Source organism: Battus philenor, unplaced genomic scaffold (assembly GCF_028537555.1).
Source record: "Battus philenor isolate CCGP_79_NKW_IND1 unplaced genomic scaffold, ilBatPhil1.0.hap1 SCAF_5, whole genome shotgun sequence".
Lineage (NCBI taxonomy): Eukaryota > Metazoa > Arthropoda > Insecta > Lepidoptera > Papilionidae > Battus > Battus philenor.
The window spans coordinates 8970964-9115142 of record NW_027181715.1 but is presented as its reverse complement, the minus strand read 5'-3'; the positions used below and the strand labels follow the sequence as shown (position 1 = coordinate 9115142).

General features: G+C 32.6%; 3 protein-coding genes across 3 annotated transcripts; all 3 read left to right on the top strand.

The window, feature by feature from the left end:
- Positions 1-34093: 34093 nt before the first annotated feature.
- Positions 34094-119551, top strand: jbug (filamin-type immunoglobulin domains fbug). Its single transcript, XM_068772796.1, has 54 exons — positions 34094-34208; positions 45226-45521; positions 45953-46133; positions 47425-47524; positions 50204-50346; positions 50907-51130; positions 52515-52656; positions 52738-52901; positions 53466-53641; positions 54320-54432; positions 55424-55605; positions 56432-56674; positions 57332-57452; positions 58229-58652; positions 60045-60214; positions 60755-60854; positions 61076-61247; positions 62325-62494; positions 65086-65177; positions 65681-65857; positions 89695-89834; positions 92448-92573; positions 94143-94263; positions 94960-95033; positions 95447-95603; positions 95893-96101; positions 97163-97342; positions 97519-97593; positions 98586-98745; positions 99737-99885; positions 100414-100486; positions 100843-101010; positions 102247-102416; positions 102507-102599; positions 103102-103246; positions 103350-103435; positions 103901-104093; positions 106016-106237; positions 106820-106983; positions 107211-107361; positions 107612-107860; positions 108836-109056; positions 109702-109909; positions 109998-110126; positions 110682-110846; positions 111673-111830; positions 112840-113016; positions 113663-113807; positions 114429-114644; positions 115174-115347; positions 115997-116172; positions 116998-117159; positions 117506-117685; positions 118626-119551. Exons 2-54 carry the CDS (start codon positions 45306-45308, stop codon positions 118761-118763), a joined length of 8664 nt encoding a protein of 2887 aa, XP_068628897.1. The 5' UTR covers positions 34094-34208; positions 45226-45305; the 3' UTR covers positions 118764-119551.
- Positions 119552-131022: 11471 nt separating this feature from the next.
- On the top strand, positions 131023-135119 carry LOC137929877 (uncharacterized). Its single transcript, XM_068773002.1, has 6 exons — positions 131023-131101; positions 131486-131651; positions 132422-132552; positions 132640-132703; positions 133171-133288; positions 134934-135119. Exons 1-6 carry the CDS (start codon positions 131035-131037, stop codon positions 135117-135119), a joined length of 732 nt encoding a protein of 243 aa, XP_068629103.1. The 5' UTR covers positions 131023-131034.
- Positions 135120-138323: 3204 nt separating this feature from the next.
- Positions 138324-143977, top strand: LOC137929546 (uncharacterized). Its single transcript, XM_068772551.1, has 7 exons — positions 138324-138394; positions 140738-140814; positions 141017-141194; positions 142480-142610; positions 142854-142917; positions 143227-143344; positions 143693-143977. Exons 2-7 carry the CDS (start codon positions 140739-140741, stop codon positions 143885-143887), a joined length of 762 nt encoding a protein of 253 aa, XP_068628652.1. The 5' UTR covers positions 138324-138394; position 140738; the 3' UTR covers positions 143888-143977.
- Positions 143978-144179: the final 202 nt, after the last annotated feature.

The window sequence follows — 144179 nt, the reverse complement described above, 5'->3', positions numbered from 1 at the left end:
GACTTCCATCCATAAGCTGAACAGACGACCTTATTAAAATCATCGCAGATATTGAATGCAGACTGCTTCCAACCAACTGTGGTCGTCTAATAGTTAAAATGATGATGATAATGAAGTATAAATCAATTTAAACGAAAGATTGCATTCAATGTTGAATTCTTTAAATTTGCTAAAATTATATAAAATAACTGATTTCCTTAAATAAATTAAGTTATATCTTTACCTATCCTTACTATGAAGTTGTATTTTATTACGTGGATCTATGTAAATGCTAAAATAATTTTACGAAATTTCTCCCATCAATACGGTAATGACAACCCATAATGAAAGCGCTTGTTATGGTAAACGTTCGACGCTTTTGCCGCCTCATAGGCGTACATCGACACTGATGCCGATGAGATAAATTCAGTGCAAAACAGTTAATATAAAAAAATGATATCTGGCATTACTTAATGACACGGTGATATATTTCATCGCTAACCTTAAGTGTTATCCTTTCATCGAGTTTGAAATAACATTTTAACAGACTAGATTGTAATTTAAAAATATATTTTAATGGTTCTTTCAAGACTTTTAATTATGCGCGTACAAATATTTAGTGAGAAACCGAACGAATAAAATGATTTAAAAGTATAAATTTAACTTGAATTGATTAGTAAATAATAGTAAATAATTTTTATTGATAAAATCTTTAATTTCTGTATTCTCAATTTCAAGTTTAAGATATAGTAAATTTGTTATAAATTGATGATTAATGATTTGAAATTATAATTTACTTCTCATTTTTCTTTTTTATTTGTCGTCGTTCGTCATTTCAGCCCAAAGACGCCCACTGCTAGGCGTAGGCCAACGATATCTATGGGGAGATATGCTATATTCGTCACAGAGTTCACTGCTACCCATCAATTATTGCACAACGTGTGAATTATATAAGATTAAATCCCGTATATCTAGTCCGCGACCTACGATCGCAAGTTTGATTTCGATTGAAATGTTTTTGTAACTATCAGTGGATCTGAATTAAAAAAAAAAAATATTTCCTGCTGGTTGCAGATTATGGCTAACATTAAAATCTTTTTTTTTACCAAAAATTCCCACGATGTCTGATTTTTGTGAAACAGTTTTAGGAAATTAATATAATGTTTCAAGTGATAATAAATCTTGAGTATAAATTGCTGTACTGTATTAAGGATAATGTAAAAGTAACCGTAGAAAAAACACTGTGCGAGTTCTTTGCGACTTTTCTCAGGTCACGGCGCTTTTGGGACCCTCATAGTTTCATATTTAAGGACGCTATCATAAGGTCAATCAGATTCTAGTTTTTCATATCATATACAAGTCACTGTAAATGATACTGACATACATACTGACATACAAAAGAAAGGTTTTTATTATACACTTTTAGCGTTAAGCTGCCTTCTAAATCTATTCAGCTTTAAATATAATATAAGTAATTACGACAAGTACTGATCCTTTGTCAGCGACGACAAAGCCATGCCAGCAAAACACTTCCGGCTCGTCCCTTTCTGTCTTCATCCCTGTTAATGACGGTTTGACCCAAAACTAATTTTGGGTTGATACGTGAAACTCATAGGATTCAATCATAATGGCTTATAAAGCCGTGATACTTAGTAGAAGCGTAACTTGTACGGCGTCTACGAATTACGACAAATTTAGAAAGGTATTCAGGTCATAGTATTAGAAAAGCGATATGATCTCATATTCGGTATTGGTTTGGATTGAAATTATAAAATGGCGACATGGCAGCTTACTGGCTTCTATATATACTTGGAAAAGTGACAACAAAAGATTTTTTACTTGCCGAAAGAGTTTGACTTGTCACTAGAAAAAAAAGGAAATAAAAAATTCAATAATAAAATTTAATGACATCAACAGTACAATCCGAAGGAGCACGAATCTATGTTTCTGGCACTGCGGGTATAAATCATAATCTATTTATATGACAGCTTTATGTAAATAATATACTGACTTTGTTTTATTACGAAAACTATTTTAAAAAATAGATAAATTTCGAATTATCTTTTAGGTTTTGAACAAAAAGAGTTTTTAATACTAAACAATTGATAATACACGTCATACAATTGAATATAGCTTGCTCGGTCATTTACAATACAAAGAGTGATTAATTACAAATCGTTTTGCGCTTAAACGAAGTGGCAGAAATAGGACGATAAATTTCTTACCAACGGAGCAATTAATCAAAACGGTTGGATTCTCAGAGCTGCAATGTATAATAAATTTACATATTGATCGACTCGTGTTTCAAAGTTTATGTTCACTAACAGATTGAATATCTCTATAAATACTGATAATTTTAATCTACGTATGAACACGTTTTCACATAAGCACATTAAATAACGTGTATATTATACTAGTTTTTAGTTCAGTGTATTTCGAAAATAATGCGCAGTTAAGCTCTATTAATATATTAAACATTAATAATGTTAATAATTGCACAGAATTGAAAAGGCATTACACTTAATATTTAACTCATTATTGGCTTTAATGTATTATTTATGTCAGAAAAAACTCCAATAGACAGCGCAGTAAATACTTTTATTCCACTTTTAATACTCTTATAGGCCAAGTAGCATAGTTTCCACTAGACAACTTATCACTTCGATGGTTATAGAATGAGTGTCCGAGCTCCCGGCTCAAAAACCAAAACGCTGTTTTAACCCCACCACTTTTAATCCTTATACTGGAAGTTGTCACAAAAGAGTGACGGAGTCGAGTAGTGTTGTGTTGCCATTTAAGAAAAATAAAACTACCTTTTATAAAAATAAATGTAATAAACATTTATTATGGCGATACATTTTAAAAATACTGCAATACGTTAATGCCGTATAGGAACCGTTGAATAATAAAATGAAATATTTAATGATTTATTTAATCTTTTTTCAGAGTATTTGTCAAAATGGTATCTTTAACTACTTTAATTAATAATATAAAATAAAGTATTTATGTTTGTAATTAAAAAATACATCTTCGCTTAAAATTTATGGAGTTTTTTTGTATATTTTTACAATTAAAAGTCTATCTGTTTTAAATTTTTGTTCAGAAACATTTCATAGTAACTATATTAACTTCTTAGTAAATATACTCACTTTATGAAACGCAATATTTTTTGTATATGAAATTTTTTATTACATGTGTGTCATGAAACAACTAACAAAAGTGTAAAACATTTTATAAAAAAAATATTATTACGTGTTAATGTTTTTAAATAGAAATATATAAGGAAATACACGGGCATTTTGAAATTCTGTTCATTTTCAGGCGGGTGAACAGAATGTTGTGGTTAGTTAAAATTTTGTCTAATGGACCAGTCAAGTCCAATAACTGCAAGCATTGATCAAACAAACCCCAACTGTAATTAAAATCAAATAAACAAAGCGATGCCTTTGTGTTATGCACACCGCAAATGTAAACAAAAAAACATTGATTAAATTTGGAATTTGATAAGTATTGGTACAGAATTTTAACTAAATTAGTTTATTCTTTATATATATCTACAAATACTTACGATTATAAATTCATTGTCCTTTGAATTATTACTTAAGATGTACCTTTTATAACATCAGTATTTTGGTTGTGTTAAATAATTTGTATGTAAAATTACTTTGTATTTATACAACGCGAAAAGTAAATTAAAAACATTTAAAAAATCTGTGATAAATGGCCATGTAAAATATTAGGGACAGTTTTTATTAGTTTTTAAGAAAACGATAAGTCATCATTATCATCATTTCAACCCTTGGACATCCATTGTTAGATATAGGCCTCTCTCATAGGCTTCCAAAAGGAACGGGAGGTCCAGCGTCTCTTGAAAACCTTTAACAAGGTCGGCTTTTCATCTGGTGGGTGAATGTCACCACTTCTGCGTGGTCTCCGTTTCAGAATATTAAGATCCCAGCAGCCATTTCTACCGGCATATACCTTTTCAACTGGGATATCCACTAGGCTATACCATTTACTTTCATTCACCTACGAATGTTCTCACTCCTGATTCGAGATCACCTGAACATGGCTTACTCCATGGTTTTCTTGTTACAGTGTTAAACTTCACCAACTTTGTCGAATCTGTTTTATAACAATATTCTTAGTTAAAGGGTCATAAAATTAATTTAAAACATAGTTTTATATGTATTAGGCTAAATTTGGTTAGGCAGCTGTATATATGTATCTCTGGATCCTTCGAAAACCTTTTTTGTTTTAATAGCTTTTTCCTGGTAAAAGGAAAAGAGCACACGAATAATCGCAAAACTAAGCGACAAATTACCAAGAAACTCCCAAAGAGGATTAAGGTAACTTACATGCCGCCACTGATAACGACCCGGCGCGGTGTGTTCTGGTTTAGCCTGTTTACTGTGCTACTTTAGAAGAGTAAACCCTAAGGAATTAACTAATTTATTTTTAAATCACACGTAAATTCAAATATTGAGTATCGTAAACAAAGAAATGTGTTCTTTTGAATACTAGTTTTTATGTACGTAATTCTATCAGTCCATGTAAAACTATATTACAATCCATGTATATTACCAATGATGACTTACGGCATCTAAACATAGTCTCGCACTTCTAGCTTCATTGGCAAACTTGCAGTCGCTCAACTAGCCATGGAGAGAGCTATCCTCGCGATTACTCCACCAGATCAAATTAGAATAAGGGAAATTGTAGATAAATTAAAATTGAAGTGACAGTGGACAGCCTACAAAGCGCACAAAACAGAAGGCCGCTTGAGCCCGGAGTGGAGACAACGGAACAGCAAGCGCAGCGTAGGACGTTCACCACAACGACGACAAGGTGGACAAACGAAATTATTAAGGCTGTTGGAAAACATTGGATGCTAGTTGCTTCTTATCGGTCTATTGGAAATCTAAGGGCCATTCTCCAGCAGTGGACATCCTGCGGCAAAAAATGATGATGATGATGTATAGATAGTTTCAAAAGTGTGTTTGTGAATGCATGCAACTTGAACACCAGGGGATCTGGTACACTATGAACAATATCCGTAGAATGTTATAAAAAGATTTGGTTAGTATAAACTAGTATAAAAATAAGTTTGTAACATTCTAGCGTTATTTGCATACTTTGTACTAATAATTAACTTAATTAATTATTAATTATTTTTGAAAGCAACTTTTTTTTGATTTTACAATTTTAACCAAAAACGTGATGTATTTCTGTTGTGATTTAAATTTATACTATAATTTTATTTTATAGGTAAAGAAGCAAATTTTTTTGTGTTGGTTGTTGCGAGCTATTTTTTTATAGAAAATAAATATGTGACTGTTATAATTATTAACAATGAAATAAATTCTCTGGGATAAAATTAATGAATTTCATTTACATTTTTAAGATCGGTATATGCTGCAGACTATTACAAGATACGAGTGAGAGCAATTTATTGTTACAAAATATTATTTGCTTAAAAGCTGGGTTCATACGGAGTTGGCAGTTAGCCACTACAAGCTTAAAGAAAATTTACTGCTCACAAAAATTTGCTTCACTGTAAAATTGCAGCCTCTTGGGGTGCATTGCTTTTTATATCCCAGTAACATCTTCAAACTCATATTAAAATATTTAATAATTAGAGCGTTATAAGAAATTAATATATAAGTAACACAATGGAACATAGAGATTTTAGATTCATTTTACTTATTATGACTAAAGATCTCTTTCCTTTATAAACTACCTGTTTCGCAATCAATAAATTAGAAGATTTTTTTAAGTAACGTACTTTTTATGCAGGTATAAATTTAATCACACTATTAATATAGATCTACGTTTAGCCAGAAAACCATAGAATCATAGATATATGTAACTGTGATCCGTTTATTAATTCTATTTAGCGGAAGATAAAATTTTATTTGATTTTAACTAATATGAGAATTAATTTATAATTTACTAACATTTTTTTTTTCAGTTTTTAATTTTAAGATCCATCCTTCTTATACTACCATCCTTTTTATTGTTATTTTTGGTAACATAATTTTTAAAGGTCATCAAATAACTTTTAATACGATAGGTTGATTACTTACCAACTTTGTCATATTTGTATTAAATATTATGTATGTTTTCTAATGTACAAATTATTCTATATGAAACAAATTATAATAAGGTAAAATCCTAAATTATTACAAACATTAAGTCACTGTGACTGCCAGGCCTACCTATAAACCCCTCGTTACAATACAGCTTAGAAAACGCGTGGCGGTCTTTTCAGGAAATAAAGTCATTTTGTAGGATTATTCAAAATCTGAAAAGCTTTCCCTTTGAGTATATTGAAATAAAATGAATTGCTTGAAATTCAAATGACTCGCTCGGGGATTGAATACTCTCAAATATTAACGAAATATGTATACTATGAATAAACATAAGTAATATTAAGGGCTGAGTAAAACGCCATCAAATGTTCATTTATCAATTGTTCTTGCGTCACAAATTTGAGTATACGTACTCCAACAAATGTAAATAAGTAAATTACGAAAATACGTTTGAGAGAAAAATTATAAAAGATATAAAATCAACTACAGCTAAAATTTTTATACGCAGTTATGTTACAGCTAAAATTTAAACGCCTTATGTTTGTTTGTAAAATGCAGGAGCAGTATGTTTGCCTACGATGGGCAGATGTCAATCTAGAAAGAATTGGCTACAGTTCAGAGTGAGAGTGCAGCGTTAAAGGTATATCAGAGCTGCTGTGATTTTAAGTGAGCTTTTCCGACAATCGTTAATTTCACAACTTGTCTCGCTTGATTCGACTGAAATGATAGCGTGTATTTCCTACTTTAAAAAAATTTGGAATATAAATTATAGAGATAAGAAAGGAGCTTTTAGCTTTAGAAGAGAGCTTATTATTTTCACACATTACGCAACAATGGGGTGTTTTATCATTATCATCATGATTATAGCCAAAAGAAGTCTACTGATGGACACAGCCTCACATTGATTTTCAATAGGATCTACAACAGGCAGACGACTAACCTTTTACACAATCGTAGATATGTTTCTGTGTACATAGGGACATCAGTTACATAACCAATTATCTCAATTATTCGCAGTTTTCTTAAGAGATCAATTCACTTCTATTTTATGTGACGCGAATAGCAGGAAATTTCTTCTTGTTTTCAGCCGATAGACGCCCATCACAAGCTTTTCATTAAGGTCGCCACAATCTTTACTATGCTGTCGGTTTACCTAGTGGGGGTAACCACGCCGCGTCAACCGGCCCGTGATTGCCATTCGAGGATCACGATATATCCCGTCAATTGTCACTACAGCCGCGCAATTCTTATAACTAAGTTGGTGACCCTGGTTTTTTTTGCAGAGATCCTAATTTTTGACACGGCATCGCAACGAAATCGAGCATAGCCCTCCTTATTGCTCTTTGATATTTATTTACTGGTAAATGTTTTCGAAAAAAAACTGTTGTTGACATTATTTAATGCTTTGTATAATCTATTTTTGAATGCAGAAGAAACATTGCGCTGCACTGTATCAAAATCGGTTATGAGCTATTCAAAATTTTACATTTATACACATATACTGCATCGTTACAATCGTATTATTATTTTGAGACAGCGAAGAATTAGAATAGAATAAAATTTCGATACCAGTATTTATATATTATTCCATCTATAGTTAAAATATCTAAGCCATTGTGGGTTCCAGGCTTCTTCGCCGTTGCAGTTTAATTGAATAAATTAATCCACCGTTGGATGCAGAAAGACGAGAAGGACTAAGTGCTCATAGTTAATGTTCCTATGGGAATTAATAGAGATATCAATTAGTAGAGTTAATTATGTACTGTAATAAAGCGTAAAAATTTTTAATGAAGTAATTATTTTAAGATCATTACGAATATATTCATTACTTCAAGCAAACAAAAACAAGAGAAGTAACCAAATTAATTATTATAAACGATAGGTGTTAAACCTTTAAAAGTAAACACTTAGATGTAATATATTTAGTAGAACGAATTTCTTATTTACTAAAAAAAAGTAAACAGTATTAGTTGTATTTATTTTATTGGTGGTACAGCGCGGTGCAGCATGTGGCTTCTTAAAGGCGGTTTTTCGAGTGGAGTAAGCAACTAAAGAAGGAGATTTATTGCTATTGAACTTAAGCTTGATAAAACTACGATAATAATTAAACGCTATACATACAGACATATAACAATAATGAAATTTTGACATTAAACAAAAAAATACTCTCATTATAAAATTAATCATGACGATGATGACATAGTTATTAGTATTAAATAAAAATTAATCTTTTATCATAATCATCATAATCTTTCTATGCTGGAAACTGGTCTCGCCCCACAAATTTCCAATGGAACCGGTTGAAAGCGGCCTGCAGCCGTCGTTTACTGAAGACTTTAACAAGGTCTTCCATTCACTTTGTAGATGAACGTTCTACGCTGTGCTTGCCGGTCACCACTCATTGATTTTTTTTTAATATTTAGTGCAGTTGTAATGTAGGGCATATATAATGTTTTAAATTCAGACTAAAGTCTCTTAATTGTTTTCGTTGTTGTTAAATAAAATTTTTTTTACCCATTCGTGCCTTTAAAAATTACAGAAAACGCTCGAATACAATAATGCTCATAATAAAGAATTTGTAGAATTGCATGCGGTCCAAATATCACTCCGTGGATCATTTAAGACAGTAAAATTGTACTTCTCCACCAAAGATTCTATCACGATATGAATTAGAAAAATATATATGCAAGTGTTTACCTAATTGATTTTTTATTTTAATGATACCATTAAATCTAATCATTTTTAAAAATAACGGAAAAAATTTAACATATTTTAAAGACTTTTTAAATTACGTAACAAATGTAAAATTTACTTTCTGATACAATCCATCATTATAATTATCCATATATTACATAACTATAATGAAATAACAGTAAGGATCATTAATATTCGTATATCTGTTCTTACTTCGATGACATTTATTAAATGAAGTGGCATTCCCTCTACCATTCTGCGAAATCACTCACTTAGAAATGACAAATATTCGTTGCAATATATGTTCCAATGAGCAATTGCTCCAGAAGCCGAATTACTTGATGCAATTATAACATAGGCGTAACGACATAGTTTACCTTCATATAAAACTTTAGGTCTATAAAAGTGCCTAAACCTATTAAGGTAAACCATCAACTATATTAATTAAACAGTAAACTTTGTCGTACGAGCAAATCCTATAACTACGTCAACACTTTACGTTTTGGATAATAACTTGAGTTTTAGTTCTATTAGTGCCCAGTTAACTATCCACTCTGATTTCCGGTGAAGTTTCAGGCTTTATTTTGACGGAAATTTGCAATTACAAATTCTATAAGTCTTCTCTAACAACTTGAATAGAATGAACATGACGTACAATGAGAAACGAGAGGTTCATGCAAAGTTTCAAAATTAAATTTGGTTCATTCCTTTTTGTTTATCTGCAACAATAATAATTATCAAAATATAATAATAAAACGTCACGGAACAGAGTCTTTATGCTCAACTCACTCAAATGAATAGAGAAATTAGAAATAAATTGATTGACAAAGACCTACTTATGCTAATATTTTTAGCTATAGGTTTTTTTTATCCTTTTAAAGCCACTTGTAATCTTCTGCTGCCTATTGGCAGAGACCTTTAAAATAGGTTTATTTTATTTATCATTTCTATATTTTTCCTCACCGCTTATTATTAATTTTTATTCGTTACTTCTCTATTATTTTCCTGGATTGCTTATTGCTAAATGTCTCTATTTATATTATTTTTCTACACTCCACGCTATTTGCAATAATCATTCTCTATTCTATGTTTATCCTAAATTATATACTAATTCTATTTATTTACATGTGCAATGTGTTAACGCCTTCTATTTACAATAAATACATGGCTTATCTTTTTAATTATTATTATTTTTACACTATTAAACAAATAGATGGAATTTGGCAAACTGTCAAATCAATCTTTTTCTTTATTATTTAATGTTTACTATTTATAAAGCTAATCTGTTTCTGTTTACTTAAATCTGCCCTTATTTTTAGTCTCCTAGCTATATGGCCTTGGTGCGATAGCATCCGGCGTTGTGCTTACGCTTTACTGGAGACTCTTTGACTATTTTCTCGACGAGGTCGAGGGACACTAGTAACTGAGAGAGTCTTGTGTAGCAAATCCAAACTGTTTTAGATTTAAGGTAGCCTACTACCTTAAAACCTTTTCATCTTTTCGAAAATCGTACTTATCACCGACAGGTGCCCTGTGGGACCGTAAAACTGGGGATCTTAATATTAGTAATATAGTTTAAAAACCTCAAGTCGAAACTTATGCTAAGTCTTCATCTCATTGTGATCACAATAAGATGAAGAGTTATATATAACTTGTCATTATTTAGTCATTTTATTTGTTTTAAGGGAGTACATTTTGTAATCCGTAACTATTAAAACGAGACTTTCTGTATAAAAATGACACCCAATCTTTTTTTTAGTTAGTTTAACCTTTTTCACTAAGAACTTGATAAAATAATAAAGATATAAAATAATAAAATGATAAAGTTATTAAAACACATCTAAATCTAGTCTTATAAACAAAACATAAACATTACCTTAATACAAATTATTTTTTTTTAACATTAATCATTTTTGTAAAAATTTAAAAATAGAATGTATAAAACATTGATGAATACGTTTCCGGGTTCGACCGAGTCCGTACTTTCGAGAGTAAATTTTCTTTGAGCTCTCTGTGGCATACAACCAACACTATTCAAGTTAATAATTAAACTAACTACTAGATATGACATTTTTTGTGACAACTAGCTTGTTATAATCATCATTATCGGCAGCATTCGATTAAGTCAATGGATATAGTTACTGGTCGTTCTTCTTATTGAGTGGAAAATATATTTCTTCCACAATTGTTAGAATGTATGTATTCTGTGGAGTAATTTGGGAGATGCGAAGATGTTGTCGCATCCGGCATTGTGGCTTATCGATATCAGATCTGCTGTGTCCAAACACATCAACACAATCCTTGGAAATGACGTCATAGAAGCTCGCCCCCACGTAACGAGTGGCTTTGCCCGCACACGACGAACACTGAACATGCTGAATAATGTATGACACGCTTTTACCTTCGCATAGTGCAATGTTCTGTGCTATGAAAGATGAAATTCAGCTGTAAACAAACACATTGTGCAATCAACTCTAATTGTCAACAGAATTCAAACTTTCTATTTGTAATGGATTTTTTCCTCTCATTTTTTTATTTTTCATCTATCATGATGACGTCCGTTGCAGAGGGAATCTCAATCGCTGCTACGGTTACCAAACTCACAAAACACACTCTTGTCTTAAAGGTTTCTCGGAGTGAACTGACGCCTCCAGCAACTATACAAATAATTTAATTACCAGCATTACCATATTAAAAATAGTATATATACATTGTGTATATAAATGTATAAGTAAATATTTGTATATATTCAGTAATATTTACAAGTTTTTAGTCAGTTCCTAAAACAAACATGCTGATTGGTTACAGGTGTGAAACTTAAAGAGGTGAATGTGTAGTTCATTTGTCAGAAAAAAGTTTTCAACCTATTTCCAATCATTCTGTATAAAATTATCACCCTGTATCATAAATATTTCTACTGGATAACGAAAAGCTAATAACTCCAGGTAGTACAAAGTCTGGAGGGACAGTAAACAATAATTAATATCAATTTTTGAAAACGCTTTATTGCTATATTATCATTACGTTATTTACTATTTCTGTAATCATTGGCTTTTGGATAAGGTGTACCATGTATCGCGGAATGCGGGTAGTACAAGACTGGTTATTATGACGATCTTTCGGTTAGCAAATGTGCTATACATTCACATCTTTTAAGTACTTATACTAATATAAAATCCCTTGTATATACTACATTCTTAAATTACACAAAATTAAAATACAACAAATAGACTCCACGGACCGGCAACTGCAGCGTATGACGTCCATCAACAAGGTGAGCAGGCAAGACGACCTTGATAAAGTCAGCAAAAAACGATATGGATTAGATCCTTACCCTGGATTATCAAGAGTCACCAGTAAATATATTTGCGTCAGATCTGTTTCAAAGTTATCTCAAATGCGGTGATGGTAGTGATTTTTCACATATATACATTTAAATACAATTTTAAATAACTTTCAAAGGTTTAATGAGAAAACGTATTTAAAGACGAAACCGACATTTACACTTGGTTCACATATGTTCTGCAATATATCGCAAGAGTATACGAGCATCTCTGATGAAAGCGGATTACTACACACGTTACCTACATCAGTAACTGTCATAGAATCTCTTTTGATAATATGTTAGAAGATTGAAATTTTACTCTATGATACGTTTTATTAGTGTAATGAATTAATTTTCATATACTTTTTTTAAACCTTATCAGGGTCTAGTCGTTAATATCATCAAAAGGAATTATTGTAATGCTTATTAGTTTATATATTAAAATATTTTTTTATGAATATAATAACACAAAAAATATACGAAGCTCATTCAAAATGATTTTCATGGGGCTTTATAGTGTCACGCACCCTTGTCATGGAAAATTGCTTGACTGTCAATGAATTGTTCCAGGAAGTTTAAGTTATCATGAATAAAATGAAAAGTATAAATTACAGCAATTCGGTTCTTTTTACTATACTTTCTTATTTACTCTAACACCATAAAAAAATTCAACAGATCGGCGTGATAATACAATAAATGTTCATAGAAGAATAAGAAATTCATATTAAAAAATGAGTATTATGGCAAGCTTACGTATAGATAGTGTTTCTTTACCAAAAATCATATGATCGTTGTACTTCCTAGAGCAGTGTTTTTCAACAATTTTTTTGCTATGCCTCACTTGAGCTTTTCTAAATTTCTTACCCCTAATCTAATTCCTTGTATGTAACATACATTAATTTTTTTAAAGCGAAAGGGTTAAAAGCTTGTCGAGTCCATTTTCAAAATGCCTCCCTTGACAATCAAACTGTCCCTCCGTGGAGCGTGGGCCCCTCGTTGGCAAACACTGTCCTAGACTGTTGTTATTTTCTAGTAGGATTTTGTAATTAGATCTTATTTCTTTATAATTCGACGGAATACTCAAAACGTATGACAACCTAAGCCGATGTCACCTCCTGGGACCCTTTCGCTCAACACTCTGCCGATCCTCCGTTAGACGAAGGCTTGACGGACGGGAGACATGGCGGCCTCCCAATACGGCGTAATACCCTATTTAATAATCCAAGCCGAGGCTTCTCGAGGTGCTCTGAAACTGTATGCCTTAGCTACTTTAAAGCGGTTTACTCTAAAGGACCTCAGTTCTCTGCCACTACAAATCCGGTTAGGCTATAGCTAAGAAACAAACTTATTTCTTAGCTATAGCCTAACCGAATTTTCACTGATTTTCCGATTTGTCACTGACAAAAAACGGTTTCTTCAACATAACTTAATTTCAATAAAATAAATACCGAAAAATTCGACAGCAACTAGGTGTTCTAATGAACAATATTTTAATTTTTTGAGAAGTAATCAAAAGGGTGTGCGACAGTTTGAAATAATTTTAAATAGAGTATAGTTTTTATGCGACTCAAATGAAACAGTAGTTTAACGGCAACCATAAATAAAGCTTATTTATAATTTATCATGGGTCCGCGACGGTGCCGGCTCGCTTTACTAATAAATTATGAAAAACAACTGAGAAGCAGTAAAATGCAATTCCGCTACCCGACGCGTTCACTGTAATTAGTTAGCAGGCTGTCGATCCAGCTGTATTTAATAACGTTATATAGTTACTGAAAGGAACGTAAAAATCGGCAGCACAATAATTTTTGTACAAACTTCTACCTTATGGCGCTAAATCTTTGAGCTAACAATGTTTGCTAAAGATAAATTTATTTTATACCTAACATATAAGCTAACTTATTTCAAAATCTGCAGTGTATTTCTGTCCGACAAAAACCTTCATGCTTCCCTTTCTCGACTTGCGTCTGTTGTTTGCGTTTGTTATATGTTCACTTACATATTTTTACCAAGCAGACTTTAATATTGTACATTGTTTTGTATATTAACCTTATTCATTTCTAAACATTGTCTTTTTGTTACGATACTTCATCATCTAAATGATGATGCCGTAGAGAGTACACTGCTGGAAATAGGTCTCCTATAGATTTTCAGTAGCACCGGCCAGAAGCAGTCTGCATCCAGAATTTTCCGACAACCTTTAAATGGTCGTAAGTCCATTGGCAAGTGAACGACATAAGCTGCGCCTGCCGGACTGTAGTCTCTACTCCAAAATCTTGAGACCTCAACGACCATTGCTTTTGGAAGATACGTGTCTTGTTCACTTCAACTTGCGAATACACTGGGTTACGTTAGTTATTTCTTTAAAATTGGTAGGTAACTAAACATAAATTGTTTATTACCAAATATTGATAAATGGTTTATTAATTTTAATAACGATGAGCAAATTAGCGTATTTGGAAACTAAATGAGCGTGGCGAATATCACTCTTTGATTTATTGGTTTAATGTGGGCGTTAGCGCGATCCGATCGCTTGATAAGACCAGCCATTTGGCATAATCGTAAATATACTCGTGAATAGCGAATTATCGCTTACGTGCCTTGTGTTTTTAGTATGATGAAGGCAACTCACACTTAAATTGGCACATCACGTATTTTTTTAAATAAAAAAAAATGTTGGCCAGTTTCTGTTGCAGAAACTGTATGCTTTCTTCGTAGGTGCCACGGCTACCTTATATCTGTTTATGGTAAGGATCGAAAGTATTCCTGCTTACCATTGACAGTAGACAGGCTATATAATAAGCAGAACAGAGGACCGCCGGGACCTTAAGGTTCTAGAGAAGAGACCGGCGACATATCGCTGGACGCCGCCAAAATGAACAGATAAGGTTGTTCTTAAGCTTGTCGGACGATGCTGAAAAGAGACTGCTTCCTTCTGAACGTATAGAATGGAATGTTACTTTAATGATCGCGGCTGCAATCTGTTCGCGAAGTCAGTATATCCGACACAACAAAATTTTTATGAGAATGGGGTAACAGATGAGGACGCAATAAAGCTGAAATTTTATGGTAAAGCTTTTTCGATTCGCTTCATCTCTATTTTCCATATTAAATTTAACCTTTCTATTGATTTACGATTTGTCTAAATTACATGACTTTTTCGGTCTCTCCGAAGTTGTAGTAATGTTACGAAACAAAAAAAATAAGAATCAAATAGATATGTGACATATTTTCTTCATCTTTTTAAGATTTACAAAGTTCCTTTAATAATTATACTAGTTCATAATTACGTTATATAAATAAATAATAGTGAATATTATTTAAACATGGCTCTTAAAATAAACATAAAACAGAAGCAATGAAGGTGATAAGGAATTTTGTTTCGTTGTATAAATTACGAAGGAAATGCTTCGTCAGATTGCGTGAAGTATTAACACCCTAAGAATTGATGCCCGTTGTCTGTATACGTTCTGTATAATCATTAAGGAAAGAGAACCAAGTAATAGATTAGGTAATTTCACTATTCATTCTCCATTATTATTATATTCATGGCTCTTAGATTTTTGTGCCCATGGATTATATTTTATATTTTTCGAGTAAATGTAGATTACAATATTGTGCGTGTTATTAAGGACAAAAGTAGATTCAACAATATATTTAGTTATATTGGTTTTTCTGGAAACCGAACTAATGAGATTAATACGGAGATATAAGTCTCAACTCAGTGTGGCTTCTATTTATAGAGAGGAAGGATACACTGTCTGTTTGTCGTTTTCTCGTGACTGAGAGTCATGCTTGGGCACGTCAGTTGCTATCGTCTTTTTCCAAGATTTTCTATTTCGTGAAAGTTTTAAGAACACGTGCATGGTAACGTTTTTGAAATTGCGTAATTCCTGCCAGTAGGTGACCGTTCTTTGACCCTTTTAACATACATATTGCTGACAACTACTATTTGCAATTCCTTTACGGGATCCTTAACATTCGGCGCCAACACCACATCTCAATTGCGTCTATCATTTGCCTTGTACGAGACTTAAGCTTCCAGGTTTCACACGCGTACTGAAATATAGAGAAGACGAAGGCACATTTTATAACCTCGATTCTCAACTTTGAGTAATTTACTGAGTTCAAAGCTAAGTTGGCTGCTAAAAAGCTGGATATTCTGAGGTAAGTTCGGCGTTATACTCCAGGAATGCTCTTAAGTCTGGGTGTAGCACAAATCCGATCGAAGCTCGAAATATCTATATAGAGACGGGCTGATACGACGCTGACACTTTAGTGAGCTAAGCTTCAATGTTGGGACCGTCGGCAAAAAATTATTATTTTATGGATATTCTAAAGACTGCATTTTGGAGAGTGTGCGACGGATTTACATCAAACAATTAATAATCTCTTCTGTTCCATCGGACAACAAAACAAACGGATTCGCGACATCCGTACAGGAGTGGAACAACCGGCCTCGTAGTTTACAGATAATTATAACTAAGGAGTCTTCTACTCAAGAGAAAATATATTTCTTCTAGACAAGCATGTACCATCGTAGATTTCGTTATCACTTAACTTTAGGCGAGACAGAGGTCAAAAGCTTATAAACGATAAAAACCATTAGTAAATACTGTACCATAAGTTATTTATTACTTTTCAAGGTAAATAAATAGATAAACTATTAAAACTCATGGGTTTGTAGAGCGTTAGTTTATTAAAAATCACATTGTGCTATAAAGATTGTATATAAGGAATTTAAGAGTGGAAATTAGAGTAGCTTCATCTTTACATAAAAGTTAACACTTTGTTTATAAATTTAATTTACTAGTGACAATAGGCATACAAGCATAAAATATTTTATCAATGCTCTTGATAATCGCGAACAGAATTGCTTAAGCGAATATGTTGAAATGAGTCATATTCATATTTGAAATCATCGTATCCCGAGATTATTCGAGAGGGCATGGTTAATCTCTCTTAATGAGGCGTATTATTTCGCACAAGTTAAAATCGTAATACATGTCTATAGTATTTCAATCTATCTTTCATTTCCATTTAATAACATTATAAAATTAAAAGTAGTGAAATTTAAGAGAAATGACCCACTATCCGTCAACCTTTTCGTCGAAAATAAGATTTCCCGAAATAATGTCGTATCGGAAGTGTGTTGTAATCGTGTGTTAGTGATGACAGATTTACTGCCATCATTCTCTTCTAATAACACTACTGAAACTATTTCTCCTACATTTATATCACTACATAACTTTAATTTTACGAATGAAAATGAAGATAACATACAAATGTTTAGAAAAGTTTAAGAATTCTTACTGCTTGTTAATAAACACAACTAGTATCAAGTATTTATGACAGTTTCTTTAAAACCCAACAATAAAACGCATTGAACATTAAACTTTATGTCCCTTTCCACTCTACAGTCCACAAGACAATTAACATTTTTATGGTTTGGAAGTAAAATGTAAAAACCCAAGCTTGCAGTACATTACATTTTTAAAGTCAACAGTTTGAAAATCAACTTCTTTCCTTCGACGAATGAAATGCTTATGAACCGTATTTTTTAAAACTTTTAACAAGCTCTGCTAAAAAACATAAATTATTATTTTATTCAATTTCCTTAAGTTATCGATGTTTTAGATTTGTTATAGATTTAGATACCATAAAGGGGTGAATGTATAGATCATATGCTGTCCATTCATGTATGTATTACCTATCCAAAAACCAACGGTTTCAAAAGTTAAATATTATGTAGTGACATTGCTATATTTCAAAAAATAATTTTCAAATTCAGGTTACTAGTTATTAAAATTTAAATTGTTTACTATATGTCTTTAAAGACTTTGTAATGCCAGTAATTATTACACTGTTGCATTCCAATAGAAGAAATAAATTTATAATTGATAAAACTAACTTCATTAAATGTATTTATATCTAAGTTTCATAATAGCTTGTAGCTACTAATTTAGTTTAAAAATATATTTTTGAATCTCTTTTCTGTAAGGAAACGAAGTTCATATGATAAATGAGCCCATCGATCCGTAGAGACGCGGTAGGTTAGCTATAACTGAAAACTAGTTTTGACATGAACGAGTTAGCTCGATCAGGTAAAATACTTTTAATGGTACGCCGCTTTAAAATAGCAATTTACCTTCGCTTTGAGCAACTGCAAGTTACGTGTCGTAAGTGTAATAGAAAAACTTTTTAATATAAGCTACCTCAGTTGGTAATTTCTGTAATATCATCATCATTTTAGCAGTGGACGTTGACTGCTGGTAATAAGCCTCCTTCATGCATTTTCAATTTGACTGGTCGGAAACGTCCCGCATCCACCGTTTTCTGATGACCTTAACAAGATTGTCAGTCAACCTTGTGGGGGGAAATTCTATACAGCGATTGCCAGTCCATGGTCTTCTCTCTGGAACTTAGGCCCCAGCGGGTTTAAATAGTTAAGGAGTATCAGGAGAGTATAAAACAAATGATCAGTAACTTTTTTCATATCAGGACACGACACTATTTCACTTACATGTATTGTGATACATATCGATGTATTAAGTTTATATAATAGTCTTTTAGTATCTTTTTTAAACAAATGTTATTATGTTTAGATAAACGTGAAAATTACACTAACATCTATACATAACATGACTTCTATGTGTACGGAACTAGAAAAATAATTACAAACCTAGTTACCGTAAAGTATAAACGGTTAAGATATAAAGTGCATTTATGAATTACAGGTTGTAGTTTTTCTTTAATAGAATCGGATTGAGTTTGTGACGTCGCATTTCGTTTTAGCACGTATCGTTTATTAACATTACAATTTTTTTACAAGGTGGATTAATTATAAAATAATAAAAATTGTAAAGGCTTCGAAAGGGTAATTTATAGCTCATTAGTCAGAGGAAAAGTTTTAAAGCTTTTACAGCAATTACCATGCATAAATTTAATTACTCAAAAATATGTTATAGTCATTGGTTTTTTCAATACTAATTCAAGAGTTTAATAATTTCTAGCAGTACCAAGTCTGCACGGTCTAATAGTGAACAATGATTATTTTTATTATGTACCTATTCAAATATTGAAAACGCTTTTTCAAAAGTAAATTACAATATCATTGTTTTTAATCACTGAAACCTTTGATTTTTGAATAGGGATATCTTCTTAGCTTCTTTAGCTTAAATATTCATTTATAAATATGTAGACAGTAAGCTGCTATATATATATATGCATACATTCATCCCTTTAAAGCCTTTAGGTTATTTGATAATAATAATAATCAACCTGTATGGTGCAAAATAAGAAAAAAACAGTTAATTACATGTGTTAAAGTTTTAACGCCTTTTCAAACTAAATTATCGTTACGTTATTGTTAATCTTTGAAACCTTTTATTTTTAGATAAGGTGTAGAATACATTAATTTATAAACTAGATGAGCTGTTAAATATACACTCATCCTTTTGAAGTATTTTCGTCAATTGATAATAATAGTAACCACTCTGTATGTACCAAAAAAAACAGTTTGTTACAATAATTTATAGTTTTTCAAAACACTTATTTTATGCTTGGGAAAAAAATCTTAAAGAAGTCTGCCCTTGAAGTTATACAAACTGATATAACCTTATTTAAATTGTTTTATGTTTTAGTTATTTATTTTAAATGTACGTAAATATTGATAACGCAAGTTACATTTGTGTATTGCTTTCTGCCCAATATTTGGTGAAGTAGTCTCTCAACTCGTTTATACCTTTGCTATGCGAGAATTGACTAAGATCAATAATTTCATTTAAAGGTAGACATTATTGCACTAAATTTTATAATAATTAATAAGTAATTGATGAAGATATTGAATACCACCGTAATAGGTTATCTTAATTGTATGCTAATCAGTGTTAGGGTCCCAGACCAATGTACCGAATATTGTATTCATTAGCGTAGAATAAAACTTTTTAAGTTCTGGGTAATTAACCAGATAACATAGTTAAAGCTTACCTTACAAACCGTTACATAATTGTTTGAATTACATCAATAGTTAAAGATATTAATATATATTACAAAGCAAGTTCAGATAAATCTTCATAATATTTAATCCTGAGCATTTATAGAAATGTATTTACATTATAGCGGCTTTATTTCATTCAATAAATTCAATTTATTCCTGAAAATTTTATTCAAGTATAAAACACATATACGGTTTACCTGTCGTAAACCAATTCCATTTTTCATTTATTGAAAAATTTCTCCTTGAGATGTTTCACCTGCGCCCACTAAAGGCGGAAACTCAATTCCGTCTGGAGTTTTGCCATTTCCAATCTACTTGTGTTATTTATATTCGCGAATATAAAAAATAAACGTTTAACTTTTTATGAATTTTTCTATTTGTTAATATAATGCGGACTTAATCAGAACGTGGTCTTTGTGTGGGTAACTGATATTGGACTTTGAAACTCAGAAATTTCGTACTCTAAATCGCAGGTTAGGCTGTGCTACAATAATCCCCATTGTATTGTATTTTGCAGCACAACGCGTACTGAACTAAAGGCTTCGACTATTATACTATACCGTCGTTGTCGTACCAATGTGGGAAGGCACTCTCTATTCCTCGTTTGTCAGCTATCTATAACTAACTGTCTGTAAAAAAAAATAGATCAGACATTTATCCTGATATCTTATCTACACTTTAAACAAAATGTTTTGGAAAATACTAATGATGCATAACATTATGATAATGATAAATAAACAAATAGTAAATTAATAAATACTTAATAAAAGAATAAGGATTACATACTAACAATCCAAATTAAATTTAGCAACAAATGTGTAGGAAGATAAATTTGAACAGTGGTAGAAGTCTAAGACTGGCAATCGAGGGTTGGGGTTTCAATTTCCGGCATACGATCTAATACTGATTACAATTATAATTATAACTCACAATTTTTGCATTCATTATTAAAGATTGCTACTTTCAAACAAACTTCTCTTTACTACTTTCTGCTAAGTTAACTCATAATAAGAGTTATTTGAATTACCAGTATCACGTTAAAAAGTGCAGTATTGTTATAAAACATTAGGTTTTTCGACATTTCGGTACTGATAGCATTTGAAGCATCGTCCATATCGTAGACGGGAGACGGCTGCGAAGTAATTACCGAGTCATTTGCTGCTCAACTTCAAGGCGAAGTTGGTAATGTGTTTTTTCCGCTCCATTCAAAATTCCATAAGCAATTTTAAGAATTTTATATCAAATTGCTTTTTAAGCTGAACGATGTTAAAATATATTGAAATGCGGCTTAATGTATATGGGAATTATGTGGCGAATTGTAAAAATTGCTTTTCGTCCATTTTAACATTCTGTCCGTGCGGAATTTTACTAAAATTAACAAGTTTATTTTTTGTGTTATTAGTTTAATTAAGTATTATTAGATATTAATAAATTACATTGTCATTGAGAAATGATAGCTCAGCGGTAGAGGACTGAGACTTGCGATCGTAGATCCCAGGTTCGATTCAAATTATACAGGTTTGCGATTGCTCACTGACAGGTTTCCAAACAATGAGCAACACCATCCTATGAGTACCGCAATACCACTCTGCGATCGTCAAGCCATAAATATTTTTAAATTTGAGTATGCTGCTATCCCAGTATTACATATTTAGCTCAACTGTTAACCCATAACCTCAAAGCGACGACACTCTAAACGAAGTCGACTTCCTGTGATCAACTGCCTTGTTTGACATACGACGCGCTTTCGAGGACGTCGCCGCAACGGACGGCGCACTTCGAGATACGGCGCCGCAACAGGACACTGCGCTGACAAACTTCGCCACAACAAACGACGTGCCATTCGATACGCCTCGTGACTGTCAGAACCCCTAATGATATTATTCCTAAGATGGTATAAATAACCATGAAAATTTAATAAATGGAACAGATAATCAGTTTACTTTACTCGCCGGTCTTTTATTTCAGTTAGGACAGGAAATCTCACTATTCCTTGACATATTTTTAAGATTGTCAATTAAAAGAATACCAACATGTACTTCCGAAACCGCGATAGGCGCACCCACTTAGTCTAACCACTTCCGGCATCGCTTCTCAGCCCAGCGGACAATCCAAAAGTAATTACTAAGTCATTAACTATCCAACTTTCAAACGAAAACAGTAAAAGGTTTTTATATTATTTGATTAAATTGTTCGCTAATTATCAAACTAATTAGTTCTAGTGCGTTTTAATCCGGCAAAAGGCTTTAAAAATGAGTTATAACAATTTAAACTTTTAATTTAAATTTACTTAATGCTGCATAGATAACTGTTGTGGCCTAAATATGGAAGGATTGAAGAACATACACCGGTAAGCGCAGCGTATGAGGTCCAGACGAAAGGTGGATCTCATACGCTGAATGAACGCCACTCCTAATGAAAATACGAGAGTTCTATGTCCAGCAGTGGACGTCTTACGGCTGAAATGGTGGTCGTAATGATGATGATGATGTTGTTGTGATGGTCCATATATTATTAAGCAGTAACCATTATACCTGAAAATCATATCTTCGGCTGCTCATTGTGAATTTGTATTTTTAATTAGAAACAATTTGATTGGTTACTGAGATTGGCTAGACCGATAAACAATTATAATTCTCTGTAATACATTATAATTATCATAAGAGACTGCAGAATTGCCGTTGTCAAGTCGAGAGCAGTACACACATATATAGGCGTCTCAATTTCCCAAAACACCTAATGAATGCGTTGACTCATTGTAACACTTTGCTTCACACCGATTCAAAAACTTCTAAGAACTTTAAAAGAAGATGATGTAAAGTTTGTCGCAACACAAAACTCATCGAACGTGTTTTCGGGGACTTAGTTGCTTCAAACGAAAAAACGCCGGAAAGTTAGTCATAATTATCTTTTAAAACAGATATTTATTCTGTTAGCTAAATAAATTTGTACTACATATCCTCATACATCCGATCCTCATGTATTATTTTTTTTATTTTGTTTCGACTGTCCAAGATCTTAATTCCGTTATCGTTGATCACCGCAGGTAAAAAAAAACAACACGACTGTCGCGATGTACCTTCTTATAATATATTATATTTGATATCAGAAATTGCTTTTAATACTTACACTTACTTTAATGAAATTATTTAATCTTCTACGTGAATTGACAGCGCCTGCGCTTAATATAATAGCAATAATTCTTTTAAACCGCATTAAGCAAAAATAACATACTTATTCCAGGCGCGGTAGTATTATAGACAATTTAATGTTTTAGTTAAACTGATTTATAACAGAAATGTTATGTTAAAAGATTGTAATATAAAAATTTTATCTTAAATTTATTTTTTTTGGCACTAGCCTTCTGTTAAAAAATAATCGTAATAAATATTTTTTAAAAGTAATAATTGTGTTTTAATCCTTTTAATTGTTTTGTTATTTCGGCCTATAGACACCATCTGCAAAGCCTTTCTCAAAGATATATATAGGGGGTTAAACTGTAATCGCCGCGCTTGGCAGGCGGGTTGACGATTGCAGTATGGTATTATAGTACGCAGAGGACGCTGCTGCCCCTTTCTGGAAACTTATTTGTGAGCAGCAATTCAATGTTATTAATGCACAAATTGTGAATAATAAAAGATTGTATATCGGGAATCGGACCCGAGACATACGAACGCAAGTCTTAGTCCTCTAACGCTGGTCTACCACTGGTCTTTTAATTGTACAGCCATTAACAATTAAAAAGATGAAACTTGAAATTCGTAAAATATTAAAAATGTTTATACTATGTTATTACCGAATCCATTGTATTACGCCTCAGATAAGCGTAGCGAGACAGGGGGAAATATCAGCCGTACCGTTACGTCAGTCTGTCCTCAATTTAAAAGGCGGCGAAGCTCATTTTCTTTGTTCTCCGTATCTTTTCCTAAGGCGCGGTACAGCGGTTTAGGTAGTCCCATAGATTCTTTTTCTGTTATATATACAACATATAAACATTCAACATAAAAACTACGCATTGAAAGTATAGGTTTAAAATAAATTCATCACATCAATGACCAGATTTTTCAAAATATATACTTTTAAATTCTTTAATTCTTTTAAACACTGGTTGGTTTTCACGGCAGCATTTAATCAAGCTTATTTTATTCATAAAGAGCTCTTCATAACTGCTAATCTAATAAAATATGAATAAAAATGGAGCTTCAAATTACAATTCAATTACCCGACGTTGGCACACAGCGATGAGCCCGTACTATGGGTTTTAATGGTTAAACGACTAATTTTTTTATTATAGCTTTGGATTTAATTATGTTTTAGCACTACTTGGTATTTAATTTTTAACCACGACGTTAACGCTTACATCAGTCTTATAGAAGGATGCCTTATAATCCATGATTTAGTTAGCATCCTCTATCATAAATCAGTGCTATAAACAGAGAAATTTTCCTGACTACAAAACATTGTACCACTGTGTACACCGATCGTGTTTCACTGTCTCTCTCGAATACAAAAGCAAAGGACGTAGAAAATGAAGTAACACTATTTATTGGCGGATTAAAACGTAGTTTTCATGTAATTATAAAGACATGGTTATTCTGAGGTACTATGTACACTACACTATAACACCACAGTCCTAATCATGACCATGAGTGCTGAAAAGCATTCAAAACGGCAAGAACATAAAAATAATGTAATACGTGATGTGGTCCGCAAAGAAATGTTTTATTTTAAAGAGTAATGTTCTCGTAAATCTAATCCAATTCGACCAGAACCGGGGTAACTGAGAGACCCCTTTAGTTAAGTAAACGAGGTTTTTGCTAAGCGCCTTACGCGGTCTGCCTTCTGAAGTCCTTAGTAAATGCCAATAAGAGACCGGGGAAGATGCAGACCGAAAAATAAGCAAAAATACATCTAAGCAATCTCTTAATTTTTTGTTGTCAATGAAGAACACCGGAGACACAATTGCTAGTATTTATAGTCGTGTAATTTTGAAAACTTCTAGAAGGCAAAATTTATTCCATGAAAATGGTTCGGATAATGTCTCGCATATAAGCCCAGCACTTCTGTATCGTGTCTCAGAAATAACCTTTTCTAACGTTTCCTTTACCTGATCATTATTAGCTTCAAAATAAAACATGAAACGGTTAACTAGAAACGGTATTTATTTATACTATTCATGTATTTATATAAACATAAGATGTCATAAGCTTAAATAAACAATTAATAATATTTAATCATTAATATATATTTGCCCAGCATCAGATAAAAAAAAAGAAAATCCATTCCAGTTATCCATTCTAATGCATTCAGGTCCCAGCAGTCTACGCTGAATATGCCTGACCACTAACACAGCCAAACTGTTGGGTTATGTCGGTTACTTACGTTCGTCTTTAGATCTTCTAATTCGTGATTAGATCTCTAAGGAAAATCCCAAACACAGCCCCCTTCATAGCATTTAATAATTTGTACATATACACGTAAAATATCCTCAATGGTGTATTCAATGACATGATTCACTAAAGGCAATGTGCAGGTGACTACACATAAATTGTAATAATAAACGACAATATTTGTAAAACGAACTATAGTTTCATGCGCTGTGTTTTCAAACTTCACATTACTGATCGATATTTAACTGTCTGCTCGTTTAACCGATATTAATATCGTTTGTTGCTGGTGCTGGCAGCTTCTGACATATTTTACAGCCATGTTACAGCTCCCGCTAAATTGATTATACCACATTAGCTATTGCTAAACTGTCTACGCGAAAATTGTGTGATGTTGTTGACAAAACAGTTTAACGCATTGGGTAAAACATTTAAAATTTAATACAATATCAGAACATTATTATTAAGATTCAAATTTACAATTTTTTCTGCAAATATTTATAACAAACCATAAGATGCAGGCTGCTTCCAATCGAACCTAACAGAAATACATGAGGGAGACCCGTATCAGATGCTATATTGATGATGGTGATGACGAGGGTATGCACCGACAAACAATAACTTGGTTATGGTATGATAAAAATTTAACAACAGTAAGTGAGGAAAAGTATTATTTGAGGGAAATAAAGTTAATAAAATTAATGAAAATATAATTAAGTATCGATCATTATTTTCTGTCGTAAATTGGTGTGTAACGACATGGACTCAGGACATTTATTTAAAATAAGACTGAATGTCAACGGTAATTTAAAAACTTATCCACATCAGCGAATTATTAGTTATAGATATAACTCTGCTGAATATTGTAATACACGTATTTTTATTTTATGTTATAAATAAAAGTAACCAAAAAATTACAAAGAATTATTTGTAATTTTTTGTTCTGTTTTATAGATATAAGAGATTTTTAAAATAAAATGTCTATCGCCTGATAACGTTATAGACTTTTTAATAAAGGAAAACAATTATTAGAAGGTCATTATGATAATATATTATGAAATGGCGCGCTTTTTAGGTCTACCGTAATGTTTGTACACGCTGTAAAGTTTTGCCATCAGAAAAGCGAATCGTTCCGCAGTAAAAAGTTTGAAGATGACATTTCTGTCACGCATCTATTTGTTGCGGTAGATTTTCTTTGCATTATATGGAGATATTGACTATTAATTTCTAATATGCACTATATTAATGTATGCTTAATATACGTACACGTCTTGTGGTGTCTTGCACACTTTTTATACAAACATTGTACTTATTGCTTTTATATATTTATCAAGAACATTTACTTAAAATTGCGACGCAATACTTACCACAAACAAGATAGAGAATCTCATTGCGGTAAAAAAACAACAAAAAGTTTTAACAGGTCAGTAAGGTGACCGGATGGGTGTATAAATCCGCCCGCTACTCCCTCGGGACTAAACCTAATCTTGAACTATTCAACTACTCCAAGGTAAATTCTACTTAAAGGCCCACTTTTTACAGCGTTTGCAAGAAAAATCGAACCCATAAGGTTTTTGTTGATGTTTTGATTGCTTTGCAAGTTTTATTACTTGGGTTTAAATAATATATTCTCAAAGTATTTATACTATAGGTACAACACGGATATATTTTTAAACTCCAAAAATTACATCACTGTTAGGTTCTTACAATTCAGTGAGAAAGCTATTGCACAATTGTTCTCTTTTGAACAATGTTATTTTATTTTCATTACTTGTTCGAATATTAATTAGTTGAAGTTTGTGTGAAATGATAGGTACGTTGTTTTATGTAAAGTTCTTATTAAATTGAAAATATCTTAAGCTTTATTTGAATAAAAATACGTGTATACTTGGTGTACATATGTGTTGCATAAGGTTTAATGTATTCGTTTTTTTTTCAAGGAATTGTTGGAGATGGCCATGGTCGGGATCTCTCTACAAGGTCAAATAAAAAGACTCGTAGACGAACGAAAGTAACCAACAGAGCCCAGTGGATTAACAAGTCGAAGTGGCAATAAATAGCTACCAAAGCCTTAAGGTTCTAATGTGAAAACTGACAAACACGTAATAGGATGTCCACATAGGTGAATAAAGAAACTGTTAAGTTCATCGGAAGACTTTGGATGCTAGTTTTTTTCCACCAGTCCTATTGGAAATCTATAACCCTGTGTTTGGCTGTGTACGTTCTACAACAGTTTTGATGCTATGATACGGTGGTTGTTATATGATATTTTAATTATTATTCTGTTTTTTTACATTTTTCTTACGCTCTTGTACTACAAAGTAATATATCAGTTTTGTCCAGTTTTTCTGTTCACGAGTTTGACTCCTAATCCTTATGCATCGTCTTGATTAGATTAAGGACTTTTCATTTCAACTCATAGACGTGCAAGGTCGAGGCCTCCTCCAAAGATATCTATGGGGAATATACCATGATCACCACGCTTGGCAGGCGTGTTAGCGATCGCAGAGTTGTATTATGGTAAGCAAAATACACTGCTGCCCATGCTCTGGAAACTTGATTATGAGCAACGGCAATTCTATATAGATAATGCAGAAAATAAAAATTATTTAAAATTGTATCCCGGGACTCGTACTCACGACTGGCGATCGCTAGTTTCAGTCCTCTATCGCCAAACTCGCTCGATAATTGAAGAACTGCTACTATTAAAAACTCCAGTAGTATCTCTTGAACGTTAATATTATGTGAATAGCTTCCTCAGCTTAATAGAATACACGCACTTAATAACGAGTGTCCCGTCTTAAGCACTATAATGAGGGATTCGAAATAATATATTCCACGCACTGCTGGCGCTTCCGCTCGCAGTTCAGATACATAAACTTTTTATTGGTTGACTTATATTTATAACCACGATATCATAGAGTTTTGATTTTACCAGTAATATTTATTATTTTATTCTTTATAGTTTTATTATGTTTATTTTTAAAAAGACAGGTTAATAAAAAACACGTTTTAAAATTTTTCGTTTAATAATTATACGGCGACTTAATACTCCTCTCTCATCACTGTTATAACGTGGTAGATTATGATTTCATTATCTATAATACGTTCGTGTAAATAATTCATATCGTACGTATCATTTTTCCTTCTTTTCACGAAATATTTATTCTACACCAAAAGAAAAGTGGTTTTGTTACAAAATATATACCGATATAAATAGATAGAAATTTGCATATGTATAAAGCGAAAAAGGTTACGGAAAAATATTTGAAATCTTTTCAAATAAATTTAATACTTATTAACGCGACAACACAGGTATTTTGTACACCAAAATCAATTTATATAAACGTTAAAAATGAAATGAAAATACTTTATATCTTGAACTTAATAATGAGCATTTAAAATGGCTGAAAAAAAAAACGGTTAAAATTGATTTTCCATATAATATCGATAAAATAATGTCTGCTTTTTGCTTTCTGCTTTTTGATTTTTAATATTTAATATTAAAAAAATATGTAAGCCTTTTTATAATTCATTTTTACAACCTAAGTCTAGTAAACAAAATGATCACAAAATGGAATTAATATACATCGATTTTGACAATGAAAGATACTGATGTTATAGTAGTCAAACTTACATAAAATAAAAAAGGCAACGTAGTGCCCTTGGCTTTACTGGGACAGCTTACCGCGTATATTACTAACCTAATCACGTAGCTTTCAATGGACAACGATACCACCATAGAATGTCTTAGGGACTTTATACACGACAACTTTTCACAGGAAATGGCAATGCATCATACGAGATTATTTGTTTGTATAGTAAACGCAAGTTAGTATTACAATAAGAAGAAATGAAACACTTTAAACAATTATTTAATTAACTGTGCCCGTAGGCAGTCTAAATGCTAGAAGCTATGGCCATGTTCTAAACAGATTTTTCTATATTAAGAGTACAAGAGAAGAGCTAAAGTGTCTTCCGCCACTATTCAATTGAAGGTCCATGTCCTGGTCCCCTCTCAAATACCTCTGTGTCCAAACATTCCGTGAATCAATCAAAGACTGGCTATATTCGATTGGTGCTGGACGCTGTTAACCGTTCTAGCTTTTACAGCTTCTTCAGAATCAGGGCACGTGGATCCGAAATCAGCGACCTAGTAAGAAAAAAAAATCTTCGTCGACATTATGTCGATTACACTTTGACTTAGATTACACTTTAATATTAAAAATATATACTATGTTACCATTTCTTACATTTGCTTCTGACTCGATATATAATATAACTGTTAAAAGTTTGTAGGATTTAATAAAAAATATTTATCCAAAACATTTTAACGATCACCTATTATGAACATTCTTAGCTTCAATAATTTTATGAATAAATTGGCATCAATAATTGTACGAATTATGCATGTTAGATGGGTCAGTTGGGAATAAAATAGCTGAGTTCTCACTGTTTAATAAGCTACTAATTGCATTCGTTTTAATACATAAATATAATTTTTATTCATTGACTCTTTAGTAAATTTTTCTATCAAAGAAAAAGTAATAAGATGAAACATAGCTTTTCCTAACATTAACTTGTAAAAAAGATCGCATCTGAGCATGCAAATTTTGAGTGTGACACTTAGTCGACTCTCAAGCGTATAAAAAAAATATTAGGATGATTTAAGCCTGATATGATATGCAGCACGCGTAATCAATAATTTTGAATAAAAAAAGTTTATTAATGTAGTATAAATTAAAAACTATTGACCTTTTAGGTATTCTCCAACATTCCTTTTAGGTTTTCTCCAACAATAATAAAAAGAATTTATGGAATTGATAGTAAGGGAAAATAGATACTATAATAAAAAAGATCCATGTTATAGCAAAATATTTTATAAGAACATAAAGTTGCCAACACCTGCGACCTGTAGGCCAAATGTCGCAGTGCCCTCTGTTCAACCATTCAAATTTATTCACGAGTTAGGGCATCCGGAGCCAACCTTTTACTCGAAATCATCTACGGTTCATATTCACAGAGATTCCAAATCATACTTAGCTTAGCAACATACATCTTTGAGTATTATAATCAATGAGAACTAGCATAAGTCAAAAATTTCAAAAACAATGTCAAAAATTTATCAACTCGTTTTAAAATTTTATTATTATTTAATACAGGGGATTTTCTTACATAGCTGGCCTAGCATACATAACAATATCTCAAATGGAATTAAAAAAAAACAGGGTTGAAATAAAGAACTCGCATTGTCGAAATCTGGTATTAAAAACACTACTATTACAAAACATACTAAGTAGTCTTAAAAAAATAATTAGACATCTCATTTGTGTCTGCCCATTTTTAAAAGCACAAGTAAATTTACAAATCATTATGCGATACAAAGTGAAAATTTGAAAATGTATTAACACCAGCTATTAATTATTAGTAAAAATGTTTATAGTGAGCCGGATAGACAGAAATTTAAAATATTTTTCCATTTTTTTTTAAATGAAATACTTCATTAGAGAGTCCAGTTTGATACTAAATATCATTAGATTCCGATCTCCTATAATCAACAAACTCAGACGGGTGTTTTTCATTTGACAAAATGCTTGGTATATTGGTGCAGTTAATAAAGCTTTAAAATCATTTCCAAAATTATTCTCTTTTAAAAAATAAAATGTTTAATTAATTCAGAGACATTACTTGGGAGTGTATTCTAATACCACAAACAATTGCCAACAAAATTATATATAAATTTATTTAATAATAGTATGAATGTTAATGTAACAAAAATGCACTCTCATTATAAGAGTACAAGAATTAAATATTGACTAAAGCCGACCCGCATAGACGGTCACACTTGACCGACCCAGTCCTCATGTTAAACCGCCACAACCCTTGAATCCAATTAAACTCTTCCGTAGATAGCACGCACTCGTAGCGGTCTGTACATTAATAATTTATTCCCACATAAATTACCTAAACATTTTCTCTCCCCCGGCACACCGAATGCTTGTTAGGTTAATAATAAATTATGAATAATATATACTACATACTGGAAATGTTAGTTATTGCATTTCTTTGTATTTTATATTTTATGTTTAAGTATTTTTAGTACGACTTTTCTTTCTAACAGACATCAAGAGCAACACCTAATCTATCTTCATAAAATACTTCACTCTTCTTTACATATGCCAACATTACTGTTCTCGCTTTAAGTCTATACAAACATACAAACTATAGTGTATCTCAACAAGAAACATTTTATTTAGACATTTATAAAAATAACAATAATCTCAATATAACATCATTAAGTTATTGTAAGACTTACACAACTTACCTTCATATTCTTTAAAAAAAGACGCTTGTAAAGAAATCGGTGTTTAACCCCAATCTTGGTGCCACTTAAAAACAAATAAATTGTTTTTAAATTTATAGAAATTAATAAAATTAATAAATTAGTTAATAAATAGTCTCTTGTATAAAATAATATTACGTTGAGTTTTTCTTAAAACATGCTACTAGCTGTCGGTCATCCACTTCCCGTAAAGCATTTTGTGGGGTTAAATTAAAAAATTCCATTCTCTACAATTTTTAACCCGCCAAAGAAATGTTTGAAGTTTTATACGAACAAGATCTATAGTTTGACAATATGCATATCATTTAATAAGCGCCCCTCAACCACCTTTGCAGGTGCTACTCGGCGGAAGGAATATTATTACCAAATTTCCACTCTACTAGCCTTATGGTTCTAGAGATATATCTAGTAATGAGTCAGTACGTGGTACCACCTGAAATATACACAGGATATATATGTAAAAGCTTTAAAGTGATGAACAAATAGTTAATTTGCGAAAGCTTTTAAATTTTCACACGTATTTTTAATCATTCCGTATAAAGTGATCTCTTTGAATTATATTACATTATTTTTATTGTACTAGTGGGCCAATAATTTCTGGCATTACAAAATTTTCAGGGACAAATAGTAAATAATAATTGATTTTAATAAGTCGTAGTCAGAATTTTGTTAACGTACTATATTATCATTAAGTTATTTATTATTCTGAAAATTGTTTATCAATAGTTAGTTTTCCGATAGGTGTACCCCACACCTATCAGAAAACCCACGTTGATAGCCGACAGATGAGCTAATATACATTTACCATTTTGAAAATTAAAAATATATATATATATATATATATCTTGCACATATCTTGCGCAAAATATTGCGCTTATGAATCGCCGATTATTTTAACATTATAAGGAGTAAGCTACCACCGGCTCGGAACGCTAATATCCTTATAAAAACGGGCCAGAAAATCAACAGTAGTTCCTTTAAATGAAATTTAACTAGTTTTGATCTGACATTATAATATGAACCACATAAATAAGTCAACAAACCAAGCACCACTCAATTCGATCAACTAAAAATTATTGAATGATGTAATAAGACATATTTAATAATATACTCTTTATTTTACATTTAAAACAAAGAAAAGAAAGGTCTTAGACCCATGTAAAAATTTGTTAACTTTTGAAGACGGATTTTCAGCGTTACGAGTTTATATTTATATCTTGTATTTATCATGTGTCTGTCGCTATTTTTCCTATGAGATTTTAAATTCTGGCACATATTTAAAATAAATTTAAAGCCTCCTTTAAAGCTTTTACAGCTATAAAAAAACTCGTTGTACATAAAGATGTCTACATAGTTAAATTCATCACCTCATCAAGTAAAAAAAGAAACCACTATTTAATATTGTACTTTGGCTGAGCGTGTACCCTATATAAATAAAAAATTGATTTTTTTTATAAAGTCTTTGCTCCCGTGAGTACGCTACAAAATCAGATTCAAAATATGCATTAAATAAAACCGCTTTGTTGAAATAGTCAAGTTTAATATTAGTGATGCGTCATTTTTTAAATAAAACAATTAAACAATGTTATCGTTGGTTCATGGGAAGTAAATATGATGAACAGAATTAAGTATTGAAGTTTTTTTATTTTAAATGCTAACTTTTCATAATTTATTCATGAACCAGTGTATGCTAGCATCTACTACAGAATATATTGCAGAAAATTCAAATTAGATGTGCTGCAGTTTCGCCGTTTGTCGAGAAAAAGTTATAGCAATTTATTGTATGTATGTTTATTTAGAGAAGGTTTATTTTTAACGAGTTCTGAGAAATTCATTTGTCTTTTCATTTTAATTTTATTAACCAACGGACGAAATACTAAAAATGTGATTAAATAAAAACAAAAAAAAATACTTTAATCATTTTGAACTTGTTTCATAAGATGCACTGTATGTAGAAAAACATTTTCTGCAATTCATTCTGCAATAGAGACCCATTAAGCGAAGAGCCCATGCATTCCATAAAACGCGTTTATGTGTAATTTTACTACTATTATGTGTTCCGCTGAAAACGTAATGATACCATGCCTTCGAGACCATATGGTCGACATGGGCGACAACCATGTCCAAAGACATAAATGGGCACGCCGGCGTCACAGATGGAATGCTATTGCGACGCCGGGGCAGCCTTGCCGCGGGAGGGGAGAGGGACACTCCCGCGCAACCTGCCTCCGTCATGCCTCACGTTAGTGTTTCGCCCGCGCATGCTAGCGACTGTACGCTCGCACTAAGTACATTCGGGTGATAAAGTCCAAAACATCGCACATCAGTGACGAAGTAATAAAGTGACTAAACAAATTCAAGTGATATTATATTAACATAAGCTATCAAGGTAATAAGTGAAAATGCAACTTCTACACCGATTTTATATAAGAACTCACTGCAAGGGCGTTTACAAGTCAAAGCAGCAAAGTCATAACGCTTATCGATACAATGACCATTTCTTAGCAGATGACCTAATATAGATTATAGGCACCGTTCATTGCAGTATGTGAAACAGGTGTATCGGAGACTTGTGAATGAGTTTACTATAATAGAGCGCGACCGGTTTTGTTCTTACATAACAAATGTCTAAAAGAGTCGTGCGTCTCGCAGCCATCGCACGACTTCCACAACGGGTGATGGGGTGACAAAGATTAAGATGATTCGTAATGACATCATCGTGTTACAAACGCACACCGCCTACAACAACACGCGTCTCGAAAGGCTGCAGTGACTTATAAATTTTCCGAATTAAAATTGGTAATCATTCTCTGTTAAAAATACACTTAGCCCACTAATAAATATGTGTGTAGTTAACGTATGTTCATGATCAAGTAAGCAGCGTTGATGAAAAAGTAAACCTAAGCTACGCTTTCGAACAAACCAATGAACAAATGTTTGTCATGATTTGTTGTTTCTTAAATCTACTCATTCTTATTGCGCAAATGTTTTAAAATTTTACATCAAACGTCATTATATTCTATCCTTAAGTTAACTGAAAAGTTTTTTCGCTTCCGAAATAAATGACGTCATAAAGTTAGTCTGGACCGCGTTTAAATTTGCTTATGCACATATTACTTGAACTTGTAACCGAAAAACACGCATGCGAATGTGGGCAACCGGTTTCCGCCGCGAGTAGAAAAGAAAAAATATGTCAAGCGGAATATAAATAGCTTCTCATTGCTTTTGTTTACACTAAAAGGGATCAAGGCCATTGAACTTTATACCTTTTGCAAAAAAAATGAGCAAAAATTGGAATCGATTATAATTCATACGTAAAAGATTTAAACGAATTAAATATTCCCTTCATTATATATTCCAAACATTTCTCGACAGAAACGAGTGTGATTTAGGCTAAGTTACTAGATTTAATTTCTTCTCTCTAATTAACAAAGAACTGACAAGAAGTATACAATTAGGGAAGACATGACTAATTTAATTTTATATATGAACTTAAGTAAATGCACAAACTACATTTATTGAAAGTATGGATTTTACAATTGACATTTAACTGTCGTTTGAATAATGACTGATGTTGAACAATACATAGTAAATAGAAGCTGATTTCAAATCAAATTTAAGCTAAAACATATACAAAGCGAACTGGTATGGACATGTATGCACATATGTACAGACAAATCTTTCTACATCGATGGTTTCACACATTATTGGAGGCAGCGGAGCACGAAGCACATCGTTAGGCACTCGCTCGTTAAAAATAATATTATACAATAAATTTAGCGTCAACTCCATTTTATTTTCACATGCGTTAGATTATTCAGTATTGTTTACACATCAGTTTCAAAATATTTACTGACGAATTAAATTATACATAGTCATTTAGCTGTGTAATGTTATATTTGTGACGTACTTGTTAAAATTTCTTGGTAATCAATTAATTTTTAGTAGTGATGCTTGTTTCAAATATATCGCAACGAATCGTACTGATTAGCCCATATAAAGTGAACCTAATTAAAAATTATGTATCTCATAATCCATTTTAAATAATTGTCATCGTAACACCTGAATAATCGTCTACAATGGATTAAATAAAATAAGTAAAATAAAAACGTAGAGACTGTAGAGTTGTTTAAATGTCTCGGTCCCGTGGAACCATTTTGTTAAAATAAAACTTTTATGACATTTTACTGGCTTGCAGTCGTTTTGTGGGGGGAAGATAAGATTTGAAGGATTCATGACATCTAAGCGCAATTGATCAGGTCAGGTGCGTGTGCCATCAAAATAAGGGTATTTTATAGGCAAATGCTGTTATCTCAAGTTTTAAGCGGTATCGGGTACTCAACAGATATACTTTTAGTTTATCAGTGCAATACACAGATAAAAAAGTAAAATGAAAAAAAAAAAACAATAAACACGTAATTGAATACGTGTTTTGTAATTAAATTCTCGTGCAAACATAAAATTGGCGTTTATCACGAAGTGTTGTAAAGGGAATGAAGGGCAGAGAAAAACTGGAAGCGACAAGCATGAGGAAAACGTTTACCCCGCACTTACCGTCGTTACTTTCGAGAGGGCTGGGTTGTCTCGTTTTCGCGGCGCTTATTAAAAAACTCGACAGCGTTAATAAAACTGAAATACACATTTGCAATGCAAAATATGGGAGGTTTAACATTTAAAAATTAGCTCTTTAGGAAAAATCTTGAGTGAATTCAATTAATTATTTTCACTGGTATAACTAAAAGAATATTGTACATTTTAACTGTGTATAGCCAAAACTAGGCTATTAGTCGGACAAAAAATGTGTATAGTGTAGTGGTTATAAAAAAAGTGTTGCTTTAATTTTAACAATATTAACTTCACTTTCACTTGTTTTTAGAAATAAAATTGAGTGTAACTTTATTTCTAAAAACAAGTGAAAGAATCTAACGAATATAACAAAACAACATAAGCATAAATTACGAGTGTTTGTTTCCATTCAAAGAGTGAGATTGTATTAGCTAGTATAATTATAGTCAAACTGACGCTTGTTTATGAAGATGGAAACTGTTTTTTCTATATTTTTCTACCTGCGTATATAAAAATATGTCATTTATTCTCATGAATGTCCAAAATGGTTTAAATGGAGTTTCATATAAAATTAATCTAATATTACGTATAGTTTCGACTGTGATAAACATTTCATTACACTTTTTAAAATATATATTCAGCTTTACGAAATATTACTTATAAAGAATATTTGCGTTATTCATTATGCCGACACAGATAACATTTCTTTAATTTCATCCAAAATTGGTCTAAATCCTACCACGAAATGTGTTTGTATAATACGTAAAGTGTATAATATACATAATCAAGTATGGTACAACTGATTAAAGTTCACTTGGCTTATAAAAAGCACCAAACTTTTAATTTGATTGAAATATATCAATTTTTAAGAACAAATACAATTAATTTTAAACAAAGAATGGAATTGTCGTAGCTAAGACCAACACAATGCTTGAAGCAGGACACTTCCTTCCTTTTACCTTCAAACGCAAAATGCAAAGCATTAGTTAGCTATGGCCTTGTAGTGTCCACTTTGCCTTAAATATTATCATTAAACTGACAACACCTGGTCGTAGGTATCATAATTAACACCGCCAACACACATCAACTTTATTTAGTTGGTGTACATAACAGCATGTCTACGATACAAAACATACATTTAATACATAATTATCCCGAGGCAAGTTTTTACAGCTATTGTACTTAATAAACGTTAAAGATGTTATCATTTGTCTTTTCTGCACTATTATAAAATAACTGGAATGAATACGAAATATATAGTATATATAAAAGTTTATATTTTTTTTGTCAATGTGTTAAATTTGTGGAATATAATCTATTTAATTACAATAAGTCGTGCACCACTACGAGGGCTACTTTCGAGAAATTTGAATTGTTTATAAACTTTTCCATTAATAGGTACTTATCTATATATACATATTAATGGAATAAACACATTTGAAAATTTAATTTAACTGCTCAAAATGTAAACGGAAATGGAAATAAGAGAATTGACCTTATAATGTGCTACATAAATGCAGAATAGTCTACTAGACTTACTTTATATCATCATCAGCTGACCGACACCCATTGCAAGGCATAGGCCTCGTTCGAAGATCACCACCATCACCGGTCTTACTCTACCGCATCCAGCTTCCCGTGATGTGAACTTTGCCGTCGTTGTTATACTTCATATGTTTTGATATTATAAGACTAATCGTATTTGATGACGTAGTCAATATGTACAATAATCTTATGGTTTATAATTTCCTAGATAATTAATAAAAGAGTATAAAACAGAATAAAAGAGAATACATGTGATTTACCTAGGCATATATCCAATGTCCTGCGTATTACGTAAAGTCAAACGCGTATAATAGAACATTAATAAGTCGATCAAGTAACCAACTGTGTAATCACAATGAGCAGTCTTGTATCAGAATTAGTGGACGTAGTAATTAATGTCTTAACCTTGTAAAGTATGATGTATAGATATTACAGCATCGAGTTTCGTTAACTTTTGTATTATTTTACCTTTAAAAATATTCGATTTACGTTTAAACAACGATATTTATAATACTTTTCTTTATACTCCACATCTGATATAATAAATAAAGTTACCACTCTGAAATACATTAATTAATATTTTCTATTACAATGCGTCAGGCCAATAAATTCTAACAGCCAGAAAGTGTACACGGATAAATAATAAAGAACAATAAATTTTAATATGTATATATAGAAATTTTGTAAACGCTTTTTCTTCTTATATATGTTGCATATTACTTCCCCAGGTAGACCGACGACATGGTCGACATATCATAACATAGTTTAAAAGTTTTACATCTATAACCAATCATCCTATATATCTGATATAAACTTGTCGACGTAAAAAATGCTAAATATGTTCTTTTATGGGTAAATTAAATTTAACATAGCAAATGTAAGAACCGTGTACCACTGATATCTGTCTAAACTTTTAAAGCGAGACGCCGCATACGATATCCTCTGGGCACTGCTTTAACAAGATTGCTGCTGACGTGTCCTATCAAGATCAATAGGCGATCCTCAAGGGACTCAATAAATCCTGTACCTTTGTGGAGAACTTCGATAAAACTCTATGTTATGTTAGCAGTCAAGATCCAATCGACTAAAAGATTGTTTTCAATAAATAGTTCAGTTCAGATTTTTCATTACATTATTACATTTAATATATATTCTTATGAAGTAAAAACACTTTTATATCCATTTCTGATACGCAGTATCGAAATAAATAATAACAGATTTCACTACTTTTTATTGATGTAAAGCGAAGTTTTGCTACGATATGGCAATGCTGTCTTCTAGGCTAGAGTGATTATTATTTTCATGGACATTGAAGCAATTAGTACATATAGAATTTACTGCATCTTGGGAAATTAATGTATATAAAGACTACACATGAATAAGTTATACAACCTATTTCACAAAATAACTAGGAATATTATCGTATTAACTTTGAATGCGGCGAAACTCAAAAAAATCTCTTTATCGCTGAAGGACGAGCCCATCAAGAGCGAATATTAGCTAATTCCTGGAACGGGCCTCTAAAGCAGTTTTGATAGAAATATTTAAAATTTAGCTAGGTGGGTTTGTCCGATAAATATGAGCAGTGAGTTGCTAGAATCCTCCCTAGGTCTCTTAAGTGGTGACCCACGCGAAGAGTAGGGCTCTCTCAACAATGCGACGGATCTGGCGCCGGCACAATTAATATTTATGTACAATACTTACGTATTACTAATGTTTTTATTCCATTATTCTACTGTAGAGATACCAAACTAATTTTAGGAAGCCTAAATCGATAAAGCGAACCCGTTATGCATTGTTGGAAATGACATAACTGTCGATGTTCCATGTCAGAAGAGAATTTACAAAAAGCATATGTCGTAACACGTATCTACAAATGTATATAGCTGTTCATGTCCGACAAGACACAGCGGCTATGAAAGTATTCATCAACATTTATTCCTATGTCTCCAAGATTGGGCAGAGAGCGTCCACAGTACGACGCCATCCCGAGCGGTCTTGAGCCTCGCGCTTTATTTCGCTTCAAGTCATTCCAACTGCCTTCACTTCTGCAGAGATCGTCCACCGCCTGGTTTGCTTTGGGCGGCCACGTCTTCGCTTTCCTTAAGGATTCCATTTTAGGGCTTGCCTCGGTATGTAATCAAGGTCCTTTCAGAGCGTGTGGCCTATCGAGTTCAATGAAAGTATTATAGTCTGTTAAATGCATAGTGAATTGTCAGTCATACGCCTTCCTAAGTTCGCCGGAATGACCGGTCCGGCATTGACTTTTGGCAACCTTGACTGGATCCTCTGTCCACATAGTGGGGAGTCTACGAGTATCCATGTGCATATGCACATTTAGTACATAATAATTTATCATAAATATATATTTATGATAAATTCTTATCATAATTAAGACCACAGTAGGCGTTTATCTTACATGTTACTTATCAAATAGCCCACACAATTCAAACGTCAATTGCACAATGAAATAAAATGTATAATAGTGTAGGTGTGAAATAGTCAATCACGCTTTCGATGACGACACAACCATTACACAAAATAACTACTATATAACAAAAATATATAACTAAATCTTATTTTTGTTATAAATATTAATTGAGTCAATAATTATGTTTCATTGTATTTAAATATTAGAAGCGTACAAAACATTTTTGAGATATCATTTTGATAATTATGGCCATCATAAAGCAAAGATCTCTTGTAAAATTATTTTTAATGTATTCTGTTACTATCGTATTATCTATTATCTGACGAGAACTCGAAAACAATGGTTTTTAATTAATGGAATGGCAGCAATTTACTTTGCAGTTGCAATTCGGTTATCAAAAAAGTATAATCAAAAAAGTGAATATATTGAAAAGATTTTAACGTAAATTATACACTCATATATATATATATATATATATATACATATATATATATATATATATATATATATATATATATATATATATATACTTCTGCAACAGTACTTATCCTTTTTTACATAGACTAATCCTTTTTTTCTCAAAACTTCACTTCACCTTTAGGATGTTCATTGGAAGACATAGACCTCCACCATGATGGAAATAAGTTCCAAATCTTGCCATGACTGGCATGCAGGTTGGCGAGCGCGGTTTTTATTTATTTTAGATATGTTCGGGAGATGTTGTTGCCCATCTCCCGCAATTTTTTTTCTCATATAACTGTAATTCATTTGTTAAAAATTTAAGACCAACAAAATTATAGACAGAAGCTACTTTTACACAAACATAGTTAAGCTTCAATATTTCTCTAACTGTACATTCTTTAAAGAGTCCCCCGACATTTCTCTCCTGGAGCATTTTGCACGCAAAGATTTAGGACTGATTAGGGAGAAGAGTAAAATTAAAACTAACTTATTCCGTCGACTGCAAAGGTAGCCCGACTCCAGATATTGTACCATTCACTGTATAGACATCAAATACCTTTACAGTGTCGTCTTTTTGTATTAAATTTTATATATATTAAATTAAAATATGAAAGCAGACGATTGCTCAGACACATTGATTAGTCTTGTGCACCTGTAGAATAGAAATATCAGTGCGCCGTTAATTCCATGATTTATGCAACATTCTGCAGAACCACATTTCAAAGGCATCGGTGCGTTTACATTTTCTCTTTTATCGTCCTCTTTTCTACACAGTTAAGCAATACTAAGTATGTTACATAGCAAATATTTTTAATATGTTCTCTACATATATAATTTTATTAATATTTACCTCACTGTTTGCTACCTTCCATGCCAGCCACCTTTACCTGGGACCAGTGATCCCATAGTTTTCTGCGGGTTTTCTTGGTATTCAGTCTTTTATCTCTTTAAACTATAATTAGCTAACTAGCTGCCAAGAAAGACGGTGTCAGCGTAATTTTCTAAATAAAAGGCTTACATGAAATTGGTTGTGCGATCGTGATAAATATATCGAGCAATTCACACGAACAAAAAGGATGCTAATGTATTTATAATAGCTATAAATTGTCCATTCATATGAAGCTGTAATAATTTCTGTAATGATTATATGTTACTTTATATAGGTCTTAAAATAAAACGTGCTGGATATAATTATCTTTCATGTCATCACTTTTTTAACGTTATTGTTGGAAGGACTTCTCAACATCTGGAACCGAACTCATGAACTACGACTGTAACTTGTCTTGACTGAACCCTTATTACTATTCTCTCCTAGCGTAATGCTTATAATCAAGTCGAAGATATCTGTCGAATATTTAACAAGAGTAATGTTATTAAGCTATGATATATCAAGAAATATTTTTTAATAATCGCTTAGTCGCTTTTAAAAATTACTTCGACAGTCCAAAAAAATCTCATCATCATCATCATTACAGCCATGAGAGGTCAACTGCAAGACGTAGGTCTTTCTTAGAGATTTTCAACAGAATCGTTTTTTTTTCGCACACCTTTTTACCTCTTCCGTTAAATTGCAAAGACTTTTCATAATACAGGGATAACAATTTTTCGGTTTGATTTTTCTTAACATTACTACTATTTTCTTATCTTAGGCTTTTCTACTCTACTCTAATCTCTTCGTAGTTATGTCAATCTATCTTTATGTTTAAATCCTTCTTACCTTTGCCTGCTTACCACACTATTGTAAAAAGCAGGCAAAGGTAAATATCAACAAGATAGGTTGTAAGCGACTTGCATCCAGTGTCTTCCGATGACTTTAAAATGGTTGTCTTTCCACCTTGTAAATGGACCTCCTGAGCTTGACTACCCACATCAAAAGCCTAAACATATCAATCAATCAATAATCAGCAAACTTTTTACTGACAAAATTTCCAATAACATTTATAGATACATAGATGTAACTAAGAATAAAATATCTAAAGCAACAACCAGTGGTGCTTATCATGGTTTTAAAAGATAACAATTCGAAAATCACAGATTTTTTAACACAATGTCATTTAATCATAACGTTGTCGTCATGAAAGGCACATTTCCCCAAACAAAGTTAATAACAAGACAAACGAATAAAACAAGCAAATAATTACGAGTCCACATGTCCTACGGACATTGTAACACTTCCTACCTGTTTGTGCAATATTCAAATAAGATCGAACAAAGGGATACCGCAATCAAGTCCTAGCAAACACAAGGTGGGATTCCAACGAAATGAATCATTCTGTTTACAAGATGACAGTAGATCATAAGATACAACGTGAATTCCTGCATATAATGCCTACATTACAACGTAACGACAATCGCAAGATCATCACCGGAGGTTGTACTTTGCTAATGACATAAGTCTTGGTCATGACCGACTAAAATAGAAGTGACGCGTTGTCGCTTCAAAGCCGTCGCTTGCGGTAGCTGTCTGCCCACAAACGGTTCTTTATAACTCAACATTAAATATTAATACTTATTGACGGACCTATTTAAACGTATTCCTTCCCACACGGATATGTTCAGATAAATATTCCAATTGTGTTGTTACATTTGTTGTCAGGCACGAAATTTTTTTGATCTTTTGATTTTTACTTAACACAATATACAGGGTAACGAAAAAGAAGTTATAGGTTTTATAAAGGAGTGAATGCATAGATCATATGTCAGTAAAAGGCTTTAAACCTGTTATAATAATTTTCAGTCATTCCATTTTTAGAATTTTGAAGACGCTTTTTTTACTAACCATTGTTTTTTTTTATATAAAGAGTGCTAGGTATTAATTGACCGCACATGTGCTATACATTATACTTTCAATACATTATGAAGACTCGTATTCGTTTTACAGCAAAAACTTTAGAGCCAAACATATTTATTGTTTAGGGTATTGATATGAATCTATACTATAAAAAACAAAGCTGAATGAAAATGAAACTATATTTAAGTTTAAAGCAAGAAGAACATTCGTTACTGCACAGAAGATTTATATAATGAATTTAAGTTATAATTTTTTTTTAAGATCTTGTGATTTCAACGATTCGACGTTACAACCTGAGTCTAATTCGAATTGATGAACGATATTTGCTTTTATTTAAACGTATTTAAATGTTTAATGTTTAATATACCCACCCCACTTTTTCACCGTGATAGTTTGTAATCTGAAATTAGCAATCATAAGTTATTATATATGAGTATATTTTTTTAGTTTAAACGTTAGACCAACATGCATTCAATTCTGTTTATTTTTATTAATTTTTTGAAAGCAAAAAATCAAGAATTACAGACAATTTAAGGAAGTGTAAAGATCGCATTGACATTACCATGAATATATAAATTAAATGGTAATCCCTTAAGCCCTCGCTAAGATTTTTATTACATTATATATATTGGTTAGATAAAATTAATTAACTTGTGTTATGAGCTCTAATGGATTGTCCTATCTTTATTCATAATATACAGGCTTGTTGGGCGAGTAAGCCTTGTAATTTAATATGTAATATAATGTAGTTATCTGAACGGAAACTTCATTAATGAAGAATCTTTAATGAATCTACAAAATTTTTATCAGAGTTCTGTTTACCATAGCACTTCCAAAATGCCGCTGTTATAACGCTAGCAGATAGCCGTAATTTATTAAATACAAATAATTGGAGGGCGCGATTGAATGTTATATAACATAATAGAATTCGGAGCAATATCAACTCTAATTTACAAAGCCTGTTATTAATTGAAAGGCAGTTACGCTAATGCGATTTTAACAAAATTTTAACGAGTCTACAGCATTCAATCATGTCAGTATAATCTTCCTCGCTGATCTAGCGTGAGCTATATTTTAAAACGTTTGCGGAGTGCTCGAAAAAAAGGTTCAGGAAGTATCATAAATCACAACTTAAGTGACAATACGTCATCAATCTGCTTAAAACTCCAGGAGCTGGGTTCCGTTGACATTTACGTGTATCACGAATCGCGTATTATATCGGAGGTTAACGCGAAACAGGGCGAAGCAACTCTCTTCAAAATATATTTTTGAGCATTATTTACATTTACTAAAAATTGCTTTTTTAATTTTTGAGTTTGTGAGTATAATATAATTTACATCTTTAAAGTTATCGCTGTTTTTGTAATTTGATTTTTTTATTTCAGTTAAGTATGAACAGCACCGTATAAAGCTTGTGACCTTTTTATTATACCGAACCAATTAAACATCAGTATTTATTTAACAAAAATACGTTATAAAGTGCACAAACCATAGTACAATAATAGTTAGACCATATTCAAATTTCTTTAACTGAATGAATTTATGAAACTCATAATTCTCAAAAGGCTGCCATTGAAGAAAAATCGTCTAAAATGTTCTATATTTTTTCAGATGTCGGCTAAAGACGTAGAGATCATAAATACTATAAATGAGTTAAAACTTTTCACGGTGAATAATTGATAAAATTAAAAATGGAGGGAATGCGTGTAACGCATCAAGGTGTGCGGGCGCATTCAGCGGAAGGTTCGGCGGGTCGCATCACTCAAGCGGGCCTCGCCGCGCGAAGCCCTGAAGGCACCGCCGCCAAAGGCATGGCCATTAAGGGTCATGAAGATCTTTGGGTGGAAATCCAAGCTACCACGTTTAGAAACTGGGTTAATGAAACTCTTAAGCCGATGAACATAAAGGTAATTCGTTTATAATTTTAGATAATAAAAATCAACCGAACAAATTTTAAAACGTATGTTGTTCAAAATTTTGACGCACCCAATTTCAAAGGTTAAACGGGGCAATTAAAGTCAAGAGATCAATTAAGTAAATTGCTTAAAATCGTTAAACGTTGAACCGACGCTATTCGTGATTATTTCACTTAAAACTGTTTTTTAAAAAGTTGTTTTTGCATACTGTGATAGTATTAGTAAAATATATTTATTATCTATTTAATAACAGCAGTGGCTTGATGCATGTACAGTCTTTCAAATGATATTTCAAAACTTAATATTATATCGACGTAAATGTTACTAATTTAATTATAGCAACGTCGTTATAATTAATTTATTTAAATAAATTACATCAATATTAACGCATGGTTTACACAAAAATATTAAATTTTACACAGGTTGTAGATTTAGTCGAAGATCTACGGGATGGCACAGTTCTGTGTGCATTGGTCGAAGCCTTGCAAGGCCGACGAATAAAAGGATGGAGCAAGAACCCGAGCAACCAACATCACCGATTGGATAACGTCACGACAGCTTTACAAGCGATCGAGGATGACGGTGTTAAGCTAGTCAATATAGGTAAGAAGCTAATTTTTATGTGACTAAGACGTGTTACAATATACTGTGGGAAAATTTAACAATGACTTATACGAGGCGGCGGCAGAATTACTCATAAAGGTTATCAAGAACACTTACAGTTGTTTCTTACTAAAGACATTACTCACATTTACTCAAATACGTACACATGTTACAAAATTATGAACAATGTTTTTTTAGTTATTTTTTAGCGCTACGAATATTATTACTTCCTAGACTAATTTTAATTTTATTACAGTTTTATTCTCTGCTACGAATTGATCTATTTAAATTCTTCAAATGATTGTTGTTTTGTTTCGATAATGTTAATAATTTGCAAACAAACTTTTCTAGTTTTGTCACTAATGATCGGCAAATAAATATTCGAAATATTAATTCAAGTTACACAGTTACAGATATTAAGTTCACCGCATAATTATTTACTTTTCTTTGCTGTATGTAGGCGATGGTTACACGCGAGCAACTTCACTCTGTTTACTACAACCACATTAAAAAAATAAACATAGAGTTTCTATTACTCTTCCTTCCGTACGGTAAACTTACTAACAACATCTTTTTTACATACTATTACATTACCTTGCATTAATATGTTTGTTGTTGTATTCAACAAAGTTTGCACTTTTTTCCCTCGAGATATTATGATTAAGAACTTATGAGATGTAGTGTGTTTAAATAAAGCCTTATGAATCTTTTATTTTGAACAAACGTTTACTTTTACGCAAAGGATTTGCTGGCGTTTTTTCGCTTTGACGAGAACTATAAAGTATTTTTCAATTATAATAATTTCTACTTTTATAAATACCATCACAAAATTTAAGAGTCTCTTGCTTCTGAACTAGTGTGTGGAATATTAGTGTAACTTACGGTCTTCCAAATCTACATGTTATATTTATATTTGTAGAGAATATCTCTAAAATTAACATTAACTAACTCAATACACAAAGCAGTAGTAATCCAATGGTAGAGGTCTGAGATTTGTGATAGTGCATCGCGGGTTCGATTCCTGGGATACAATCTGAAAAAATCCACAGTTTGCGCATTATTTATATAGAATGGCTACTGCTCACGAAAAAGGTTCCAGAGTATGCGCATGCGAAGCGTGGCAATTATGGTATATAGATAGATTTTTTTGGGGGAGGCCTATACCTTGCAGTGGGCATCAATAAGCTGAAACGATGACTATTGCGTAGACCTCAATTTACGCTTTGCTAAGTTCTATATTTTTGAAAGGGAAAAAGAAAGATTAATTTGCTTTTCATACTATAATTTTCAGGTAATGTTGACATCGTGAACGGAAATCTAAAATTAATATTAGGATTAATATGGTCACTTATTGTGCGCTATCAAATTGGCAGAAGCAAATTCCCACCAAGGTAAGATCGAGTATTTGGCAAAATTTTATTTATTTATACTATTATGAAATATAGATTGTTGAAATATTGTCAAATTTCATGTATATTCAAAAGTAATAAATATATGTGAATACGACGGTTCGAGATTGAAATAGATGGAATGCTCAGAAAGCGTTAAGTGAACAGACGTAGAAACATAATTGATACTTCACCTTGTCTTTTTTACCGATACGCTGCAAATGTACGTGTGATTTCATTTTCACGCATTAATCCTTGTTTTTTTTTTATAAATAATAAAATACTGTCACAGATTATAAAACGCGACAGCCATCCTTAACAATGATTTCGATGAAAATCAATATATAACTAAACACGATTATACATTCAGGTCAAACATTCAATGAATGGCTCATATTCCAACTAAAGATGATTATGAAACACATAGTTTATTTGTAAATATATCCATTTAGGTCTACGTCTTAAAGGTATCAATTAGCGTGCTGCGCCTACGTAAACGAGTTCGCATGGTTGCAATACATCCTAATATAAAGTTATCGAGTCACTTTCACAATCCTTTTAGGAATTTCTTATAAATCATTTGGAAGTGTAGGGGCGGTTTGAACTAGAGACTTTATACACAATAAAAAAAACTAAAGATAATATGTTAAAGATTTATACTCTACTGTATTATAAAAAATAAACAAAAAAAGGTTACTTCTACAATGCATATTTTATAAATTTTCAGATCTTTCATAGAAATGTTTCGAAAATTAGAAAGAGGTAATACATTCCAACGGGCGTTGGAAGCTTATCTTAAACTAGCTATGCGAGAATATAAAAAAAATATTCGAAGATAAATACGTTACATAATAAATGTTTATGGTACACGAAGTTTTTAATTTCAATTTTTTGTTTTCAAGTTTGAAATAACGTAAAAATTATTTATTACCTACAAATAACTTATTATTTACAAAAGTTAAACTTAACTTTATTTTTTTAAACCATTTAACATTTTAGTTATTTAACAATCTGACTGTTACGAATAAAAAACCAATAAAAATCTACATATATGGTTTTCTTTTTGTATTTCCTTACTTTGTATATTTAATATAAATGAAATGGAATTTATTTAGTACACAAACTTGTGAATAGTCGACTGACACTTAATACGTGTTCAAATTGTCACTGAGTGTGTAATTTTTCATTATTATCGTCATCACCTCAGCCGTAGAATGTCCACAGGTAGACACAGGCCTTCCCCCAATAGGACCAGTAAAAAACGGCCTGTGTCCAGCGTTTCCTAACGACGTCGTTGGACATGGGCAGGCCGAGACTCTTACACAGTCCTATCCACTGGTCGACGTCCAACGCTAGGCTTGCCATAAAATTGTCTCTACTTCAAAATCTTCGGCCCTAGCGGCCATCCGTTCTGTGCGCTATTTGACCTGCCAATTTAGCTAACTAATCTGCTAGGTTATATCGGCTACTTTCGGATCTCGTCACTCCAGATTAAATCTCGTAAAGAATTATCAAAGCATAGCCCTATCCATGACTCTTTCATCGGACGATAAACAGCGCGATCTTCCGAACATATTTGAAATAAAAATAAACTGACATCGCTAACCCGCATGATTTTAATGATGCGAGATTTGCCATGCTGCCATTTTATAATCGCCATATGACATAGGCCACCTCCAAAGACTTCCTATAAGACCAATATGAACTGGCCTGCGTCACGTGTTTTCAACGTATTCCCATATGAATAGAGGATGCGTTTTCGAATTATTTCAAAACGTAGTCGTAACTTTTCATTGAATATATCGATGGTTGTAGAAAATATCAACTCAAATCCATTCTTCATTACGCTCACGATGGCAAGCGAATAGTAAATCCGCGCCTAAGTATCTGTAAGTAGGGTTTGAGTACGATCTCCTTAACGTTAGGCAGACATAATAACTTTAGGCTACGGTAGCATTAAACTATGAGTGTGCATTATGTATTGCTCTTATTTTTATAAAAGGTACACGCATGTTTGTCACATTTAGATCTGAAATTAACTGAATAAATTTTAATAAATGTCGTTACGATATTTCGAACCACCCGACTCGTAAATCTAAATTATCTACTGTCCGTGCACGAATATGTCATAAACTGTGTTCGAATACGTATAATTAAAAAGTACAATACAGGTAACCGGGGATTGATAAGATTAATAGATTATTCTATAGGTAAAATATATAACTTGCTTCTGAAAAATTTTTTTTAGCGCATATATTTTATTTTTATTTTAAGGCACGATAATATTATATGGTTGTGAAATTAGTCGTATTGAATCCAAAGTGCGTAGAAGGTTTACACAGTGTTAGATTCACATCAAAAACTTTTCAAAAAGTTATGTTTCATTTGAATTCCACGTGATGTTAAATGGTGAATTAAAATTTTACCGCAAAACATACTATTTTAAATCTTACTGAAATAAGCTCTTCTTAGCTTATAATATAATATTCGTGGATATTATACAAATGTTGTGTAGATTTCGTTTATATCACTAGTAAGAACTGTTTCGCAATTTATTCCATGGGTTGGGTGTTGTTGAAACGAGGTAATATGAACTTTATTTAAATATCATATGGTGCAACGTGGTCGCACAATTGTGGTTGGTTACGTCTCCGTCCTACCAATCTTGATGTTTGTTTACAGGAAACTGATGTTATCGTGGCTGCAGGCAGCTTTACCCGAGTGCCGAGTCAGCAATTTGACGACGGATTGGAATAGCGGGGTTCTGCTATCGGCGCTCCTCGACTATTGCAAACCCGGCGCGTTCCCACACTGGCGCGAACTCAGTTAGTGCAAGCTTTAAACAAACCAAATACATATTTGATACGTTTGCGTCGTTAGGCTAATGTTTGACAAGTTTCTGACTGATTGTGAGCGGCAATTGCAAAATTAATGAGTTTGATTTAATCAACTTAATTAATTGTGTGTTCGGACATAATTGTTTTTGCTGTCAATTTGAAAAGGATTATACTTTTAATATCGAAGTATTCGAATTTGTACACGTTGGCAAAATAAATTATTAATTACGTAAAATATATTTAAAACTGATGCCTTCTTTGTTATAAAGTATATCAATTATAATTTTTTTTCTTAAGCATCGATAAATATATAAAGTTATTATATTGAACGCATATTTCATTACAAACAAAAAGATGTAAGGTAATGCATACATTGAATTTATGTAGGAAGGCGTTGAATATATATATATATATGTATGTATGTATTAAAGAGACTCATTAGAGAAATCACGAACTATGTTTTAAGCAACTTTTTGTCATTAGTAATTTCTCGCTTATAATGAAAATAAAACTTAAGGTTTTATTAAAAATACAATTGACATTTGCAGACCGTCACGAAGCAATAGAGAACTGCCGTCGTGCCATGAAATTGGCCCATCGCGAATTTGAAGTACCAATGGTGTTAGAGCCTGAATATTTGGCATCTCCATGGCTGGACGAGCTTTCAGGAATGACATATCTGTCTTACTTTATGAAACCCAAGTCACCTGGGTACCGCGCTACTTTAGAATGGGTCAACTCTAAACTAGAGAGAGGTGTTACCAATTTTACGGTAAGAGTAATTTTTATTTATTACATGAAAACATTAGAGACTCTTCTGTCTCTGAATAAAATTATGAAATTTGTTGTTTTACTAAATAGAACGTGTCTTTGATAATTAAGAATAGTTTAACTAAGAAAGGGACTACAATATAGCTACTTCCGCTATGCAGCAGTAGTCGTAGAATGATGTGCACTGCCTAGCCCGCTAATAAATGCGCGTGCGACAAACAATGCGAAACACAACTACCACCGTTAATTCACTTTACTCGTGTTTCACCGAGGTGTTTGGCACTGGTCGGTATAACATCTCCTGAGGATGCCCCGTGGAGTAGTGAAACACGCAATTATCAGCGGGCTGGCAGGCGGTGTACTTCATTGCACGACTACTGCTGCATAGCGGAAGTAGCTATACATTAGTCCCTTTCTTAGTTAGGATGGACTTCTGCAGGGTAACATCTGAATCTATTAGATAAATAGGAAAAGTTTAATATTCTTAACACTCCAAAATCAAAATCTTTATCCGGAATTAAAATAATCTAGTGTAAAAATATTACCTGACAGAATTTATCACCATCATATCAGCCGTGGAACGTCTACTACTGGACAAAGTCCTCCACTCTAGATTTCCTTTAGGATCAATTTGAAGCGGTCTACAACCAGTGTCTTTCGACGATCTTAACAGAGTCAACGCTTCTTCTTGCGGCCGGACGGCCCGCGCCACGCTTACCGGTTCATGGACGCCGCTCTAGAACCTTAAGGCTACAACGGCTATTAGTGCTGCGCTATATATTGTTTGCCCACTGCTATGTCAACTTGCCTGGCTACTTTCGATTGTCTACAGATCTCCTCATTCCTATTTCGATCTCGTAGTGTAATCCCATCAACCTTTGTTTTAAACTGCTGAACGTACAATTAAAATTTAGCAAGAAAAAAGTCTATTTAATAACCATCCGTTTACTAAATTATATATACGATTATGATAACTCGTTTACCAAACAAAGTTACTCTTAGTTTTTATTAAAGACATATTTCTATCCTTGTAACTAAAAGGTCACTTAAGAAGTTTTCCTCAAACCATTAGTTGATTAAGTGTTATACCAGAGTATAGTGAAATAATGGCTTTTTCTTTTAATATTTTGCCCTACGAAGAATTATATATGTGATATATAACGAACAGCTAAACTGGTATCGCCTTTAAATTATTGTTTTAGGCACCTAATGGTTGCAATTAAACAAATCATTGAATAGGGACATTCTTTTATTTGTTCAGTTGATACATAATAAAAATCAGTATTATAAATTCTTGATCTATATTAAATAATTATAAAATTATATTTTTCAACACATAAAGTTAAATTAATAAGATGTTCATGTATATAATGTATAATCGACAGACTGACTGGAACGACGGTCGGGCGGCAAATGAGCTAGTCCGAACAATGGGAGGTCCAGCTCCACCACCCAGCAGGCTCCGTCGCGATCCGGCTCGATGGGAAGAAAACAATCAACAAGCTATTGACGCTGCGAAGAAAATTGGTTATTATTATACTATAATATACCTTTTTTTATTTTAAAATTCGATGAAATGAAGATTATTTTATATTAAAAATGTTTTAGGTGTTCAACCAGTACTTTCAGCTCGTGATATGAGTCAGAACGACGTGGAACACCTTGGAGTAATGGCATGGGTGTCTCAATTTCGCAATGTACCTCCGCGACCACCAGTACATGACATGTTGAGAGTTGCTCTTGATTCTACATCTGGTAGAGTAGGTGAACCGGTAAGTAAAAACTTTGAAACAAATTCATCATGATCGTCTTCACTTCAGTCTTAGCATATCTAGTCCACGGCATATAATTTCTCCATGGATTTATAACAAAGCCGGTTGGAAACAATCCGCATTTTCTGACAAAGTCGTTCGTCACCTTGTCACTTACAACGTCTTTTGCTCCCTTATGGTTCCATAGATCTTAGTCTTTACTCTAGAATTTTAAGGTTTCAGCGGCCATCTGATCAGCGCTCTATACGGCCTGGCCACTGCAGTTTTAACTTACAAATAGGTAAATAGGTAATAAAGTAAATTAATTAAATACTACGCTGAATACTTTGAATAATTTAAATTATACGTGAGAAATTTAACACGTTTACCATTGTTAAAATGATTTAGTATAGGCCGTCAAATCATTAAAAATAAAGTCAAAGATAATAATAACGCTCGTCGAATACCACAACTTGAATGTGGTTATTATTTTAATCGCATAAAGTAGTTCAAATTAAAACTATCTAATGCGTTAATATAATCCTGGCGTCTCTTTTTGAAATAAATCAGAATCTTTAATTTCAGACGTACATTAAAGTGGAAAGTATTTCTAGCGAACTGTCCATTTCCGACGTCAGAGTTTCGATTGTAAATCCATTAGAACAAGAATCAAGACTCAAATTAGATTCGAGAGGTGCTGGAGAGTTTATACCCGAACATGCTGGAATGCATGAGATTGTTCTTACTGTTGATGACATAAGGTACGTTTTACATTTTCAAAATATTCCTTTTTCATTTTAAATTGGAATGGTAAAAAAGTCTATAAGCCATGGCTTGTTAAATCTAGAGTTTAGATGTAAGTTAAATAGATTAGTTCGACGGGAAATGGAAAATCTCGCCTTGAAAACTCTAAGGATATTAAAAGTTTTATATTGTTTCGTTCCGATTTAAGATCAAACGGGTTTATATAAGAAGTATTTTTCCTTTTTAAAACAAGAAAATTATAGGCAGATTATTCAAGTGTTATCTGCATTCTAAGCAGCTAATTTTAACAATTACAAATTGAAAATAATAATAGATACATGTCTAACATTAGACAGACGTTGATTATATTAACAAAATTATCGTAAATATATCGTAATATCTCGTTGTTGTAAAATAACTGGACTGTTTTATTAATCACATCATATGTAATCGATATCTCTCTATAATTCTAATGTAATAGATATATCATTTTAAACCTCCATGGAAATAATAGTTAAACTTCCAAAAATTATGCAACTGGGATATTCCTTCAAAAAACTTGTTGTTTCTATGAATCTGTGACTTCATATTAGGTGACCATTAGTCACGTCATGATACAGAAAAGAAATTTTTCAGACTCATTTTAATAATACAAAAGTAATGATTTCAATGTACATACTTTTTTTAATTTTTAGGGTCGATGGTAAATATTTCTTTAGAGTGCTGCCAAGATTAGTGACTGTACAGCCTCCGGGCATGGCACCGTGCGCTGCAGGCAGTTTGGTAGAAGTACTCGTCAGCGCCACAGGTAAACTAAAAACTTAAAACAGTTTCAATAACGATATAATGTTGACTAAGTGTTGTTGCTGCAATTATTTAACTTTTAATAACTTCGTCTTTGACGGGAAAGTTAACATAATTTAATATACACCTTGTCCTATTAATCACCGTCAAACCGAAATCGGCTGAAATGGAATTTTTATCAAATTATGTGCTCCGTATGATAACTACATTAAATTTAAACCAACCGTGTTAAGAAATATATAATATTGATTTTAATTTATTTTCTGGGATTATCCCTTTATTTCTTTCGCTCGTGGAGAAAAGTCCTTCACCTTACTCCTCTGTTGCGGAGGCAAAGAAAAGTTCATACTGGTTAGAGCCTCTTTGTCTAATACAATGCTTTTTGTGAAAACTACGGTTTAACCACTACCCGCCATTGCTGTGATTAGGGACGATTCCGGCTTGACTTTGATTTATGGGACAGCCTGCGCATTAGGACTGAAAGAAATTAATGTGGTAAATAAGTATTCTATAGTACAGTTCACACCGTTACAATTCCAGGTGTGAATTTATTCACTTACTTATTCTTACTTACTTAGACTTACTATCTTCACTTCAAGATTTACTTTAGTAAATCTTGAAGTGAAGATAGTAAGTCTTCGCAAAATAATATAGGTATTAATTATTCTTACAAAATTTAACATTAATCTGAATCGCAATAGGTAAACTATATTTTTTTAATAAGAGTAAAAAAGTACTAATTTAATTTCAAAACATTCTCATATCATAGAGCGTGATAATATAAATTGCATAAATTAATGCAAATTGTGTTTTATCTCAAAGTAAATATTCAGTATCCTCAATATGTCTATCGATACACGCCCGCTGCATGGACGGTATTGTGCCGACTGCATCCAGCTACTTCAGTCGGTCTACCCAGTGAGGGGTCTTTTTAGGATTTCTGTTCAACAGCTGTCGGCTGTACGAACAATAATAAACTATTACTGTTAATGAAGGGGCTCCAAGAAGAGAAGATATCGATGTCACAGCGCACTCGCCAAGCGGTCGCGCTGTACCACTGGAACCGCGTCATCCGCCTCCATCAGCGCCGGGTACAACTGCATCCAGCGCCACCTTCCAACCTGATGAGGCCGGAACTTGGACTATTGCCATCACTTACAAGGGCAAACATATTCAGGTCATACTATGTATAACATCATTAAATTTAAAAATAACCTAATGGAGTAGTAGTGAAACTTATTTACATATTAGCACTCGTGACAGACTTCATACTGTCAAAAGTTATTGACCTATTACAGTCTTGCAGAAAAATTAAATAAATGATGATCACTTTATTTATTTTTTCACTTTATTTATACTTTATTAACAATGTGATTTTATTTTCATTGTAATGCTTTATAATATGTATCTAATGCGCCTTTCTTGTTTTGATCGACGTTGAATATTTGACCGCTAGGAATAGGAGCTTTAATTCACTGGGTAAAGGTTTCTCATGCAAGCCTAAGAGTAAATTTTTTAAAGAAGTTTTGTATGTACTTACTATATATGTCATGACATAAATTATAGGACTAGCATTACACATTTACTATAATAATTTAATTTAGTCAAACGATGTGACAACAAATCTACATTAAAAAAATTCTAGTAAATTGTATTCTGAAAGGTTACCTCGTACAATAGTTTATCTATATGTAAAAAATAGGTCACTTAAATAGTTATAAATACTTATATGTGTAAGCGTGAATAATAACACAAAACACCAGCAAAAAACTTATAACCACTTTAAACTGGGTTCTCCTTTAAACCGATACAAATTTTAAATGGTAAAGTAAGGTTTCAGACAATTACTAATGATAGAATTGTAACTTAATAAATGTAAAATAACTAACATTTTATCAAGATTTCGTATCAACTTTGTAAGTTCTAAAACAAAAATATATTAATGAATATTAATACTAAGCACTATGGAACATGATTTAGAACTTTGTAATTTGCTATTTTAGGGAGGACCATTCACTTGCGAAGTGTTTGATCCCGCAGGCGTGCGTCTGAGCCCCGGTGCGCTGGAAGGGGCTGAACCGTTGAAACCTCATTCTTTTGAATTGGACACAAGTGGATGCGGCGTCAAAGGCGACCTGCAACTAGATATTGTTCACGACAAACGAAGCGTGATGTGCGCTTTGGAGAAACTCTCCAAAACGAAATACCGCGCAACCTTTATGCCTAAAGCTCCCGGCAAGCATAGGGTAAGTGAAATGTATTCAACTTTTATGTATTATATACAGTAAGCTTTATACAAATTACAATTTATAGGAATTGATAGAAAAATAAGTTTTTAATTATGTGTCGTAAATGCTTACGTAATTGCATATTTAATGTAAAATTTATTTGTCTTATACAGTGGCTGCTTTGATTTAAAATATACATAAAAATAAAACGTAAACAAAGTGTTATAATAGATCACACAGTTGTTAAGAATAACGAATTTAAATAGATTAATACACTACCTACATCATACATTACCATACAACATACGTTTTCAGTAACTCTATTTGGACGTCTTAAAATTGATATTAAAAAGAGTAATCAATTTTATTAAATACTAGTATGTAGGGAATCGAGCCGAAGCTCCGCCAGTCCCCGTACTTCGCTACCTTAAAAGGGGTCTTAGGCTAGACGCACTTTGCACCCTGTGGGATATAATTCAGGTTGCGGGAGGTCTCTGAATGCGGGCAATGATAGTTCTGTCGTTGTGATGATTTTTTAGAAAGATCAATGCCTTGCAGTAGGCGTCTATGAGTTGACAGTATTGAATTAATTGATGAATTCAGAAGGATCTATCTATAATGAGATGTTTTGACTACAATAAACAATTGTTTTAATGATTCATAAATATTTCCCAGCTTTATATCTATTTCAACGGTTACGACGTTCACGGTTCGCCGCACGTGTTTAGAGTGGGTTCGAGGTCCAAAAAACCTCGTGATAGCGCGAGCCCATCTTATGCGAGGATATCTAGTCCAGGTAACGTTATATTTACTAAACAGTAACTAATTAAATGAAACATACCATTATGTTGTGTGTAATTATATCAAAATGGTATTAGCTTGTAATACTCGACTAAATTTAAACTTTGAATATTTAAGTGAATTCATTATACATCATTGACACATTAAAAATTTATCTAGTTTTGATAATTATTTAAGGCGATTTCATATTAACGTACATAGGTTTCGGTTGTTAAGTCTGTTACTTGTTTATTTAAAAAGTCGACATTTAAAACAGTGTCAAATTAATGTAGTGCGCGTGGAAGTACTAGACACTTCATAAGGTTGTGGACGGTGTACCGGGAGGTAGTGCAAGACGCACACTAGATATTTGAGAACATACAATTTGAAGTTTGTTTACATTCCCGTCTTGCCGCTCACGTATCTCAGCTGGTTTCTAGCCCTTGACGCCACACTATAGTAGTACTGAAATCGTCTTAATGTTGTTATACGTTTATGGAAATGTATTATCAATTCAAACAGGATATTTATAATTTAAAACGACGAGACCATTATTAAAATGACGTTATTGATATTTTATTAAACCTTAATCACAACATGGAACAAGTACAATGTTTATACATAGAGCGCATATAAATATTTATTCTTGCCATCGGTAATGAAAAGACCTTACGCGTCACAAATTGAATAGAATTCTTGAGAATGTTTCAAGTTGCATTTACACTTGATACAGAAGTATTCTAAATAATCTTGTTCTGTATATAAAAGAGTTTTCTATCGTCGACTTTACAGTAACTCGACTACGCTCGGAAAGTCCACTCAATCAATTCAATACATACGATACAAGACGTAACACGGGTTCAATAGACCGGCGAGGCGAGGGACGTGACTCGGCTGATTATTACAAACCCTCCTTCAGCTCTGATGTAAAGGAAAAAAGTTACGACGTTATCGACTCTTTCTCAAGCAACAGAAAGGAAGGTTATTCGAGATATGAATCGGAGAGTCCAAGAAATCGTACCGCGAGTCCAATAACATCGAAACATTTAGGAAACGGTACGCGACTTGAAGTAAACAGATCAGGCAGCCCGTTCAGAGCGAACAGTCCTTACAGAGCCAGCAGTCCCTACCGGGCCACCAGTCCAATTGGCCGCACTTCGAGCCCTCTAACAAGGAAGGATAGCCCTTTGAATAGAACAGCCAGTCCAATTAACAGGTATGCATCGACATTTATAAACAGCATTCAATATTAATGATGTTTATTATTTTAATTGATTAAAGTACTTCAGTTTGTGTTACCGGTGGTCACTCGGCACAGAAACGTGGTTTCTCATTACGGATCTAACTAATAATCAACGTAGCCCAGTTTAAGTGGCTGTGGCCTTAAAGCCACTTGGAGTGGAGACCATGGATCATGCTTATCAAGCATCAAGCGTAGATCGTCACCACCCACAAGGTGGATAGTTGACTTTGTTGAGATCATCAGAAAATTCTGGATGCATATTATTTTCAATAAGTTTATTAGAAATTTATGTGGGAGAATTATGTCCAGCTGTGAACGGCAGAAATAACGATGAAAAACTCCTGACTTATAAACAATTAAAAATAGCACAAAAAGTCATTTGTCTCCAGCGATATTGCTTTCATGTACAGAAAAATTCCATTTGCGAAAAAATATAAAATGAACATAATTTAATTTGTACAATGCAAAAGCCGCGTACAATACAAGTCACTGTTTGCGTTTTCTGGCTGGTTAAAAGTCAGCGGGGCGCGTTATTTGGCTACATTACAGTCATTTTACTATTTTATAACACATTTATGAATTACAAATACAGAATTTTTAATACATATGAATTAATTTCACATTAAGTAGATAAACAAGGATAATAGCATTGGACTAATTATTATACCCTAGTATTTTAATTTATGTGTATTCTAAAAGGTGTAGTACAATCCTTCGCAGTTTATCAGTTTTTTTAAACAATATGTTCATATCGTATATAAATTTACATCATTATCATTATTTTAGCCCTCATTACATCATTGCCGGGCACTAGTTCCCTTATAAATTTTCAAAAAAAAACAATCCATTAACGAGCGGTATGCATCCAACGTATTCAAATGACCTAAACAAAGTAGTCTGTCCACTTTTTGGCTCGAGGTGAAACAAGTTTCGATAGAGAAAAATGTTTTAAAAGAGCTTACTGCCTCTCTGGCTGTATTCCTAAGTCTGAAAGATCGAGACGGGACTTGATAGCTTCATATCCTGCTATATTTGCTACAATCTCCATTTGAGACTTCGGTTTCTCGTCCTCTTATTTTCCAAAACAAAAGTTCCAGTTAGTTGTGATCCCTACTCGCACTAAATCAGAAATTACCGTATCATTTTAGCTCCTAAATAAAAAAAGTTTCAAATATCATGTTTGTGTCAAGAACTGGTGCCTCGTTATCAAGTACAAAAAAGCAACAGCAGCATTATTTGACAAAGTTTTTATAGCACGGTTCTTTTACTACATTAAAATAGTTTAAGTTTCAGCCCTTCTACAGATCCGAGAAAATAATTCCTTTAAAAATTAACAAAAATTAATGTTATTTTATCTTATTGTAGAGTCAATAGTCCTACAGAGAGATATAGTCCCGTGACTACAACAAAGCGTGTCATAGAAAAACGCTCAAATTACAAGATATACAGTTCATACAGCAGCTCGCAAGAGAACCTCGATCAAAGCCCGCTTTCTTCTCTAGAAACTGAACGTGTTCGAGGATATAACAGCCCGAGTAAGATATTTTTTCATTTTCGAAATCTGTTGTCATTAAAATACTACGCTATATAACAAATAACCTAGTATTTTAAAATCGTGGATATAAAAGTATATTAAAGTAATTAAGTTATGATAAAATATGAAATTGATTAAGAAACAAAAAGAAATTAAAAGTACTTTTTGTATCTATGCCAGATAAAGTGAGATTCAGAAGAGAGACTCATCGAAAAAGATCTTTGAAAAAGATATATAATATTTATTAGTTTACATAACCTGCATAAATTTTACTTTTATTCTCTAAACTATAAATAAGAAATGAATTTGCCAAGTCAGTGTGCCGACGAGAAATTCTTTGTGCAGTCATCTTCACACTATTGGAAGTTTTGAATTATGTACAATTCAAAGTATATTGAAGTCATTTATCATCTGAAGTCTTCGAACTATCCCATTTTTTCTTAGTCTAAATTCTGTATTGAAAAATCTCTAGCTAATAGTGGTTGTCATTTTACATATTTAGTTACCATTTAAGTATTAAATGTTATTATAATTATGACAGGCGCTGTAGAAGGAAACAACGCAGTAGGAAAATCTTTTCTGAGTAAAAAAGATTCATGGGATACCGTAGAAAAAACAAGGCAAATGCTCAGTTCTAACAGGTATGTGAAATTATATTAAACTTTTGTGATAAGTTAGTCATCAAAGTTCGGATTTTTCCTCCTAAAGGCTTAACTATTAAAAAGTCTTACCTAAGCTGTTAGACCAAAACCGTAAATATTAAAAGTACTGTTTGAAGTAGTATCTCAAACACAACGGTTAGCGCAGCTGTTGTGGGAGAAATAAAAAACGATGTTTCAACTCTTTTTTGCTTTATACGCAGCTTGGACCCCGCGAGCGGCTCATCGGAGCGTCACTACGGCCAGAACACACTGGACCGCGAAACCCAACGCAACACGCAATTAAACCGATTCAGCGACTACTCGCGTGATACCTTCAACCGGCAGCTCGACCGGTTGGCCGACGACCGTGACTCGGAGACCTACACGAGCCGGGTACTATTTGCTAATTAACTGTTCTATTTGGTTTTCTCCACGGCACTCGTGTACGTCAAAAAACGATTGCATTTGGATTCCAACAACGTACCCCATTTACTTCGCTTACAAACGTTTAATTAGTAGAAAAACCATTTAAGCCGAATTTTCTATACTTGATTGTTCACTTGAATTATAATTTATTTAAATCCAATTAACACAAGTAAATATAACTTTTCGAAATGCTACTTATATAAGTTGTACGTACTCTAGCTTGAAGCAACCCAGCGGTAGAGGACTGAGAATGGCGATTATAGGTCGCGGGTTCGATTCCCGGGATACAACCTTATATAATTCACACTTTGTGTAGTAATTATATTGAATTACCACCACTCACGAACACGTTTCCAGAGGATGGGCAGCAGCGTCCTCTGCATAATACCGTACTTGCTGGCGATTATGGTACATCCACCCAAAGATATCTTTGAAGGAGGCGTAAGCCTTGCAATGGGCGCCTATGGGCTGAAACGATAAACCTCGTTTAATGTAAAACAATTGCTACATATTATTGCTTACTTATTATTGTCTAATCGTATTTGTATCTATTACTAAAGTTGAAGTTTTTTACTAAATAAATGACTTACAAAAATTAAAAGACTACATCTCGCGAGCGGCGTATTCGTGATATCCTTTTCCTATTTATATTATATTTATATTTTCCATTACACTTTATGTTACGTTTGTTTTACCTTATTTTTTATCCTAATTACTATTTTGGCCAAAAAGAGTGCTTTTTGCAAAAGAAAATAAACCTTTTCGTTGTTAATTCCTATTCCTCACGGTGAACTTCAATATTTTTAAGAAGAGACACAGTTTCGTTTTTACACAGTGGTTTTGTAAAACTGATGGCGAACGGAGCCTATATGTTCCCCAATGTCATTGTCAAGGCCAGCGCGAGACCAGTCATCGTTGCGATCCTTAGATGAAGCCTATCTTGCAGTGAGTCTCTATCAACTGACACAAGAAGAAATTACACGCTCTTCGTTTTTTTATGTTATGGTTAAAACGTAAACACTTAAAGTTTTTATCTCGGGCCAGGAGGAATACAAACGTGAGGTCCGCGAGAGTTCGTACGTGGTCCGCGACTCCTCGTACAACACGGTGGAGGAGAAGCAACAACAACAGCAGTCTTTTTTATCCAATAGGCCCCCCCGCGACCCGACCGGGGGGGCCCTTTCTGAAACGGACGCAGCACATGCACGTTTCAGGTAAGCGAATATAAAACCTTCAGAAATTACTTTATAATAATTATTATTATTATCCCCATTACATTAGAATTATAATAAAACATAATACTTAACAACAGACTACACTAGACTTGGCCTGTCTCGTAATTTACTTTAAGTATAGTCATGTGCTGCCTTACACAGCATTAAAAGATTTAAAAAATATATATGGTATGTTACTTGATGCTTGTTTCCAATTTCGTTCGAGGAGTTCTTTTTCTCTGTAAAACTGTTTTAACTGTTAAAAATTCAATCACCGTTAGCCTTATTTTCACTGCAGGACGTGTTCTCCCGGACAAAAGCCTATCCCGTACATTTCCAATAGAATCGGATTGAATTAGACTGCATGTAAGCGTGATGGAATTGATATACAGGGAAACTGATACAATAGTAGAAAAAATTGAGTATCTACTTAATTCTGAAACATTATTATTATTTGTATCATTTTAAATAATGTTATTTTAAAATTACAATACATGTATTGATGTATTATGTACTAAGTATAGGACAGATAATCTCCTTTTATAATATAAACATCTTTTGTCGTTACTCAAAAATTCTTGATTGTAAAATTTATTCAATGTAATATATTCAAAGAAGGAGTACAATTAATACGCGTGCAGTGCATTGAATACGACCGTTTATTCAGAACTGACGATTACAATTCGCAACACACTGTTATAAACCTTTATCCATAGCTAGCTAGCTACACTATAGTATTAGTGATCCAATTGACTCTTACAATTACTATTCTTTCTTGTGTATTTCGTTACATTTCATTTTACCAGTAAGGCACGATTGGGAAGTATTTAATATCCGATTGTGCAAACATCATTCATTATTGTCCCTCTTTCTTTATTTTTCTTTTGTAATTCAGTTGTGATATTTTCTACATACTCTGAGACATTGTGATTTTTGATCGACTTTTCTTTAGCTTTATTCTATTATAAATTATATCTCGTCGAATAACCATGTAAAGTTTTAAATTAAATATTCCTTCATCTAATAAATAGTGTTAAATATATTTTATTTACTTTAAATATTTAAATACAAAACCCAAAGTTTAACAGCTTGCATAATGAGAAGCCTTACCTTGTTTTAAAATATATAAATATATATAAAATTATTATATAACGTTATATTGTACATCAGCTAAATATGTAACAATAATAATTGTAAGGGTACTCACAATTATTATTCACTCAAGATAAGTAGTAAGAGTACCAAAGCTAGTAAGTTTTTTTACCGGTATTAATAATTTCATTTATGTATCTCTGTTGTGTTGCCATTAGCTTATACTAATATTAAATAAAAATTTTGTTTTCGCATATATTGTAACAATTATTTATTATTCGCTCGATATTCATAAGTTTTTTCCACGCATGCCTCTTAATTTTCAGGGTCACGATACGCTTGTGATTACGGCTATTGTCAAATTGCGAAATAGTAGCCAATGATGCGAGCTTCCTGGCTATTATGATTTATAACAATTGGCTATCGAACTTAGAGAATAGAAGCCTATAACTAACAAGCAATATCTATTTCTAAATCGACAGAATATTAATCTAGCACATTACCAAAAAAAATTAAAATATTTAACATTATTATTATTTGATAGGATAGATACTTCACATTTTAATTAGTTCTTAACATAGAGTCTAATTTATAATTTCAACATATTTGGACTAGTTTAGATTTTTTGAACTAAAATTTTCTTTAATAATGTTTTCAAAATATTCTAAGTCTGAAACATGCTGCTGGCTGACTTTACATTTTGTTAACTTCATAATGTCAAATAATATATATAATTGTTAATAATCACATTACTGTTACAAAAACCATTGAAAATTACGTTTAAAAAATTATTCGATTCTATGATTTAAGATTATTGGTAATACCATAGGTTGTTGACAAAGAGAATAATATTTTTAAACAGATTATTCAAAAGTAAAATTAAATCATATTAAAATATTACAGAAATTTCAATGTAAGAACTGTAAGCGAAATCAAAACATTGGCCAATATAAAATAACTAGACCATTAAAGAAAATATAGAGGTACATAGCGGTAGAGACGTGTTGTCTTGGAGCTATAAATTTTCCAATCCGTACCTGCTGTTCAAAGTTTTTACCGGCCCTTACGAAGACGCTTGCAAAATTCATTTTGTCTTTTATTTCATACGGCGTTTTATATTTTTAAAATGTAGTCTTTCGAAACTAACAAAAGACGAATAAGTAAAAATACTACAGGTACTAAACGCTTAATTTTATTAACTTTTTGTTGGCTAAATAATACAATTATCTGTATATAAGCGTAATATACGAAGCTAGAAAGTTTTAATCATAATTCTCCAACTTAAATTATATAGGCCAATATTTTTCATAAATTATATTGTAGCAAATGGTAACAACCAAAAACTTACATAAAAGTAAAACACACAAAAACATTAATCTTACCTTTTTTAAAATTACGAAAAAAATGGTTCATAAAACCTTCAGAGAATTTAAAATTTTTGCTTATTAAGTATTTGTTGACTTCACTGAAATAAGCAATTATTTTTCCCATTGTTTCAGATCAGTTCAAAGGGAAAACAATAGAGGTGCCAAAGGAATATTAATTAAACCTACTTACAAAGGAGTAGTTGGGCGACCCGTCGAGTTTGTAGGCAAGTTGTAAAAATCTTTCATGAAACGGTATTTTAAATTTCATAAATCATGTTCAATTTCGAGTTGTGATGTTTTTTTTTATTTCTTTTTTTAATGGATTATAAATATGGTCTTAGTCATATAAATTGAATCCACTATCTTATTTTAAATCCATATTCACTGTTCTTAATGTATATAAAATAAGTTCTTAAATTTATGTTAATTACATAAAAAATATATTATTAGCTTGCGTTACAAAAGACTGCCAAAAAGTCATAACTAAATTTAACGATTATTATTTACTGATATTTACTTATTTCTTTGTAATGTGTATTGATATTTAAACATATCATGGCATGCTTACAAATACTATACTTTACAACAATTTTTTTTAGGCAAAAAACAACTTGTATTCTCAAAACGTCGTTGTAGGGTTTTTAATTTTTTTTACGACTACTGCTACTTCAAACATAAACATATATACATATACATAATTCCTTGTGTATATTCCAATCGTTAATAGTTGACGGCAGCTCAGCGGGGCCTGGTCAGCTTGAGCTGGAAGTATCGAGCGGCAATGGAACCCTCGTGGCTAGCTCTGTGAGGCCGCTAGGTGGCCACCGTTACGTGGCCTCCTTCACTCCACGGATACTTCACCCACACTCGGTCCGAGTCACATTTAACGGTGAACACGTGGCAGGTATGTGATAATTAATCTTACATTACTTACTACATGTAAATTAAAAATATAATAAAAAAATAAGTCAAAAGTTACATAAATTATATTATATTCGCAATTAAGTTTTTTTAATGTTTAAGTATTCGCGCATTTATCTTATTCAGAAGGAGACGCCACTAGTCTAATCTTAATGGTTGTAAATTACAATCGTAAGTTGCGGGTTCGATTTATAGCTGGCGCGCTTTATTTAATTTGTACAGCATCAATTTAGCCAACAAAGAGTGAAATAAAATATTATAAAGAAACCGAATTATCATCATCAGCATCTAAATTTCAAAAGTGGGGCGTCTAATATAGGACATATATCTTCCCTACAGTTTTTTGAATAGGTTCAAACATTTTTACCCACGCGTGACCTTCCACCACCCTCTCCACTCCTACCAACTTCTCTTATAGAGGCTCGTAGCCCAGCGGTGGGTATCACAAATTTTATACAAAACATAATACCTATTTCAGACAAAAATTGGCAAATCAATATTTTTCTGGTCCATAGGAGGATTAAAGATTTTTTATACACATCTTTGTATTATTATTATTTGTAATATTTTATTTAATTATATTATTTATTTAAACACTTCTTATACTATTTATGTATAACGGAAAACTTAATGCCGAAGACATTCTCAACCAGTTAACCGTTTAAGCGGTGCAAAGATAAATTAATAAAGAGGTGAAACAAGTTAATATCATTAATGAGAAAAAAAATTACAAAAGAGTGAAATCAAACATGTTTTTAAAAATAATCACTAAGGTAAGAACACCTTACTTAAATACATTAATGACTACTTCAAATTATAATTTTATATAAATATACGATACACATATTTAGATATATACATATACTACTTACATTAATGTAATTAATAATAAAATCCAACTATCGTGAACCTTCGCTTTGAATGATCAATGATTGCTGATCATCCTAATATCGCAGGGAACGCGCTCCAAATATTTAACAAACAAATATTATGGATTGGCAATATTGACACATCCAAACTACTCCGTCGATTGTATTATAAATAATTGGAAAAATATGACTTACTTCACTGTTTTATTCTGTTTTCATGTTAATTAGCACAGATTAAAATAATATTTCAATAATTTTAACTGACACAAGTTTCTAAATACAAAACATCGGTAATTATGGTTAGCCATCTAGTTAAAAACACATTTGTGCCGCGTAAACTCACCGCAACTTTCGCCACAATTAAAATTAGATATCCGAAATTGTGCCAAGCTAATTGTTTAGGTTCCTAAACTGGAAGATGGCAATCTTTACTTTTTTAAATGAGAAAATTTCAAATTCCTATTTTTTACAATAATACCTAATATTTTTTTCTTAAATCAAAAAGGAATAAATTTTAATATTGTCGGCACGTCGCAGTCATGGCCCGAAGCGTACAAATGTACGGAAATTGATTTATGATTTTTGAATTCCCACTTGGATGGATTTAGTAAATAATATAGTATTCTACTAACATTTACGACGTATTTCGAGTACTAAAAACACAAAAAAGAAAAGTTAAAGAAATAACACTTGACATAACCAAAATAAATCCGGATCATACATGGTATGTAAATGTTAAAGGTATAAGAATGAAAGAAAATGTGAAGAAAAGTAGAAGATAGAATACGAGATAATGTGATAGAAGGAAGAAGAAAAATAAATAAAACAAAACTAAACTAAAAACTTATTAAAATCAAAGTCCCTGTCCCATAAGATGAAAACTAAATTTGTTCAATATTAATACATTTTGAAAATAAATAATGCATTTAATGAAAGATTGCTATCTACGAATATATGAGGATATTAAGTATTTCCATATGTACTGGCTCATTACGATATCTCTCTCTCTCTCTTACACCATAAGGCATACTTGAAATTTGTTAGGAATATTCTTTTTACTAAGCAGAGATCAGCAAAGAAACGAGTTTTACGAAATTCTACTCACAAAAGTAGTTAAGAGGGCGCTTATTAATAAAAGCATATTTTCAAATATATTATTTATTTATTATAAAAAAACAGGCCAGAATATATTATCTACGTTACGGTACGCTAAAAATTACCGAAAAGTATTTTTTTTAAATTCACCCAGGCAATGTGAGCTACGCAAAACAGGCAAAAGCTGGTTATTTGTTGTCTAAATTTAGATAAAAATATAATATCGCCATAATTTCACGAACACATTATTCATACAATGCAAAGAAGAAAGCGTTTAGTGACATGTTTCCATGAGGCGTATAATTCGGCGCGACTACGTCCGTTCTCTAAAAAGAAATTGTCATTGCGGCAGCAAGTCGTCAAGAAAGTGTATAAGCTAACGTTCACAAGGCTTTGCCGACACGTCAACTTTCATTATTTGTAATTACGTAGAACTACAGTACATTATGTGATCGCTCTTGGCAATTTATTTTATTTCACATACTGCATAATTTCGTCGAAAATATGTGCCCCTTTATATCTATACATATAATTCCGACAAACTGTAATATGATTCAGTATGATGTCACTCTTTATTGAATGTTGTGAGTTGAAATTTATAGTAAGTCATTAAACTAATTTTAGTTAGACGTTTCAATAGGAATCTTCAGACGAGGGAGTGGGCGGTCTGGCTTGTATCCGAATTATAATTCATGCGGACTTCTGACCTTGTTCACAGGGCGGCACACCTCTGTGCCTCTACAACAATAGTAGCTTGTCTTGCCTAAAACAATATTTGAGTCATTTCTCGAACTGACACTCGCGATTAAATAATAAGAGCTATAATAGTCTTCCACTCCTGGTAATTGCTTTAGTTAGTTTACTTAGTGCTAAATACTATAAAAATAGTTGTAATGAAAAAGAAAAAAATAATGAAAAGCATTACGTTAATCGTCATATTATTTATAGTTTTCATTTCTCAATAATAATCAACGGTTTGTCACAACCATAAGTTTGCTGCTTACGTGAACATGTTTTCACATTAATCCTTTTATTTTTTATAAAAACTACAAGCACGCCTTTCCTTGTATTCGATTGTCGCCAAATATTTAATGTTTGACGTTTGGAAGGAATTTTAAATTACCGCAGTTTTTTTATGGTGTTCGTTTAGATTTATAAGAAAGAAAAAGTTTTTTTTCACTCTTTCTTGGCATTTTTTCTCTCGACTAGAACCTTATTCGTGTTTCAAAGATATGAATTAAAAAATTAAGTAAATTTATCGAACCGTTCTCGATTTTTGCCCTTAGCAATACATTTAGTGATTCATTTAAATTTATGTTGTATTTGTTTCGTTTGGGGTTAGGCAACTTTAGTTAATGCAAAGAGATGCCTAAACTACATTATCAAGTAACACTTTTAAAAATATTGATTTTTTTTTATTTTATTATGATCCTTAAATATTGAAGTAGTTCCCCCATACGGCTACTCAACGAACAAACTGTCTCAATTACGAGGCTTAGAATACAAATTGTGATTTAATAATTTAGCTACATCATGGAAGCCAATCCCCATTTTACCAAGAATCGTAAACAAAGGTGTATGTTTTGAAAGTCCATTTTCTTAAAGCATCATACCGACACACTCATAAGTTCTAAAAACCTAATTTGACAAAACTGTCGAATATAGCAAATTATTGTAATTTATTCTAAAGTGCTATAGTTAAATTAAAGCCAATAATAACGTTGTTACCGGTCAAATAAACGCCGCAAACAACGCTCTCGAAATTAATTATTTTGCGGTCCCATAACAATAACATATGTAAATATTACATTTATTTTCTCATAGCTGAGTATTTATGACATATCACAACATTACCGCAGCGAATGAGTGCTTTCGAATTAGCCCTTAAATTCATATTTGCTGCAAATAAATTACAATATTCAAAAAAGGAAAGCCACCCTTAATCACAATAATAAAAATATTTTTTTTAAAAACTAACATTCTAGAGACGTTTATAGAACGTTGTTTACTATGCTTTTTACTCTAGGTGAAATATTTGTACATACAAGTTCGATTTATTCAGAATCCAACTATTTCGAATTTTATAACCTAATAAAGGTAAACGAAAATCTAAATTTAAGATCTTGATTTAACTCTGACAAAGATTTTCCGCTTTATCCTCTTCATCATCATCATGGCAGCCGTACAACGCTCAGTGCTAGACGAAGTCCTCCTCCATAGAGTTACCCAGGCCCCAGTTGGAAACGGCCTGCATCAGTCTTCTTCAGACAATCTTAACAAGAATTTCTATCCGTCTTATGTATAGACGTCTTACACTAAGCTTGTTGGTCCGTGGTATGGACTCCAGAACTTTATAGCCCAAACGGCAATCGGTTCTGCTTGTTACGTAGTCTATCCAATGCACTTCTTCAAATTTAATATTTCTTATTGACTATATAATTAAATACAACTTTTAGCTAAAAATATTTTTACGTAAGACAGATAAAAATGTAAATATGTACACCATAGAAAATCGTCGTGTATTATAGATTCTGAACACATACATAAACTAGTTTACAATTTTCTTAAGCCATAAGATAAATCGCGATGTTATTCCATAACGACCAGGTTTGATAATTTTCCCTATAAATTCGAATAAATCTTCGAAAGATTTCATTTCTCATATATAATAAATGAATTAGCTAGATGGTACCGTATTAAAAATTAAAAAAAATAATTTGAAAACCAAGCAACAAATGTGTATCTCGAATGCACACGCCTGAAACCATTCATAAGTGTTAATTTACAATTTCGTTGCATGAATACAAACTTGTTTCACCTCCGTTATATGAACAATATTCATCTTATGTACAATGACCTTTACACGAGACGACTAAGTAATAATTGAAAGTTTCATTTTTGTTTTGTCCAACAATATACCAGCTTAGTTATACAGTTTTAGTGTTTTAAAAACACTTTACAGTTGTTTAAAATGCAAAATAAAGACAATGCACACTATTTTTTTTATTAGTAATCGGTTTCTATTGAAATGAATGGTTTTGTGAATGAGTTTACGTGATTCTGATCGTGAATCGATAATTTTTAAAATAAGGTCGTGACTTAAGTAGCTTGGTATGAAATCCGGGAAAATTTATTAAATCAGTGATTAGAAAATTCCGCATATCATGTTATAGTCGATACAGTATATATGAAATAAACTTACCCATATACACACATCTAAATATAAATATATATATATATATATATATATATATATATATATATATATATATGAAAATGTTTATAAAATATTGATTGATAATCGGTAGTGGCCTTTATTGCGGCGGTCCATAGTTTTAGCATAAATAATAGTCTTAAGATCATAATGTTGCACCTTGATCGCAATTATCGACTAACATTTATCTAAATGGAAATATAACAAACAAAAAATAAAACACAAAATTGTTTTTCTCTATCAAATTTTAATTAACTAATTCTTTACTTGGATACAAATAAAATTCCCCTCTTATATAAAAAAGAAACCGGCGTTTTCTTCACGTTTAAATGAACAAATAAAGGGCTAACAGCACAATACTAACTGCGAATACCGTCTACATGTAGGCTCTCGAATTCCGGGCCGCCATTTTGAATACCACAATGACGTCACGCAGCTGGGCGCGGGCGAACGAGCGCCTGAGCACCGATGCTGACATTTGAGTCGCACTCGCATTCGAAAGAGGCGACGCCTCCAAGCCTCCAAAATGCAATTTCGTCGTGTTTTCTACCGTTTACGTTTTAAAATATAACACAACTGTGTATTGATTGTCTCTCTATTCTTTTGTTTGACAAGAATAGTTGAGTATTAGTTCTCGGAACAATATTACTTTATAGTGTAGTGTGTGTTTCCGAAAGTGTTGTTGTTGTGATCTCTTTGCGACACACGTCACTTCAGTGCCCCAGATAACTGTCGTCAAGGGAACTAGCCTGTGCCTCCGGAGGTCCGCTCGTCCTCAATAAGTAAGTGTATTTGCATATAGAAACATGGCATCTGACCGTATGCGTTTATATGTTTTAGAGTTTAGACACGTCATACGCCACTATTTCCATTATTTAAATTTCAATAATAATACTCTAGAGCTTATGAAAATATTTAGCTTCAAAAGTAATAACATTATCACTTATAAAATCATTAGTTAGTTTCCTACATGACAAAATCGATATTGCTTTGATATTGTTCGTAATGATAATTATGTAAATCACTCTTCCAACATAAATCTACTGGAATGTCAAGTGACTGTCTAGTTACTTAAACTACCCACAACTGGCATTCAATAAGTATTTGAATGACTTCAACTTTAAACTGGTTCTAAATATCACTACAATTCGAGTAACAAAAGTTAAGGACGTTATTATTAATCCAATAGGAATTATTAATTATATTTCTATGTCAAAAACTATTGGCTATTAAATACTCCTGTTTCTGGTTAATATTAGATATTTTAAAAAAAATGAAGGTACGGATGTATCCTGAATTAAACCCATTGTTTCGCATCACCGCTTACGAACAAAGCACTTACGTTCGTTGAACTCTTTTATAAGGACTCTTTCCCCTTATATTTGTGTTACTTATCAACTATGAAATCCCCTAACCAACCATATTTACTACCCAGTACTCCTTAATAACGTTCACATAACATAACGGATATAAACTTTTTATAACACGCATCATCTATATTACTCTGTTCATCCAATGTTGCGTGACTGATGTAGAAAAAAATACAACATGAAACGATTTTTAATCACCGCTGAACGTCCGAAACGATTACGTTGAATTAAGGATATTACGTTAAGAAGCAGCTTACAATGTGTTAATATTTTTAACGTCAGATTTCTGATTCGCTCATTATATCACGAATAGAAATTTGAATTAAATAACTAGCTTTTATTTTCACTTTTAATGTTATTGCTAATTTATTCAAATTCGTTTGGCTAACTCATCTCGACTTTTATTGATAAGTTATAGAGTGTTAAATAGCTTTACACTACGATGACTTTATAGTTATTATTAATTATATTCGTTGTATAGATAAACTTTGGATGTCTTCATTAGGTAACGTAATTACTCCAGTAAATAATAAATCCGGCGAAAGTAACAACGCGGAAGCAGCTCAAAATACAAAAAAACGAGTATTTTCATAAGTCGAAATGAATATTCAAACATATTTTGTAGAAAAGATAAACTTTCTTATTGCATAATCCTGTTAGGTTGTAAAATAAACATCTCTGGTCGGCAGTTTCATATTTGCTTAAAGGCTTGTTCTTTGGAAACGTATAAACTACGGGGTTTCTCGCGGGCGTCGGATTACACTCGGGAAATATATCAAGTTGCAGCTTTTTTGCAATTTTTATGTTTTGATTACATGACAAACGTGTTTCGACTTAAATATAACCTTGAATTATTCATCATTTAATACATCTGCAACTACCTCTCGCTATAATCTGTTTATCATTTCATCTTGCCAGATATAAAAAATATTATAATTATTAGTCATTAAATATAGATAAATATATAATAACTTTTTAAAATGGCAACTTAATATTATTAAGTTTTATAAACTCTTTTGTGGTAAATTTAGTATTTTAAAATAAAAGTAATGAAGATACTGACAATACTTTGCGGGCTATGGTCATGGGTCAGACTCGACGATATGAATAATAAATTAATAGCGGTATAATCCGCTAAAAGTAATTTGATTATATATATATATATATATATATATATATATATATATATATATATATATATGTGTGTGTATATAATATTCGCGTAAACTTAAGAGGTCAAATTTGATCTACTCCAGAAATTACTAACTACAATTAAACAAGATCACATGTATATGGGACAAAATTTATAATGAATTTGATCTTATTGTTACTTCTTTTTACTAAAACATATACAAGTATGAATATTTCTTTATAATTCGACTATTATCTTGACGCAGATATAACTGTGTCTTACTAAGCAACAGATTTCAAATCATCATTTCAACCGTAGCACGCCCACTGCTGGGTATAGGCCTCCCTCATAAGTTTTCTATAAGACTGATCGATAGCGGCCTGCATTCTGTGTCTTCCGATGATCTTAGCGTCACTCCACTTGTGAACATTTAAAAAAAATTAAGATTAGTGGTAGCATACTGAATGTTGGAAATAAATTTTAGAAAATACCGTTTATTTTACCTTCAGGTAAAAATATGGATGGCATATGAATCGCAATTCATAAATTATATCAGAAAACCATATTCATATGTCATTCGTATTCATCCGTGAAAATACTAAAAAGCATCCAATGTAAATACATGCGCGTATGGTATACACCAGCTGTTTTATTCTTAGTAAATTCTCATATGAAAGCAGTTACAGGCTCACGTACAACACCTGCAAGAAACGGGTTAAAAACTGCATTGCGTCAGCTTTCGAAACAGTACGGAAAAACAAGTTTTAAAAGTGCCATTTAGCTTAACATTTATTACGTTAAAACATTTTTATTTATAAAATAGTTACAAGTAGCTGTCTTTACAACAAATTATTCAAATCCTTAATTAAAAATATTTCATTATTTAGTTATGCTATAGCTACTTTGTGATTTTTGTGTAAATGAATGTTACTACTAGTCTAGTATTTTTTTAATACAATCTACAACGTCGATCGTGTGAAAATTTCTAACCTTGAAATTCATAACAATTTAAAACAATAGCTACCTTGAAACAATTGTAAGATTCGATTGAAAAAATGTATGCGGCATTAAAACACTCGATTTATTTGTACACCTCCGGATATTCTTAAAGATTTCTTTCATAACTAGTATCTAATTAATATATTTATTTATGTATTAATATAAATATGTATATCATTACATCATTGTTTATGAACGAAATGAATGAATGAATTCTATCCCAAGCAGTCTTATTACTAAAAAATCCTTTACACTGGTGGAGTTATATATGACCTTTTTTAATTTATTTGTATGATAATTCCGAAGCATTACAGGGATGTTTATTAAACAAATGTAAACAGTCACCTACAAAGGACTTACATTTTATGATAAACTATTTAAATATCATACACAAAAAATTGAATCGAGATATACAAAAACTATTCGCAAGTCAATAGGCACTAAACTTACGCAATCGATGCTCTTAATGAGATATTAATGCCGTATGTTATCGAGAATTCTCTGCTTACAGAAACTAATTACAGAATCAATAGCACATAATGTTTGACTTCTCTTATTACATAAGATATACAATATGCAGATATGCGGAAGTATGTGTTACATATACGAGGTATTGATGACTGATATTAAAATAACGTTATATAGTATTTTATTGTCCTTAGACAAAGATCTTTAACCAATTTGTGTTGCCAGTGTTGATATACGGATCTGAGATGTAGTCTCTCTCAATGGGCCTCATAAGAAAGTTCAAGGTCATATAGGGAGCAATGGAGAGGACTATGCTCGGGATTTCGCTCAGAAATCGAATCAAAAATGAGTAGATTCGCATTAAAACCAAGGTCACTGACGCAGCTCAAAGAATTGCTAGTCTGAACGCAGGAGACATCGATCGTGCAACTGATGGCCTTTGGGCCGAAAAGTTCTTGAGCGGCAGTTAAGGTCGCGGTAAATCACTTAATGCGGGCAGCGCAAGATTAGTCATCTCAAGAAGATGCCTTGCAGTGGCCGTCTTTCAGCTGAAAGGAAGAAGAATTGAATAAACTTTGTCTTTCCGTCTATACTCTATACTATTTTTAGTCAAAACTTGGCAAAGATTCGTGATATTAGACTTTATTTCCCATATTAATGTCATCATAGTAATATCTTCCAGCCGTGTTTCAACAAAAACGTTTTCAAGGAATCACATTAATGTGGAAAATAAGAATATTTTAACCTTCAAATTCACTATCGGCACTTTCATTGTTTTTAAATTTTCACGAACCTTCCAAATTTAAACTGAAATCTGGTAAAATCAAAATTAGTTCTGTGTTAGCATAAACATCTGAAATAAAAGTCTGAATGAGATAATTGGTTAATTCACTCCTTATTTTCAAGTGTTTTTCTCTGCAATTAGAAGTCATTAAATTCTAATTTTAGTGCTGAAAACATCTATGAGCGTCTTTTTAATCTATACAGACATAAATTTGTATAGTTTACGGTTTTTAGCATACGTTTGTGATCATTTAATATGTATTATTAATTTGTTTACATTGTATTTAAAACATTTAATAAACTTTGCTTAATACTTATTTATCCGTGTGTAACTCGACTTCTTAAAGTTTCACCTAAAGAAAAGTGATACGAAACTCGTTATCATTTTAAAAATAAAGCTATTCTTTTAGAATAAATTACGAACAAGATTATAATATAAGAAGTAACATGAACCAGAACACTTTCTATGTTTTATATCACTGACTGAATTTCAAAATGAAATTAATATCTTATTTTATTCTTAGTTACAACGCTCTGCGACTAACGACGAATTATTTCTAATTGCCACATGCTCGTGGGGTACATTCTACTTTTCTAAAATTATTTATCGACGTATGTACATATGCATCCATAACGTAGTCAAGCCACTAGCTATTCTTTTTAAGAAGACGAAAACAAACTGACTGCAATCCTCGTAAAAAATCTTCTGACAACACGTGTTAAATCTCCAGTGTTTATTATTTAATTTACAAGTAGCGAGTTTCGAAAATCACGAAATAGGAACATGGGCATTATCAGCAACTTCTAAATTGTTGGAACGCTTTGGATATGCTTGTAATGAAATATTAGCGCTATAAGAGCTTTTATTTATTATTTAGAGTGATCAGTGTAAAAATTTTAAAGTGGTGCGTGTATGCTGCGATATAGAGCGAAAAACTTTAATATTTCTACATATATTTCCAATCACTGATCGAAGTGATCATTCTGAAATAAGTATTTTTCTTTAAGAATGTAACAGGCTAGCTTAACTTCTGGTAGTTAAAAATGTTTATGGACAGTGAACAATAATTAATTTTAATATGTAGTGAGTCGAATTTGGGTTTTTTTCCATTTGATGTATTATTAGTTATGCTGTTAGCCGGTCTAGACTTTGTGGAGCTTCATCGAAACTGACCCCGTGGAAACAGGGGTCCACGGACTAAAAATGTGAACTTTGGTACTGTTTACATTACCTTATATATTATTTCTGAAACCATTGATTTTTGAATAGAGTGCACCTTGCATTGACAGCAAATACGCTTGCATTCACCGCTTGAAAGATGTAAAAGATTTAACGATTAACTTAGAAGGTGTAAAATAACCAATCACCTGTACATAAGTACAGGATGATTTGTTATAGGTCTTTTATTATATTTGTTATAGGTGACATTAAGTTTGAAATTATCATAAAATAAATCTATGTATAATTTCATTGACATTATATTTCGCTCAAAAATATTAGTTATTGTGTGTCACACTTTACCAGACTCCATTATTTAATGTCTTTCTCACGGCAAACTATGTGCTTTACATCCGCTTTCTTGGAAAAACGTTTCAAAGGTTGTTTGGTAAAAGCTGCAAAGTGCAGGTAAAAACCTTTTGTAGTTTAAAAAATTTCTTTAAAGTTATTTTAAAATAAAGCTATAAATAGCAGTTCTCTGTAATAAATCTAAAGAGCTCTTAAATGACAATATTATTTATTAATCATTATTTAATTTTCCTTATACTAAAAGACAAACTACATACAGAATGGAAAGAGTTCACCTCTTCACATTTGCTTCTTTTTTTTTATTTATTTCTCTTCACATTTGACAGAACTCATTTGCTGATAATAAATGTTGTGTTAATCTCTGAAACCATTTGTTTAAGAAAACTCTCTCTTACTTCTTACTTACTTTTGATAATATAATCAATAACATTACGATAATAAAGTAACAAAAAATGTTTTCAAAAATCGGATTATTATACTTTAAAAGCAATTATTCTTTACTATCAAACCCTACATACTTATTAATGCCAGAAGTTATTCACCTGTTACATTACAATAAATAATGTAACATTTTACTTCAGAATGATGATGACTTTACACAGGATGATTTGAAGTAGATGTAAAAGCTGTTTGTTGACAAATGAGCTACCCCTTTAAAGATTTACCATCTAGAACATACCAAACAGTAAAATTGCGTAAGTTAGAACATGTAACGAGCTTAACCTTTAGTTTCTTAACACATAAAATCAGAAAAAAATCACAACGATTGTTGTTTATATAAATTGACAAACAAATTAATTCCGGGTTATGAAATAGAAAATTCATTTATTATCTAAATATTTTGTATATAAATATAATAAATATAAGTTGAATCTGTATAACTTTTGTGAAGAAAAATAAGGGCACATTTTATTTCACTTTCAACAACGTAAGTTTAAGTACTGCAATAACGTCAAATCTTAGAGATCGCATCCGTTGTATCAGACGGTTCGAATAGCAAGTAGTTAGTGCAGGTATGTGTACAAGTGGGACGGAAATTCCTCGGTTACATTAACATTTAAATCTTAGCGAATTTTTTTGTTTTAAGTATTTAAAATTGCATAGATTCCCAATGGCTTACGAAAACCGTGTTGTAAATATAATGTAACTACATTTTTTGCATTAGAATACGAATTATTTTTGCATATACAGGTTGTTTGGTTGTATATGTAAAAAGCTTTAAGAGAGTAAATATAGAACTTGCTGACCAATGTGACCAAACCTTTAACACTTATTTCGAATTACGTTGGATAATCATTTTGAATCATGTTTCATTAATTTACATTTTTGCCTCTCGCAAACCAATACAAATATCATTTTGCAGTACAAAGTCTTCAGGGACAGATAGTAAACAAAAATCATTTTAATATGTAGTAATACGAATATTGTAAACGCTTTTTCTTCCTACAATTATTATACGTTGTTCATGTATGAGTACGTTGTTTATTATTTCTAAAATCATTTATTTTTGATCAGGGTGTACCATACATTAATTGATGTCAACAGAGATGAGCTACACATTCATACCCTTAAAGCTTTTGAATTTATAATATCCTTCTGTACATATTATTTAATAGGTTATGTTTGGTGATGATAGACGATAAATGGCAATGAAAAATAATTGAAGATTTTTTATATGGAGTTTAGAAAAGTTATTGAAATTCGATGTTCGATTTTTACAAAGATAGGGAATATTGTGAAAAACTTACGTAAATTAAATTATAATGACTTTTTTATTTATTTATTATTGCTATTTGTTATAACAATGTTGGGGATAAATACAAGTCATTTATTTTAATATTTTTTATATAATAATTCTTCGAAAGCATAATGATTTTAGTATTTCGTATAAATATTCACATAAATGGAAAGAAGTTATAACATTACGTAAATATGTTCGAATAACCTCTGAGTACAATTTTAGATCTAAGAGCGTGTGCTTATCGTCTGTAATTAAGAAGACAATAGCGACAAAAACATAAGTGTCATTACCATGAACATAATGGCATGGACGCCTTGCATTACACTAACGCGACCCATAGATTCAAGGACGTTCAAATTCTGATTCTGAGTTAATTAACATCTGCAACTGTCGATTTACATATCATCAAATCTCGTTGAATTAGTGAGTTATTTATATATAATAATTTTTCTTTATTTATATTATCATAGCCGTAAGACACAAGCCCCCATAGATTCCAGAGAAGACCGGTACGAAGTGGTCTCCATCCGGCGTTGTCTATGGTCTCCGCTCCATATCCTGCAGCGATCTTTTCTGTGCGATATGTGGTCTACCCACCCACCTACCTACCTACCATTTTAACTTTCCAACCCGCTAACTTCGTCGTTTATTTTCCGTCGTATATGAGTCTCTTAATTTCTGATTCAACCACAAAAATCCAGAGCACAGACCTCTATAAGGCTCGTTCAGCGACTGTGAACTTGCAAATGAAAATTTATATTTAAAAATAGATAATTTTGTGATTAAAATATTATCACGCTGAAAACGTTGACGTAATTCAAAGGCATATTGTGTATAATATTATCCAATGTCGGTTGTCAAAGAACAATGAACGGTATCGAGTCGCGATCGATTACAGGCGAGGTGAGTGCCGTCAGGCAATAAGATTTTGCGATACTCTGTTTATCAGCGTTCGCTATATAACTTTCGATTCAATAACATTTCGTAACGTGCTATAATCTCTGCTGCGCTCGTGTTTGCCTGGTGCTGCATAATCTACTTTCTTTTCCTATGAACAACGAAATGTATTTATTCATATTTATATTATATACATGTGTGTGTGTGTGTGTGTGTTTTATGTGGAAATACATTTATAAAACTTTGCCTCAAGTATATTTAAATTATTCGACATTGCCTATAAATTACAAACGATGCAAAAAACAGAAACAATTTTATTTTATTTTTTTCAAATGCTAGCTGAAAATAACTTGAATAAGCGAAATGAATATACAAAATAAATTCAAAATATTTTTACGGTTTTATTTTATAATAAACAAAGATAATAAATAATAGAAAGATAATAAATATTTACGAAATGTTATTTAGCGAGAGTCTTTTATAATTTGGCTCTAATTTACTAAGTACAGGGAAAACTATTTGCTTGCTAATGATTTGATGTCGCTGAGCCACAGTACCACTATGTAGCGTGTTTCTACCATAGTAGTAACTTTTAAGTATTACTTTGTTACAGTTTTAAGGATGCCATAGGTAAAGGTGCTAAAAAATAAATCAATGAAAATAACAGTTATTTTTTTTTCCTTTCCGAATAAAGTTGCCTAAATCTCTTTGATGCTAGATTCATAATATACTATCTGTCGTTGTCCAAGAAGTACATTAAGTCACTGATTGAATAGATCATTCCGACAACGCTTTAGTCGTATTTTAACTAGGAACAATGAATGAAAGAGTAAGAGCACTTATCCGCACCTTGCTAACGGCAAATGCATGTAAATCATCCTTAGTTTTATCACTAACGAATGAGGTGTGTAGTGCATTTAATGGTCTTAACTTTGTCCGTCAAATACATTGTTACGAAAGCCTGTCTATAAGTGTATTTTATTACGTTAAGTCAAGATTCTTAAAACTTGGCTAACCTATATGTATAAGTATCGGAGGTAATACTTCATGTTTGAAGCTTTAATTGCCAATTTATAAAATAAAAGCTAGGTGTTATACATATAACATTGTACATACATATAACAGGTTGTAGTATAGGAGAGAAAGCCTATAAATTATTTATATATTACATTTTTTTTAAATAGTCGCCTTGTCAATCTATGAATTGTTGCGTCCTGTAAAATTAATATTTTAATCTGACTCCTCTTTGGGAATTTTTTTCACAGTTTTCTCTAACACGTCCCCGACTTTTCGGCATCTCGAAACCATCACAGATTTTTTTGATACTAAAAAAAAGTAAAGATAATAAACCAACAATTCCACACTGTTTTGAGCTTCATCAGCATAAGCTATGAAACTATATCACGATTTTCACACTAACGAGATCGCAAGGAAAATCGTAAAAAATATATGTAACAAAAATTTTCACGTGTTAAATGTACAATAACGCTAATCATAATTTTTATGTTGCAGACAATTTGTTATAATAATCGACAATATATTGTAATTTAATTGAATTGATTCGTAAAGAATTCTATTTTCAAATTTTAAAACTTTTTTTTATATTATTTTTAAACTGCCTAGTTCTAAAAACTTTCAGCGTCATCAATATACAATTGCGTTTCTAATTTGTATTCATAGTCTAGTTAGTTTGTTAGGTTATTATAGAAATTCATGTTTAATAACAAGGATAATATTAGTTGTTGCTCTAAATCACGATACATTAGAACATTAGATGCCCGTTAAGTTCCTGCAGATAATCTATACAAGTAATTTTGTGTGACATTATACTAATAATGCATTAACTAAAAAATAAATAAAGATGAAACTGTTATACAGAAAAATCAGTATGCATGTTTCCGATAATTATACGAATTTATTTTATAAATTCAATCAAAAAACCAATTTGAATTTTAAAACAATTTAATTTTCTAAAAGCAACCATAATTATCTTACATTTACATGTTCTTAAAATTTCTTAACTTTATTTAATGATTAAAATTTATTTTAGTTTATAATGCCCTTACCTAGCAGCCATAACAAATATTTAAAATACATAAAAATTATGTTAATTTATTCTGTATTTTAAAATGTAGGTCGCTTATAAAAAATTATGAATTGAAAAACATAAACTATGTTTAATACATTTACACTACTAATAAAACATCACAAAACTAATGATTACATGTTCCAACAGTATATCTCATTTTAAAACTTTGCGATTAAGCAAATAAGAAACATGGACCAAACTATTATTTATAATCACTGGCAATAAATGATCTTTTTCATATCAGTGTAACTACAATCACATAAAAAATCTTATTAAATTTCCTGTAACCCGTCAATTAAGACATGATACTTCATTCCCGTCGAACTCTTATTTTAAAAAAAATCTGTTCGGTATTTAAAAACTTTAGAAATTGACCATTTTGAATTTGAGGTACTACCAAACCCTACATTTATTTATTTTATTAAAAAGAAGTATTTATTCCTTTTCTGTAACGTTTCCTGAATTCATTATAACGTTTTCTTAGAATCTATTTCCTAATTGTTTCTTAATGTAATTAGACGAGTAATTGCTCGTGACTAAAAGATTACGGCTCTCTAAGCTCAATAACACGTTATAGCAAATGCTAACGTTGTTCTACCGTTACTCTCCGTGGGCGGGGTGGTCATGCTATAATCTATGTTTCCGTGATTATTGCCAGTTCATTAAAAACGAAATTACTTTATAAGTACCTTTTATACTATAACCTAATTACAACTTTAATGTGATTTTTTAACATAAATTAGATAACGTGGCTTCACTTTAGCCTATCTCATACTGTCTCTCACATTGAACTATAACATAAATTAGCGGCTAAAATGGCATTCTCTTATACTATATTTGTTATTTTATGTATATACAGCTATATATAGATAAAAACAGTTGTAGCGCAGCGGCCGAGACCCAGAGGACTGAGATTCGCCATCGTAGCTTTTTTTGTTATTGTATATTTAAATTTTATTCCGTTAACAAGTAATAAAATAGTATTAATGTATCTCATACATAAGAAAAACATCTCTCAAAGTATTCACACTCAACACCGTCATGTAGCGAGAACTAAATTTACGCCGAGTAAGTCGTAATCGATTAGATGTACAGTTAGGTACGTAGCGAAACTAGTAGGGCATAGGCGTCAGCGGCCCGAGTCAAACTCCAACGCATCAATATAACTGACCACGTACCACAATCCTCCATTCACAATTTGCATCACATTTAAATTATATTCATTAGTGACCAAGACCTGTATTAAAGATCCTTATTTTATATGTGTAAAATACTACTTCTAATATTTTATTGATCGTTTAACACTATTATTGCATTGTAGCAACCGATCTACTCTGAGGCACTATCGCAATTAAACGCATTATAAGTAATAATAAAATCGAAATTTCTCTCCCGCAAGCCCTTGTACCTGGTCATTCTGCTCAATCCGAAATATGTACTTTTACATACATAATATTTGGACCCATAGACAAAAGTTAGCTGTAATAATGTGACAATTTTTCACAGTGGTTAACACTATAGGATATCTTTCGTTTGATTACGCCTTAATAAGCCTTTTTTGTCCGCTACAACTGCAAATTTTAAATAGACAAACAAACAGTAATTTTAAACTATAATGTTTGACTCTAAGGTTACAGTAGACTAATATTTAATCTTCAGGTTCATTATCACAATCTGATACATAGGGTGATTTGCTGTCAGTTAAAGTGTGGTGGATACTATCCAAAAATCAATGGTTTCAGAAATTATAAATATCATAATATGTTAAATACTTTTTCAAAATTCTAATTACTATCTGATAGAGTAACTTATTGTTTACTACCTGTCTCTATAGACTTTTTGCTGTGAGAAGATGTCGCATCCCAATAAAAAATATTACGTAAAGTTATTTATACAGACTGATTGGAAATAAGTGTTAAAGTTTTTAAGCTTTTTGTTGACAATTGAGCTATACAATCACCCCTTTGAAGCTTTTACACTTCTAGCCAATCAACCTATATATAGACCTTAGGACAAGTAAGTAACATCAAAGCCTTCATTAGATTGTTAGAGCCAAACAACCACACAATCAGCATATCAACTAACACCACAAAATTATGTATAATACCTGCGTGGATTGTGGTTGGAATAGATTACAAGTCTGATATAACTACGTCAACAACTATTAAACCAATTTCGAGACCATTGCATTTGTACATTATAAAATTTTCTGCTTCCAGTGAAAGAGTAACACAAAAGTTACGAGAAGTATAAGTTTTTAAATAAAAGAAAAAGACTTATAATTTATAAAAATTATAAAGTGAATGAGCGAATGGCATTGCAAGACGATGAGCTCACCGATTGGAGCGTTCGGACGTTTTTTTTTTTCGGTGGGGGAAATCTTCCGGTATTCAAGATGCATGCCCTGCCTCTGGGGGTAGGACAGGGGTATGTGGGATTCCTACCCACTAATGGTGGTGGTCGCCCCTTCTGCTGTTGATGCCCAGTAAATCCTGTGCCCCTGCGCACGTATTGGCTACGTTCAGCATTTGAAGTGTCAGAAGTGTCTTCGAACTTCCCTAGTAGTCCCGTCTCCCTTAGTAGCTGACGCAGACTATTGTTTATAACTGTTAGAGAACGTCTAAAGTCGTCCCGGACTAAACCTCCGAGTCCGAGTATCTAGGCTCGGACTCGGAGATGGAGATCGACGGCCCGAAGTCGGCAAGAGTAAGAGGCCGCTTCGTGCTGCACCCTCCCAATCTCACCGCGGCAGTGCCTCAAAATCTGCTTCCCCATCGCCTAGCCCGGCCAAAAAAGCCCTACGCAAGCCCTTCCCAACGGTGGCTTCTAAGCAACCGACCGCCCAACCCCAACAAGTGGCCTCCTAAGGCTCCCTCGAAAACGGGACTAAACCTCCCCCTCCCGTCTTTCTTCACGACGAACAAGCATAGAAATCCGTCCACTCGTGGCTTCTCGCCAACAAGATGAACAAAGCGAAGGCTAAAAATAACACTCAAGGTATTATGATTAGCACAATCACTGTCGACAACTACCGTCGCTTCACCCGCCACCTGCGAGAGGAAGGCATCTCCTTCCATACGTACGCCCTCCTCGAGGATAAGCGGCTTCGGGTCGTTATCCGCGGCCTCCCGCTCGAAATAGAGACCGCCAACGTCGTCGACGACCTCAAAAAAGCGGGCATCCCCATCATCGACGCGAAGCGCATGACTTCTCTGTGCACCAAACTTCCTATGCCACTCATTATGGCAACCATCGTGCTTTCCTCCGAGGGAAAGAAAATCTTTGCACTCAAAGACGCCTGCTCTCTTTCAGGGGTCATTCGAGGCCCCTCACTGCAGAGGTGTTATCAGCCAGTGTCACAGATCCCAGCTGTACGGTCACGCAGCCCGCAACTGCTTCTCCCGCCTCCGGTGTGTCAAGTGCCTAGGGGATTACGGGACTGCATACTGTCCCCGTCCCGCGGTCACAGAGACACCACCCGTGTGTCCTCTATAAGACTGAAGACCACCCCACTAACTGCAGAAGCTGTCTCAAGGCGTCTATAAAACGCCGCGCAGGTCGCCTCTCGACCTCTCGCCCTCCCTAAGTCGCCGCTCGACCAACCTCCTCAATTCCCACGGAGAAAATTTCGAAGCGCACTTCGAAACCTCTTCTCCCCCCTCCTCCCCCAGCTTGGGCAAAGCCAATCTACCTGAGAGGCACGATCCCCTGCGTAAAATTGTTAGTCCGTGGACCTCTGTTTCCACGGGCACAATTTCTATGAAACTGCACAAAGCCTAGACCGGCTAGCAGCATAACTTCTAGTACATCAAATAGCAAATAGCAATGCAAGACAGATTATCGTAGTGATCTCCAGGGGACGCCTATGGCTTGCGTTGGCCTCCATTGGCCGATATGACGATGCTAATTCAGAACTATACCTATGTATTATGTAATATATGTATACTACCTAAATTTTTTTACGTAATGATATAAAAGAAATATCACTTTCAATCGCAAATAAAACAAAGTACTAATATGCATATAATACGTATTTTTTATATTATTATGGGATTTATAATCACTAGTGATAAGAAACGAATAAAGCTACAGATTATATAAGATTTATTCTTAACATGAATTATTCTAATGCAAACAATAAGCACTATATAAATAGTATGCTCATTTATTCTTATATGCGTGGCACTTGGCTATTTTCTTATCTTCTTACAACTTTCTCACAAAACAAGTTTTACGTGTGGCGAAAGGAAATTGTGTTTAAGTCAACTCGATAACTTTGATCTTCATGCTTTTGTGATAATTATTTATTATAATTTAACAACTAGTTTAGCTAATAATAAACCACGTGAATGACCCCCCTCAATTGTTAAATAGCATGTTTTTACGTATTATATCGCCATAGTTAAGTTCTCAGAAGACACTTGATATAAACCGCTCCTTACCGATTATATTGGAAATATATGTGGAAGGCCTTTACCTAACTGTGGTTGCACCACGGCAAAATATTGATGATTATAAGTTTTTGAAATAACCGATGACTCAAAAATAAAAGGAATTTATTCTTATTATCGAAGCTTCATGAATAAGTAGCTCAAAGTGATTGTATGGCAGGTCCTTGTATCGTAGTAACATAGTAACATAACTGCTTTAAACAACAAACAATGAAAAATAATTACATGTTGTTCATCTCTTAACTGATAATATATTTGTCTGTTTAACTAACTTCTCGGTATCTTCATTCATAAACAATACTACGTTCCTATCTGACAAAACCATAGCTTAAGTAATTATTGGACGTATCATCTCATACTATAAGATGACATATGATAAGAATTTTCAATACTTTATCATCAAATAAAGGACCGCTGTAACTGCTGTACTTAAATAAATCAATTCCGAAATCAAGTACTGAGGAAGTAGGAAAAAAATAAGTGTTTTTTTTACATCTACAGGCAAAACATTAGAGTTCTGTATTGCTTAATGTTAGGCAATGATGAGGTCTACGATGATGTCTACGATGCTATATGTTTGCCTAGAAGATAGCTATTCACTCTTGACTTAAAAACTCCAAAGTTTTAGGATGGTGGAAACAAGGATCGCTAGTTGATTATTCCACTACTTCGCTATTCACACAATAAAACTAATAGCAACACGCTTATTGCATAGTTAGTGTATAGATGTTCTGATTCCGTGCTTCTTGATGACCGACGAAAAAAAAATTAAATGCAGAAATTAATTAAATCTACTTCCAACTCACTCTCCAAAATACAGTCTATAGAACACCGATGAACTACTTCCAAGCTCTCACTACAGCATCTTTACCAATAACCCTCTTGACTCCTCTCTGTATGTAGTCTCACCAATCTTTCCAGCGTAATTATGTGAAATGTTACTTAAAGTGAATATGTTTTGTTTCCTATAAATACTTATCTGGGAATTTTGTTCCTACAGTGAGTATAACTTCGTTTAAAATGCCTAGAACAAATATAATAGAAGTGTGCCTCCTTCAATTTATACATTTAACCAGTGTCTTTTAATAAAAAAGTAACTAGGCTAAAAATTAGTCCCTATTTACAGAAGATAAAAAAATTCAAGAATAAAAGTTTAATATATTAGGAAAATTACTAATGATTCTATTTGTAATTCCCTATAGACATACTTGTTTTTGGAATAATAAAGTCTCCAAGCTTGAATAACAACAATAATTAGTATGATTCGCTAAATTATATGTTTCTGCTTTTAATTATGTCTGGCTCTCAGCATTGTTAGAGACAACATTCGTGAACTTTTTACGTCCCTTTTTGTGACTGAATCGCAAAGTTAGTGAAGTCATAAAGGAGTTTTTTGGTTAATTAAATAGATTATTTATTATATTGTACTTCATTAATACCAACAGGTCATTTTTTTCTTCATAATATAAAAATCACGAATACTAATAAATTTACGCGCTGTACAGACCTCAGCGACATATTTAAGTATGGAGATGTAAAATAAATAGTAAGCCCCGTGTCCATGGTAAAAATTTACTAGAGTTATGGGCACTGGAGGCACTTTATTATCTAGAGTACTTACTATTCACAAAGTTGTTCACAATATGGAAAAAATTAGAGCAAGTTACATATAGGCTACTAAAGAATATGTGATTTTGTAAAAATTGTAATTATTTTTACTTTGTCAAACCAAGGAACAAGTGGAATAAGTGTATCGGCGTCTTGATTGATTGTTATTCACATATGTTATGTTTACCAACTACCTAAATATATTAGGTATTCATAAGTTTCGGGACTCTCGGATACAGTTTTATAACAATAACGAAGTTTCGAACGTCCCGTACACAAACGCACTTACATTCTGACATTAATAGTTATAATCAATTTTATTTTTAAAAAACGTTGTATTTATTTTTGTAAACATTCGAACTAGTAATAACTAGTCTCCAATATCAAACCTACAGCTTTCATTGAAAAGCTCACAGACTCTAAAAGAGAGAGCTATGCTCGGGATTTTTGTATACCGAATCAGGAATGAAAAGATCTGTAGACGAACTAAAGAAACCAAGCCTCGCGGATAGGCAAGATCAAGTGACAGTGGGCAGGCCACATAGTGCGCAGAATTAATAGCCACTCGGGCCTATAGGTTCTGTTATGTAAACGACTAAACGGCAAGCACAGCCGTGGCCATCCACCCAGGAGCTGGACAGACAACATTTTTAGAATAACTATTGACGACTAAGAATAACCGAAATTCCGATGTTGAGATAAATATAATGTTGATGGTCACCCAGAAAGCATATTATTGTCAAGAACTTTTTATAAAATTATATTTGATATAAGAGCAATTGTTGAGTTTCTCGCCGGCTCTTCTCAGCAGAACCGCCTTCCGAGCCGGTAGAAGCTTCCAGCTTGAGATATCAATGCTGAAATTTTATGTTGATTGATGATTCGAAAGTGCTTGTAACAGCCTATTCGAATTAAGAATATTTTGATTTTGATTTTATTAACATCGTCGGAAGACGCTACCTTCAAATCAGTCCCATTGGAAATCTACAAGGGAACCCTATGTTTAGTTGTAGATATTCTATGGCTGAAATAATAATCGAACTTATCATTTGTTTCGATAATACTTCATACTTTTTTATACCATTAGATCTCAAATTCAATTTTAGAGAACATTATTAAAAAAAAAGATGTTATCTTCGGACAATAACAGACATCAAAGATTTGAATTATATTTATATGTAAAAAGTTACGCCCGAAAAACAAGATAACTAAATAAACTGATATTGTAATAAAGTAATACCATTAATTTCGCAAATCGCGAACACTTAAAGTGCAAAACTTCCAAGTGTTTATTTATTTAAGGAACACAACACTGACAATTTACACATAACTGAAATTGAACATTGACAGGTACACTACACGAATTATGACTTACACATTATTAATAATTGAAATTAAATTACGATCATCATCATCATGTCAGATGATAGGCGCCCTCTTCAAGGCATAGACCTCCCTCAAAGATTACCACGATAACGGACACTGGCGCTGTCCGTATCCGATGACATTCGTCTATTTTCGTCGATAGTGATAATATTGAAGGATGCATACTTTATCTATGAATTTTGTTGTTCAGGATCTCCGTGGAAGGTCGAGGTGATGGCGGGGCCGGCGGGGGGCGGCGGCGGCGAGTCGACCAGGCTCATACCCGCACGAGTGCCGGCCGTCTTTGAAATATCCACCTCGCCAGGAGCTCCTACATTCAACAAAAGTGAGGTGAGAGACTTAACAACTTTTACCGATTTATTACACATAACTTTGATATACGATAATTGATAAACTTAACCTGTAGGAGCTTGTAGTACACTTGTTGTGACTTAGCGATGTGGGTATTGTAAGGATGATATTATAGGAACAAATGTCAAAAAACGACTGTTTCGCAGTGGTTAAGAAAGGCAGCCCCGTACATGGCTGCACTCGATTACTAGTCCGACTTCGCTTCGTTTAACACGAACATACCTTCTTTTAACTACCACGCAATGAATACTTTTAATTTACTTTATGTTTTATTTATTAAACTTCACCGTGAGAAACTACAAACTTTTAAATTTTCAGTTTTTAGGCTTCAAAAATATCGTCATCATAATCATTTCAGCCGTAGACGTCCGCTGATGTAAATTAGTGTCTCTCGTAGATTTCTAAGAGTACCAAAGTAGATCGACATCCTACAATACGTTTGCAGTATCTTAACCATAAAGCCACAGCGATCATGTGCTCGAAAAAATTCTTATCTTTTTTTTGCTTTCATCTGTTTAATAAACGGACTAACGAATAGTGCCTTTGCTGGAATCCTATTATGATAATAATTATTTAATCATATGTTTTGTGCGTTAAAATTTTCTATGTAGTAAACTTATATGTAATTATTAATATGTCTTTATAAATAAAAAGGAAACTTAATAAAATGTCTATTACCACGGTCCGGATTTAAGTGAGTCCATAACAGAATCTAATTGGCACATATTGTAAATATTCTCTTTTATTATAAATAAGTTTCTTTTATGAAAGAATAATTACGTAAACTATTATTTTAACGATCTTAGAACTGTCACGGTTTCTTTTCAGTTATTAAAGAAGTAGGTTAATGACCTTCGTGACTGATAGTTTGTAACTTTTTATCTATAACAGTGAGAAAATTGATTATAACTTTGATGAAATCACTTTTAATGATTATATATAGGTCGGTTTACTTGTTCACGCGTTGATATATAATGAATCTAATTTAAATCTGAACAAATAGGCAATATCTATACCACAAACATAATTCGACAAAACAAAAAAAAATCTTCAAAAGTCTTTCCGCATATTTACCTAATATTTGTATGTTTTTGAATCTACCCAGTACAGAAAGAGAGAAACACATTCATTTATACATATACATACATATAATAGTTTATTACATACAACATATATACATATATATGTTTATTGTATATTTAAAACATACAATAGTTTTTTTAACATTTAAGTTTAAATTTGATTATACTTTTAGTATGTGCAAATGATTTTTAATGGAAATAAGTTTATTTGCACAAGAGCAAATGTGATAATATTTCTGTGAAATAAATCTTAAAAATGAAATGCAATGTTAATGAAATTGACTAGTAAAAAAAAGTATAATTTATGTACATATCTTCTAATTTCGTTTCTCTGATATATGATTTATGACGCACTTAACGATTTTCGGTGAGTTTATGTAATACATTTTAATATAAATGTATAAAGTGTGCGGTATAAAAATCTCGTAGTCGAGTTAAATATTCAAATACGGCTATTTCCGTTGTTGCCTCTCGTCGGACGCTCTATCCCTCCCTGACGTCAAAGTGAGAGTCACATTATTGCCATGATTTATACCGGCACGCACGCTAAAAGCTGTGGCGTTTTTGCCTTTTCGATCGACACAGCCAATTTAAGATTTATTGCCTATCGGCCCGCCTCTCCCAAGCTCCCTTTACACATTTATCTGCACAATTTACAAATAATACGAGATATAAATTGATACTTCCTTAAATAATGAACACGTATTACGTAATAATTGGTTTATCTAATAACAACTTTGCACTACTATGTAGGTTTTACTACAATGCTTTATTCGGCTTTGCAAATATATTAAGATCACAAACACAAGCACATATAAATGATAAAAGAAATTAAACATTATTAGTTATTAAAGATACACTATTATTTCTGCCGAAGCGCGTCCACTGTTAGACATATGTCTTAGCGTCTTCCAACGTTCTTAACAAGGTCTTCTAGCCGCCTTATTACCGACTTGTGGTCCCGAGGTCACTACTGTAACTTAAGGCCCCAACTACCACTCGTTAAACTACTTGCCCTACCCACTGCCTTCATTAAAGGTTACCAGTTCAAAACCGTAAGCATGTCAAAGTATGATGATAAGAGTTTCAATATTGAGATTTTTACTTTCGACACTATCATTTAAAAAAGAGCAACTGTTGACTTTCTGGCCGACTCATCTCAGCAGATCAGCATTCCGGTAATGTTAAAAATAGTTGACGATTCAAAAGTGCGTGTAAATGTCTATTTCACTTAATAAAATTATTTTGAATATAAGTATCACTCATCTCATATTGTGACATATCACTCCTATAAGAAGCAACATAAATTTAAAAATTAATTAGAAATTAAACTCTCGGATCATAATATACCGTTTAAAAATTGAGTCCATTTTTTCTTAATAAGATGTTTTTTTTTCGAAAATTTTAATGCAGTTGATGGCAGAAAGCTCCCCTATTAATTACCTATCGTAATAAGGAATTTCAAGTCTTGTTTTTTTTTTATTTTAATGTGACATGTTCCAATTTTCAGGTTGGAGTGACTGTGACAGCTCCCTCCAGACGTCCGGTAACGGCTCGAGTGCTAGACGTCGCCGAGAGACCGGGGGTATACCGCATTGAGTTCACACCGGAAGAAGTCGGCACACATCTCATAGACGTGAGTCATCCATAAATATATAACTAGAATGAAATTTTATCATAATAGTTTCGTCTTCACATGATTGCTAAAGAAACAAAAATAGTCTAAATGTTAACTACATAAATTTAGACGTTATTATAAACTGTAAATCAACTTCCACAAAACGTGTACGTGCGGTACTATATTATATTGCTTTTATTTATTTGACATCTATGGCCTATTTAGAAGTTTTAAAATAGAAATATATAGATCAATTAATAGATCTCTGTGTTCTTTACTTACTTAAATGAATCTTATTATTTATTTGAATAACACAATGAACTTGAAATTGATTTATTTATATATTAATCTGTCGTGGTAACTGTTGCCAACAAAAATTATTCTTTTATGGAACTTTGCTAAATTTGAAAGAATTTTAAATTTGCTATTTTTTTTACGAACATTGCTTATCAATTATAGTTTTTAAAACAAAGAGTTCAGTTTAATTAAAATAATAGTAAAATTTATAAAAAAAATAATAGTACTACAAAAACTAATATTTTAGTAATGCCATTTTAAATCAAAGAGATATAGTTTTACTTATATATAGAATCTTAGATGCCATGCCTGATTAGTCATATATATATCATTGAAGGTCTAATGTCGGATGTAGTGCAACCTCATTCTTTAAATGTCAAAGCCACTCAAACAAATAAATATAATTAAATTGGACTCAATGAAAGCGAACCTTAATAAACTTTTTCATTATAAATTGGATTCTGCTTTTGATCGCATGAATCTAGTTTTATATTGCAAAATAACACTCACCATGGCATATAGTATACAATTACTATCTTAATTTAGTTAAATTTATTTATAATTGAAAGAAATTTGATACTCTAAATAATGTACATAAACTTCAACAATAATATTCAATAAAATAACGGGTAAATTTGGACATGTTATGTTTGTATCTAAGCTTGGATTTCTAAAGACACCTGCAGAAATTCAGTGCTTTATTACACTCACGTACATACATGCTCTATCTACAAAACCTACATGTAGTCATTGCATTATACTCTTAAAGCACGCTTGAACTTCCTTTGTGCTCCAACCTGTCCCTTCACTGCGACACACGTTCCGAATAATGAAATTATACGCAGACAGAGAGTTACACAATCGAAAGTTGTTGGTATCATTACGCTTCTAAATGAACTTTCTAAATACAATTTGAAACACAGTAATTAAACCAATTAACTCAAATTATTAGAATTTTAAAAATGAATAATATAAAGCCAGTGGCACAATTACATACTGTGTTCCATCACTGTTCTATGAAATCGCATTCTAATCTCTTTTTGCACAAGGAGTGAAATATGAAAAGCTTTGATTTCAACTTTTTAACAAAGAAGTGCCGATGGGTACTCTTTCCGCAGTGTACTGCAAAATCTTAATCGAACAAATATTTACATACAATTAATCTTTTTCTGAATTACGAAGTGAATTTTAATGGGTTTAATAAATATTATGAAATGAATTTTTATTATATTGTTTTTAAATTATTGTACCAAAAGCTCATTCAACAAATTCGACGTCAATATGTTTCAGGTTTCTATAGCTGAAGACAAGTTAGCTGCCGGTCCTTTGGTAGCAAAAGTGTACGACTCAAGCCTTATCAAAGTTACAGACGTTGGAAACGCTGTAGTTGGACAACAGTGCCAGTTTAGAGGTAAACTTGTCCAATTGACCCGCTCATATTACACCTAAGCAACATTGAGAAAGTTGGCAAGCTAACTCCTTCCGTGTAACTCTGTGAATATACAGACCGAATTAGAAGCAATGTTACGAAATAGCAAAGTCTGTTTTCACTGAGTTCGGAACACGAACTCGAGTCTTGGTTTAAACTAGCAGACATAGTTGTTGCACAGTAAAGCACCTATTTCTTAACCACACACATAAAGTAATATCACAAAAATAATAAACCTTTTCTGGCAAACACTTCGTTAGATCGTCGGACGACATACCCAAAGTGACGGGAAGTCACTGCATGCGGGCAGCGTCAGACCGGTGGCCGTCTTAACGATCTTTGTGGGAGACCGATGCTTTGTCTATATAGAATATTGAGAATAGAATACAAATGATAGTTAAATAATTTTTAACAGAGAGAATTTATTGATATATAATTTTAACTGGTTATATTTAAGAAGTATTTCATGTTTACAAAGGTTTGTAAAATAATATGTAAATATATATTTAAACAAAATGTATATAATAATTTCAACGTCAAAATATATTAATGAGGAATGTTTTAACATTTATAATTATTTTATTTTGACATGTTACGTAGTACACGCGTCAAACAACATGTCAGAATAATAGAAGGCCAATGTTTATATAATTAAATTAATTATTGTTCCTCTTTCAGTGGATGCCAGCGCTGCCGGTGAAGGGCAATTAGAAATTTCAATAAATGAGGGGGAAGTCCCTAATCACGTTCAAGTAAGTTTAATGAATTTTCACTTTGATATGAAATAATAAAGAGAATGTTAGAAAATATTACAATCAATTAATATAATCATTGTACGACTCCCGTCTTAAATCTAACAATGACGCGAAAGCTGCGCTTACAACAGAACCTTAATTTTTTTTTAATGTCATCTCAAAAATGTCCGTTGACATATATGTTAGAAAAGCGTTCTTAGAAGAGTGTTCAATGAAACACAACATATAATTCTGCGTGCGTGTAATGACCTGATAATCAAAACACTACATTTTGTCCGAACTTCAATTCAACAAATTTCCTCGATTGCAAACACTGTAGAGTTTAAAAGATATTCTTCTGATTAAAAATATGTTAAATAAATAGTTTATATCTTTTTATCGTATTTTAATAACCAACACTTTTTTCTAAGGTCGTAGGCGGAGGACGGTGCCTAGTATTTTGGAGGCCTGAAACACCTACTCCGCATAGGGTGGACATAAAATTTAACGGTGAACCAGTACCATCGTCGCCGTTCGTCTTTGACGTCGCACCTGCACAGAGAGTTACTATAGACACATCGCAAATTGGTAATTATGTTTATAATATTATAACTAGCTGGAAAAAAACATGCTATTATGACGATACCCGTGTTCTTTTTATTATAATAATATTTAAAGTTTACACTTTATGACAATTAACACTGTTAAAAAGCAGTAGATACTTGAACTGTACACAAACATTGTTACCTTGGTCAAAAAAATTCACTTAAATTTAAAAAAAATTAAAAACTTTCAAAAATTGATGTGCGGTAAACACAGTTCGATGTTAATATAAATTTGTTTGTTAAAGTGTATTATATCGTTATTTTTGTTGCAGAATTGATACCGGTAGGAGAAGTAGCATCATGTTCAGTAAGAGTAGAGGGTTCTGGTGGAGGAGAATTAACAGTAACAGTAAGGGGGCCCAGAGGGGATGTCCCAGTACGCCTGACCGGTGATGCAACATCAGGACTCGTAGCCAGCTTTACTCCAAAAAACGTTGGCCCACACACTCTTACTGCACATTATAATAATCAGATCGTACCTGTAAGTAGCATTCAAAATTCAGAATATACATGGTACCAATAATTATGTTTAACTTACATTTATAATAACCATTGACATCATAATTTAAATAATAACAATTTAATAAGCTTTTTAATATATTTTTTATTTGCAATAAACGGTAGCTAGAGTCGCTTTTGAAGCATTACATATTGTAAATGTAAATTACATAAATAACACTTGTTCCTTTTTTTTAAAACACGAGCGTAAACTAATGTGGTTTATATAAAAATTGTTGCATGTTTCTATATTACACCTCTTAAATTTTAGAATCTAATTACGCCATAATTTTTATGTTATATACGTGTTTACTTGCGTGCGAGTTTGATTTCAAACAAAGACAGTTTTATTTAGTACATAAGCGAATTGTATAATTTTGCCAACGATTAATTACTTTAGTATTATAGTAATAAAATGTTTCTATCTCTTAATATCTATATCTTATGTACAAAAATTAAAGTTTTGTGCGTTTATGATACGTTTTTTTTTTTTTAACGAGAGCTTAGACTATTCTTTTATTAATATCACGAGTATTGACCAGATATAAATAAAAAACATTCATATTGTCTCAAAAAGTTGTAAATTATGCTTTGAATGTTATACTTACTACGCCAAAAACATGAATAATTATCAGAAATTAAAAAATTCGGATGAATATTTACCTAAAATTGAAGTGTTAATTTAATATAGAAAGCACAAGTACAGTAGCCGGCGATAAAAATTGCACATCGACCATTAGAAAGAGTATGACAGTCGCGCGACAGAGATAACGCTCTATGAAGTTAGCCGATTTTATCTTTCCAAACATCGATGTGCAATATTTGTCGCCGGGTATTGTATTGAAAAAATCACGAGTGTGAGTCAGCGAGTGAGACGACGAACTATAATATATCTAATGGCGCGCAGACATAGACTTAAAAAAAAGTCATCTTTGTTAAATTATTAATATAATGAATTAAAAATAAAATTTACTTTTCTCTCAATTTTGACATTAAAATTAAGTTACGTAAATCTGTATTTTACTAATTAAATTACTATTATAGGGAACGCCTTTTGTATGTAAGGCGTATGATGGAAAGTTAGTAAGTGTGAGTGGGGGGGCCCTGGCACGCGTCGGAGTGCCGGTGCAGCTCGCAGTAGATGCAGCACAAGCTGGAGAAGGAAATCTAGAAATTACAGTTGCTGCAAGAGGACTAAATATTCCCACACAAGTTCATCCACAGGTACATTAACATAAATATTTTGTAAACATATTTATCTTTAAATATTTAGCTGTTTCATGAAAAAATATAATATACATATATTTTAAAGAGCTGTACTAAAAACTTAATTATACTATACAGTTTATTCTACGTAATATTCTCATATCAATAATCCTTTTTTATCTCTTGTTGCAAAGGGAAATGCTCGGTTCACAGTTTCCTTCACACCAACTGAAGCATGTGAACATATTGTCAACGTGACTTTTAATAAGGTTTGTTATAATTTTTTGTTACCTAATTTTTAAATAGCTTAATTTAATAGCTTTTGGAATACTGACAGAATTTTCGTGTAAATGTGAAGGAAATAGACGATATCAGTGGGCATCAACAATTGAAAAGAAATTAAAGAATGCGTTTACACATTTGTATATTTTAGAAAGTGCACGTAGTAGTAAGTAATATTTTAATAAACCCAACGATTCGTAATAATCTGATCCAATATCCGTTCTGGTAAGATTCTGGAGTTGAGACCAAAGACTGGCAACCGTAGCATAGCATATCCACCAACAGGGTGAAAAGACGACATAGTTAAGGTTCAGACCGCTTCCAATCGGTCTTATTAGAAATCTATGGGGAATGTCTTTGTCTAGCTGTGGGCACTCTACGGCTAAAATAATGATTACTGTCCATTTTTGGGTTATTCAAAGTAATTATAAAATTTATTGTTCATTGTTCTCATGTTATATTTCATTACATTGCATTACAGGCATTTCGAATTTACGACAGCCATAACCTGTACTAAATTTTTAACTTGACACTAGAAGCCCATATATTCTATAATTTTTTAGTTTCATGTAATTTCATGATTTTGTAAAGTTTTTGATTACTGCTTTACTTGAGCTTATATCGATTCTCACAATATCTTGATATTTATCTATATTTTGCCACCTTGTAAGCGCATTCTTACGTCATTATACCTAATCAAATACTTAGCCGTGTAATCAATGTACTTATGCACTACTATATGGGAATAGTTATCTGGATTGCCTGAAACGAGAAAAAATCTGTTACTAATAATTTTTAATCAATTAGAATCGCCCTGGTTATTTGCTTTTCCTAAATAGAGAACCTATAATTTATATTTAACCAAAGTTATTTTAAACATATAAATTTTTAATCGTCAAACCAAGTGCTTACATTTAGTGTCTTCTTAATTAATTTTTCTTCGACAATATCTAATAAGTAATAACCCTTTTTGTGACAGATGCGAGTTCCCGGTTGTCCTCTCATTGTGGCTGTGGCAGAAGGCGGAGGTGGTGGAGCAAGAGTCACATTGCCAGGGCCTGTACCATTACACAGGCCTGCATCATTGACACTTCACCATCCAACTGCCACTCTTGACCAGATTGAGGTTAATGTTGAAGGTAAGTCTTTAATATGAAAACTGCAAGGCATATTCAAAAATATGTAACCCTTCATCAGAATATTAGATAACCTGTGGTTTTGCTTTTATTGTACACTTTAGTGCCTTTAAATGGACAGATTTACAAAAACTTTTCTCACATTCATTTTAACTTAAAAATAAAGAGTAACTTTAATTTATTTGCTTATTTTTTAACGTGTTCTTTATTAAATTATCTTAATAATATTTCAATTCCAACAATTTGACATTTTGGCTTGCAGTAAACATTATAAGCAAACATAAATACGACAAAGCCAGTAAAGTACTAACTCATTACAATACATCTTTACAAAAATAGAACAATAAATATTATTAGAATTATATTGTTTCTTTCCAGGGTGGTTTAAATGAGGGAAATAAAAATTAAATTGAAACAATATAACGAAATTGCGATCAGATATAAATAAACGGGGTCGATGATCATGAGAGTATGGAATTAGATGTGATAGTTTTAGGATTTAAAACATTTTACTTCACTTGCTTTCGCTATTCTAACAACATCCACCAGATTAATTTATATTTCTTTATTCTAGTTATTTCTTATTGCACGCATATTGATATCACGCTACATTTTCTAATATTTTTATGATATCTATATTTAATCATCACTAACCTAACGTTGAGCTATTGTAAATGCAGAAATATCAATTGTAATTCAGAGGAAATATTACACGAAATATTCCGATGAGATATAGGTGTTATTTTACTAGTGAGAGGATAATAACAATGACGTAACTTTTCTACATTATTTTTATTTTTTTTTTATTATAAAGCTCATCCGCTTCGCCCTAACTTCTAACATTCATAAAGTTAGAGAAATGAGAAACCTGGTAAAAGTCGATTGAAATTAGTATTTGGGATAATTGGAGGATCATAGTAGGGGTTTGAGGAAGGTAGTCGTAGAAAAGAGGTTGGGGCGTGGCGGTGAGCTGAGCGTGAGTGCGGGGGTGTAGGTCCAAACGGCGCGTCGGTCCCGGCGGCCGTGGCGGCAGCGGGCACGGCTGTCTTCCGTGCAGAGTTCGTACCGCGCGCAGTAGGCGAACATCGACTGAACGTTCTTGTTGACTCCGTGCCCATTCCTACAAGCCCTTTCCATCTAAAGGTGCGTACATATATCTTTTTAAATTAAAATGCTTTTATTATTAATTACTGAAATCTCTACATGAAGAAATCACCAACCAATCATTTTCAATCACCAAATAAATCACCAAACAATCATTTTACACCATCATTATTATTTCAGCATTAGGACACCCTCTTCCTGATATATAGACCCTCTTCACAGATTTTCAATAGAATTCGTTGGAAATGGTCAGCATCCAGTGTCTTCTGACGACCTTAACAAGGACGTTCGTTCACCTTGTGGGCGGACGTCCTGAACTGCGCCAGCCGGTTCATGATCTCCACAACTTTAAGTTATCTGTTCTGCGAGCCTTGTGACTCGCTCTCTGCCTCTTAACTTTCCAATCCAGTGAGACATCCACCGCTGGTCATAGGCCTCCTCCATAGATTTCCGTTGAGGAGGTGCATTCAGCGTCTTACGACGACCTTACAAGGTCGTCTGTCCACATTGTGAATCACAAGCGTTAAATTATACGAAGCAACTAAATTTTATTTTATGTACTTTTAGGTGTATGACGTCTCGGCAATCCGTGTTAAGGACGTCGCACATGGAACTGTTGGGAAACCGGTGACATTTTTAGGTAAGCGTATTATATATTAGTAGCTGTCCCTTTACCCCTTCGACTTCAACGTCTTTTGTAGGTGGATTTTCATTATATTTATTTTGATAATTTTTAATATGCCAATAAAAATATTTTTGCTAATTTTGTTCTACCTGAGTGCTATGGTTTTAAAATAAGCATTTTTTTAATAAACGCACTTTCCACACCCTTGCCGGTGAAATTCCGAAATTTCTTTTGTTAGCCCTTCTTAACTCAACAACAGGTATACTCCTTCTATATTTCAAGTCTTTAAGCCTTATGATTCTAGAGATATCGTGATGAATCTGTACATAGGTGAAAATCTCTTAAGTATATTGTCAATCATATTATTTTAGTGGAGACAATGGCGGCTGGACCGGGCAACTTGGAAGTGACGGTGAATGGAGGGCGCGTACCTACGGCAGCGGCGGCTCAGGGCGCGCACACATACGCGATCAGCTTCACGCCACGTGACCCACGACCACACACCGTCGAGCTGCGATTTAATGGCGACCATGTACCCGGTACATACTTAATACTTATACATATACTTTATATATGTACTTATATGTTTACTACACTTATTTGTCCACATATACTTTGTATTGGAAGTATGTGATCGTCCATAATGCTCGAAATATTTTGAAATTTTGAAGTTAATCATGCAGTTAATGTTAATGTATTGGAAATAATTTTCAATTGATATTAGCTAAGTAATTTGCTAGTAATTCAAATTTAAAAAAAAATCTTTATTCAACACACAGTGGATATTATCTCTTATTAAAGTCAGAATCTATTGCCTATTCGGATAATTAACCACAAACCTGAGAGGAACAGCCGAAAGAAACTCAGCGGAGTTATAAATTATTTTAAAATAATCTAAAATTAGCTATTTATTAAACAATAGTCTGGAAGCGAATATATTATTCCCAAAGTGTATCTTATAAAGTTATTTACAAGGTAATAACCTTTAAACAAACATTATGTAGGAATATATTGTAAAAACGAATACATTGACAACAATAAGATTTAGTAGCATTATAAAATTGAATGTCAAGTGTATACAATTTGTATTTGTTTTTGGTATTTACATTGTGTATGTTACATGCTCTGTGAAAATTGGTAACGTAGAAAATTGCAGATCGCATTAAGGTCGATTGGTGCAAAATTTTGAAATCGATAGAAAAGTATCCAAAAGCAACGACAGAATTCCTATAAAAAAAATCAGTGAACGATGAAAAGGGAAATGAAAAAACTGAAAATGATGGCTAATTGTAAATTAGTAGATTTCTATTTTTTTTGTCACAGATAAATTCTCTATGCCCGTTAGCATTTACAGCGTCACTGAGTTTTAGAAAGGACATTCACCGTTTAGCCTAAATCTCTTCACAGTAAGTTAGCACGAGGACTATCACATGATTGTTGCCTATTTATTCAGCAAATTAGGAAACCACCAAGCTTTTAGATTCGGAACTTAGATCTATTTATAATCTCTTAACAACATTAGCTGCTTAAGACTAGGCTCTCCACTCCTCATTATCTACAGACCTTAGTTATTTTGACTTAGTCGCTCACAAATAACCGGGCAACCCTACCCGCTTGTCTGTACTCTATTACTTCTGCAATGTAGAAAGCAGAGGATAGGCTGGTATGAAAAGAGTTCCTCGTCGATTTTTTCATAGCGTTTCGAGACATACACGACCTTCAGAAATGTACAAGCGACTGAGACAAAGAAAATAACATGGTAATATCATCCACAGGCAGCCCTTTTGTGTGCCATATCTCAGCTCCGGCTAGAGTGATCGGTGCGGGTTCAGGTGAATCTCCCGACAAAGTCTCCGTCGGAGATGCATACACGTTTAGTGTCGACTCGCCAGCCTCACCGCACGTCGAGGTGTTGGGTCCTGCCAGAAGACCTGTGCCAGTACAGGTACTATACTTCATTATCCTGCTTTCGAATTTAGATTTAATTAAAACATCATAAAACATACTACCTGCAAACTATTCCTTCACGTTATAGGTATCGGCTGAGGAAACTGTTGGTGAGAACGAAGCTAGCAAAAGATATACCATCTCTTTTGTACCAGTAGACGTAGGCGACCATAGTATTGAGGTAAGTCTATCATCAATTGTTTTCCCTGTAGATAAGTCTATTCATTTCATATTATTATTATTATGTTATTCATGAGAAGAATTCCAAAAGAATCAAAAACAAAACTATTGGAGGGTTCAATAATAAGATAAAATGTAAATACTGTATTTCATAAATTTCAGACTATAATTATATTGATTAATTCGAAGCAAATCCATTAAAACATCGCGAACCTATCTTTTAATCTGTGGGCATATGTATATAATTTATGTATTCCAATTCCTTTAAACATAATTATTATTAAAATCCCTTACATATTGTCACTAAACATATTCAATAATAGTCTGAGTAAAGATTACAACTAAATATTTTATTATTTATCAACATATATATATCAAATATACAACTAAATTATTTATTTTTTATCTGCATAATTTTATATGTATTTAATGTTTCATATGCGTAATCAATAAGTAATTAAGTAAAAAAATGTTTTATATTGTTTTTTTTTTAAATGGACTAGGTTCGTGCGGGCGCAATGGGAGGTCACGTAGAAGGCAGTCCCTTTCTAGTCAAAGCGTACAGCGCAAGTCGTGTCTCAGTCACTGATATTTCACCCGGGGTCGTCGGCAGACCGGTCTCCTTTACAATCAACGCTTCACATGCCGGTAAGTAAAGTTTATTTCGTGTTTTACGCTTTATATTTTGTTTAAATTATGTTAAATATTGAGTCAAGTCAGAGAACAATTTATGGGATATTTATGTTAATAGGTGCTGGAAATCTTGAAATAATTGTTGCCGTCAACGGCAGAAACGTTCCAAATTACGTGCAGAGCGAAGGAAATGCTAGATTCAAGGTATATAAAATTAGAATACATTTTAAATAGTAGTGGCTATGGTCACGTTATTTTCAAATCTTGGCATGCTTTATAGAGTTTTAAAGCATTAAATGAAAATTTTTAATAATTTTTATGATACTTATAAAACGCATATGTCTTGTTTTAGGTTTTGAATATTGTGTAAATATAAATACTACACCATACATTCCTTTCACTCCGAGTTTGTAGTGATTTAATTATTACAAAACTATTTTGTCATCGATTTTTTTCAGTGACCGATAAATAATAAAATGCCTACTTTCGGTTTGGTTATAACAGAGAAAGGAAATAAAATTTTTGAATGTTACGCTTAGTTACCTGAGATATCTGCATTATATTACATACTACTTGTGAAACCTAGTAAGAATTAAAATATTGACTATATTAGTATACCTAGACAACTTACCAAAAAGACATGCCAACAAATTTTGTATATATTTTCAGGTTAACTTCAAGCCAGTTGAAGCAGCCGTGCATACGTTGTCTGTACGATTTAACGGCCATGCAGTCCCCGGTTCGCCATTTTCGTGTACTGTATCCTCTCCACCAGCCGCGCCGGACGCTCGCGCCACCGGACCAGGACTTAGCTCTGCCCCCCGAGCACAACCCGCTGATATACACCTCACAGGATTTCAAAGTATGTTCTGAATACTTTAAAATACTTTTATTGCTTCTTGGCTAAACTTACCTTATCATCTGAAGTAAACCTTTGGACGAATCCCAAGGTTTACTTCAGAATACACTAGTTTTCGATACTTTACTTTGTTTTATCTGGTTTCGGGGGAGATAATCTTCTGGATATGCACAAGATACCCTGCCAATGGCAGAAAAACTCAGTAATGTAGGCTTCTTCTGCACATTAAAACCTCCTAGGTGATCGTCCTTCGTACCTTTACAAATTCACCAGGGTCTCTGACGGACCGCGCAAGTGCCCTTCAATACCATGTCAAGTTACAGCCCGAGGCACTTTCAGAGGACGATGAAGACTTCCACCCTTAACATCCACAAACCTAAGCCCTCCTATACCTCTGGGAAAGCTTGACATCCCCTGGTATTCATTCTTTTTTCGCTTACTTTGTAATACTTATCAACAGTCTATCACTAAACATATATCTATAAAAAAAATAAAAACGTTTATTTCTGTATTATTAAGTTTTTACCTGATCATCATGCCTAATATATTGCGGTTTTAAAAAACAAAATTCTTCTTTACACTTTCCCGTGTGCAGTTATTTATCATGTTAAGAGCCACTAACAAAACTAGCTTTACTACTAGTTCGCCACAAAAATATCCGTGATGATACTTCAGCCAAAAGGGATCGTTCACGAATAGATAACTGGTTTGTTATTATGTCAAAACAGCAAAACTGATGTTATTTTAGTTTTGTAGCACGACCTATAATCTCTGGTACAAGTCATCTTTAGTCGACAGGTTGTAAGTCACACTAGTGCAAACATTTCAAAACAACTAATTATACTCAAGTAATAACAACCGTCTTCTCCATGTTATTATACGTAAGCATATTGTAAGGACGTTTACACATTCTATACATGTTTTGATTGTGTTTATTTACAAATAGCGCATCGATTCGCTATTGTTATCTTTATATCTTTTCCGAAACTGATTTGAAATCACGCTTTGTTGATTGGTGTAACTATTTTAATGTAGTAATTTACAAATGCAGTAATAATAAAGAAATGAAAAGAATATGCTCTCTGGAATTATATTTCAAAAGACTCGTAGGTGAGTTTGAATACTTTAAATTTATAATGTTCTAGTTAATTTTTAATTTTGATCAACAAGGAAAATACGCTTCTTGTATTCAATACAACAATTGATCATTGTAATCCAAAAGCAATCCCATTGATCTAAACGTAGACTTTCTGAATCAACCACGTTTTCCACCATTTTTCTGCCATGCCCACATAAACGTTCTAGAATTTTCATAACCTCCTGTAATTCATACTCGTATGTTTATAGACGAACCGTTGTAATTCAAGCAACTTTTGCATCTATTTGAAAGTTAACCCAATGTTTGTGTACAACGCAAATTCCTAAATAGCAGATTGAGACACTACAGAACGGACTGTTACTATGTTCTTAAGATATATCTTGAAAAACTTTTTTTTTTGTTTAATTCGTAAAACAATATTTTATCATCAAATGTCTTTCTGAACATATAAATTCTCTATTACGGATAAATATAGGTCTTTCTTGGCCTATTTTGTTTTATATTGATAATCCGTAAATTTCCAAAACATCCCTTGTATATGTTTTGTATTGGTGCCACTTTTAATAATCAAATTGACCCATGATGGGTAGGAGCCCATGACGAGGACTAATATTTATTTTTTTATTTAAAATTATTATACATCAAAATATCATTAACAGTCTGTATAAATAAATATAACTTACTTGTCAGCTTATCTTTCTCGCCAATAATCTTGATATAATAATGAATCGTTACCGTTGAACATTGCACTAAGCTCGCAGGTCTGTGTTACAGATATTACAATAATACTCAAAAACTAAACGCTTTAAACCTCTCTTAATTCCAGCGGGCGAGCCAACAGTTTACGTGACGGGTCCAGGAGGCAGCACAGTGCGTACACGCGTCTCTGCTATCGGTGAAGGTAGATACACGGCGACGTATACACCCGAAGCTGTGGGCCGACACAGCGTCCAAGTGACTTGCGCTGGAAGGCACGTTCCCGGCTCACCATTCACATGCAACGTGTACGACGTACGACGAGTTCGTGTCACCGGACTCGGACCGGGAGGTAAGAAAGTGGTTTGCTATTAATACAGTACGTCAGTTTGACTTTGAATATTAGTCCCAAATTTCTGATTATGATATTTTAGACAGGTTCTTTAACCTGAAATAAAAAAACTATGTGTAAAGTAACTCCTACTGGCACGGAATTCTTGTAAAGCCAAATAATATCATAAAGAATATCGTACTGCATGTTGTTTGTGTTATTTAATAAAAACAAATCTAAGGAAATTATCACAATCCAAAAAAAATATTTTGCTTGAGTTGAATCACATATGAAGCCATAGTAAAATTAATATTATTTTTTAATTAACATCTCTCAGCTTCCCTTGTGTGGTGGAATTTTTTAAATTCGATCTATGCTGATATCTAATTGACAAAAGGAATATTCCTACTAAATTTTAAGTCTCAGTGGTGGAAATCACAGGTGGAAATCTTTTATATACATTTTTTGCAAATAAATTAAATATCGTAATGTCTCACAGTTAAATTTGAAAAAAGCTGCATCTTTTAGTGATCGCTAAAAAACCATTACCCGACATCTCTTAGACTAAAAATGGCGTTCCTCTTACAATACCTAATTTTTCAGAACTCGAAGGGACTCTAGAGGGTTTAAATTTAGAAGACAATGCGGAAGAAGAACGTGGAGTAGAGGTGGGCAAACCGGTAACGTTCAGTGTCGACGCAGCCGGTGCAGGAGAGGGTACTCTGGAACTCGTTGTTTCTACACCTTCTACGACTGTGAAGGCTGAGGTAAATAAGTTATTTAATTTTTATTAAAAACTCTTTAGATTGTAGGATATTCTTGGCATGCAGATAAGCTTGCAAAGTTATTTTTTAATTTAATGTGCTCGATGAATGCAGCAGAGGCAACAGTGGACGTCCTGAAATGATGTTAATGATTAAAACACTTTATGGTAAAATTTATTTCTAATGACATAACCTGTTAATTCCTGTTTTATTTTTTATTTTAATTAAAGGTTGTGGCAGTTGCTCGCGGTCTATACGATGTAACTTTCGTGCCAGTATCGCGGGAACCGCACCGTGTCTCCGTCACTTTCAACGAACAATCAGTGCCCGGGAGTCCATTCGTATGTCGAGTAAACGAACCACTAAGTTATGTGCAAATCGGTAAGTAGTTATAACACCACAAACTAATTTATTATTAATACCTTACAACTTAGAAGCACTGATGAGAAAAGGTTGAATCGATTTATTTTGCAATGCTAGCATAAATTTAAAACATACATTTATGCAAAATAAAAAAGGCATTTATTGCTCTACCTTTTTTAATTTTTGTGATTTTGTTAAAAGGTACCACGAATTGTCATTCTTAAAAGTTATATAGTTTTTTTGTGATTAATTTCGTATTCCGTTTTAGGTGGGGTGGCATCACTTGAAATTGATGAGAATTTGTCCGATGTGGAAGTAGTATCTCCTACCGGTACTAGGATTGCAGACGCTGGCCTAGAAGACTCGGGTCTTCTTACATTCCCCGCGAGTCGAGTTGGACGATATGTAGTCAGGAGTAACAGAGGGACAATTGCAGAAGTTGAAGCACTGGATGCGTCCGCCGTTAAAGTTCTGTCAATCGGTGACGCTATAGCACATAGGCCTGCTTTAATAACTGGTATGATTGACTTTATATTTCAATTTTAATTTCTATCAATTAAAATAATTCGACAGTATAAAATACAGATTTTATTAAAAGTATATCAAGCAGACAAATTGCACCTCCGTGTGTGGTTGATATCTGTACCGTTAATAATGTATAGCCAAGTGATAACGCCATTGTTTTAGTACATATCTCCTCTCAGTGACACTCTTTTGATGCCTATTTTCTATTGGTGAGTGTCACATACTTTACAAAGTTTAGATCCAAAGATATGCTTTCTTTGTGTTTTGTATTTCGCTTCTATATTATTAGTAATAATCTATACCAGACCGTTAGGATAAGACAGATATACATATAATGAATACCACTTATGATCGTAGGATTTTTCCATGAGGTTACTTTACTTTCATAAAATTCAAAAGTAAATACATTCATAGTGCAATTGACTCAATTTGTATTCATATTCTAAATACATTATATTAATTATCACTGCCTATATAATAACCTTATAAATAATGGCCTAACGTTTTGCCTGGCGCCATATTCGAAAACAACTCGACCAATTTAATTAATTTATTTTCCATGTTTTGGTTTAAACGGTTCTAAGAAAGACAAAAAAATTGATAAATAACAAGAGATTTAGTAAAAATAACATCTTCATTTACCGTACATACCACAAAGTCAATTAAAACACCTTTACTTAGCTGTTAAATATTTATAGGTAAACAAGACCAAACATCGAAAATTAGATCTTTCAACATAAAATATCATGTACTCTTAAATATTCTTATAAAAGTATATTCACCGCAGTATTAAAAAACATGTTTTGTGAGTAATTACTGAATTAAAAACATTAGTTAAAAATATTTGTTTAATTTTATTTATATTAAAATATTGATCTTTAACTTTTAGTAGTACGAAGTCTTTCGGGGCAACTAGTTATAAAATAAAACAGGTTCTGCTGGTAATTGTAATGATGTTAATGAACAGTGAACACAACTAATGCTGGCAACGGTCGTCTGTCTGGGCGCGTGACTTGCGGCGGGCAGACGGTACCCCATTCGGTGCGGCGACGAGGCGGCGGAAGACAGGAGCTTTTGTGGCACCCGGCACGGGCTGCACCTCACCGCATTGCCTTGCTGTGGAGTGGCGCGCCCGTCGCACGTGAACCATTGCTAGTCGATGTCTTACCAGCCCACCACGGACAGCAGGTAAATATTTCTTAATAGTATACTTTTTAGTACCTCTGCAGAGACAGAAAAGTCGTCCTGAATCGTTGCACGATTTTTAAGCTTCTTTTACTCTCCTCTCTCACTTAAGTGTTCCAAACTCACAAATTAAGAACTCTCTCACGGCTACATCAGTTTTTTGCAGGGACGGTTCTGTAGAATCTCGGTTTATATTGTTCATTTATATAAGGTACATATATATATTGATATTGTCATCCTGTTTCTAATATCAAATTCCAGTCCGTTGAAATTATGCTATTCGGTTTTGCCACTATAAATTGAATAACATTATCCAATAAAAAGCAATCATTATTTACGGTGAACCCTAAATTGCCAATATAATATGATAAACATCTTCATATCCATCACATTTGAATTTTCTTTTACGTCTGCTCAATCTTCGCTACTACTCATTGCACCACAACAAAAAACAGTAAACAGTAATTAAAAACTGTTTTTTCCGTTTTTTTTTTTTGAATTATTAAGTTTTGCAGAATACACTAAAAATGATTTCCCGCAGACCTTCATTGTCGTGGAAAAAGGCTTTTAAGAATTGTTTCGTAAAAGCTGACACTTGATCATTGTAAAGTTAAGAAATAATCTCAGTCATTCATTTTAATGTTATAGGTAGCAGCATCAGGTCTGGGTTTATATCAAGCACAAATCAACAAGGTATCTTCGTTCAGTATCGACACACTCGGACGGCCGGCTCGTGAGTTCGACGTGGTTGTGTCTGGGCCAGGCTCGAGAGCCTTGCCTGTACGCTGTTACCAGACAAAATCAGGTCTCTTACAAGCTGAATTTACCATAACCGAAGTCGGACAAAGTACTATAGGTAAGACAAGATTCTGTTAACGTTAAGCATTATGTTTACTTCTATCTTAATCCATATGTGCCATGTATATGAATTATTATCTTTGCAGAGGTTTTGCATCTTTCAAAGCCTGTGACTGGGAGTCCGTTTACGTGTGAGTCGTTCGATCCATACAAAGTGGTTGTATCAGGTCTGCCCACTGGAAATATCATCGCGCAAACTCCTATTAACTTCTCAGGTAATTATTTCGAATCATTTTATTATTTTTTAAGTAAATATGCCGTAACCGACAAGCTGTATGGTGCGGATATATCAAAATTAGACCAGCCGAGTTCATCAGTAATATAACACATCACCTTGAAATGTCCGGAAAACAGCGCAGAGGTAGATCGAAACTGCAATGGGTGTGTCGAAAATTAAAGTACAGAACTGTAGTGTCACAGACTAAAACGATTATAACATGGCTGACTGGAGATATAGAACCCGACGTAAGATAGAAAAAAACCCTCTGAAGAGCTCGAATCGATACATTCTAGTACTGGATTGGGAAGCCGCCGAGAGAACGCTTAGGCAGGAAGTCCATGGATTGACCTGCAAGAGCCCATAGAAGGGATCTTGGCCAAGGTTTGACATCTGCTTAACATTCCGGCCCCAGTACTCCCGACTGGGCCGATAATCGAATTGGTCGATTTCTTTTGTCTGGCTAAAATTTCCTTCAGATAGCGTTAACGCTGGAAAAAGTGACAGAAGAAACGATTGTTTGAAATAATAAGTTAAACGTTATGAATTCCAGTGGACACGAAAGACGCGGGTGTTGGCGAACTGGAGGTTGTATGCGAAGCCATGGGTGAACGACGATTGCGTATGCCAGTCGACATACGCGAGGACGGTCACACATACCGCGTGCGACTGAGACCGACCATGCCCGCTCACTGCCGCATCTATATTACCTACGGAGGTAACATCAATACTGAAATTATTAATAATTATTAAACATCACAAAACTGATTGAACATTCATTCATAAATAAAGTGTACTTAATATTTATGGCGTATATTTATCTGTGCAAAGTTTTTATAAATCATTTTTCGCTGTAGACTATACAGGCACTAATTAGAAAAAAAATCAATTTTCACATCAGTGAATGCAGATCGCTGGGATATCAATAGATATATATCGTTTACTTATTAAACATCCTAAATATGCGCACTGGCAGAACAATAAAACATATTTTACACGTTTACATTGCGAATTATTTTTTGTTGAGAAAATTAGATAATCCAATTTTAACTTTGAAAACGTTTTTTATTGATATTCAATATTTTTATTTTTTATTTACTGCTTTCACTAAGATACGATATAAGGTAAGCAGTTTAAGAAATTACATATCTTCTCTACATAGAAGCGCATTTGAATATAATAAGTATCCTTTATGTATCGACGCCGTTATAATTTAGCTTAAGTTAGATTTGGTATCAGCCTCTATAATTGCTGATCTAAGTGCTAGCTCCAATGCAGGAATAAAATGACATGTAGCAGCTCGTGTCGAGGCTTCCTAAGGATACCTCTAGCTTTAGCCTTCTGCGCTTTTGCCCCAAGCCCGCGAAATCTATTAGTGCTAGAAAGGAAATTATAATCATCCGTCAAAAAAATTATTTATTTAATGTATTTCATTTCTTTTTGTTGTTAATAATTAAAAATGTCGTATCAGTTTGAAGATTAAATATAGGTTATGTAATCATAACATTATAATTATTATACTTTTTTAATATTATAATTATTAGGTGCACCTGTCCTGGGTAGTCCAGTATCGCTAGGTATACTTAGTGCACGCAGCAGTGCAGCGGCTCGATGCTCAGGAACGGGGCTTGCGCATGCTCACGTTGGCAAAGAAGCTGCATTCACCATACACTGCGCTGATGACGCTACTCCTACTGTACAGGTAGGTCTTCTATCTTTTATAATCCACAATTCTTTCATAGTTCATTTATGCTAAGAATGCTTTGAAATATCATTGGTCGCCGACCTAACCAACTAGATCGAATCGTTCTTAATAAGAAAGTTAAGTGACGTAATGAACGGTTCAAGGCTTACTTTCGAGAGATATGGTTGTATCAAATAAATTTATTGTTTATGGGGAAGTACCAAAGCCGTCGGACAATGATAACTCATTGTATTCTCAACGCGTAAGAACTATAAACACTAAGTTGAAATTCAAAAACATTTTTTCCAATAAACTCTATGCTATATTACATCTCTTAATGACGACTAGATAAATCTATCTATTCGGATGATGAAATTCTTCGAACTGAGAAGAACAGGTGCAAAGAACTCGGCGGAACTACATATTTTTTTAAATGAATGTGATATTTTTTAAACTTGGGAATGACCTTGAGGCATAGACATAATTTTCATTAAAGTGTAATAATCCGTGGCACACAAACATTATTTGACTTTTTAATATTTCTGAGCATTACTCGAGATTCTATTATATAGTGTATTACCTATACAAAAAATAATTAACTCTTTGAAGTCGAATCTAAGGTTTGCAAAATTTAAATTGTAACACGTTATATGGAAAAATCGGTAACATTTTTGTGAACATACTATACATTTTTATGGATGTATACAGAAGATACGGTCACTTTATGACACACGTTATAAATAGCAAGAATAGCACTCTCCTGCAAGACAAGTAAGCTATATTGCGACAGCATTATCTTATAATAATATGCTATAATATATAAATAAGACAGCTAAGCTATAATACTATGAAAGAATCCGAAATGAACTACGCGAGCTGCTTCAACATCGACAACTGATCGTGTTTACCCGCGAACGCTGCCGATCTCAGCCTCTCTATCCAGCTGATTAGTTTTCCGAGCCAGCTTACTACTTAAAATAATAGTCAATTGACTAAAGGTATTTTGAAATTGATATTTAAATTTCAGGTGGAAAGATTAACTGATAAAGAAGACGAGGCGGATTCCGGTCTGCTAGAATGCAGAGTGGTGGCAGGGGCGAGTCGAGAGTGGCTGTGTGCCTACATCCCCCTTGTAGTAGGACTCTACGAAGTCAGGATATTCACGAACACAGGCCCCTTACCAGGAAGTCCATTTTCCGTTAAAGTAAGTTTTAATAATATGACATTTTTTTTAGTTTTTCTATCAATTGTTAATGTTATTATTGACATTTTAAACAATTTTTTTAAATATTCTAATTATCAGTTCAACATAACAACTTGATACTAATAAATTTAAGTTTTAATATTGCATCATTCTTATAATAAGACATAGTGCGCACGAATTTTAGAGCAGTCTTTTTTTTAAAAAAATTCACGAACTACTAATAAAGAAAAGCTACTAAGTTATATATATTTTTTTATTCAATTCACAAACCTGATGTACAATGATAAAATAAATAGACAAGATGTCTATAACAAATTACTTTTATAATTATTAGCACCTACTTGGACATGTTCCATTACAGTATTTTTGAAGTCCTCAAAAACTAAAAAAATTGAGTGTAAATAACAAACGAATTTTAATATTGTTATTTAATTTCATTTTTTTCTCACTGAGGCAAACAAAATATGAGAAAAGCTGAGATACAATTCATGTTGAGTTTGCTAAATAAGCATTCTGCAAAAGGGCGAATTTGGATCTAAATGGGTCGACTTCAGCCGTACAAATGTTTTCTAAAGTCATATACCGTTAAATTTTTATACGAAATGAAGAGGACCTTCATTAGTTATAATAAAATCTTCTTCGATAGGTGATAGATACATCGGCCATTGTCCCCGTGGGAGGATGGGGCGCAGACAATTCTGGCCGAGTTCGTGCACCATCTAAACTTGTGCTAGATATCAGTAATGCCGGACCTGGAACATTGGAGTGCTTACTGGCTGGTAGACATCAACGTAAGTAGAACAGTTATTAATAATAATATGATACAGTCAACATCGAATCAGAAATAAAGAGTTTCGTAGACGATAGAATGTAGCCGACTTAGCCCAGCTAGCTAGATTGATAATTTGAAATAGCAATGGGCAGTACAAAAGAGTGCAAAACAAGCGGCCGTTCTGGCCTTTGGGTTCTGTAGTAGAGATCCTGGACCGGTATGTTATTTCCCTACTTTTCTTATGTTTATAAAGGAAATATGATTTCGGGAACAAATAAAATCATTGAAGATAAAGTACATTTTCCTTTTTTGTAAAGTCTTCATTTAAGTAAATGAAAATTGTTATATTAACGTAAAAAAATTGGAATTGGCGACAACTGAAAAAGATTCAGTCGCTATTTTCCAAGAAAGTAGGTAAAGGTATGATGACAAAGAACTACATGCAATCAAAGTCATAAGGTAAAGTTAAAAGCAAATAACATATTAATCAATTCCTAAAAATAGAGTTTTATCCAAACAGAATGCTAATTATAAATTAGAGCAAAGTACGCCCTCCTCATGTAAAAATACCACCCAATGTATTGCAGGACTTCGACACATAATTACAGCTTTATAAAATACAACTAATTCTCATCACCAGGTGTAGAAACTGTATCAGGAAGAGCAGTGGTAACCCTCGCAGCAGCGGAAGGTGTCAGCGGTGAACAAGAGTTAGAACTGACTTACAACGGAGCGCTCGTGAGTGGGGCCCCTAAACGCGCGCTCAGTGCGTCTGGCAACACCGCCGATAGAGTCACTTTAGCGGGCCGGGGACTAGCACACGCCGCTCCCCATACTCCCGCAGTATTTACAATAGGTATGTGCTAAAACAAATGCATAAATGCACTTTTTGGCCTTAAGGTTCTGTAGTGGAGACCGCGGACTGGCAAGCGCAGCATAGGACGTACACCCAGGTCATCGGAGGGCGCTTCGATGCAAGTTTTTCTAACTGGTCCTATTGGAAATAAACAGGGGAGGCCTATGTCCAGCTTTGAACGACCTTTGGTTAAAATTACTGTTATGATTTCTTTTTATACATGAATTTTTTTTCTGTAAAATACATTATTTAATGGCTTGTTATCGTCTAGGTAAGCATATCAGTTTATTAACACGATCTATTTCAGCTGTAAATGAGTTTTCACTATCGCCATTACCGTTTCTGATGTAGGGCGTCCGCTGTTAGATGTATGCCTCTTTCATAGATTTCCAATAGGACCGGTTGAAAGCAGCCTGAATTCAGCGTCTTCAGAGGATCTTAGCAAGGTTATATATCCAATTTTTTGGTGGATGTCCTGCGCTGTGCTTATTGCAAGATAAATCTTTACATTATTATTATTACATTTCAGATGGTAGCGCAGCAGGTCCGGGCGCTCCTGAAGCGTCGCTTACGGCACCTGACGGCATTTCAGTTCCAGTAGCTCTCGCTGCAGCCGGGCCAGGACTATGGCGAGCTTCTTATACTCCAAGACGCGCCGGAGATCATCAGCTCCGAGTTCTATGGGCCGGCAGGCTCGTAAAGGGTAAAATCAAAATCTTTAGTCAAGCATATATCGTAAATCTAACAACATTCTTGTGCTAATACATTATTTTTAATATTATATATTCCGAAAACTAGCAAGTGTAAATAGATATTTTAAATGAAATTATTTTAAGAACAAATATGACGCACTACACGTTTTCACAGATTACTAAACATAGTTCATGATGCCATTTATCGATACGGTAAAGTCCACAGGAAAGAAAAAAAATACATTACTAAAAGATCTATATCTAAATCATTAAAATTATTATTATAACTTTTTAAGTCTTTACGCAGGGACAAACGATCATTCGCTTTTACATGACATTTAGCGAATAGCATGCCTCCACTATTACCCTAAACAAATAATCAATATTTAATGGATTCAGGCGTTACATTGCGGAAGTCCATCCTAAATAAGAAAGGACCAATATCTAGCCACTTCCGCACATGCAGTGGTTGTCGTGCATGAAAGTGCACCGCCCGCCAGCCCGCTCGTAAATGCGCATGCGACAGACAATGCCAACTACACAACCGCCACCGTAAATTCACTCAACACGTGTTTCACCCCTCCACGGGGCATCTTCAGGAGTTGTTACACTGATTAGTGCTAAACACCGAGTCAATAATCAATGTATTTATAATTACAGGTTGTCCACTGACTGTAAACGTAGCAGCTGGATCAGAAAGTGGAGACGCATCTCGAGTGGTATGCTCGGGGGCAGGTCTTGCAGGCGGCGTGGTGGGCCGAGAGATGAGGTCTTGGATTGACACACGGAGAGCAGGCCCTGGAGAACTTACTGCACACTGCACTGGTCCAAATAAGGTACTCTATCAAATTTATAACACATGCTTTTAAAATGTGTAATATTTAGATTTATGTGATCAGAGATATTTAATCTTTTATTATGTTTTTAACATAACAAGCACTTACACTTCAACAACAAAGTGAAACAAAAAAAATTAAATCATAAATTTACTAAAATTTATCTACATATTAAAGTATTATATACAATTTTGGCTGTACTTAACAGTAGAAAAATTAGGTCACTATAGTACTACCGTAAGTGCTGTACCTCGCATTAGGAAAGAGCAGCGGGGTGGGGAAGGAATAAGTAGCTTGATTGCCGGCGTTGAGAGTTGATAGCGTACCGACGAAAAGGAGCGGCCATTACTTACGTACTTACGTACTCATTAAAATTTTAATTGTAAATTTTATAAAACTTATGTCTTATACTACTTCATAAAAAACTCAAGCGGAGCCTTCATTCTATTTTATATCTTACAATAGGATGTATGGGACCGTAGCGCTAAAGCCGCATAATCGAAATTTCTTTACTAAGGTCGAATACTTCCTTTGGAGTCGCACCTGTGGTCGTAGTATTATATTTTCCACAGTATTAAAAATTCTAATGTCCTGCTTATAATTATATGTTTCCATACAAAACACTCATCACCTAAAGTCACGACAAGGCTCACTAAGATTTCCCAGTAATTTTGAAAACCGCATTGACCTTCCTTCCAACTTAGTAGCATTTACAGTCTACTACTTGGCAACAGAAACTGTTGTTTCAGTAGTACACACCTGTCAACCCCTCGACAGGACTACACGGACCTTTCTCCAGATCTTATATCAAATATATAATTACAGGTTGCCTATTGCGAGCTATACGAGCATGGCGACGGTACGTTCACGCTGAACGTGAAGCCGGCGGAGGCGGGTCGTCACGTTCTCAGCATACAATTCGCAGGCGAGCACGTGCCCGGCTCTCCCTTCGTGCTGAAAGTCGCCGGGGCCCCCGACCCCTCTAAGGTACATAGAAGTTCTTTTATATGTCAGAATTACGCTTAAATTCAAATGTTTTTTTTGGCGATATATAGCGTATTCACTCTTTTCACGTCATATTTATATACCAATAGTACTTGACTAGGTAAGATGTTACTCTATATTACACATTAAAAATGACAAAGGTAACAGATTTATTGACATATGAGAAAATGTCGATAATGAGGAATGGATGTAAGCCGTTTGTTTTCTTCGTGTGCGGTGATAAAGGACAGTGGAGCTACTATATTACTACATAATACTGCCCTCTGCCATTAATTCGTTATTATTGAAATTTAACTTTGTACATATGTTTTTGGTTCTGTTTGTACAGGTACGTGTTTATGGACCCGGCGTAGAGCCTGGAGTGCTCGCGACCTTCCAATCTCGTTTCCTATGCGACACGCGCGGCGCGGGCGCAGGCCAGCTAACAGTTCGAGTTCGCGGCCCCAAAGGCGCCTTCCGCGTGGAGATGCAGCGCGAAAGCCAGAAAGACCGCACTATACTCTGCAAGGTACACCAACTAATCAATTATTAGTCTTTTGTGTAAAATGCATCGCAACATATACTTTCATTATTTCTTGAACACTTTTAATCAACTTTCTCACCATATCACTTAAATCATAGCTATTTACACAATATTACTCAACAAAGGTGTTTTAAGCGAATAATTGCCGAGACCAATCAGTTGCTTTTGTTTCAAGTGACTTTAATATTTATTTAATCTTACGATATTAACATAAATAATCACAGGTGAAAGTATTATTTCTGTTAATATTATATTTGTAATATATGGATACATAAGGAATAGATTTATTAACATTTCTTTAGTCATACACCCATTCAGTTGTTCATTGCCCCCGTTCGGGTACGATGAGTGCATCGGATACTCAGTGGAGTATGATGAGTACACTTATAATCATGACACGGCGGCCGCGCCCGCCTAACCCACGTTGAAGTGAGGGCAGTCAGATGAGGCTTGTGTCGCTCGCGACCGCCGAATAGACCTCGTTTCGCATAACTTACGCTACACCTCATTCAGTACACTATACACGTCTATAATCCCTCTTCGTGCATACGTCTTTGATGTACTGGGATACGATCACGGGCACAGACTCAATTATGATGAAGCTACACAAAGTCTAAATGGGCTAGAAGCATAACTTCGAACACATCAAATGCAGTTGTTAATTGACATTATATTCCACGTGAAATCATTTATAGTGATCGCTAGTGTAATTCCAATGTGTGATCACTTCTAATACCAGAGAATCAAATTGATCTGTGCTAACTCTAGTTAGGAACACGTTTAACGTTCAACGAGTTTTTAGTGATCACTTTTAGGATTTTCTGGTTAAGTCCGTTTCTCTATGACGAAGATTATACCACAACAGTGAAAATACTACAAAGCTAACTATAACGTTTTTGGTTTAATTGTTTCATATTGTTTGCAGTTCTCACCCACCGAACCCGGCGACTACCGCGTGGAAGTACGTTGGGCCGGCCGCCATGTCCCCGGCTCACCTTTCCCCGTCATGATCTTCGACACACAAGAAGAATTGCGCAGATACATTCAATCCATTACACCTTAATTACTAATAACGTGTGCACGTGTAGTAGTGGCCAATAATTAGAATCTCTTTGCCATTTAAAAAAAATAGTACGTTTAATAGGATCTATTATCAAATCTCATTTTATGTGTCTAGCCATACTTAATTTCCGCTATCCTTTGTATCCTGATTTACTTTTGGGCCTTTATTTATTTTGTAGCTTTTAATATTAACGAATTCTTAAATATATTTATTTAGTCAAGTAAGTCAAATGATAATGGTTTACGGCATAATAAATTTATATCCGGGGATTCCACATTTTTCCGATATATCTAAATATTCATAACCTTTTTGATACAGTGTTATTATTCTTCTTATTGATTAGAACTGAATTGACTCGAATCTTAAAATGAGTTATTGTTTCTGTTTTCTTTTAACGTTTTTGTATTTTTCGAAATTATTATAGCGGTAACACTTTTCAAGGAATAATCGCTAGAACATTTATCGTGACACGTTTAAAATATGAAATGATACAATAAAAATCGACTTAATACTTTAATCTTTTTGCGAAAATAATCAAAGCATGTATGTTTTATATTCGATTGTAAAATTAACTTTCTCTGAAGTACAGTCCTTTTTAAAAGTAAAAAAAAATTATATAATACAGTTGTTTATTTGTTAATATTTATTAATAACGGCATATAGGTTTAAGTGTCTGTAACTTTTGTAACTAACCAATGCACTGGTTTCTTTGTTATTACTCGCTTGAGTTCACACGAACCCGAGTAAACCCGCTGATTAATTCAGTTACTAATTGTTAATAAATTGAATTTATAAAAATTGTATTTTATTAACCCTGACTTAAATCGTGGCGCACATAGAAAAGACACAATTTAAAAAATTCAAACTATTGAAAGTGATGCGCCTTGTTCATTACAAAATATTACTTTGTAGTCAATGCACCATTTACAGCAAAAGTAATGTTTAATTACTACAAGAAATTTACTGTCTGCTGTTTCCTTTGAAATGAAACACGACAATATTACACTGTATTCCTGTGGGAGTGCTTATATTAGAATTCGTTCACACTCCTCACAAAATTATCCATCTGCATTTGTAATGACAAATATAGCTGTTATTTTTCTTTGCTTGAAAAGTTAATATTTTTTATAATATTTATGTGTTTCATTATCAACGTACAAAACGTGAAAAAATATACAAATAATTTTTTTATTACAGTTATTATTATTCTGGCACTTTCAGAAAAAGTAACCACGGGTAAATGCATAATCATTTCTTAAAAATACACGTAGTTGACGCCCAATATAATAGGTTCCTTCGTGTAAAAAAAACTGCAGTTAAAAGAAAACTATATTATAGCTATCCGGCTATTATCGATGTACTTTAATATCTTATTAATAGACGTCATAATTTTACCCACTCAGACGGTCCTCTTCTAGGGAATATATACCGCTATTAATTTTTTAAAGACAATTTTTAATTTTTATTAGAAATAACTAAGAAGAAATTATTATTAATTACAATTTACAGTAAAAAAATTCAGATTAATCATATTCAATGTCCATTTGCTGTATGTATCCACGTAAGATTATACCCCAAAAATATTTTTCTCCTTTGTTTTTTGTAATTTCCTAAAAAAAATCCTCATGTCATTTTATGCTTTTAAATTTTGAGTACTCTAGAAAAAGTGGCAAAACACCGATTTATGTACAAATTGACGTAATCTTATCGAAATCATTTTATTTAGCTTATTATCTAGACAAGATATTTCAAGGTATTAGCGAAATTTAGTGGATTTTATTGAGTAAGCTTTAAATTGCTTTGTGTATGTTTTCATCACAGTCTGGAGGTGAAATGTATAAATCTAAACACGATAACACAATGTCATAAGATTTAAGATTACAAAAGAGTAAACAGATAAAAAATTATGAAAATGTCTCTCTGACATTAATTTCTAACAGCTGTTGAAGCGTTCATTGTTTAACGGATCATGAGAAAAATATTTTTAAATAATTAAACTACAGATGCGTAACTTTATTTATTTATCATTAAACAATAAAAATAAGTTCATGTCTAAAATGTCTTACATCTCGACGAATAGTACGTAAATATATATAACATTTGATGATCTAAATAAACGAAAAAAATAATCTAACGACAAACAATACCAGAAGCAATATTTATTAATTATTGTTATAAATTTTAGAAATAAGTTATTTATTATTCATAACAGTCACAATCCGGTGGGCTTATATCTAAATGTAAGTGTCCTTCGGTCAGGATAAGAGGCAAAGGAATTGCCCGCCAACTGCGCCCGCAGCGCATCCAAACTCTGCCACAACTGCTGCATTTGGCCGAATATAATCACTTCTAAGCGCTGGATTGATGAATGGAGTTCCCCTGAAATGATCACACTATGTTAATAAATGCACAATTGCTTATTAGAAACAGTTAAAGTAGCATAACTACTCAGCATAGATTCACCTTGCAGGTGCCGGGTCTATTGCAATGTAAGGCGAGGTGCCGGATAGCGTGTTTTAGGCTGACAACTCGTAATTTCAAGGAAGTCTCCATAACCTCCTTGCAATGCGTTGGCGATCAAGGATCAAACTTTTGCCTACCTTAAACGGAGGATTAACAAAGTCGTCCATTTTTCATCTGAACATTTTGTGAATGTAAACACATTGCCGCGTCGTTATGACTAATCTGTGAGATAAGTTCTGTTGTTCTAGTTTCAATTTTTTTATATTTACTTTGTCCTACGAATACTTTACGAATAATAGAAATGTAGTAATTTTTACGTTCTTCTATTTACAACAAATATAAACAAGAAAGAGATAGACCTCTTCTTTAAAAATACATCTGCTACAATATCTTAAAAATTCTTTTTGAAAATAATAGAAATAATTTCTAAACGAAACATATCTAGGTTGTGAAAAAGATCACGGAAATTAGATATAAATATTTTTTTATTAATGTAACATCATTTATCATTCCCTAATCCTGTCGGCGAAAAGTCTTCAAAAACAGATAATTTATTGTGTTCTTTGTAGTGTAACTAATGGCCCTGACGATACGGTCCATAAAGCTCGCGGTATGTCATCGACCGATACGTTTAAGTTTCATCATAGACATATATTAATATTCTATAAGACCAAGAATATTGTTTCATATGAGTAAATGTCACTGTAACCTAATTCTATCCAACACGTGATATTTATACAAAAGTTTAAAAAACATTAAATGTATTATAACTGTAAATTAAATTTAAACTATCAAATCAATATCTCTCGATGTATCAGTAATAAAATAACCGAACCGTGTCAAATTTTGTAAAATAAAAAATCAAAATTAAAACGAAAAAATTAGATTGTGTCAAAAAATAAAAGTTTCTCTCCAAAAAAATGTTGATTATTAAATTACTAAGAGAAGTAAGATGTTTAACAAGTCCTTAATGATACCTCGTTGTTAAACTCATGGTTTTGAAATATGCTCTCAATCATAATCAATCATATTTGCAAGATACCGTCATAAAATGATACGTGGTCACTTATTATTCGAGTAAAATGTCGAAAATCTTAAAAAAATTACGATGGCTTTATTAGCTTAATATGACGGATCGATTCTTTAAAAAGTTGTTGCACATTTAATAGTTATTGTCTCAGAATAAGTAAAAAAGTTTTTAAGATTTTACTTGAATAGTAAAAAAAATAATTTTTTCATATTTGTAGAGATTACTGTAGATGCTTTATTGTGATCATTTGTTTTTGGCAAGAGAAGGATTCCAGAAACAAAAAATTGAATAAAAGTGAGCTCTACTATTATATCAAACTTTATTTTAAAATAAACGCAGGGTTCCAAATGGATCCTGATAAAAACATACGATTAACGCAGGCGCCTTTTTTTAGTGATCGCTTTTACAAATGTCCTTAATACAGTGATGTGGTTAATCTTAACTGTAACTGGTCAAAATGAACACGGCTTTATAATTCAAATTCAAAATATTCAAGTAAATATTTACACGCGCTTTTGAATAGACTATTATTTTAACTCTTTACGTGCTAAGCTACTACCGGCACGGAAAGCTGATCTGTTGAAAAGTGCCAACCAGAGACTCAACAATTACTTTTGTAAATGAAATTTAAAGATTTTTTATGAGTTCATTATAATATCAATCGTGATGAGTCAACAAACCAGGTTATTTACCATGAATATACTGTAAAGTCCACTGGTATTCCTTCTGTAGAAAAATTTGGTTTGTAAATGACGTCACAATTAAAATAAAACGTAAAACTTTAACATCTGAACATAAGAGATATTGTATTATCTTTTAAATGCATGATCGATAATGAGTCTTAGATTATTTAATAATTGTTTAGAAAACGATATTAAAGATGTTTTAATTTAAAATTTATCTGTGGTAATTTTTACAATATAAGCTTACAACCACGATATATTACGTCACAATTCTACTTACTTAGATTGCTAGATTTAAAACAAAACTGGCAACATAATATGTTCTTCCGCCGTCACATGCTCCAGAAAAATTCAGGATCAGCTAGCAGTAGCTTAGTAAATTCAAACCTGTCTATTTAGTAAAGATAATCTTACTCGACGTAACGACTCCGTGTAACCTTCTTGTGATAGTAGCGTTGGCAGTGGCGTTTACTTCGTGAGTTTTGACGGAGCACATGGCCCGAGCTTCTTCCCGTGGCCCAGCCCCGTGGTACGTCGAGTTACGGACTTCGATATACGGCTGTTTACGACTTTCGGGAGCGTTGCTGATTGTATAGTGAGGACCGCGCACTGTCAATAAAATAATCAAATATATATTAAAAATTAAATGAATAATATATAAAACCAAAAATATGAATAATGAATAAAACCAAAAAAATTATTACCTATACTTCCGGCGGCCGACCCGTCATCGGTTCATGATTTGCCCGCCTCCCCCTAGTCTTAATAAGTCTGTGCAACCATGATATAAGTGATCAATCATCATCATCATCATCATCACGTCAACCGAGAAGCACCCACTACGAAGCGGTATACGCTTTGTAAAAGACCCCAAAAGTCGCCACGATGACGGGTATTGCGTTTCCCGTATCGAGCGACTTCCTGCGCATCTACCAGCTTGTCGCCACTCGAAAACATTTTGGAAGCAACGGCGGTCAGTTGCTCGTGCGATGTATCCCGCTCACCGTCACTTCAGACCAATAATTCTTCGAGCAATGTCCGTGCTTTTGGTTCAATTCAATTCAAAATATATTTATTAACCGGACTTTTGAATCGTCGTTTATTTTAACATTGTAAGTACTAAACTACCATCATTCCGGAATGCTGATCTGCTGAGAAGAGCCGACCATAAATTTAACAGATGCTATTTTTAAATGAGATTAAACTATTTTTTTAAAATATACATGTAAACGTGTCTATAAACCAAGTTCCACAATTTTCAATGAGCTAAAAACTTTTGAATTCTATAATAAATTTTTTTAATTTTAATAATATACATTTAATAATAGATTTAAAACTACGAAAAAGAAGGTCTAAGTAAGATCCATGAAGATTTTGTAAACATTTTGGGGCAAAAAAAGGCGTTATGAATTTAAAGATTAATAAAAGGTTTTTAGTTCTCCTGTGGACCTCATTTCTGATTCGATCACGCAGTCAAGCTCCGTGCATAGGCCTCTCCATTGCTCTCCCTACTTAATACATAATATAAAGTAAAAATAAGTCAATGATATACAAAAAACTTCACATATACAGTAGTTTAAACCACAATAGTAATAAATCACTGAACATAGATTAATTGCGTCTAGCCCATATTATTGACATTGCCACCCACAAGCAATTTGTTCTAGTCATAAATTCCAACGCAACAACTAAAAAAACTAGAACAACCACTCCGGTCAATTACTAGTCAATTGTAAAATTTGTATACGTTACAGTAATTGACACCTATTCTTTAATCATAAAAACATGACGGCTGAAAAATAAATAAATCTGAATTTTATTGTTTATGATTGGTGAAGACAATTTATGTCTGATGGTTTTTAATGTACAAGGAAGTTTAGGTGGTTCCCTTGTTTTTACAGTTAAAGTAAGACAAGTCCTTGCGGGTTTGTTTATACGTTAATAATAGTAAAAAGGTTAAAACCTTACGTAGATCTGCCCAAGGATTTTAATCGATTTACGGAAAATAATTATTTATATTCTTATGTATCTATAGTATTACAATTATGTAAGTATTTAATTTTTAATTAGCATTAAGTTGAAAACTGAAGCTGTTAAATGTATATTATACTTTTCTATTAGCGTCCCCAAATCAAAAAAAGGAAACGGTGACTGGCGTCCACAGTTCGTGTTATGTATCAGTGTAAATAATTTGAAGAAAGAACTCATATTTTTTATTCATTTAAAGACTGTTAATAAAAACTTAAGAAGAATTCCCAACATTTATGGATTCCAGAAAAAGGTCCTACACATGATATGAAATTTTTAAAATTAAAATAAATAAAAAGACTTTATAAAAAAGTTATAGTTAGTACTATACCGAACACTGATATCTTTTTCTACATCGTTTATAAAGAACAGCACACCAAACAGATGCATGAAAATGTAAATGTTTAATAATTAAAAATTCTGATGCATCTGCTTAGTGGTATTTACAATATTTTTATTATTTAACAGTAAATAAGTAATAAGAATAGGTTAATGGTTAATCACTGCAAAGATGAAAATATGATTAAATGTAAATAATACATGAGCAATAGTTGCCAAAAGTTGGTAAAAGACTGAGACTCAAGATCGTAGGTCGCGGGTTCGATTCCTGGGATGCAATCTTATGTAATTCACACTTTGTGCAGTAATTATATTGGATTGCCACTACTCACAAACAAGTTTCCAGAGGATGTGCAGCAGTATTTACTTTGTACTATAATACCACACTGCGAAAAGTTTCAAAGTTTTATAAAATTAATAATATTAAGATAACTATTGGCAAGTAATGTTTTCTTTACGAGTCCGAGAAATTGCTTTTAAAATAATAAAGAATACATTTTTTATAACATAAATTGATATATAGTTCTGAGGAATTAATTTAAATAAGGATTAAAACATTATATATTCTGTTGTACACAGACATTTGTACATTAGCATCGTCATATATTAACACGTAAAATAATATAAAGATTTTTCTAATATATTTACTGCGGTGTGAATCTTTTTCCGTTAACTTAAGATAAGTTTTACCTAGATACGACATGAAACTCTAAAAAAATATTGAATAATTATTAAGGCTATATATGAAATACTCATCATATTGATAAGTAAAAAGGTACTTACTTTGTGAAATAGCCGGAGCAGCAAAGACTATAGCTAACAAACCGTAGAAAAATAATAAAAGTGGAACCAAAATCCGAATTATTTCGATCATTGTTACGTCAAAAGATCGTTCACATGTGTTCGAAATAAATATCGATCATAGACACATTCTTTTTTTTTAATAAACTTTAATTTCCTTGTAACAAGGATTAAAACTAATAAGAGTTTTTAAATTTCGTTGGTGGGTTTTGCGTCACCTCACGTCTGCGGTTGAGGTCAGCGCGGGAACTGAACACTATGAAATCTTTGTGAGGAGAATAAATAGTACGAAGCCGACTGCACGCTGCCGAATATTCTGCCTAAACTTATTAGTTACCTGACTAATGAATCGTGACGTTTATCCAATAATACGCTTTAATGTATTCACCATTTACCTCATCAAATACTAGAGCAGAATGCAACAATGCAGTTTGGAGTTTAATTTAGATAGCTAGTTTATTTAAATGCACTTGCATATATGTATCTCTCTTGTATACCACTCCTTCTATTATATATACTTTAAGCTTTATATTGAACAATTTCACATTAAAAACAAATAAATAATAGGTACTTACATCTCAAACATGACGTCTATTACAGCTTTATTAATGAAATTAATATTAAAATGGTATTGTACCATTGACCGTCTTGTTGAGCTGTAGTAGCCCAGTGGTAGGTAGATAGGCCTGCGACTTGCGATCGTAAAGCGCAAGTTCGATTCCCGGTATGCAATCTTATATAATTCACACTTTTTGCATTAATTATATAGGATTACCACTGCTTATAAGTTACCAGAAGATGGGCAGCAGCGTCCTTTGCGTAACATAATACTGCACTGCGGTTGCCAACCCGCCTGCAAAACGTGGCGATAAATGTAAACTATATCTGTGGAGGGTTATTCCTTGTAGTGGGCGAACATCAGCTGAAAAGAGAGATCTTGTACCGTATCTTCTCTTTGGCCTCATTGGATATTACCGGATTAGAGATTTCGACATGTTCAAAATTTGGAATTATATATACAAGAAATATATCAATAAAATTGATTTGCGTACCAATGTTCACACAATGAAATAATTTAGTTAAAGTAAATTATCGATCATCTTCATTGCAGTCATTAGATGTCTACTGCTTAATACTATTAATTTCATTAAAAAAATTATACTTTGTAACAAATTCAAATTAATATTATACACCAAATTGAAGATTTTCAATAAAATACAAATACATTATATAGCAACCGAATGACAGTGGAGCCAATATTTAATTCCTTCGCTGCGCAATTAACGGAAGCATGCATTAACAAAAGAAACCGTTTTTTCTTTTGTTATATTTTCTTGATACGTCAAGAACGCAAAATAGACTTAACTTGTATGAATACATTACTTTATTTACATACACGTAACAAACGTCATTACCATAAATACACACTCGGCATTTTAAACCATAATAATGGACTATTAAGAATGACAATTTTTTAAATTATTCCTTGATCACGAAAGTACATCGACTTGAGACAGAGCTTGGCCCCCCATAAGAAATACGCATACATAACTTGTTTAGTACAAATAACAGTAAAAATTGTTTTAAAGATAATCTATATTGTTAAATGTGCGCTATTTACCGTGGTAAACATATTTCTCTTTCACTGAAAGCTGTTTTTTGAGTTCATCAGGATAAAATATAATTTACTATTTTTACTAAAATTCGGCAAGTAAATAAAAAAAAACTGAAAACGGTTTTTTAATTATGTACTATTATTATTATATAGTTAGATCACATTTGCGTTAATTTCAACAAATATTTAGATTTACAATTTTATGAACGCTTGTAAAAGGATCATAAATGATGGACATTCAAATTTAATTAAATTTGAAATTTTATAATAACAAACAACCGTAGATTTTAAAATTATTGTTTAAATTTTAATATTACAGGACAAGATATCTATGGTTCTTTTAATCCAAAGAAAAGAGCACGAGGCACAGTCAGGCCGAGTACATATAAGTATTTCAGAATCTATTTATGTACATCAAAACGTCACTCTAAGGTAGGCCTACTGGAAATATAAGGAAGACATGATATATAATATCATATCTTCCAATCCTTCAATGAACCTTTGAGTGAGACATTTATTACTAATTGACAGAATAAATCAACACGCAATTAGCCGTCACGAATCTAACGAAGCGAATAACGTTGGTAATTATCAGAATAAATGAAATTAGAAGCGCAAAAAACCGCCTTCGGCGCTTGCACATGTCATTTATTTACGGCGCCAGGCGCTTCCTTCAGCCACGCTCCATTTAAGCGAACGCAAACCGACCTATTTATAAGACTATAAATTCCGATATCCTTATACGCACGTACAGATGCACAGTCCGTTAGTAAATTCGACAGGCTATGACTAATGTGTACCGTCTTTAGTTACAATCACACAAAGCTTTCACTACTGACTCGCAATTTAGATAAGAACTAATAGTTGCTATTCTTATCAAATGATTATCGTTTAATTAGCTGACAAATTCTTTTTCGATATGTTAAATCAAATAAATAAAGAATTGATACTTTTCTTATATTTAAGATATCTTCTAGAATTTTCATAGACGTGTGAAGATTCAATATTGTATAAATAATTCAGAAATGTTTGTTTGTTTTAAAATAACCCGATCCAATTCATTAAACGTGCAATGAGATAATAATATTACATTTTCATCTATTAATATTCCTCAGATTTTGGCATTAATTTAGCTGATTTTATATGTTCATTGCTTAAATATTAACTGATACTATATGGTTTTTTGCACTGCCCTAATATTTTTCTATGTCCTTTTGCGCGTACATATTTACTAAGTATAAATAAAATATCTATAGAATAGGCAATAAATTGTAAAACCCTAAGATTTTTTATTAAAAAAATAGAAAGATTGTGTGGTTTTAAATGTTCTATTCACAAGTAAAATTTGCGAAATATGAATAAAAAATGATAATGATATAAATAAAACTTCAAAATTCACATGTATGTATATATTTAGATAGTAAACCAAGAAGCTAGGCGTGCCATCAGCATAATAAGTAAATACTTCTGTTAACCAATTTTTAAATCTGAAAATAGATTTACCAACCAGGATATTTATTACTATAGACATTAAAACGTTAATAAATTTTATCATTTTATGTCAGTAACGCGTTGTTGCTCTCATAATTTTCAAACTACAATTTTTTCATGGCATGACATTGAACTAACGTTAGCGTAAACAATGTTAATCTTGTACCGTGAATCATGAACTATAATTAAATTTTATAAACGCACAAGATAAAACATTGTCTGGCCCTTTTTCTATATTACATCTCGCTAATATGGAGACGCTTGACACGTTCTGACCTTTCCATTAGCTTTAAAAGTGTAAGATGGGAGCGCCGATATCCTAAATGCCGTTTCGTTTAATAGTTTGTTGGAAACCATGTCAAGGACAAAAAAACCTATACAGCTCATGGAAGCCATTGTAGTTCAAGAGCCTTTATCATCATGGGAAATTTAATTTAATTAAACTGACCAGCTTGATCTACGTGAGCTCATCCATTTAAAACTTACAAAAGTGATAGCATATATCAAAACTAACCTATGTGAACAGTAAAATTTCTTTTCAAATTTTAAGCCAAGATTAATAATTTCAATTAAATAATAACTAGCTGCGCAGCCTGCTTCGTGAACTTAATAAACGTCTTTTCGGAGATATGGTGATGAGTCACACATACGCTAAAATCTTTTATCATATTATATCAGCTAAAAGATTTCCATTGCAAGGCTTAGGCCTCCCTCAAATTTCGCCAGTTTATTATATTAGTAACATAATAAAATTTATTATGATTATTATAAAATCATGCTACTATCAATTCAATAGATGCATTTCAATACTTGTTACATAACCACAAAAATAATTTTTATACTTCCTGGCTTTAGTTTACTCTGTTGCCTTACTCTACCCTAATTGTGAGCAAAACTAAAACATTTACGCCGATAACATTTGCTAAAAGAAAGTTTAAATTGACACGCAAATACTTTAAGTGTCTATAAATCATTTACTTTTATTTATTTATTTATCATTATTACTACAGTATAATCTTTTGTGTGACTAATGGCTAGTTCAAGTTTTGGTACCTGTAAAATTGTTTTGGTGTTTTAATTAAAAACCTAGGAGATGAACACTAGTATAGAAGGCAAATTAATTAATAACAATATATATTATATTGTTATTTCTATCAACTAAGTCCATATTATATAATAGAGGGAGGGAGAGCAGCTTAACTTGAGATTTGCTAGCCAAATGCGGCTTTTTGAAGGATTATTAGTGGCTCTAGATAAATGTAATCGAGTTCACTATTCATTTTTGCATAGTTATATTTTCAAAAAACAAAACAATTTCAAAATATTTTTTAATTTCAATGCATATTTTGTACTTTTGTAAATAGAATTAATACCTTTTTGCATTCCTTTTAAATACGTTTATATTAACGCAGACTATCAAGTCAATAACCAATTGTATTTACTTACAAAGTAATAACTCGGTTTATATTAAAATATTTAAAATGAATTGATCTATTTACGAAATAGGTCAATAATAATTGTAAATATGTATAACGATCCAGTGTAATGAACAATAAGTTTTAGGAAACCATAAATTTGTTCTAAAGCACTCGTAAAATTATATATTTTAATAAACACGAACGAACAGCCAAAACAAAGACGTTTTTTTAGTAACATTTAGGTCGATAAACTCTGACCTAGATTAGAGTTGATAAGAGAATCCTGGTTTCGCAACCATAGCACAGATATCGATATCCCGTAGATTAATTAATTAAGCCACGGCCAGTAGCAGGTTGATATATAATCTGTAAGCCAACGTACATTCGTAGATTTAATGTAAGAATGAAAATTGTATTCACTATAATTATTTTGGCGGCCACTTGTTGTCGTACAACAATCGCTACAGACGGTAAGTAAACATTATCAGTTTAAACACATTTAATTTATTTTACTTTATCTACAGATATAACTAGTGTTTGTACTATAAATCCAACCATTTAATTTCGACGACGGACTTAAGAGTAATATTTATTTTAACATAAATTTTTAATGTCATTAAAATATAACACGATTGATTTATTTTACACTTCATTACATAACTTAAATCTCCATAATTTCCTGAAGACTTTTCGTACTAGATACAAAATCTAAAAGTTAAAGAATCATTTATTTTCATTAAAAATAAAGTTTCAAGGCGAGAACACTTTATAAAGAAGTTTATTTTTCCTACACTATGCAGAATTGGTTCTTGTTATACAATATAAATAAAAAAAAAACATTTTTATTCCTCCAGATGACATCTTAAAATGCAATCGATTCCTTGTGGACGCCGTGATAAGACAGCTTTTTGAATTATTGAGATTGCTCATAAAAGAAGGAAGCATCAATTACAATGTGCCGATCCTAGACCCTTGGCAAATTCATCATCAAGAGATAATATTAAATGGTAATTTATTAAGGTAAGCGAACAGAATTTACAAGTACAATAAAAATTTAGATCGTCCTTAACATTTACATTATTAAAAGTCTCCTCAAAACTAAAATACGAGTATAATAAGCGTAGATTCGAAAATAATTTAATGTTGTTTTGCATTACCAATAAAATTAAAGTAAAAAAATTAACAAAATAATTTGTTTTAGTAATTATTCAGTCGCTATTATACAACGCAAAAGTATAGTTTATGATCCATTTCGTACAAAAGTAACAATATTTATCATTGCTTTTGATTTTTTTAAATAGTTTTTGATATTGTTCATAAATATGTCGTTATATATTCGACGATCAATGAGAAATAATTCTCAGTAGTAGTCAAGAACAATATATTACTACGGACAACAACTCCGAATTGCGCATAGAAACATTGCTGGAATCTCTTCTTTATCATTTCTTTTCCTAGAACTAACGGTTTTCGAAGTAATAGTGATGTTCGTGAAGCAATAGCACCCGACTAAATCGAAGTTCGCTTCAGGCGTTCTTTAGTTGGAATGTAAGGCTAGATTTAGGCTAATTGCCAACTAAGACCTGTCCCAAACCCACGGAATTCCTGAATTCCAAGATAGCTACAGTGACCATCCGCCCAAAAAACATTAACAATTTTCAACGTCAAGACTGCAATCTTGGGTCAATGTTTTTGACTTTGCTTGGATATACCTAATGAGTGAAAAGTGATTTTAATTTAAATCATCTAAGTATCAATGATTAATACAATCAACTTAAATCTGTTTTCAGTCTTGAAGCTAATTTATCAAATGCCACAGTCTTTGGACTAGGTGACTTTGATTTATTGAACGCAACATTCAATAAAGAGGATATTTCATTGGAATTCAACCTAAGATTTCCCCTCTTAACCGTACATTCGGGTTAGTATTTTAATTTATAACAATAATATTTATTGAATGAGGTTTAAAAAAAATATTCTCAAACTATCCTTTAATGTTTTTTTACAGAACACTACAACTTAAGCGGTGACTTTTTCGGCATTTTGCCTGTAATTGGAGAAGGACTTTTACAGTAAGAAATTTCCCTATCAAATAATTTGTATTATTAATCATAATCAATGAGATTAGTTTTTATTTTATCTCCTACATACATAGACGTTAATTGTAACGTATCAGCAAAATTGCATTGGTAATTGCTGATACCGACTCTTATTCAATTTTAAAAAATCGAGATTTTTGTTATTTTAATTGTAGTACATACATTTAAATGAGTGGAAAAATTCCTGCTGCGCTTTTTGAAACATCAATAGATTTTTCTTTGTTTTAGTTTTAACTCTAAACATTAACGCTATATCATTAATGTACAAAGTGTGAATTATATGTCCTATATTATATATGTATCCCAGGAATCGAACCCACGACATTCGATCGAACGTCTCACTCAGTCCTCAACCGATGTTCTTTACCTGTATCAGGCTGATTAAAGTAGATAAGACACCATTGTACGATTCATACATTAATTTATTTATTTCCATACAGCATTGAAGCTCACGACTTAAAATTCTGGAGCAAAGTACATTTAAAACAATCAGAAGACGGCAGGTCCATACTAATAAGAGACTTTTTGAGAACGCAGTTCGAAATTGGTACAATTGTGGTAAGTTTATCCATGTATTAGTTATGTCACGTCGCACTTACAATGAGGAAGCTAAGCCGGTATGTCTATTCGCCGACGTAATCTAGATACTTCTACATTGGGACCTTTTTTATGTGGAAAATGCCAACAAATTATTTTGCGTGAAAATGATATGATTATTTTCTCACCCCTTTTCTACCCCTTTATGACTGCACTTTTTAAAACGGGTTCACTTCTATTTTAGCAACTGAATAAGCAGATTTCATTTGGTCTTTATGTGAACGACGGTTCTGACAAATTTAAAGGTCAACAGCAACCACAAAAGGGGTTGAAAGGCCTCCCTTAAAAATACTTATGTTACTAATTATAGCTCAAAGGTATAAAAATTATATAATATTTTTGGCACGATAAAAATTACCAAGTTAGATATATGAAACGAGTAGGGCCAGTTTTTACATTATATATATATATATATATATATATATATATATATATATATTACGAACGCTTGCTTGTTATTTGTTATTTGTTTATGTTAGCAATATTCTGTAGGATTTTTACTATATCTTTTTGAAAAATCTGTTATTGTATTTAGTTTGATAATTTTCTGATAACAGCGGTGATGTGAACGTTTAATAATAAGATACGATTAATGGATACCTTTTTACCGCTTTGATTATCGATATTATCTTGATAACAGTAAATACATGGTCCATACTTAAACAATTTAGATATCTATAACAAAGGATACGTTGCTTTAAGCCTACAGCTCATCTTCATAGTGGCTGTCTAAAGACTATTGCTTATTAAGTATTATAAAATTATTATTTAAACTTGCATTAAACTCTATCGTCATCGTTTCAACCCATGGAAGCCCACTGCATGGCATAAGCCCCGCCCAAAGATTCTTATGGGGGATACACCACAATCGCCACGCTTGGTGGGCGGGTTGGTGTTATCAGTGTGGTATTATGGTACGCAGAAGTTCCTGCTGCCCATCCTCTGGAAATTAGTTTGTGAGCACTGGCAATTCAATGCCTGCCAATAATTAATACACAAAGTGTGAATTACGTAAGAATACGTCCCGGGAATCTAACCCGCAACCTTCTATCATAAGTTTCAGTCTTCTATCGCTAGACTGCGAGTACTTATTTACCATCCACTCATTCTATTTTGTATATTGTATATAAGATTGCATCTCAGGAACCAAACGATAGGACAACGATCGCATGTCTCAGCCCTCAACTGCAGGGTGAAACGTAAACTAGGTATATAAATCACATAGTCAATTCATAGAACAATGAATGTGATTCTCAATCGACTGCCTATGAAAAAAAATAATCTTTTGCAGTTTATAGTCAATGAAATAACAAAAAAGAATTTTAAAGAACATAACATGAATGATTTTGTTTGATTAGGGAGTACCTGGTAGAGATCGCCTCCAGCGATAAGACCGCCTGTTGTACCACCTCTCCGTAAATTGTTTATTTTTTAGTTATAATCAGTTTTTTTGGTTCAATTTCCTTTAAGGTGCATTTTTATTGTTATTGTTGTGTACAATAAAGTTTAAATAATAATAAATAAATTTAAGTAAATATCAATATTCTTTCGAATAATAAAAAAAAACTTATTTATTATACTTTAATAGTTTCAATCTTTTTTACAGTCCCGAACGCAATTCGACGGCAACATAGATGATATACTCAACACCATGATTAAGGATCTGCTTGCTGGCTATCTCTCCAGATTCAGCAAATACATCGCCGATAAAAATCATAATAACGTGACGCTATTTCTCAACCAGTATTTCCTACATTTCGAATCATGGAGGCTTATTGCTGCGTTATTGTGATATTATTCAATAAATTATTTAATAATAAGCTTTAGTTACTTATCATAACCCTTTTTAACAATTTTTCACTGACTATATTTCACTGCTGGAAATCCACTACTGGACATAGGGCTCCCGCCATATATTTCCAATAAGACCAGTTGGAAACAGCCTGCATCTAGCTTCTTCTTACAACCTTTAGTATGTCGTTTGTCCATCTTACGGCGGACGGCCTGCGTTGAGTTTACTGGTGCACAGTTTTCTCTCCAAAACCTTAAGGTCCCATCTGTAACGTAAACGAAATAACTTTATCTGGTAACTACCATACTTACAACATACTGTTCTTCTACCTTCAGTAAAATATTTAGTTTGGTATCGACTCCTTCTTTAACAATATGAAGAATATTACAATTTTTTTAAGACAGCAATAAGCACACAAAATTATTTTTAATTTGTACTGGCCCTATTGTTCTAATTTTGAAAATTTAAGGTTTTACAACTCTAATAATATTTTCTGGTAACTATATAATGTTCTTACCGGGGGAACATCAGCCTCTTCTCAGCAGAGATTAAAGGCTTGTCTGTCTCTGTGTCAATGCATTTTGCACAGCGTTCAGGATTTTGGTGTTGAAACTGACTTGCTTATGACTTTTCATTGTCTTTAGCAAAAACTTACAATCTTATTACCTTATACAAGGTGATAATTTAATCTTTTAAAGCTAGAAGATTTTTGGCCAGTTGCACTGCAATAGAAAAAAAATTAATGTAACATATTTCAGAGTAATCACTTTACACAAAATGTCTGGAAATAGCTGTAAAAAGGTGTAAAGCTTATTGCTAACAAACGTTACACAATACATTCACCTCTTTAAAACTTTACACCTTTAACCAACAACCCAATAATTACACAAATTAACACAATGTAATTGTCTTTCGGGAATCGTAACAGCAACAAACCATAGTAAATAACATACTTTATGTATAATTAATTTTTTTTTCAAACAGTATGAAAATCGATTGGGGCAGAAAAACTTTTATTAACTTTCGATTGCAAATGTTGAAGAAGAGCGTTTCCAACTGGACCTAAAGGAAATCTATGACGTCATACGGCAGAAATGATGATGATGATGATATGTTTAACCTTTTTGGATATCGACCTAAATCTTGTCATTTATTTATTTCTTAATCTCAATATTTTCAAGAAATACCACGGGTTTCGGTTTGATTCTATTTCAGTTTGTAAACAGAGGAACAGCGATATGCCAAACTAAATGTCGTTTCGATTCCGATAATCGCAAACAATCGAGACGCGATTCGGCTTTCGAGCCAGAATAAACGCTGGAACCTTGGACCCAGTTACGCCATAGAGCATCCAAGCAACTTTACATCTCAACAGCCAAATTCAATACAATTTATAATCATTATCATTCGTTTCAGCAATTGAACGTCCACTGATGGACATAGGCCGCTCCAATAGATTTCAAATAAGACTGATTGCATCCAGCTCCTTTCAAAGACCTAAACCAGGCCTTTTATTTACCGTGTGGATTTTGCGCTTCGCTTTCCACTTCAGGACCACTTGAAAAGATTAAGGGAGATGCAGACCTCGAGCTTAGTCACTATAAAGAAATCCAAGGTGAGCGCCGCGTTCAACTGACATCCGATGAAGAGTTGTGCCAAAAAAACAACTTCTGCACTAACTTTTCTGATTAGACTGAAATTTAGCGTAAGAGTATTTTTAATTTTGTTTTTATATAAAATGATCACCTCATGGTAAGTGGTAACGCATGCCTTAATTATATCAATAGCAAAAGATTCATCGCATCATCATTATTAATTCCGGCGAATAATACACAACGTTATTGCTAATACATAATTAATTTAAATTGTTAATCGAATGTCGATTAAATTGAGCCAGAGGAAAATGTATTTCGTTACACGATAATGCTCTGTCTTATATACCTCGAAATCACTTGGACCTGCCGCATCCACAGAACAGTCTAGACCTGTTGCCATTTGGCTATTACTTCTTCGCATCAATGGCGTATGTAGTCGCAGAGCACTTCATCAATTTCGAGAAAGTTGGCTTGATGAATAGTTTGCATACTCCTGGTAAATCAAAAAATATACTGAAAAAAACAGATATCATTCAATAACGGCAGCTGATCGAGACAAGATTCGACAATCTCGGGCGTTCTGAATTTGGAATGCTAAATGCTTCTCGAGTGATTTTTCAAGCCAAGGGCTCGTGCGCTTAGCTACGCCAAGAAATATCCGCCTAAGCGATCTAAGATATAAGCCACATAACTGCGAAAAATATACGATGTATCCGAACAACCTGTCGCTCTAGAGGAAACCTAGCGCTTAGTTACTATAAATTGGTCTAGGCAAGGCATTCCAGATGCTCTAACTTCTCGTATCCGAATAACAATATAAAGTAGGCCATAGGAAATATTCCTTTGTGTTTTTAAATAATAAATATAATAATTTTTTTAAAAGCTTCAAGGGCTCAATGAAAACAACTTGATTTTATTACAAACCCATCTCGCAAGACAAGAGCACACATCTAATGCCAGCTTCAAAGTCGTACGAGAAATGTTCCCAAGAAAAATTATATCAAAAAGGGCTGATATCTTAATATCAGCCCTTTTTAATATAATTTTTGATTATAATTATAAAATAAAATAAAATAAATCGCAAGGTGATGCTTACATCACCTTGCGATTTATTTTATGGTGATCTCTAGAACGGAGTCTTATCTAACTCGCTGAAAAAAACTTGCTTAATTATAGAAAAACATTTGTGAATAAATGTCAGCGGTTCCAATGGCTTAAACTTGCAAGCGTATTTTTGAAATTATTCAGCATCGTTTGGAAAAATATTCCGGTAAAGCTGTAGAACATCCTGACGATATCATTTTAAAAATAATGACAATCCTTCCTCTTTTTTCAAAAAATATATATTCTTTTAAATGCAATAAGTTTTTGTATTGTTAAAAGTGACCTTATTACCGCTCACCCTTTATACTATCTAGCACACGACTTCCGTGTGTACCTTTTCGGGAATCGAGAAACTGAAGCAGCAGACTTACAGCGGTCATTTTACTATAACAAAGCGTGTAACTTCTTTGTGCACCTTGTTTACCTACCTTAAATTAAATAAGATAATAATACTTTATTATCAATATCCTTATTATTTATTATACTTTCGTTGATAAATCTACGATGTTTTGATTATTTAACTGATTCTCATATTGCTTTGAACGGTAATACACTGACGGTCGTGAACAAACTAAGGTGAGTCCGTAACATTTCAATTGGAATCAATTATTATTTATACCACCATTATTGTACATAATAACGTAGATAGATCAAACGTACTATGATGTTTTCAAAATAACATTACAACTCAAATTCCATCGTGTCCAGTTTTGTAATATTTTTTAATGATGTTTAATAATATTTTATTTAGAATAATTACTGGTATATATTAACATACATCCAGTTGGCTTGTGTTAACACATATGTATAAACAATTGTACAGGGATTTTTAATAATCTATTGCAGATTGTGCTTTATTTATAATGTAAGATCGCGAACTAAATTTACTTCTTAATTAAACAAAAACTACTTATACAATAGTAAAAATATGAGAAACTTTAATTGAAATCGATGCGATCTTTTTATAACAGCACTAAAGTTCTGGGCACTTAGCTTGAAGCTCGTTTGAGACTCAAGGGTTCACTCGGCATCTTAAACCTTTTCATGCAATATTACCTGATTCGGCTTGATAGGCCGAGGTTCCTGAATCTAGAGATATAAGATGTCTAGGTTAAGAATTACCGCTTTGTCATCTCAAAACTGATGAAACTGTTAATGCAAACGGCTAACAGCATTAGTAATTGACATAAAAAAATAAATGCAAGAACACTGTTTAACTACGATAATTCGCAACCCAGACGAATCAGATTAAGTCGGTAACGAAAAATGAACCATCCATATACTTAATGATCGTTAAATGGTATTGGAAATCGAAGGGGAAGGCATACGTCTAGTAATGAAAGTTCTGTGGCTCAAATCATAATGATTATGATGACGTTTAATTGTTTAGTAACTTGAAATAAAATAAATTTAAATATTATTTAATATTTCACATAAATAATGACAAGCAGGTCATAAAAAACCATCGCTCTTGTGGGCTCTACTCTCTACTTGTATCAGGATGCGAATTGCGCCTTCATAACTTTAAGTTGATGGATGCCATCGTAACTCAACCCAATTCTTGTTTCTATCAAATTGAGCTCTAGACTCCTACGACGTATATTACGGGGACCGGAAAGTAATGTCGCTTTTTTAAGTTAAATTCACACGACTACCTTTTTAATAAGTTTTCATTTCTAATCAACAATATATTCACCTTCGTTATTAACAATCTTTTGCCATCTAGTTTACAAATTTTCGACGCCGGAGCGGTAAAAATCAATCGGTTTTTCTGTAAGATATGTCAACAGAAACGACATTACTTTCTGGACCCCTTAACATAATTAATTATTGTAAACATATACTATAAAGAAACTTTCAAATAGAAAGTAAATTTATATATAATTTATATATAGCCACAAAAACGTGTGAAATTTATTAAAAAAGTATTGATTTATACTTTGCACAGAATAATTTTACTAAATCTAACTACAATTGAAGTCTAAATTTATATAATAGCAGCAATAATGAGAGTAAAAAAAACTATTTCACTCACGTACATCATATCGTTAAAATGTAATTAGCTCGGTCATAGCGAGCGGTATCAAATAATGAACGCGCAGATTGTTCGCTAAATTTAAAAATGTAAATTTAAAACCTGGAAGTTTTAATACATATTTACATAAATGCTTTGAAATCGTCGCTATGATAAACACAATGTGTAACTGTGAAAAGGATACCGATTACTATATGTTATCTTTTTAGTTCCTGTCACCTTGAATAGGTATGTTACCTTGAATGATATTAATAATGACTTATCATAATAAGTCACTATAGAAATTTATCACGATATTATCAATTGTTATTGTTTAATATGTTGCCAATAAGTGAAAATGTTCTTATGAACACTAAATGTAGCTTTATAGGCTACCTTTAGTTTACGATATTTTTTTTAAATATTATATTGTAAGGAATATTGTATTTAAATTAAGTATTTAAATACAATATCTGCACTAAATATTATTATCTATGAAATAACATTATAAATAATTATATTGGTACTGACTGAACGATTAAATTATAATTAAAGGTTAGGAACCTGGTTATATGCCTGTGATTATTATCATGCTGATTTCAAAGTGGAGGATTTTATAGATAGGAGATTTATAACAAGAATAAATTATAAATTGGCGTTAAATGAATAAATATCAAAAATCTTGCCAAATTATTGGGATAGATTTAATACGACTAACCTTTCAGCAGCAGTATATAGAGAAAATAAGACCAAAAACACTACATATAAATACATACATAAATGTACGTTACATCAATGTCTTGACTTCTCGAATGTTATTAATAAAGACTTTTAAATGAATAATTATTTTTAAAAATTAACACTTTAGAATTAACTTTTTAAAACAAAAATAATTTTAATTACAGAATGAAGCTATTACTATTAATAGCATTGTGCACTTTGGCAACTGCAGCACCGAAACCAAAAAAAGAATATCAATATGGTTAGTAAAGTTATTTATTCAAAATTCGTTTTACAATTTACAACAAATGAATACATTTATTCATTCATTTATTAATTATAAATTTACACTTGTTAATATATTAATCCTGCAAGTTTTTTTAAGAAAAACTCTTTTTAATAAACAACGTAACGTGGTTTTTTGTGAGGTTTTCAATAAAATATATCATGTCACGTGTCAACAGATCCTCTCGCTGAGATAACCCAGGATGAACGCAGCATCCTTGTAAATATCCTCATCCGGCAACTGATTGCGTATATACGTCACGTGATCAACAACGGTTCGGCTATCTTTGGCTTACCACCACTAGATCCTTTGGACCTAGAAAGCTACCACTTAATCGTTCCAGCAGGATTATTAAAGTTAGTACTTTCAGTTTAATATTGAACCTATATATAGTCCAAGAATCAGCGAGCGCGATGAAGAAAGCGATAGGCGTCTCCGATATTTGACTTAAAATGGTTTTGGCAGGTAACTAGCACTAAATTTGTATTAATAATAACTCATTACCGTCAAATGATATATCGTAATTTTTTAATTTTTTCTTCGATGTAATATTAGTAATGGACATAAGATCATGTTAAGCGCGTCGGACAACAGCCCGTATCTTAAGGCCGCTTCTTACAGGTCTTATTAGGAATCTGAGGCGACCTATGTCCTGTAGTAGATGTCTTACGACTATAGTGATATAAAAATGATGGAAATGATGACGATGAATATCAGTTATCACATCATCAATACTAACGTTAATTACCTTGTAGTGTAAAAGTAAAATTTTTATTTCTTTACTACATTCTGACGCATGTAATAAGCCAAACCTTTGGTACTCATCGCGCGCTAAAACTTCTTTAATGAGTCAAATTTCTTAAATTTTTACAACTAAACTATGATCCGACGCTCACTAGCTTTTGCGCTGTTTTATTAATATTATATACATGTTCTACGTATACTCCCCAACAAACACATAGTTTGGTTTAGATATTTAAAATTCAACCATTGTAGCAGTATAAAATTTCTTATAATGAAAATAGTAATATTATACACAATCATTGACGTTCTTCGTTAATCTTTAAACAATATTTTTTTAATAAAACGGAATTTTAGCTACTTTGTCTTTTGTAACCTATGATAAATGAAATATAATTTGTTCTACAAAATTTAGTGCTTCAAAGAAAGAAAATTAAGTAAATACATGTATTGATAGCTGATCTGAAAGGTTTACGTAATACTATTAGTAATTCATAAAAACTGGTTACTTAATTTTAGCACTAGATAGACGAGAAAGCTTTTTTGCTTGCATTTTAATTAAAAATAACATGAATATAATGACACAATATCTATCTAAAAAGTAATTGTTAATATTTACTAATGATTTGTTATATAACTGTAAATAAAATATAAAATAATTTATTCTAAACATATTTCTTTACGCATTAGTTATTGTTTCACAATGCAGTCATTTTGAAAGCTTTTGAACAATGTAGTTAAATCAAGTTTCAATCGTCCTAGTGTTAAGGATCAACTATAAATCTTTGGCGTGGTCACTGTACGTGTTTGTTCTTGTCATTCGTTTTTAGAAGTTCGTATGAACTATCTATCCAAATAGAATTTTATTTCCGGAGGATTATTTGTCTGATTATTTTGCAGTATCGATCTAGAATTAAAAAATATTTTGGTGTCTGGTTTCGGAGGATTCGTGGTCCATAAAAGTACCCTTCGACTTCCTGACCTTACGTTTGACCTCGACATCTCTTTACCACGACTCAATATTAGCACTGGTAAGTTTTTTTTAAATACTTAGAACTTTGGTATAAAGAGTAATAAAATATTCCTAAATACTTTAAACAAATTAGTGGCAACGACACATCGATATGATTTAGAGCGTATTACCTTATAAAAGATCCGATTTTATTTCAATATCCAACAATTAAATTTTAAAGCCATTCATAAATACAATACGCCATATTTCGTGTTTCTATCGTAAATCAAATATTTTTGTGAACCTATTATTTCATTTACAGAATTATACGATTTAACTGGCGATGTCTTAAATGCCTTTCCTCTTTATGGTTACGGAAAAGCTGTGTAAGTATTTTATTTCAGCTATCAAAAATTTTAAAAACTACACATTTATTGAAATTTATTACTTTATTTTAAAATCATTCAACATTACACCTATTAATAATTTTCCATATAATTCCTATCAATAGATAATTTTTTGAATACTTTTTTTTTAATATACATATTTGTTAGATTTTTACAAGCTGCTCGAATGCATAAATGTATGATAAATTTCACGATCAATAATCGGACATCCAAGTTTTGTGTCTTCGTTATATTTGCCTATTGTGTTTATTAAATTTTCATAATAATAACATCAATTTCAAACTTAAGATTTCAGGTTGAAAAATTCAGATTCCAAGCAAAACTGTTCTTGAAACAATCGGATGATGAGAAATCAGTGATCATTGACAAAATTGAAGACGCATCTTTTCAACTTCCAAGTTTTAAGGTAATAATGTTTTACATTTTGTTTGTATGATATTATATATATTTAAAAACATAACGTTTCGGTAGCTAATAAGCATAAATTTTTAAGTTTTAATTCCTTATAATTGTGAATATAACATAAACGATTCATTATGTGGATTTTAAGTAACGTTTCAAATAATTTTTCCTTGTAAATAATAAATAGTACGTATTATACCAAATTGTCAATTACTACTTTAACACTTTTATATATGACAAAAAAATTCTAATCTATAAAGCAAAAAAACCACAGATTTTTTTCAATATTTTTTTTTTTATAAATAGCAAATGTAGTTAAAGGTTAGCTAACGAATTTTATTTTTACTTTTAGTCGGATTTGGATGGAGCGATTGGCGGAGGAAGCATCGATGCCATAGTAAATAACTTATTAGAAGAAGTTATTGTGGATTACATAAATCGTTTCCGAGGTGCCATATCTAAAATTAGTTCAGAAGCACTGGTGCAATTCGCAAATCCATTCCTCAACCGGCTGGACACTTGGAAATATATTGAGATGCTGCTTTAAAAAATATATAATCATAATGTCTTTACTTACCACATTATTAAAAATATAAATTTTTAAATAATGATTGAGAAATTCATTTAAATTTTTTTAAAAGTAAACACCTCACATTTACCAATCAGCATTTAAGTCATGTAATAGTAATAGTAACATTAGGTTGTTATTTATATAACTAAAACAAATCTATCATAAAACACGGTGGTATTGATTCATATCACGGCGTATAGAGCTAATTTTAGCGATTATAATTGTTAAATTAAACGTTTAAAATTATTTCACAACAATATGTCAGTTA

Excerpts from the sequence above, each read along its gene's own strand:
- jbug (XM_068772796.1), top strand. The coding sequence starts at position 45,306 with ATGGAGGGAATGCGTGTAACGCATCAAGGTGTGCGGGCGCATTCAGCG. Across the intron at positions 61,248-62,324 it reads CGGAGACCTACACGAGCCGG|GAGGAATACAAACGTGAGGT; the intron begins GTACTATTTGCT and ends ATCTCGGGCCAG. Across the intron at positions 96,102-97,162 it reads ATAATAATCAGATCGTACCT|GGAACGCCTTTTGTATGTAA; the intron begins GTAAGTAGCATT and ends TTACTATTATAG.
- LOC137929877 (XM_068773002.1), top strand. The coding sequence starts at position 131,035 with ATGAAAATTGTATTCACTATAATTATTTTGGCGGCCACTTGTTGTCGT. Across the intron at positions 131,652-132,421 it reads TTAAATGGTAATTTATTAAG|TCTTGAAGCTAATTTATCAA; the intron begins GTAAGCGAACAG and ends ATCTGTTTTCAG. Across the intron at positions 132,704-133,170 it reads ATTGGAGAAGGACTTTTACA|CATTGAAGCTCACGACTTAA; the intron begins GTAAGAAATTTC and ends ATTTCCATACAG.
- LOC137929546 (XM_068772551.1), top strand. The coding sequence starts at position 140,739 with ATGAAGCTATTACTATTAATAGCATTGTGCACTTTGGCAACTGCAGCA. Across the intron at positions 140,815-141,016 it reads AAAAAAAGAATATCAATATG|ATCCTCTCGCTGAGATAACC; the intron begins GTTAGTAAAGTT and ends ACGTGTCAACAG. Across the intron at positions 143,345-143,692 it reads TTCAACTTCCAAGTTTTAAG|TCGGATTTGGATGGAGCGAT; the intron begins GTAATAATGTTT and ends TTTTACTTTTAG.